The 121896-nt window shown below is 53.9% G+C and overlaps 2 protein-coding genes across 5 annotated transcripts; one reads left to right on the top strand and one right to left on the bottom strand.

The window, feature by feature from the left end:
* The first annotated feature begins 1505 nt into the window (after positions 1-1505).
* HK3 (hexokinase 3) lies at positions 1506-18370 on the top strand. The gene is made up of 19 exons (XM_059061618.2): positions 1506-1586; positions 4406-4527; positions 8257-8419; positions 8629-8783; positions 8867-8986; positions 9077-9172; positions 10074-10173; positions 10253-10436; positions 10929-11084; positions 11236-11469; positions 11823-12118; positions 12230-12369; positions 12448-12567; positions 14884-14979; positions 15140-15239; positions 17095-17278; positions 17398-17553; positions 17714-17947; positions 18035-18370. The coding sequence occupies exons 2-19, from the start codon at positions 4432-4434 to the stop codon at positions 18177-18179; spliced, it is 2775 nt and encodes a 924-aa protein (XP_058917601.1). The 5' UTR covers positions 1506-1586; positions 4406-4431; the 3' UTR covers positions 18180-18370.
* UNC5A (unc-5 netrin receptor A) lies at positions 18338-81871 on the bottom strand. Of its 4 annotated transcripts, none has more exons than XM_067031934.1 (16): positions 81566-81736; positions 34321-34542; positions 28586-28729; positions 28233-28336; positions 27891-28071; positions 27057-27224; positions 26311-26475; positions 25069-25257; positions 24662-24964; positions 21834-21921; positions 21440-21608; positions 21046-21279; positions 20777-20926; positions 20528-20692; positions 19718-19896; positions 18338-19481 (listed from the first exon to the last, which is right to left on the bottom strand). In XM_067031934.1, exons 1-16 carry the CDS (start codon positions 81633-81635, stop codon positions 19316-19318), a joined length of 2697 nt encoding a protein of 898 aa, XP_066888035.1. In that variant the 5' UTR covers positions 81636-81736; the 3' UTR covers positions 18338-19315. The 4 variants fall into 4 exon arrangements, with proteins under 4 accessions (XP_066888035.1, XP_066888036.1, XP_066888037.1 ...); XM_067031935.1 differs by lacking the exon at positions 81566-81736 and adding an exon at positions 29168-29190; XM_067031936.1 differs by lacking the exons at positions 34321-34542; positions 81566-81736 and adding exons at positions 29168-29190; positions 34258-34308.
* Positions 81872-121896: the final 40025 nt, after the last annotated feature.

The following is a 121896-nucleotide window of genomic DNA, read 5'->3' as shown; positions in this document are numbered from 1 at the left end:
ATCACATGCACATTCAGTTCCATATTCTCTTCCCACTAAGAAGTTGAGAGAGACTGGAGCCCCAGGCTAGGCAGGATGCTATGTTGTGAATGATGGCCAGTCTATCCTCCCCACCCCCATTACCAATCTCAGAGCCTGCATGCCTGATTGCTACGCAGTGAACTGTGCAGAAGGGCTGATACGTGGCATGTTTCCAGGCCCAGTTATACCAAAACTGATTCAACAGCCATCATCCCTGTTCTCCATCCTGGTGTCATGTGGAGGCAGAGTACTGTTTATGGTTAATGGTAGGGTTACTGTTGATGAGGTAGCCTGGAGTTTTGAAGTATCTGCTCACCAATTTCCCTGGAATGAAAGTTGGTGTAGCGTGTCTAGTCTCCTACCATGGCGAGTATCGTAGTCCATTTGGGCTGCAATTAAAAAGTACCACAGACTGAGTGGCTTATAAACAATAGAAATGTATTTCTCACAGTTACAGAGGCTGGACATCTGAGGTCAGGGTGCCAGCCTGGCCAGATGGTCAGATGAAGGCCCTCTTCCACGTTGCAGACTGCCAACTTCTTGTATCCTCACATGGCAGAAGAGGCAAGGGAGCCGTCTGGGGCCTCTGATGAAGGTACTAATCCCATTCATTAGGGCCCCACCCTTATGACCTAATCACCTCCCAAAGACTCCACTTCTTAATACCGTCACCTTGGGCATTAAGTTTTCAACATAAGAATTAGGTGGGAGGGGAACAAAAGTATTTAGACCACAGCAGTGGGCACAGTGTTACCCCAGCTTTCTGTACATTCAAGAAGACTAGTTCAGGGAAACCAGCTTGGTGGCCAACAGCCCCACTGCAGCTGAGATTCCTCTTCCCCTTCTAGTAGAGAAGCCCCATGGTGTGAACCTACTCTTCCTCCTTGGCCTGTAGACTAAAGCCTGAACTCCGAAGCCTGGCTGCCTCCTCTCCCACAATGTGACCTCACCTACATGTATCCTCTTGAGGTCCTTGGAGCTGCATCCCAATTCCATGAAGGTGCCTGTGCTCCACAATTTTGTACATGCAAGGACATACTGCCACTTTCCTTCAGGGCTCAACTTCCTCAACTTCTGCCCACTCTGGGGCAGAGTTAGCCTCTTCCTCTTGTGCTCCCACATCGCCTCTTACTCATTTAATAAGTCATTACACATTTTGGAAAATTGTCCATTGGACTACGTATTTCCCAGGCTATGCTCTTCTAGCTCCTTTCCAGGGGTGAACCACTGCGGACTCAGTGTTTGTAAAATGGATGGAGCTCCCAGCATTGCAGAGGGGATATCCCAGGCTCCTTGACCCGCTTCAGGACTCCCAACTTCCTGTGGCGATCTTGCTTAAGTTTGCACCATGGCCCTGCCTAACTTGGCCTCCTCTTAGGGCAGACTCAGAGGGAAGTGCACCTTCCTGAATTAGCTGGTGTCTAGTGAGAGGGTGGGGCTTGGTGACATTATAAGTCAGATTACTCATGAGTTTCACTGTTGAGTGCAAAACAGTTCAGTGGGACGTCTCATATTGAGAGAGAAGAGCCCAGGTCTGAGGAGAGTGACCAACTTGCTTCTCCCAGGTAAGATTCTCCTCTAATTCCTGCCTGCCTCAGCTCTAGCCCCTTCCTTACCCTCATCTCCGGCTTAGTCCATACTGGATGAAGTGGAGGCTGGAAAGACTAAGCTGGTTGGTCCTCGATAGTGGTTCCTATCCTCGGCAGAGGTCCTGGGATACCTTTCAGAAGGAAGGCTCGTTCCATGTAGCTGATTCAACTGAATTAAGCCGAGAGGCCCACAGTTATTCAAACGTGTAGACCCTGGGCTGGGTTCTGGGGATCTAGTGATAAGGGAGACATGTCCCTCCCCACAGGAACTCTCAGCTGGAAGAGACAGAAATGAATACATTTACTATGAGTGTAAATACTGGGGTTACCTGGGGGAAGCTTCACAGTCTCTGGTATGTAGAAGTGCTGAATAAATGTTGAATAGAAGAAATGAATAAGAGTGAATGAATGATTGAGATAGCTGGGCCTCGAAAGGAGAGTGAAATCTTACCATGTGTGTAACCCTAGGCCCTCCCAAAGGTAATTGCCTCAGTTACCCCATTTTATCCTCAAAACAGACCTCTAACATATATGGAACATACGTTTGACAGATGTGACAGAAACTGAGTGTAGGTACATGTGACTTTGGGGAGATTTTTTTGGAAAGTGACTTCTTGGTTCTCTGAATAAGTACTCCCCACCTCTCAATTTTTCAAAGCTGTACTAGCACCTACCTATGCCATGCCCTGTGCTGGGCATTGAAGAAGCAGAGATGACTCAGACAGCAATTCCAAGGAAGGCTGTTAACGAAGGCTGGACAACAGGAGACAGGATGAAGCTCATAGTCAATGTGGCTGGAATATGAAGGAGAGTAGCAAGAGAGGAAGCTTGGGTTGAGTTGAGGACAGTGTGAGGGGGTTGCAAAGTCACAAAGCATTTGGGACTTTTCTTTCTGTAGTAGAAGCCATCACAGTGTGACGGCTTACTTCACATTGTGGGGAATGACATGATAAAATCTATTTTTGCACAGTCACTCTGGTAACATGTTTGGTGTGGGTAAGGTGGCGAGATGGACACACGGGAGCACGAATATCTATTAGGAGGCTGTTGGAATAATCAGATGGGTGGAAGGTCTAGGACAGTGGCTGTGGGAACTGGGAGGTGGAGACACACGGGAACTCTTTCCGCTCTCAGCTCTTTCAGCCTGAGAACTTATTGCATAGAGGAAATGAGGGTCAGGGATGTATAGCGGCAACGTGAATGCCTCCAGCCAAGGTGAAGGACAAGAGAAGAATTTGGTGGGGAAAAGTGAAGGAGGAAATGAATGTGGCTTTGACCATTGAGTTTGAGGAGCCTTCTCTAGCATCCAGAGATGCTAACAGACCATTGGAATTTGGGATTTGGCTCAGGACAGGGGTAGCTTGGGAACCTTCACACAGGTTTTAATCAAACCTTGTGGATGACTGAGATAAAGAGGGAGTGTGGAGAAGAAGACAATGGCCAGAAACTTGGGAGCCCCATTGTTTAAGAGGAGAGGAGCTAAGGAGTTACCGACGAAGACTATGAGAGATTCAGGAAGGAGGCCCAGGGAAGACTGTCACAGCCAAGGGAGAAGAGGATTTTGCAGTGAAGAGAATTCTCATGGCTTTGCATGCCTGAGAGAGGGTGAAAGCATGGGGACAGAGGAAAAGGCTGGTATTGAGCAGTCAGGAGATCATAGGTGACCATGGTGAGGGCAAATTCATGGATATGAGGGGAGTGGCAGGTGGGAGGGGTTGCAGAGGTGAGAACGTAGCTTTCCTGAAGTTTTGCTGTTAAAGGAGGAGACGTGGAATAATTCAGTAGCCAGATGCCTTCTACCCATCTTGGGCCCTCCACTGCATTTCCCTTTTCTTCCACCCCTGCAGGGCACCTGAATCATTGAAGGCTCCTTTGGAAATTTCCTGGTCCCCATTTTATTTATATGTAGATGAAAATAAAGTAGGCCTTGAGATGGAGAGACCTGGTGTGGCTGCTTTGTGAGGAGCTGCATCCTCAACTATGAGCACAGGGCTCTTTCAGCTCAGTATCACCCCACCTTCCAAAACCCACCCTGACGTTTATGTTGCACATTACAGTTCCCAAAGCATTTTCACTGTGTTACTCTATTTAATTCTGATGACAACCTTGTGAAGGTAGATATTATCTTCTCCTGTTTTTTACAGATGAAGAAACTGAAATGTAAAGAAATAAATGATTTGCCCAAATTCATGGCATTAGTGGAACCCCTTTCTGAAGCACAGATCCACCCCTTTCCACTTCTCTCTTCAGCATGAAATTTATACACCTTAACTTGGCATGAAGGTGCCAAGCCAGCCTGCTTGCTTCTCCAGCAGGTCTTTGGCCCCTCCTTACCTCACACCCTTTGCTCCAAACTTTTAGCACATCCCTGAACTCCCAAGTACAGCAGCAAGTCCATCTCTGTCACTGCCTGTGTCAGTCATACTGTGATTATTGGTAAAGCTGTGAGGTCCCTGAGGGTGTGGCCTAGGTCTGCTTCATCTGTACCCTAGCATGTGGCACATTAGGCATTAGGGACTGATAAATGTGAACGAATGACAGAATGAACGAATGGCATTGGGATTAGAAATCAGCCTTCCCAGTGCTCTTTTGTTGTACATGCTCTGGAAGGGCTCTGGAGGGCTTTCTGGTTGTTTACTAAAGGATTTTGATGGTCAGAGATTCTGAGCTCTGCCCACATCTTCCTTCCTGGTCCCCTTCAGAAGGAAGAAAGTTAAGGGTCTGCATCACAGCCTCCGAGGTTCATCACAACCTGTGGAGTACGTGGTTCACCTGGGAACCCTTTTCTCCCATAGGAGGTCACCCCCCAACGTGGAACCACATGGACTCCATTGGGTCTCTAGGGTTGCAGCCACGGGAAGGAGCCCCCAGCTGCCCCCAGGAAGGCTTGCCCTGCCCATCAAACAGCTCTGAGCTGGTAAGTTCAGCGCTGGGTTCCTGTCTCATGCCTATTCAAGGCTGTCCAGAGCAGGAGCAGCAGAAGATGCCGTGCGGCCACTGGCTCACACCCATGCGGCCCTTTCCTGTTTACTGAACCTTTCATATCTGATCTAGTAGCTTTCTCCTTCAAGGCTCCACACCACTGCAAGGCGGGGGTTATCTCCTCATTTTACAGCCGAGGAAGGGGGTTTAGAGAGGTGACGTACCTTGAGTTTAAGGCATGACAGGAGCTTGAGCTGAGGTGTTTCATCTCCAAAGTCTAGAAAGGACCCTCCAGGGTTTTTCTTGTAGAAAGCTGTGTTCTTAAAGCCCTTCCTTTTCCCACTTCTCAAGTCATTCCTGCACATCTTTCACCCCTCAAAACGGCCACTGAAGTCAGGCACACAGAGAGGATTTCAGTGCTGAACTCAACTTGGAGGTTGTGCAGCAAGGTTATTGTGCCTCAGGTTAGCTCAGAGTGAGTTTCTCTTTTTTTCTGTCATCTTGACCAAGATTTAGAAGCCCTTGCCTAACATACCCTCTAGCAGGAAACACTTGGGTAAGTCAATTCATATCTCTTCGTCTCTGTTTCCTCAACAGTGAAATGGAGGAAAATAAAGTCTAATTCTCCCACCCCCGGAGGATTAAGTGAGCTAATGGAGATACAGGACCTGCACAGAGGAAGCATCCATGAAAGGGTTCTTGAATTGTTCCCTGCAGTTTCTTTAGTTTTCCAGCCCATTCTGAAACCTGCTTGATTTGGCTTGTTGCCCAAACTAGAGGGGCGTCACCCCTCACTGCATTTCATGCTCCTACTTTACCCTTGTCCAACGTCTGCCCCAGACCCTGTAAACATTTCTTCTGTGCACAACCACTAGCTGGGCCACAGCAGGGTGCAATGACTGTGCTGCGGTGCCTGCCCTGCCAAGGCTTGCTCTAAGGCCTGCCACCATCACCTCATCACTCTCTCGAGACTGGCACTGGTCCCACACCCACCCTGCTGGCTCTATTGCACACACCTGCAGTTTAAAGACAATTCTCTTCAGCTTTGGGGGAACTTCACATGGATGCCAAATTTCTTGTGGCCTTGGGCCCCCACTCAGCACTGCAGACTTCAACCTCAGCTCCCCTTCCCATGATGATCTAAGAACCATGTGTGGTCATAGCCCAGTCCCATCTGAGTCCCTTCCTGGTGCCTTCTGCCAGGACTCTCTTTGTCAGCAGAGGGGACATGGAGTCAGGCTCCCCAGGCTGGTTTTACCTTGTGCTCTGAGGAAAGGGAACCCATGTCCTATATGCCAGCCACTGTTTCACCCCTTCACATCTACTGTCTTCTCAGTCCTCACAACATCGCTGAGAAGTGGGTGCTATTTTTGTTCCTGCTTGACAGAGGAGAAAACCTCAGAGAGATGAGGTGAGCCCTGACTGACTGATGCAGCAAGTTGGTCAAAGGATCCAGCATTGAGGCCACATCGAATCCACCCTCTCTCTAATGCTTTGCTCCTCACTCTCCTGGCTGAGGTCTCTCCCCACTCTTCTTGGGGGAGGTTGAGGGGAGACTCCAGTAGCTTCTTCTGGCTGCTGTGCGCCCACCAGCATCAGCCAGGGAAGTTCTCCTGTGTTTCTTCTTCTGCCATCTCATAGTCACTCCTCTTGCACCTCTCACTGCAGCCGGGAGGAAACGGAGGAAAAACATCGATCTACCCAAGCCATTGACTTCTTCATAACTCTGCTGTTGTCATTAAGCAATAATAAAACACCCCTCACATCTGAACAGCACTTTACACTTTCACATACATTATCCCCTTTCTTATGCCACCACAACCACTTAGTCAACAAATCCTGAGAGCCAGCCACTCCTTGTGGCCCTGAGATACAGCTATGAACAAGACATGGCTCCTGGGTGCGTTTGAGTATTGTTATTCTCTTGTAAGTCTTATCATGTCAGAGAGAAGTTTAACTTGCCCAGGGCCACATAGCCAGGAAGTGGCAGGGCCAGGACTCAGATGTAAGTTTTCTCATCCCACATCTTACGGGGTTTCTTTGCTGCAAACTTCATCAGCTTTGGGTTCTTTTCAGGTGTTTTTATTAGTTTTCATAAGGCTTCACATTTATGTGGAGTCATCTCTGCAGTCAGATCTGGGTTCACGTCTCACTCTGCCGCTTAATAGCTGCTTGGATTAGGCAGATGACTATACCTCTCTGAGCCTCAGTTTCCTCATTTGTGACTCAGGAATAGCTCCTCCTAGCATGCATGGCTACTGGAAGCAGTAATGTGAATAAGGAACTGAACATCTGGACTCCAGTTAGGATCATTTGCCTCCTTAGGGATCTGTTTCCCATTCTCTTCCTAAAGCAGGGGTGGGACTGAGTTGCCCCCATCTCCCTCAGTTGGCAACCTCTCCTCCCTGGCTCTCCCTGCCTCCTTATCCAGGTGCCTGAGTGGTACTTTACAGATATGGGCCCAGTGTGGGGTAGCAGGTCATAGGAATGGAATTCCTATGAGACAGGCAGTGGGGACCTGGGAAAGGCTAAGCCTGGGAGAATGGAGTCGGGGTCTGGGACCCTCTGACAAACGCAGGGAGGCTGCTGAGGCCTCTTTGAAGGACAGGCCAGAAGGTAGTCCCAGGGAGGTTTCCACACAGAAGTGAGATACTGGAGCTTTTCTTAAGCTCCCCCAACTCAAGCTTCTGCTGGAAAAGAACCTGGTGTCCCATCCTCTGCTTTCCCTGTCTGCCCGCCACTCCCTTCACTCTGATCTGCCCTTGGCCAGCCTTCCCCAAGATCCATCCCCTTGCTCTGAAGAAAAATCCTTTGTGCTCTTCCCCCATATCTTCAAATGGTTCATTCCCTTCCTTCATTTAGGTCACCTTCCCTGACCAATATCCAAAAATACCTCTTCCTCCCCTGGTCACTCCTGAACTTCTATATCTGCCTTTCTTTTCTACCAGTACTACCAGAACCATATTACATGTTTCTGTGCTTATTTTCTGCCCCCTACACTGGAAATGAGTTCCACAAGAGCAGACTCAGCTGGCTGTGCAGTGTATGGTGCTTAGAATAGTGCTGGGTACATATTAGGGGCTCAGTCAATGTCTGTGTGAAGGATGGCCAACTGTGGAAGGACTGTCCTCCATGGTGTGACCCCCAAACTCTCCTGGCTGGGCTTGCTCGGGCTCCAGAGTGGAGTGTATCGGAAAAGGGAAGCCCCTGAACCTGAAGTTCATCCACACATTTGTTCATTCATTTGCTCATCTAACAACAATTCACTGAGCAGCTCGGCTCTGGGTCCTGGGGAACCAGAGCAAATCACTGGTGGAGTGATGGGAGAGGTCTTGCCAGCCCTGAATTCAAAGAAGTAGAGGGGGTTGGAAGGAGCTGAAAGGATACACAAGGGAATGGAGCAGGAGGAAGTGGGTGGGTCTTCCCACCAGAAAGGAGCTTTCTGAGGGTGCAGGAGCTGGTGTAGGCTGTGAGCAGCAAGAAAGCCACAGTGTGTGAAGAGACGAGGAGTGGGGCTGGGCAGGTGCTGGGGAGCGCAGCAAGGCTCACAGTGGGCTCAAGAAGGGCTCAGGCCAGCCCCTGGGGAAGCTGAGGGAGGGGTGCTGGTCTGGGCTAGGGAAGGGAGATATGAACTGGGCCAGGCTGGCCTCTGTCCTGGTTGGAGTGGGGGAACTTCGCTAGGCCAACAGGGCTCCTGCCCAGATGTTGGCCTGTTTCTCCTCAGGTACAGGAATGCCTGCAGCAGTTCAAGGTGACAGGGGCACAGCTGCGGCAGATCCAAACCAGCCTCCTGGACTCCATGGAGCAGGCCCTTAAGGGGCAGGCCAGCCCTGCCCCTGCTGTCAGGATGCTGCCCACATATGTGGAGTCTACCCCACATGGCACTGGTGGGTGGTATAGACTAACATGGGTGGCCAGGACTGGTAAGAGGGTTCTGATCTGGGGGAGGGGGGAGTTCCTTACCCCTTTCTTCATCTCTAAGGTCCCCATCTCTAAGGTCCCTTGATGAGACTTCACAGGCCTTGGGAATGTTTTTGGGAAGAAGAGGGCTTAGTCTCACCAGCTGCGTGCCTCTCTGCGACCTGCTTTCCCACAGAGCAAGGAGACTTCGTGGTGCTGGAGCTGGGAGCCACAGGGGCCTCACTGCGTGTTCTGTGGGTGACCCTGATGGGCATTGAGGGGCACAAGATGGAACCCAGAAGCCAGGAGTTTGTGATCCCCCAAGAGGTGATGCTGGGTCCTGGTCAGCAGGTGAGCACTCACTGCACAGGCTCTGGGCCGGGGGGCAGCTGGGGCCCCCGTTGTCAGAGCTAAGCCCCCAACCCACCCCACAGCTCTTTGACTTTGCCGCCCGCTGCCTATCTGAGTTCCTGGATGCGCTCCCTGTGGGCAATCAGGGTCTGCAGCTTGGGTTCAGCTTCTCCTTCCCTTGTCACCAGACAGGACTGGACAAGGTGAGGCAGAGTGGCTACAGGGACAGTGGGTGGAGGGGCTGCAGCCCCATGAAGGTCGTTGGAGGACTGACCTGAATTTTCTGCCTCCAGAGCACCCTCATTTCCTGGACCAAAGGTTTTAGGTGCAGTGGTGTGGAAGGCCAGGATGTGGTCCAGTTGCTACGAGACGCCATCCAGAGGCAGGGAGTGAGTAGAGGCAGGGGAGCAGGGAGGGATGCCCATGTGGCCTGGGCCTGGGCCCAGCACATGTAGGCTGTGCGTATGCTTCTGGGAGGGCCTGCTTTCCTTTCCTGTTTATACCCTTTATCCATGTAACCTTCGGGTAAATGCTGCTACCATTCTCATTTTATAGGTAAGGAGACTGAAGCTAAGAAAGGTCAAATAAAGGTTCAGGACTGTAGGGGGAAACAAAGATGAAAAGACTTGACCCTGTCCTCAAGGACCTCACAAGTCTAGTGGGGAAAGCATTCCAATAAAAGATTGTCTGTGTTGAGAATGTGGTTCCGATGACTGTGGGAGCACAGAGAAGGGTGTACTACGACTTGAGCAGAGACTTGAAGGAGAAGTTTGCCAGATGCATAAGCTGGGGCTGGGGAGGAAGGTCTAATTTCAGAGAAGGTCATATTCAAAAGTCTGGATGCCTGAGAAAGGCCACTCTGGATCTGTGCAGACTAACCACCACGGTGCTGTGTGAGTAGCTGGAAGTCAGGGCTGAGAGGAGCAGGCTTGGGGAGCCAGGCCAGGACCAGGGTGAGCAAGCGAGGTGTCTACAGCACCGCCTTCAAGGTGACATGTTTGCTAACCCTTGTCCTGGTCCTGTGGGGAGCACTGGTGTTCTGGAAGTGATGACTGAGGCTGAGAACCCCTGAGACCTCCAGGGCCTGAGCTGGGGGCAGAGGAGCCAAGGGGCAGGGGTGGGATGGGAGGAAAATCCTCTATAGGATGGGAAGGCCTAGAGCATATGTGATGCAAATGTGTGGGGCATGCGGACACGCATTTCAGGGACTTTGTGTGTCTTCATCAAAGCCAGGCCCCCAGCCCTGCCCATCCCCCAGGTTCCCTGACCGCTGTCCTCTCTGTTGTCCAGACCTACAGCATCGATGTAGTTGCCGTGGTGAATGACACAGTGGGCACCATGATGGGCTGCGAGCCAGGGGTTGGGCCATGCGAAGTTGGGCTGGTTGTAGGTGAGCCACGGGCATTTGTGTTGGTGGATGGAGGGCCTGGAGGCCTGGTGGACAGGCCCTGATGGGGTGTTCCTGCCAGACACTGGCACCAATGCATGTTACATGGAAGAGGCACGGCATGTGGCAGTGCTAGACGAGGACCGGGGCCGAGTCTGCATCAGCGTCGAGTGGGGTTCCTTCAGTGATGATGGGGCCCTGGGGCCAGTGCTGACCATCTTCGACCACACCCTGGACCACGAGTCCCTGAATCTGGGTGCCCAGAGGTGGCCTAACCTTCTGCTCTAGCCCCTATCACTGCTTTGTTCCCCTCCTGCTCTGTTGTCCCTGTACTCCAGCCCTTTGGCCCCTCCCTCTTGTTTGCTCCTAGGCTCTCCAGATTGCATCCTGGGGGGCCCTGGCCAGGCTCAAAGAAGGAATGGGTTCTAGAACGAAGAGTTTTTAACTCTTGGCCCTCCCTTATTCCTGACTCTGGCCAGCGCTGGAAGGGGTTGGGGGTTGGGAGTAGCCAAGCAAATAGTCTCCTACCCTCCTTGGGTCCTTCCACCCTCCAGGAGCCCCCATGAACCTAATCTAAGCCAGAGTGGTCAGTGGGGTCTGGGTAAACACCCAACTGTCTCCTTGGAGGCCATTTGCTTCTGGACCGTTCAGCAGGGACTGCAAAGAAAATGACCTCTCTTTGGGAGTTCTTGGAGGTGGTGCCAAGGTGGGCTGAGGGCTTAGGAAAGGCTCTGTCCAGCCACCCTTCCTGCCTATAGGTTTGAGAAGATGATTGGGGGCCTGTACCTGGGTGAGCTGGTGCGGCTGGTGCTGGCTCACTTGGCCCGGTGCGGGGTCCTCTTTGGCGGCTACATCTCCCCTGCCCTGCTAAGGCAAGGCGGCATCCTCCTGGAACATGTGGCTGAGATAGAGGAGTGAGTGCGGGAGGCGAGTGGGCGGCTACAGAGGGGTTTTTGACTTGGGAATGGGGAGGATGCTCTTTCCCTGAGGTAGCCATGGAGCTTTGGTGGGGGCAGGGAGCTTTTGGACTACTTCAGCCCCAAAGTAGCACCCTGTCCCTGCCAGTCCCTCTGCTGGGGCAGCCCGTGTGCACGCTATCCTGCAGGACTTGGGCCTGAACCCGAGGGCCTCAGATGCCAAGTTCGTGCAGCAAGTATGCGCGGCTGTGTGCACACGGGCTGCCCAGCTCTGTGCAGCTGCCCTGGCTGCCGTCCTCTCCCGTCTCCAGCACAGCCGGGAGCAGCAGACACTTCAGATCGCTGTGGCCACTGGAGGCCGAGTGTTTGAGCAACACCCCAGGTATTGGGAATACAGATGATCCTGTGTTAGCAGGTAGCAGGAACAAGGGTGTGTTTGTGATACACACCCAGAGGGCACTCTGGTACCACTGGTACAAGCCGATGGGTATGAATGGCACCCAAGCAAAGTGAGGACAGACAGGGGCTGGGGAGGCCAGAAGAGGTCAGAGGAGAGAAAGAGGCTTCTCTTGGTTGTGCAAGGGAGGGTGTCACTGGGGGCACTGGGTGTATGGTTGGTGCATAGATGGGTTTAGAATTGAATTGATTTGACGTGAGGGAGCCCAGGGCTTCCTCAAGCCCTGGGGGTCAGGGCCAGGTGCCAAGCCAGGGTGGACCTGATATGTGTCTGTGTAGGTTCCTCAGCATCCTGCAGGAGACAGTGATGCTCCTGGCTCCCGAATGTGATGTCTCCTTCATACCCTCTATGGACGGGGGCGGCCAGGGTGTGGCAATGGTGACTGCTGTGGCTGCCCGCCTGGCTGCCCACCGGTGCCTGCTGGAGGAGACCCTGGCACCATTCCGGTTGACCCGTGAGCAGCTGGCAGCAGTGCAGGCACAGATGCGAGAGGCCATGGCCAAGGGACTCCAAGGGGAAGCCTCCTCCCTCCGCATGCTGCCCACTTATGTCCGGGCCACACCTGATGGCAGTGGTAAGGACTTGGCCTGAATGTGGGGCTGGGACATAGGCTCCTGGGGGTCACAGCATGTCTGGGGGTGGAGCTTCCAGCTTTGACCTGGCACTGAGGGTCTCTGCCCCACAGAGCGTGGGGACTTCCTGGCCCTGGACCTGGGGGGCACCAACTTCCGGGTCCTCCTGGTGCGTGTGGCCACTGGAGGTGTGCAAATCACCAGCCAGGTCTACTCCATCCCAGAGTGCGTGGCCCAGGGCTCTGGGCAGCAGGTACCCACAACCTGGAGCTGATGTCAGGGGGTGGGGAAGGGCCAAGTGGTCTGCTCCCTGACTTGCTCCACCCCTCAGCTCTTTGACCACATTGTGGACTGCATCGTGGACTTCCAGCAGAAGCAGGGCCTGAGTGGGCAGAGCCTCCCCCTGGGTTTCACCTTCTCCTTCCCGTGTAGGCAGGTCGGCCTGGACCAGGTGAGAGGGAGAGGGCTGGGGGAAGCCATCCTCAGGGGCTTTCCACCAACATACTCTTCTTGGAGTGGGCAGGAGGCCTGGAGAGGGCTTCCTGGGCTAGGGAGAGGGCTAGGTGGAGGCACTGCAGGGCTGGGCCTGCACCCAGGTGGATGAGATGCTGTGAAATGGCCTGGAATCCAGGGCCATGAAAAGGTGTGGGATGGAGAAGGACATGGTTACCCCTGGGGGCTGCCAGTGGGCAGGAGAGTGGAGCCAGCATTAGGTATGGGCACTTGGGAGCAGTGCAGGCCAAGGTTGGGACTGACCGGGGGACACACTGGCTGTCTCATCCACAGCACTGTTGTAATGTCGAGGGTATCTGCAGGGAGCAGATTGTTTGTTCTGTCTCTCAAAGGGGCTTGTGGTTGCATGGTTTCTTTGCCCTCACTCCTATTCCCGGCCTTGCTGGTATCCTTCTCAGGGCCTGGTTGGGGTTGGCAGAGGGGCAAGCACAGGTCTAGACACAACACCCACTCAGCACACACCTCCACATCCTTCATCAGGAATGCTAGACTTTTCATGCACACACCTAAGGCCTGCCATGGAGACGGCTCCTTTCAGACCTCTGATCCAAGCTTCCAGGAATCTCCTCCTCAACACCGCCAACTTCTGCTGAAAAGCTCCTGTGATGAGGAGCTTGCTGGCCCTGAAGGTGCCCACCAGGTTCTTCCACACCTGTGGTCTCTGGGAAGCTCTGCCTCCTCTACTCCAACCAGCCTTTCTGTGGTTTTTGCCTGCCCTCTGCTCCTGCTCTGACCTCTCAGACACGGGCCTCTGTGCTTTGCTTTCCTTTGGATCATGCAGTCAGCAGTGTCTCTTTGCTCGTCTGCTTCCTCCAGCCTGAGTTATTCTGACACCTTTTGATTATTCCTTGTAAGATGTGAGAAGCAGGTGGGACTCTGCAAAATCAGGCATGCAGGAAACACGGTCCTATTAACAGAATTTAATTTCTATGTTGAACCCACATTCTTTTCAGGAGTGAAAACTTAATGGTAATCAATTCAGGGACCCCCTTATCCAGGTAGGGGCCCCTCCTTTGCTGTATAGAATGTGCAGACAAGCTGGGATGTGGGGGAAACGTCCAGGCCCCAGCCATTTGGACTCTGCATCTTGCTCTCTTGGGTCTTGACAACTCCCTTGATACCTTACCTTCCCCTCCATGGGGAAGGAAGGCAGAGGCTGCCTCTGTTCTCAGATTATCCAAATCCCTTCTGTGTCCTCCCCTTCCCCACAGGGGCATGCCCAGGGTGGAGGGCCTAGGACATTTTTCTCAGGAAGCCATCCGGAACCTGGTTCTAACTCCTGCCCACCTCACCTTCCCCAAACCAGGGGGTCTTTCTCTCATCTGGGAGTGGGGAAACTTTGCTGTTACTCATGATCTAGCTCTCCCTGTCATTCACTCTCACTCTCTCTGGTTTCTGTTTTTGAGACAATTAGCACAGAACACTCTATCTTGTGGTTTTATGGGGAAAGGAATAAAAGGAAATATTACTGGGGGAAATGTCAGTTAATATGTCTAAAATCTCCTGCCCCAAAGATTCCCAGACCTGCTCTCCATGCATCTACTTTGGGCAGAGCAGTCATTTTCTCCTAATGGTGGGTGGAATAGTTCCCCTGCCCTCTCCCTCAGAGGAAGCACAATAAGAAAAGAACAGCTAGGCCCCCATTACTAAGTTCACAATTTAAGGCCAGTTTCTCACAGTAAATTGTCTTGTCCCCTTCTGTCCTGCCCAGGTATCTGGTTTCTGGCTTTTCCATTCATCCTTCACTTGTATCTGAAACATGCATGTGAATCTCCCATTGACACGGCTCCGTCCCAACTCTGAGAATTCCTTCCTTTCAAGTGACTCTTGCTAGCTCTTTCTGGAAGAGCAGATGCTGCTGCCATTTGGACCTCTGAGACTTCTCTGTCCTTCCCTTTCTCACACACAGCACTCATTTTACCAGATCTGTTCATTCCTAACCCAATTACAAAGGGCCATTCCTTCTGGGCAGATGTCTTAAAATGGCCAGACCCTCAAACTATCTGAGCATTCTGGCACTAAAAGTAGAAGATGTAGGTTGGGTAGTTATTAATAGGTTTCTTCACACTGGAATCCTCCTGGGGAATTGGGAGGGGGCAGAAGGCAAGGCCCTTAATCATATGACAGAGTAGGCACAGAATCCTACCTGGGGAGGGAATCATATGCTGCATTCTGATGGGATGCAGGCTTTGGGGAGGCAAAGTGAGATTCCAAGAGAACTCTAGCTTCCTGCTTCCTCTTGGTCCCACCCCAGGGCATCCTCCTGAACTGGACAAAGGGTTTCAATGCATCTGACTGTGAGGGCCAAGATGTTGTGTGTCTGCTGCGGGAAGCCATCAGGCGCAGACAGGTAAGTAGTCTGCCTGTAGGGGTGCTTTGGTGCAACAGGCCTTGAAGGGTCTCCCGCTGCCTGATGAGGGGACCCCTCTGTAGTAGAGACCTCTGCGTTCAGTGCTAGTTTCTGTGACGACCACGTTGCCCAGCAACTAGCAGCGTCCTTTTGTGTGCAGGCAGTGGAACTGAATGTGGTTGCCATTGTCAATGACACGGTGGGGACCATGATGTCCTGTGGCTACGAGGACCCCCATTGCGAGGTCGGCCTCATCGTAGGTGAGGAGTGCCCTGCTCTTTTGTGCCCCTACTGGCTGTTGCTAATTTACTGCCTCCTGTTGATTCGGACATTCCCCTGGCCTTGGGGATGTGGCATCATTCCTACCTGACTCAATGGGGCCCTGGAACACTCTACTGGGCTGAGGGTCTGGCGCTTCAGTGTCTAGCCCAGCTTAGCTACAGTCATTTAAGCTCTCTGAACCTCAGTTTGCCCATCTGTTAAATGAATGTGAGCTTTGGAGTCATACAGATTTGGGTGGAAATACTAGCTCTGCCACTTCCACTGGTATGACCTTGGGCAAATCACCAGAGCCTCAATTTCCTCATCTCTAAGGTAGAGATAATAATAATGCCTATCTTAAGGGGTTATGAGGATGAAATGGGAGGGGACAAAGTGTAGCATTATGCCTGGCTCATGGCCTACAGAGTATTTGGAATTGGGTGGGACCCCAGTGATGGTGTGTGTGTGTGTGCAGAGAATGAGTTGAGATGGTTCTTTGAATAGTCCAAGATTCTAAGTCTTTTTAAAAATATTTTTAATATTTATTTATTTATTTGGCTACGCTGGGTCTTAGCTGTGGCATGTGGGATCTTTAGTTGCAGCACGCGGGATCGTTTTAGTTGCAGCATGAGGGATCTTAGTTGTGGCATGCAGGATCTAGTTCACTGATCAGGGATCGAACCCGGGCCCCCTGCATTGGGAGTGTGTAGTCTTAACCACTGGACCGCCAGGGAAGTCCCCAAGATTCTAAGTTTTTATTAAGCACTTCTCCTGTGGCCAGTTGGGGGCTGGATGAAGGGACAGGAAGACACATAAAGAAGGGGAAAATATCTGCCTTCTCGGAACTGACTGTTTAGTGAGGGTTGAATCCAGAAGAGCACGTGGCCATTAGAGATAGCTGAATCTGACTCTAAATGCCAGGGCAACAAGCCAAGATCAGAAAGGAAGGGGTCCCAACATGAGTGAGACTTGAAAAGAAAGCCTTGAAAAAAGGAATTTGGCTAGATGGGGGAGGAGGGATCCCATAGCTCCTTGGACATCCGTCTCTTAGAGCAGGAGGTATGTGGCAGCCTTGAAGGAGACTGGGAGCTTCTTGAACATAGTGTCTGGCCCTGGGAGGTGCTCGAGAGAGGCAGGCCCAGATTGCTGTGTGAATAAACAACTGGATGGAGTAATTCCAGGGTCCAACACACCTGTTTAGAGCTGATCATGTGTTGGGGAGAAGAAGGAAAAGCCTTTACCCAGGGTATGCCTTCTGTCTAAGCTTCTTGGCTTCAAGGTCAAATCCAAATGTCACTTCCTCTCTGTAGCTTTTCCTGACTTTCTAGGCAGGAAGACTCACTTGTGCTTGGGCATTCCATGATGCTTTTCTTTGCACTTCTATTTGGGCACATACAGGAAGTATCAGAGTTGGCTGCTCATTGCCCAGCCTCTGGCCACTGTGGAGCTCCTTGTGTCTCATTTTTATGTCCCCGGTTCCTGACCCAGCACCTGCTGTTTGACTAAAGACCAGGAAGGCTTGGGCCTCTCACCCATGTGACAGTGGGGGCTGTCACACATCTCTCAGGGGAATGATGTGAATGACGGGCATTTTGGGAGCACCCTGGGGTAGCATGGGAGATGCACTGATGGTGGTGCTGGTAGGGGAAGTAGTGAAGTCCCGGGGGGCTTGGTGGTGGCAGGGTCTGAAAAAGGGATGTGAGGAAAGGAGGACCAGGCCCTGGACAGGCCAGTGAGCATGGGGTGATGGAGAGGTAGGAAATGAGCCCAGATTTTGCTATCTCAGTGGGAAGGGCTCAGAGGGTTCTTGTCTACAAAAGTAAATGGCTCCCACCCCATCTGGCCTCTCTGAAGGAACTGGCACCAATGCCTGCTACATGGAGGAGCTCCGGAATGTGGCAAGTGTTGCTGGGGACTCAGGCCACATGTGCATCAACATGGAGTGGGGTGCCTTTGGGGACGATGGCTCCCTCAGCATGCTCAGTACCCATTTTGATGCAAGTGTGGACCAGGCATCCATCAACCCTGGCAAGCAGAGGTGAGGGTTGGGCTGGGCAGGTGTGACTGGTGGTGGCTGGCACTAGTGATGTGGCTGGTGGCTGGTGGTGGCACGGGGCTGGGGCCTCCTGCCCTGTGTGCACACACACTTTCATGCAGGTTTGAGAAGATGATCAGTGGCATGTACCTGGGGGAGATCGTCCGCCACACCCTCTTGCATTTGACCAGCCTTGGAGTTCTCTTCCGGGGCCAGCAGACCCAGCGCCTTCAGATCAGGGACATCTTCAAGACCAAGTTTCTCTCTGAGATTGAAAGGTGCTGAGGCCTGCATTATCTCCTTCCACCTCGCAAAGGACTCTATCGTTGGGTGGAATGTTGATTGGAGGGAGGTGCACCCAGAGGATGGAAAAGCCATGAGAGGGGGGCACTCATGCAGGATCCTGCCTCTCTGTGCCCTATTCCCTCCTGTCCCCAGTGACAGCCTGGCCCTGAGGCAGGTCCGAGCCATCCTGGAGGATCTGGGGCTGTCCCTGACCTCAGATGATGCCCTGATGGTCCTGGAGGTGTGCCAGGCCGTGTCCCAGAGGGCCGCCCAGCTTTGTGGGGCAGGTGTGGCTGCCGTGGTGGAGAAGATCCGTGAGAACCGGGGCCTGGAAGAGCTGACTGTATCCGTGGGGGTGGATGGAACCCTCTACAAGTTGCACCCTCAGTGAGTCTGGGTGCCAGGCTGGGCAGGGAGGCATGGTCAGGTGGGGTCTGGCTGACCTGGCCTCACCTCGGCCTCTCCCCCTCACAGCTTCTCCAGCTTGGTGGCAGCCACAGTGCGGGAGCTGGCCCCTCGCTGTGTGGTCACCTTCCTGCAATCAGAGGACGGGTCTGGCAAAGGTGCAGCCCTGGTCACCGCTGTTGCCTGCCGCCTTGCCCAGATGACCTGTGTCTGAAGAAGTCTCCAGCAACCAGCTTTGTTGGACCAGGGCTTGGACCCCATCTGTCCCCCAGCCAGGTCCAGACACCCAGGACTTCCAAAACAGCCATGTATGACCCCTCCATGGCCACTGGCCTGGACCCCTAGTTCTCCCCGAGAGAAGTAGCACTTGGGTTAGCAATATATATATATAATTTATTTACATTCACGTCCGCTAAAATCCCTATGCGCCCTGGCGGCCGGGCAAGGCTGTGTACATAAGGCCAAGTGTAAGTGCATGAATGCACTTAAAACAGAGTCAGGGCACAAGCTTCACATGACTGGCCCCGCACGGGGGCACCGGTCAGCCCCAGGAACGGGCACGCCACGGCACGCACACTTGCCATTGTCCAGCCCGGGACTCCCGTTGCATATTCACACGCCCCGTTGGGCAGGGCTCCTCGTGGCTGGGGGCAGGGGGGGATCGGGGAGGAGCCGTTGGGTGTCCCTGGGTGGGTGGGAGAAGGGCAGCATGTGAGAGGCAGATGTGGACTGACACCAGGCTTAAGAGACGTGAGCAGCCTCCAGGTGTACAGCATGAGATGCATGTGTGGGGGGATGCATGTGACAGGAGCACACGGGACATGCATGGGCACATGCCCGTGTGGTAGTTGTGTGCCTGAATCCAGGGGCCGCCCCCTGTTCAGCTGTGGCCCTCAGTCCCACAGGCTTGGAGCCAGGCCCCTCAGATGTGCCCCTACCCAGCAGGCACAGAAATGTTTGCATAAGGTCCAGCTCAGGCAGGAGCTCCAGGGGCCACGTCCCGAGCCCATCGTGTGCATGTATGCCCGTGTGTATGCGGCCCCCTGGCTGGGGCAGGAGGAGAGGTAGCATCACAAGCACATACACACACACAGATGGGCTGGGCCCAGCCCGGGCTCCAGGCACTGTCCACCCTGGACCCCGGGCAGAGCTGGAGCAGGTGGCAGTGCCAGCCCGCCAGGCAGGCCATGGAGGGGAAGGAGTGCGGGCAGGGTCTGAAGGGCCAGTATTAGGGGACAGCGTCTGCCAGGAGGGGGCCTGTCCACGCAGCTCTCCCTGGTGGTGGCTTCTGCCTGTCCCTGGCGGGTGCCAAAGCTGGTGAGAGTGTAGGCTTTGTGGGCCTCGCCGGCCTCAGCATTCGGCCTCTGACACTGTGAAGAGGCCAGCATCTGGCTGGCCAAGTCCGGCCACTGCTGCAGCCAGCTGGCTGAGGTTGCCGTTGGGGAAGTGCCGTGCCTCCCACAGGTTGAGGATCATGGCTGTGGGGCTGGGCTTGGAGGCAAAGAAGCTGAGATGGCTGCAGAAGGGAGGGGAGCCTGTCAGTGGCCTGGCTTCCCTCAGGCTGCTGCCTCTACCCTCCTAGACCACCCAAGGACAGGGCCTCCCCTCACTCAGCCAAGGGGATGCCCCAGCTGCTGGTGGCTGGGGCACAGTCCCCAGAGTGTGTCTTGTCCACCCGCTCCCCCCATCCTCTCCACCCAGGCTGGACTGCAGGTGGCCTTCATAGCCCCTCCCTGCCCATCTCCCACCCACCTGTCCAGGTGGAGTTTCTGGGCCAGAGTCCGCCAGTCGGCACCCCGGCTACAGGGTGGATCTAGGCTCGTAATGATCTTCTGCCGAATGAGGAAGGGGATCTTGAAGGCACTGGGGCCCACTAGGGCTGGGACCCCCCCTTCACTCTCCAGGGCCAGCAGCTCAGCAAATCTCGTGTCCTGGGAGTGGGGAGGAGTTGGAGGTACCTGTTAGAACTTGCCCAGCCCAGCCCACTGCTACCTCACACTGGAGGGATGCTTGGACCACCTCAGGGCATGGGGACAGCGTGGGCACTGTTGCTTCCTTGTGGACCAGGGCCCTGCTCACTGGAGCACTGAGGTGCAGTGACCTGCCCACAGTCACACAGCCAGTGAGCAGAGGAGCCTTCTGAGTTCATTCTCCTTCCCACCCCATCACTCCTCCCTAGGTCACCTCTGCCACCCTCTGCTGACCAGCAGAACTCTGCTGATCACTCAGAACTCACTGCTGTCCTCTCACCGCCTCTGTCCTCCACACTCAGTTTCCTCATTGCTGCCTGAATAACTCTTACTCATCCTTCCAGGCCCAGTAAAAGTCCCTCCTCAGGGAAGTCCTCCGAGGCCCCCAGGCCAGCTCCATTTCCCCCTCCCCTCCCTGCTGCTCCCGTCTTCTCCTCCCCAAGTCCAACAGCATCTGTCTGCATCTGTCTACATGTGCATCTGCACCTCCCTCCCTGGGAGACTTGGAGGGAGCTGCCAAGCGGTTTCTAGGAGGTGGGCTTGGTGGCAGGGTAGGCCCAGTGGGGGAGCAGATTATGGCAGTGCTGCTCACCTTGGTGATGTTGAAGTTGATGTTGAAGCTCTGCCCATCGCCCTCCACCTGCCATACCCACACTTTGCAGGCCAGGTCGCTGGTGCTGGGGCTGATGCGCTCCAAGGTGAAGGTACAGTGCAGGTACTGCTGTGTGCCATTCCAGATGTGATAAAAGGGGATCTCCTGGGGGTGGGGGGTGACAGAGAGGTGGCATCAGGTGTGCCCAGCTCAGGTGTGCCCAGCTCCAAGCACCTTGAGCGCCCGCACCTGGTAGCTGACGAGGAGCTTGCTCTTCCATAGGGAGCTGGGCACGTCATGGATGGACAGGCGCAGGTTGTGGTAACTGTCCTTGAAGTGCAGGATGCGAGGCTCCTGGATCAGCTGTCCTCCCAGCTGCTTCTCCAGCTGCACCACCTCCTGCAGTGCCCCAGGTGTCAGCCAGGCCTGGGGGCTGGGAGCGCTCCTCTCTACTGCCCCCTCCCTAGGGCCAGGGGTGGTCAGCCGTCAGAGCTGGCCTCCCTGTGGCAGGGTGGTACCTTGAGTGCATCATGGGTGTCATGCAGGCAGTAGACTCGGATGTTGTACTCGAGGGAGGTGCAGGCCACGGGGGCAAACAGAAGCAGCTTGAGGCGCTTGGCCGCGGCCACGCTGAGAGCCTCTCCCACCAGGGCGAATCGGCCCAACTGCTCCGTGAAGACATAGCAGGCGCCGGCCTCCAGCTGGCAGTAGTAGAGGTGGGAGGGCGCCTCCTCGCCGAGGTGCAGCACGTCCTGCAGGCAGGGCCTGGTGGGTCAGCTCGCAGCCAACCACAGCTCTGAGGAGTGGCCGGAGACTGGCGTGGGGGGGGGGGGCGTGGCTCAAGGGCCAGGCAGGAAGCCAGACACCACTCTGAGCTCCAGGGGTGGGGTGGGGAGGAGGCTTGGGGCTCACCTCCCAGCTGCCTTCGCAGGACTGCTTTTTGAGGTGCAGGCTCCAGCTCTCGGGGCTGGGCTCCCCACAGTGGTCCATGGCGAGGATGACTGGCCGGGTGAGCAGGACTCCAGGGGGCCCACAGCTAACGATGGGACTCAGCAGGGTCTGACAGCCGGCTAGGGGCAACCTCAAGTGGGGAAATATGGGTGGGAAGGGAAAGGCGTCAGTGGGCCACCCTGGGACCCTGGGGTTAGGGGCTGTGGAGCTGGGTGGAGCTTAGGAGCCCCTCTTCCCTTGCCTTCCCTCGGGCCAGGCCAGACCAGGCCCAACAGTGGGGTGGGCAGGGGCGTCACGATGACAGCAGGCAAGGACAGGACCCACCCAGTCCCAGCAGCGGGGCCCATGCCCACACCTCACATCCTCCGGCTTGTGCAGTGTGAGGTAGATCTCGTAGATCTTTCCTCGGGGTATGGCGTCTGGGGGGATGAGGAGGCTGATGCCTGTGACAGAGCGGGAGGACAGCCGGGGCTTACCAGGGCTGCAAAGACACCAAACACCTCACTCCTCTAGTCCCTCCCTGAGCCTCCCTCTGAGGACTGACTGGCGCTAGCCTGGCCTGGGAACAGAAGTGCCACTGGGACTGCCAGGCTGGCCAACCACCCGCACGGGCATGAAGCTGAGTCGGGGAGACCCCAAGAGTGGCTGAGGGAACTCAGGTGGGAAATGCATGCCTAGTTAGCCTGGGCACAGAAAACTCTGGAACCCCCAGGTACGCTGTACCTACCTGACCCATCATCCACTTAAAACCTTCCCTGCCTCCAGGGTAATGTCCAGCTCCTTGGCCGGATATTTAAGGCCCTGTGCTGTGTACTTGGCTGTTCTGGAGCCACCAGCCTAAGTATGCCTCTGAGTGCTCCACCCTTCTGGCCTGCTCAAGTTCCTCCTCTCTCCCTCGGCTTGGCCACCTCTGGGTGGGCATCCCACCTCTGGTGACTTTGCTCCCTGTTGGGCAGTGGCCCCCTGCAGGTGGGGCTGGGGCCTTTAACAACCTTGCCCACTTTGGTAGCCCTCCCTAGTCTGGGTGCCATTACACACACGTCCTGTCTGGCTGATTCGCCTTTGTCCCAGCGTCTTGCAGGGGCAGGATCAGAAAGCATCTGCTGGGGGAGAGGTGGTTCCAGGGGAGAGGCAGGGGACAGGACACGGTGAGGCCAGGGGCTGGGGAGTCACTCTGGGGATGGTACGGAGCAGTCCTGCCCCACCTTCCTGCCCTTTTAGGACAGGGAGTCCCTACATCAGTAGGGGCCTCAGAGGCTCATGACAGGGAGAGGGGAAGAAATTCTATGGCTATCCCACCAAGTCCAAAAGCATATGCATGCTCTCCAGAGTGGGCAGCTCTGAGGTGGGGGTGGCTGGAATATCACTACTTCCCAGCAACTGAAGCCCAGGAGAGAGAGGGAAGCCAGTGGTGGCATATTTGCAGTTACTGCTCCCTTCACTTTCCTGTGCTGCCTCCTGGTACCGGCTGCCATGGTTGGTGATAGTCTCGGTGATCCACGTGTGAATGCTCTCTGTGGCTGGGGTACCCTCACTCAAATACTCATTCAGTGAATGCTAATGCTGTGTACTCAGGAAGGTGGGGAAAACCATGAGCCCTCCTCTCATGAAGCATTCAGTCTACAGGGAGACAGCTAAGTGGACGGCAGCAAAGGATGCTGGGTGTTGGGGGAGAGCAGGGTGGAGCACAGCCCACCTGGCCACTCGCCCCACCAGGGGACTGAAGGGTGGATGGTCACTGAGTGCCCACTGTGCGCCTGCCTTTTTCTAAGAGTTTGACATGGACCATCTCACCTCATCATCCTAGCAGCCACGTGAGGGGGACATGAGGCACAGAGGGAGAGCTACCAGACCCGAAGGAGAAGTAGCAGTTAAGCTGGTGGATGGGGGCAGAGAGACGGCGTGTACAAAGGGCAGCCCAGTGTATTTGGGTTCATGAGAGCCCACCGTGGCTGCCAAGTGCAGGAGAAATGTGCATGGGAGGGGAGGCCACTGCAGCTGGCCACAGGGGATGAGTCCTTGTGGTTTTGTCATGTGGGCTTTGAAGGGAAAAGTGGAAGCCCCAGAAAGGGACATGATCAATTGTGGCTGTAGTGAGTAAATGCTTGGAGCTGTGAATCAGACGAGAGGTAGGTGTGGTGGCCTAGCCCAGGAGAGGCAGCAGGAAAGACAAGCAGGAAGATGCAGGAGCATTTGAGGAGAAAGAATGATGGGATCAGTGTGTGAATGAAGCTGGTGTGGAGGTGAGGTGGGGAAAGTGAAGAAGGGCAGGAGGCCAAGGTGACCCCTAGTTTCTGTCTTGAGCAACTCGACTGTGCCATCCCTGAGGAAGAGAAAACCGGGAAGGAGGAAGTTCTGGGGGAGGGTGGGAGACGGTGCTGTTTTAGGCATGAGGAATCTGAGGTGCTGTGAGACATCCAGATGGAGCTGTCCAGGAGGCAGCTGGGTGTACGATTCTGTCACCCAGGAGAACTGTGGCTGGGGATGGAGGAATGGGAGTGATCTGCACAGACATAGCGATTAAAGCCATGGAGTGGGTGAGATCACTTGGGAAGAGGGTGCCAGGGTCGGGGGGGGGGCGTGCTCTGAGGAACACCTACATTTAGGGAGCAGGCACCAGGAGCAGCTGGAGAGGAACAAGGAAGTCAGGGCCATGTGGGGTCACCTAAACCGAGGAAATAGAGAATTTCAGGGTGGGAGAGGGGAGCCACACCAGAGGCTGTGGTGCTTTCCCAAAAGATGACCATGGAAAGGGTCTATGGATTCTCTATGAAGGTGTCTCTGAGACCCTGTCCCAGGGGTTTCAGTGAGGTGGTAGGTGGAAGAGCCCCTGTCCAGGCGTTTTTTTCTCTGCTGTCTCTCCACTAGTTCCCAGGATCCCTGGGGCCTAGGGCCCGGCACACAGAGGCTGGTTGGCTGTGTAAATGAATGGACAGTAGTCCTGTGTCCTTGGGCAACAGAAGGGAGATAGCTCTGGCCTCAGCCTCAGTGCCAGCCCCACTGCCAGCCAAGACTGGATCGTCTCCAAAACTCTATCCTCTTTCCTTGCTGGGCTGGCTCAGCCCTCGGGGTGAGGCTGAGAGGCATAGGAGGAACATCAAGGCTGTCCCGTCCTCCTCCAGGAGGGACACATGCTAGTCTTGTCTCTTAGAGCTCCCTGGGGCACTCTAGGGTCCTTCCCACCTGTATTAGGGATCATCAGCCGGCCCCCAAGGAAGTTGAAGGTCCCATAGGCCATGTTGCTGGAGCCGCGGGGCAGGGAGCGGAAGTAATTCTGGGTGGAGATGCGGGAGACGAAGTCCTCAGCCTCGGAGGTGGGTGAGCTGTGGTGCAGCGTGTGGCGGCCGCCACCCAGCGGGCTGAGCAGGTGCCCGTTGGTGAGCTGGAACTTGGGGCTGGGCCCATCTTGCCGGGGACACAGACTGCCCTGGTAGGTGGTGGTGGTGGTGCTGAGGTCTGGCTGGATGGTGAGCAGGTGGGGATTGTCTGCAAGGATCAGACAGACTTAGAGAGCGGCACGGGGGGCAGCCCTGTCTGGGCGGCCCTTGGCATGGGGCCCCGCACAAGTGCTGGGGACAGGGGCACCCCACCTGCTTTGCTGGGCTTGATGCTGACGGGCTGGAAGCCTGAGGTGAGAATGGATGAGTCGGCCACATCCGAGTCCAGTCCCTCCTTCTTGCGGCAGAACACAAGAATGAGGACGAGCAGCAGCAGGAGGAGGCACACGGCCACGGCTATGAGGCCCACGTAGAGGGCCACGTCCTCTGGGCCGGAAGCAGCTGTGGGAGAGAGTGCAGGCTTGGGAGGGGTAGGGTGCAGGAGGTCGAGAAGGAGAGGCCAGCGGTCTATACCCCAGGAGGATGAGGCCTCCACTTCTTGGGCGTCAGCACCAGTGGAGCAGCAGACGCTGGCAGCAGGGAGCATAGAATTGGCACACATGCATTCCAGTCCTGCATCTGCCACCACCTTGCTGTGTCTCTCTGAGCAAATTGCAACCCTCATGAGTTCAATTCATGCTGAAGTTGCTGCTGATGGAGAATGGAGGAGGGGAAGAGCCACTTTCCTGGGTGGCCTGGAACCAGGCTGCTAGGCTGAACCTGCTCTTCTGGGGCCCAGGGCAGCTGAGACTGAGGATGAGCTCCTAGGATCCCCAAAGCAGGGGATCTGCTTTCTGGCGGGGGGTGGGGGGGGCGGGGTCTGCCATTCTTGTTCCAGGCCAGTCCCTGGGCCAGGAGCAGGGGTGCTAGGGCTCTTTTCCTTGTCTGCCTCCCACAGGCCTGGGGCAGGGCTGAGGACAGAGTGATTGACTGCCTGGATGAAGCTATATTGATTTTAGAAGGGCTTTGCATAATGGAAGAAATGTCCATCAGAAAGGAATTGACACAGATAATCAGGTTTTTAATTGAAAGAATGGGGGAGGGTGTGTTCTAGAGACAAAATCCAACAGAGATCTTTAATTGTTAGTTATGGCCTTGTAATTAACAGGCCTCACAAGTCTGGTGTCCCCACAGGACTTGTGTGTGCACTTGGGGGACAGGGCGGAGGTAAAACTGCAAGAGAAGACAAGAAGGGGGTTGGGAGATGATCCCAGAGGCCAGGTGTGCACAGTAAAATCTCCAAATGTATGCATGTCTCAGGGCAGGTATGGGAGGTATTGGGGTGTATGTGGGCACATGTTGGGTGTGTTAGGGATGGTGTTCCCCAAGGTCCTGAGCTTTGAATAGGGGGTGCAGCCTGTGGCAGGGGACTGTTCCCTTAGCCACCACCTCCCCGGGGCAGGGCCGGGCCAATCCTGGCAAACTCAAGAGGATTCCCGGGTGGAGAGGACTCACTGTGCACGCAGAGGTCACTGGTACAATTGCGGGTGTCCAGGTCAGTGCCTCGGCACTCCTCACCTCCGTTGCGGGGTGCTGGGTCAGAGCACTCACGGCTCCGCCAGTGGGTGCAGTCGAGCCCACAGGCCGACCACTTGCTCCACGGGCTCCAGCTGCCATCCACTAGATGCGAGACAGACATGGACAGAGAAGAGATGGCGTGGTCAGCCCAGGGAGCCAGTCCAGGCCGTCTGCCAGTGTGGCCCCACTGGGCGTCTGGACCTGGTGCAATGTCAGGGCCAGGGCCAAGCCTGCCAGGCTGCAGGCCCTCTGGTATCCAGCGGGCCTGGATGATGCATGCTAATGACAAGAGGCACGATGACGCTGGGCCTGCTTGGTTCTACCCACACCGGGGGCCATCCTGGCCCTGGGGCAGTGAGGGCACTTGGTCGCACAATGACCTTCTGATCCCAGGCGCAGGTGGTTCTGCAGCACCAGGCTGGGGCCTGCCCCACAGTGACTGTACCTGTCCTGATTGCACCTTAGACCCTGTGACTCAGCCCTTCTGCTGAGGCTGAGCCTGGACACAGACTGAGCCCTGCCACCTATCACATTGAACCCCATCCTGGCCTCAGACTGTGAGCCTGGCCCTGCGTGCGGGCGGGTGGGATGGAGCCATGGGGAGCAGGCTGGTGGGCACGATGGAGCCAGGGCACGGAGATGGCGTGGTGAAGAGCGATGCGGGAGGCGGCAGCCGCTGGTACCTGGGCACAAGGTGGCGCAGGCTGTTTTCTGGACATTCTGCCCCTCACAGAAGGCGCCCCCGTTGAGAGGCGCCGGGTTGGTGCAGCTCCGGCTCCTTTTCTGCCAGCCGCGCCCACAGCTGGCGCTGCAGACGGACCACTCGGTCCACGTCGACCACCCACCGTTCACTGGCCGGACAGAGAAGGACTGGGGTCAGGGAGCGGGGGCTTCCTCAGACACACTGGCCCAGGGGCCGGGGCAGGAGGACAGAGGGGCTGTGAGCTGGAAACGGGCAGGCTGCAGCTGTGTTGAGAGAGAGGCCCTGGAGGGGAGACCATGCTTCTGCCCATTGCCCCTAGGGCCTGGCAGCACCCGCTCCACAGCCCCTTCTCCCCGTGGGCACCAGCCCTAGCTGCAACTCCCATGTTCCTCCAACCCAAACCCCAGCCTTTCAAGGGGGTTACTCCCCTCCCTCTGTCTGCTCCTGGGGGTGCCCAGGTCACTCTACTTCCTACCCCGGGGAAACAGGAGCACAGGCTGTGGTCTGTCACTTTCCTAGACTCCCATCCTGTCCACTCATCTCCTTCTGCACAATGGCCTCCTGCCCACAAGTAAGCCAAGGGATGGTCCAGCCACAGATGACCACCAACCTGCCCCCCATCTCCACCCAGATATGCCCCTTGGCTCCTTGACAGCCACAGTAAGCCCTCTCCCTGTCCTTCCCAGTTAGGCCACAGTTTGGCTTGCCTGGTCCTGGCTCTGCAGGGAGCCAGCCACATGTGGTTGCCCTGAAGGCAGCCCCAGTGCCTCTCCTATGCCCAGAGCCCTTCTGCCCCACCAGCACCGAGGCCCACCGTAGACGATGACAGCAGCGGAGGTGCTGCGGCGACGAGCTACGATGTTCTTGGCCACGCAGGTGTAGTTGGCCGTGTCAGCCAGGCGGGCCTGTCGCACCACCAGGCTATGCTCCCGTGTGATGTACACGTTGGGGTCCAGGGATGGGTCCACCAGGTCCTCGTTCCGGAGCCACTCCACCTGGGGGAGGGAGCCATGCCACTGCACTACCTGACTATGCTGGCCCTGCCCGGAGCGAGAGTGGCCCCTAGGGTGGGGGATCAGCCTGGAGGGGTGGGCAGGTGGGACCTGAGACCTGGGAGCACTGCCCACCTGTGGAGTGGCACTGGAGCCCCGCTCACCTCAGCTGGGGGGATGCCCTCTGGCGGGCGGCAGGGCAGCACGATGCCCTGCTCCAGGGACACCTCCTTGGCCAGCGGCTCCTGCTCAAAGTTCTTGCGCAAATCTGGGGGAGGAACAAGAGTGTCCTCCAGGCTGAGTGCCTCACGCCGGGTCAGCCTCGCTGACCCTGTCCCCTGGTCCTGCAGGGTCCATGGCACATGCCAGAAGGAAGTGTCAAGTGCCCAGGGGGACAAGGGGGTGACTGGGCAGCGTCCACAGGCACTCCCTCCACCCATCAAGGCAGGATCTGAGGATTTCTGATGAGACCTCCTCCCCCAGTGACACCCTAGGGCCACCTCCACCCTGGACTCACAGGCAATGCGGATGTAGGCCTTCTGACTCTTGGTGGTGCCCGAGGAGCTCCACGCCACGCACTGGCACCAGTACTCCTCCAGCCCAAACACCTTCTCCACCTGCTGCCTCGAGACATTGATGCGGACCTCCATGGCAGGCAGTCCTGAGGGTGGAGGGGTGGGTAGCAAGGGCCCGGGCCATGCCTAGCCCCCAGGCCTCTCTGTCCAGTCCCCTGCCGGGCCCCTGCGCCACCACAGTCCTCCCTCTGCTCAGCAGGAGAGTGGACGGACACTGGGGGCAACGCTCTGCCTGGAGGGAACACTGGGGGGCTCAGGGGGGGGGGTTCCTTTATATCACCTGAAGGTCAAGAGTGGGTGCTTAGCACTTCCATTCATTATACTTTGTTACCCTTTGTTATGCAAGGCCTGTCTCCCTGGAGTCACTTACAAAAATATCACTACAGGGGCTTCCTGTTGTTTCAGAGACAAGGGCACAGAGGAGCTTCAGGCAACAGGGGCTGGCAGAGGAGGTGGGGCAGATAGGCTAGCCCTGGGACCTTTGTGGGTAAAAAAAAAAAAGGGTAAGGAGCGATCTGGCTCACCTCCTGGGGTTAGTAGGCAGATCCTGATGCGTGATAATATAATAACAGCTATTAATAAGATAATTACAGTGATTATGTTGTATAATAATAGACCCCTGGGGCTTAGCAAGGGTTTCCCACGTGCTGGCTTATCTTTTTCAATGTGCTCCCTTGGAGGTACTGCTCCCACTCCATGGATGAGGAAACAGAGGCTCAGAGAGGCAGTGACTTGCCATAGGCGTCCAGGGCTGTCTGCTGTCTGAATCCAGAGTACGTTCAGAGTGCTCAGGATCCAAGGCGTGCTCAGGGTTCACTGGAGGAGGGTGCCGGGGGTGCCCATCCCACAGGGAGAAATGTTGGCGAGGGGGAGGGGGCAGCTCACAGAGGGGAAGCTGGCCTGTGATGGGTGGCCGGGACCCTCTCTACCCTGAATGGACAGGGCTGGAGGAAACACCTCTCAAGGATGGACACAGTCCCCCCATGTCTGCCACACCAGAACCAGGTGTGGGGCATCTGGGGAGGGTCCAGACTTCTGAGGACCCAGGAGGGGGGATACCAGTCCTCCTCTAGGCCCCTGGCCCTCAGACAAAACCAGTGTCCCCAGGAGCAAGAAAAGACTGTTTCCAATTTCTCCTCCTCCTGACCCCAATTTCGCTTGGGTCATTGGCTTATCAGAAAGAGGGAGAGAGGCTGGTGTTTCCATTGTTAACAGAGAAATTCAATTAGGGCTGCATTGCAGGAGGAGCCGGGGCTCAGCTGAGCAGGCAAGCCAGGAGGCTGTTTTCTGTATTAATTTCTCTAACATGTCTTTCCCTGACCCCTGCCCAGACCCCTCCTCATGAGTCTCTCCGGCTCCCACACTGGGCTCCCAGATTTTCCTATCCCTCACCCCTGCCCCCGCCCCCGTGAGTTCTCACAGGATTTGGGGTGTGTGTATCACCTCTGGCTGAGGTCACAATCACTGGGCTAGATCCCTCCGTTCTGGGTACTGCCTACCCCATCCTCTAAGGTGCTGGATGTGTGCGTTCTAGTGGTGTGGGATGAGGGCTGAGAAGCGAGAAGGGGTCCCTTACAGGGTCTGTGCATAGGAGAGGGCCCTTGGGCACCAGCCAGTTGTCAAGCACACAGATTCATGGAGCATCTGAGAAGGAGCTGTGCATATACTTGGGGGTAGAGACAGGGTCCTCCCTCTCAGCCTTTGGGGTTAGTGGTGGGAGACCTCCAGAACATTCTGAACTGGATACTTTTCCTCTCGGGTGGACAGGTCTATGGATGGACTGCTCCATCCCCCATGGTGGTGGGGGGAGCTCACGCACCACCCAGGCAGCTCAGCTCAGGGAGAACAGCACTAAATTTAAGTGCTCCTGGGACCTCCTTGGTGGTCCAGTGGTTAAGAATCTGCCTTCCAATGCAGGGGACGCGGGTTCCATCCCTGGTTGGGGAACTAAGATCCCACATGTCTCAGGGCAACTAAGCCTGTGTGCCTCAACTACTGAGCCTGCGTGCTGCAACGAAAGATCCCGAGTGCTGCTACGAAGATCCTGCGTGCTGCAACTATTTGGCTGCAACAGCCAAATAAATAAATAAATATTAGAAAAAAAATCTTTTTTAAAAAATTAAGTGCTTCTGTCCTGCCATCTCATCTCCTTCTTGCTGCCATGAATAAGGGTCAAGTTTGTCCATGAGGTCTAGATCCAGGCAGTGTCCTTGAGCCCCACAGGCTCTGGGAGGTGGGGAGACCCAGAGCCTGCCCTGCTGGTCCTTGAAATGAGGGGCTGTGCCCTCCCTGCTGCAGGTCAATGAGCAGCCTGGCTCCTGGGAGCAGTTTCTGGGCACGGCTGTGTCCGCACCTGCCTGGTAAATGTGAGCAGATGCTAGCCTTGGGGAGGGACGGGAGGATGGAGGGGGTCCCTGCTGGCCCAGGCCCAGGAACGTCAGGTGTGTGCAGGCGTGTGAGTGCTGTGGGCGTGTGGGGAGGCCCTGGTGTGGGCATGCTGAGGGTTTCTGGGAGGTGGAGGGGTGGGGATAGGGGGCTCTGAGGGCAAGCGAGGGCTTAGGGTACCTTCTTACCAAACTGCTTCTAATAACCAGTCAGTTTGTTTAATACATGATAAATTACACTCCCAGACCAGACTCCAATGCTTGGTTTTGCAAATTTCCAGCTTTTACACTATCAGTGGGTTTGGGTTCAAGAGATTTCAGGCTTCGGTCCCCTCCTCCTGGGCTTCTGAATGGGGAATGGGGGCGAGCAAGGGGGAGATCATGTGCTCTCTCCTGGGGTGTCCACCCTGCCATCCCCACCCCCATGCAGAAATGAGTGGGGCTGCAGATTTGGACTGACCTCTGACCCCATCATACCTGCCTGACCACAGAGCATTCCTGGCTCAGGGTCTTGGGTCTGTGTGTAGCATGGCGGTGCCGCCCATGGCCTGGGCATCTGTCTGTGGGTAAGTGAGAAGCCTATCTCTTTGCCTCAAAGCACTCAATGGCTTTGGGTTGAGAAGTCAGTAAGATCAATGAAAATTCAGATGTGCAGGCCATGGGAGGCCTGAGGTTGGATGCTCAGAGCAGGAGGGGGCCCTGGTGGCTATGGGTAGGACATGTCCCGGTGAGCTCTGCTCTCTGCCTGGCTTTGAAGGGAGCAAGGCCAGGAGAGCCTGTTGGGGAATGTGGGCTGAGGGCTGGCCTGGCCTGTGACTGCTATGTAGGCAAAAGCCTGGGTCTCAGCCAAGCCATGGATTCCAGACCTCGTGATGGCAGGAGACAAGGAGGGGTGTATGTGGGAAGCGAGGAAGGGGAGGTGTGAGCAGTTTGGGGCTGGCCTGGTGCCTTCCAAGAGGTTCCAGGACAGGCTCTCAAGGCTGTGGGGAGACAGGTCTTTGGCTGCGGCTTGCTCTTCCTCACCTGTCCTTTCCTTGGGGGACCTACCTCAGCAGCAGGAGGACTCATAATGCTGCAAAGTGGTGCTGGGCCCTAGGCGTGGGGTAGGGAGAGAGGAAAGACCTGGGGCTGGGCTCCACCTGGGTGTGAGAGATCTCACAGCTTCCCCCACCAACCTGCAAGGGGGCCATCCTCATCCCCATTTTACAGATGAGGAAACTGAGGCCCAGGGAGGGAAGGGGGGCTTGCTGCAGAGGGCACCAACCCCATGCATTCCTCTCCTGAGAGTAGGAGGCAGAGCTGGATCACCTGCACCAAGAGCCTTGTGGGCTAAATTCTTAGCACCTCACCCAGGCCTGGCACAGAGCAGGTGCTTAGTTAAGACCTGAGGACTGCAAGGAGGACGCTGCCAGCAGCAGGTGTGTGTAAGGCCAGGACAATGCAGGGCTCAAGGACCTGGGCAGGAATCACTCACTAGGGGGCTGACACTTGGGGGGAAGAAGACCAGCCCCTGGTGACCCTGGCAGGGGAGGATGGGTCGTGACTTCTGTGGACCAGAACGCCTGGTTGGAGCCCTGGACGAGTCAGAGCCATCTGTAATAGGACAGGCTGGCTCTGAGGACTAAATCACATGCTGATGAAACTCAGGGCTCGTCTGCTCACATCTGGGTTCTTGTGAGAGCTTCCGAGTTCACCAGGGCAGGGCTCCTCCTCCAGTCTCCCTCTACCTGGCACCAGCTTCCCACAGTGCAAGTGTGGCTGCAGCGTCCTCGTCTCACCGACCACCCCCTTGACCCCCACTTCTGCCACTCCAAACCTGGGCCTCTGGCCAGCCTGCCATTCCCTGCATTTGTCCTTTGGCCTGATAAACAGTCATTCCAGCTGGTTTTAAGACTGAGGTTGGATGTTATCACCCCACCCCACCCCCACTCCGGGAATCCTTCCTGGGCTGCTCAGTCCCTCCCACCAGGAGCATGGGCCACCCCTCTGGGCCTGTGGTCCCCTGCCTGCCCTTGGCATCAGTGTGAGCTGTTCTGGGTGCCACCTGCTTGCCCCTGTGACTCAGGCCTCACTCAAGTGGCCGTACCGGGTGCAGGGTCTGTGGGCTGTGTGCCTCAGGCTGGCTGAGCCTCGGTGGGAAAGGGCTCAGGACTTAACCTGAGGGCTCATCATGTGTGTGGGCTCCACAAAGCATCAAGGCAAAGGGGTAGGAAATGAGCTAAACTGGGGTCCAGTTAGCGAGGAGGAGAGGCTGTTAGCTCTGCGAGGCCTGCTCTTGGGGAGCATGGGAACCCAAACAATGGCTCTCTGCCCCCATCCCCATTGCCTACTGCCTAAGGCCAGGGCTGGAGGTGGGGAATGAGGTGTCCCACCGAAGGGGCACTTCTTGGGTCTGCCTCTCCTGTCAGCCCCCCACACTGGCCCCGAGTGTCACCCATAGCTCTGGTCATGTCACTCGGTACTTTGAAATCCCACAGGACTGTGACCTCACTCCAGAGCCAGACGGGTGAGGCTCCTGGATGGCACCACTGCCCGCTGCACTCACTCCACACCCTCCCTGCTAAGCCCCGACCCGCACGCCGGCCCATCTGCCTCCAGGGCTTTGCTTGTGCTGTGTCCCTTTCTGGGGGTGCCTGGGACAACCTTCTCCTCTTCTCGCCCTGACCAGGTTTACATATCACCTTCCCCGAGGAGCCTCCCTGGGCAGCCACAGATCCCAGAACTCAGTGAGAGGTCACTGTGCTGCCCCCATCTCCGTGGGGCTGTGTCTCCAGCTCAAGGGTGGGTGCTCAGGGAATGTGCCAACGAATGGACCAACGAATGAACCAACAGATGCACAAAGAAAACAATCACAGAATGTGAGGTCCGTGAGCTCTTCCATCATCTGGGACCCACTCTTTTCAAACCTTTCTCTGCTGGCACCACTTGCCAGGCTGCCTCTGGGTCTGCCTGGGCTCAGATGCAGGGTCCTGCCCCCCGCAACCCACAGAGCTCCCTGGGGCATTTTGTGGGGCTTCCCTTTTACTCACTCCCCCACCAAGTGATGAAGTCTAGTGAGGGTGGGCCTCCCAGGGAAGGCCTTGGTGTGTACAGAGTGGGTCCCAGGTGTGGGAGTCCTGTCTCTCCTGGGGACCTGGGGTGGTGCACACAGAGTGGTTAGTTTCACCCCGGCCTCGGCTCACAGGCATGCAGCAGGGGCAATGGCAGGCCCCTCTCTGGGCCTCCATTACCTCTGAGGCTGAGACTCGCTCCCCCTTTGAGTGACCCCGCCCGGTGCCCCAGCCTGGTCTCACCGCTGCTCCCATCTGTGCTGTGCTCGATCACGTGGTCCACCTGGCGCACCCACTCCCCGTTGCACTTGAAGAAGATTTGCGTGGCGGGCATGGCCTTGCACACCAGCAGCACCGGCTTGTTCTTGACGATGTACACGTCCTCGGGCTCCACCAGGAAGTGGGGAAGCAGGTCTGGGTTAGAGCCGGGCACCGGGTTGGCCACTGTGGCACTCTGCTGGGCCCCTGAAGCAGAAGCAAAGGGGGCAGGTGAGTTGGGGCCTCTGCTGGACTTGCGGGGCCCTCCTGGGGCTACCTGCCTGTTCAGGGGCTGGGACCGAGCCAAGAGGATGCAGCCAGTGGGGCCAAGGCTCTGCCACTTCCAGCCCAGCAGGCTGGGCTGCTGAATGCCTCCCTTAAACCTCAGTGTCCCCTTCCGTAAAACAGGGGAAGAAGCAGCCCCCTGTGGAGACAAATACGGAAGTGCCAGCACACAGCAGTGGTCAGGGCTCATTACCACCCTGGTAGAAGTTCAGGGATCTGGTGAGGCAGCCCACTGCCCTGGAAGGCCCCAGGGTGGGGGTGATGGGGGGGAGAGGGCCCTGGGCAGCCTGGGGCTAGGGAGGGCAGGAGTCCCTTCCTCTGGTGCCCTGGCTGCCTCGGGGGCTGCTTCCGGATTGCTCCCCATTCCTGGCCCCTGCATGTAGTAGGTGCTGAAAAAATACCAAGTGAATGAAGGAGGGGAGGAGGCTGTGGCGAGTGCAGATGTGAGGGGTGTTGGTGGCAGTGCTACAGGAGAGGCCCCCAGGAAGGGCGACTTGGGGTGAGCCTGGGCTGCTGGGAGCCAGGAGGGTGTGTCTGGGAGCCTCAGGGGCTGGGGCCATGTCCCACCCTTCACGGAGACCAGAATATGTGTTTCCTTCTAATTTTAACTGCAAACCACAGCCATCCCACAGGTCATTTGTTGCTAATTACACAGGTAATTGGCTCTGAGGCTTTGGTGGAGGTAATCCCCCACAGCAGTCTGACCTTCTGCTCGACCAGCAGGACCCTTGAGAGGGTGGGGAGGGGCGGGGTGGGAGGGAGTGGGAGGATGGAGAGTGGGGGCAACCTCAGCCTCCACAACCACCAAACAGGCCCCTGACAGCCTGGCCTCTCAGGGTTGCAGTGATTTCCCCCAACACACACTCACAACCAACAGGGGGCTCTGGACATCAAGAGGGAAAGGCTTGGGCTTCAGAGACCCATCTGCTCCCTGCTAGTGGTGACCTTAGGCGGGTTACCCATTTTGTTGTCTATGACATCTATGGAGCTCCTGTCTGCCCTGTGGGGGAGTCTGGAGCTGCCTCACGCAGTCGGCCTCCTGGCTCCACTACCTCCTTACGGGTAGCCCAAAACCCACGGAGGGCTTCTAACAGGGAGGACTGGCTCCTCGGGCCCAGGGGGCATCCACGCTGCCCCTTCTCTCTTGCTTGCACAGGGACCCTCTCTTTCCAATGTGGGAGTCTGCCCTCTCCACCCCAAGACTGTGATTTTGGGGAGGGGTTCTGTGCCTGGTCCCGTAGGCACCGGGTGGGTGAGCTGGGAATGTCTGCAGAGGCTGAGAAATCTGGTGTGACTTCAGGTAACCCCTGCTTGTTTCCTTGCCTGCAAAATGGAGGATGGTACCCAATTCTTAGGGCTATCATCAGGATGAAGTGAAAAAAGGCACAGTGCTTGGTAAATGTTGGCTGCTATCCGTACCCAGTGCTTTTGCACTGACAATGGCAAAGGGCTCCATCTCTTTCAGTAACTCTCCTAGCAATCTCTTCCAGGGTGGGGACTGATGAGGAAGCTGAGGCACAGAGCCAGCAGATGTCTTGCCCCCAGTGTCTGCAGCAGTGGGCTCATCCACCCCTCCTCCTCCACATCCACCCACCCTCCTCCCGCCCTGGCCTCTCCCCAGCCTGTCTCCCCCCTACCCCCTGCACTTTCTGCTGCTCCGTAATGAAGGCTAAGCTGCCAGGGAACCACGCTTGCAGTTGGGAAGACAAGCTTTCCTTGTCCTGCCCCGCCCCATCCTGAACCACCTCCATGGGGCTCTGCCAGTCCTCGGGTCTCTGTTTTAGGCTGAGGAAGGTGGGGATATGCAGGCAGAGGGGAGGAGCCATCTAGTCATCTTACAGATGTGGAATCTGAGGCCTGAGGGAGATGTCACTTACCTAGCCCCACAGCTCCAGCCCTGGACTCTGGGGGGCCCACATCCTGACCCTTTTTTATGACATTCACTTGTCACTCAGCAGCCCTGACCCACTCAGCAGCCCTGACCCAGGCAGCGGGCTCAGCCGGGGCAAGGCTGAGTTGGGCTCAGGCCTCTCCAGGTCTGGAGAAGGGTGGGCTCCCAAGTGTGGGCCCGGTAGGTCCAGGAGCCTCTCTAGACACTTCCTGGGGAAGCCACGGCATCTTTGCAGACCCCAGGGCTGCACAGAGGAGGGCTAAGCTTGACCCCTGAGCAGGGCCCACAGGGGGCTGGGGGCAGGCATCACAGGCTCCAGAAGGGCATGCGAGACCTCAGTGTCAGCTTCCAGGCCTGCCCACGCCTCGCCTCACAGAGGCTCAGTGTGATGGCCTGTGTCTGCCGACTGGCTGGGAGCTGGGTAGGCAGGGGTACCACTTGGGGGTATGGGCAGGGAGAGGGTATATGGCCCCCCGCAACTTCCCTATCGATCACCGCACCACGCACTGCTCATGTCAGCTGCCCGCTGAACCCAGCACAATCCCTCATGTCTGCATTTAACTGCTAATGAAAAATAAATGTACTGTGACCAATAAGGAACATAGCTCACTTCTCCTGGGTCTCCGCCATGCCATGCTGGCATGGTCTCCCCTCCCCATACCCCTGGGGGGGCATTTATTGGGTCGACCCAGGGGCCCCCTCCAGGCTGCAGTTATGCCCCCTGGCAAGGACACTCTAAGGCCATGGGTGGGGGTAAATTCAGCCCCTCTTGGGGCTGCTAGAAGCTTCCTGGGTGGCCAGAGCTGGCTTCCCCTCTCTCTGGCCCCTTCGTCCACTACATGACCTCCACCCTTGTGGTCGGCACCTGCAATCTGCCCACCCACCTCACCGTCCCAGTTAGGTCTCTCACTTGGACTAAAGCACAGTGAGAGCCTTGGGTCTCTCCCTCCCCATGTTGCAGGCCACTAGCATGAGCTATCTTTCCCTTTGACATGAAACCCTGTACTTGTCTATCAAAGATAACACCAAGCAGGGCTTCCCTGGTGGCGCAGTGGTTGAGAGTCCGCCTGCCGATGCAGGGGACACGGGTTCGTGCGCCGGTCCGGGAAGATCCCACATGCTGTGGAGCGGCTAGGCCTGTGAGCCATGGCCGCTGAGCCTGCGCGTCCGGAGCCTGTGCTCCGCAACGGGAGAGGCCACAACAGTGAGAGGCCTGCGTACCGCAAAAAAAAAAAAAAAAAGCTAACACCAAGCAGTGCATGCTCAGTGTCAAATGATATATGATGTTTTCAAAAGGGCACGGACTCTAGTTCACTGCAGTCACCACCACTCCCTAATGCCCCCTTTCTCCCTGCCGGCACTTTCTTACCTTCTCCTCAGGGCCCAGTTCTATCATCACTTGTTCTGAAAGAGGACTCCCCCACCTCACTCTCTCAGGAAACCACACATGCCATTTTGCCCCTTCTGCATCTAGGACCTGTCCTCACTGGTTCTGTAGCTCTTATCACAGGTGAAGTAAGCGTGTGGCTGAGGCCTGCCCAGCTCGAGGCTGCTTAGCGCTGGTGTTGGTGAATGGGGACTTGGATTTGGGTGCCTACTTCTGCTCCCTTCTGGCTGTGAGGTGATGAGCATGGGAGGAAGGCTTTGCAAAGCAGATGCACTGGGGCTGCAGGAGGGGCAGGCAGGGGCAGGGCCTGCTAGTCACACAGGCCCTGCTGTATCCCGAACTCCACCCCCCAGCTCGCCAGAAGCTCCGTCCGCCACTCCCTCGCCAAGTCTCTCCTACTTGCCCAGCTGCTCTTGGAATTCAGTTAGAAGACTTCTTTCATTTACTAGCAGATCCCTGAGAACTTGGTCACTGAGAACTGCCGATGGGGCTGTATGGACGCTCAGGGCTTGAAGTGGGAACCCCATTCCCAGTGAGCCTTGGGGCTGGCCAGCTGGCCCCCGCCTGTCTCAGGAGGGCACTGGCTGCCCGATCAGCCCCAGCCGGCACCCCTGCTCTGGCTGCCCCATGAAGGGTGGGAGCCCCAATCCTAGCAGTCCCCACCTACAGTGTCTTCTTAGGGATAGCAAGGGAGACCACGTCGTGTGTGAGAGGGTGTGTGTGTGTGTGTGTGTGTGTGTGTGTGTGTGTGTGTGTGTGTGTAGGAAGGCTGGGGGCCAAAGGGGGATAAGAGACCCCTGGGTAATGGGCCTTGGACAAATGCTACCTTCTCCCTCCCCTCCCATGGTACTCTTATGACCTGAAATGTATTCATTCATTCATTCTTGCATTCATTCAGTGAATACTTATTGAGTGCCAGGAACTGTTCTGGGATTCTGCAGTGAGCAAGACAGACACATCCTCTGCTCTCAGACACTTTCATTCAAAATGGAGAAACAAAAGAAAATAGAAGATTCAGAAGTTGCCTAGAGTTCTGAAGCAGGTAAAAAGGGGTGCTATTTCATAAAGGGTGTGGGTGCAAGGGCTCTAGAGGGGAAGAGGGCTTGGGGCAGGTTCCTCTGTGGAGGTGATGTCTAAGTGGACCCCTGAGGGCCAAGGCCAGGAAGAAAAGCGTTTTAGGAGAAGGGAACAGCAGAGGCTGTCAGACAGGAAGCAGCCAGGTTTGTTGTGAGGATAGTAAGGAGGGTGGCCAGGGCAGGGGGAGACGAGTAGGAGGTGAGTCAGAGAGGGAGCAGTGGCCTGATCTTGGAGTTTTATTGGGAAGGGGTGAGGAGCCTCTGGGGGGCTGTGTGCAGGGGAATGCTGAGATCTCCCTGTGTGAGGAATGGGTGGCAAGGGTGGCAGTGGAGAGTCGGATGAGGAGGCATTCTGTGGAGTGGACCATGGTAGGCCTGTCCCATGAGGTCTATCTGGGAACTCCCACCCAGACATCCAGTCTCAGCCAACAAGCCACCTCCTCCAGGAGGCCTTCTTGGATCCATACTCTGTCACTTTGCCCCTGTGCCCACGTTGTCCCCTAAGCCTTCCTCCAGGGTACATGCCATATTCAGGACTAGGCATGCTGCCTCCTCCACTAGACCGTGAACTCGCTCAGAGCAGGAGCCCAGGTCTGACCTGGATACTTATGGAGTGTTTGTTGAGTGACTGAATGACCGCCCCCTTTTTTCCCTTGAACTTCAGAAGATTTGCCTAAGGGTGGCCCCCTTCACTCTTGTCCTGCAGGGAGACCCAGAGAGAGCTCAGAGAGGCCCACAGGCAGAGTTGTGGGCAGGGAGAGGCTCTGTGCTCCAGCCTGCCCTCCACCATCCCCCAACATGCTGCTGCTCTGAGGTTGAGGCCCCCTTTTCTCACCTGCAGCCTAGGATGATAAGGCCTACTCATGTAACTCTGAGGCCCAGGGTGGGTATGAAAGTGCTTTCAAATGTTTTATTTTTCAAAGCACCATGAAAATATGAGGTGTGATTAATCAAGCTGTTAATGAACTCGTGTTTTCTGAGTGAGGACTCAGTCTCACGGAGCAGGGTAGGAGGGCTGGGGGCAGGGTATCATCTGGCCTCACTCAGCTGAGAGTAGTGAGCACTGCTTCTCAAGAACAGCCGTACGGAGCCCCTGTCCATAACTTGACAGGGGCTCCTTTTTATCCCTCCAACAGCCCCGGTCTGTGTCAATGGCAAAGGGGAGGGGCAGCAAGTCCCTGCTTCCGTTACTTCCCTGAGAAATGTTCTGGATTTGAAATGGGGTGGAGGAGGGAGAGGTGGCTGGGGGCCTGGCAGCCCCCATCTTTCTCTTCCTGGCTGTCCACCCAGCATTGCACCCCCCCACCCCTGGGCACCTAAGCTCCCAGTCTCCCTGGCTCCCTGGCCTGGAGATGTGCATTTGGTTGGTTCGCTTGGGGCCTGGGTGTCCTGCTCCACAGGTCCAGGTGGGGAGAGGAGAGTCCACAGGATAGCACACCATGCCTGTCACCTGGCATTCGAGGCTCCACTGGCCCAGGGCCTGAGCTGTTACCTGGCCTTGCCTCTAGGGCCTCCCTTCAAGTATGTAGGATGGCATCTAGACTACATGCAATTCTGCAAAGGCTTGTGCATACACTGTTTGGGACCCTGCCTCCCTCCCCCGTCTGGCTAACAGTACCTGCTTTTCTGCAGGGAATGCCTGGCCCTCACCCTACTCAGTCCATACAGTCATTTGGTCCCGGTGGGCTGACCTCATCTCTGGCCCCAGAGGTGGGTATACTACACTGACTAGTTCCCAGACAGGAAGGTCACCCCATCCCCATAGATGGGACTTTGGGATTTGGGTTGAGCTGCTGGGAAGAGAGAACCTCTCTTTCTGCTGGGCCAGTCCTGCAGGCTTTGCAGGCCATAGGAGGCCAAGTGAAAGGGGAGGCCATCCACGGGTCTGCAGCAGGGGCTTGGAGAATGGAGACAACCAGGGAAGAAAGAGATTGACTCCTCGTTGTGTTGAAAGCCTGGGATCCCAAGAAGCCAGAAGGCAGAGCTACCCCTGGATTCCTTTCTTTGCCTAAAGCTAGCTGGAATGAGGATCCTTCCAGCACGTTGATCTACCCCACATCTGCTCTCTGCCTGAGTGACTTCTACTCATCCTTCAAGGCCTGCTCAAACACCCCCTCCCCCAGGAAGCCTTCCCTGACCCCCAGACAGAGCTGGCTACACCTCCCCTGAGCTTCCACAGTCCTTGGCCAAACTCGCCTCAGTACCTCCCACATCATATGGTCACCATTTATGAATCTGTCTCCCCATGCAAAGTGTCAGTGCCTTGAGGGCAGGGACTGAATGGTGACATCTCTCCCAACCCTTGAGCATCCCCAGAGCCTAGCCGGGGACTGACACATAGCGAGTGCCCGGCGAGTGTTTGTTGAATGAATGTGTTGAATATCATTACCTTGACTGGGACCAGAGCCCAGAAAGGAGGCCTGAAAGAGGAGGACACGTACTCAAATTTGGCTGGGAGCCAGCTCTGTTTACCTTCCAATCAGTCAATCAATCAATCAATCAATTCTAGAAACACCCATGCTGGACCGTGGGGAGGTGGACCAAGGGGACTGTGGAGAGGCTCATGTGCAGGGTCGAGGGGAGACAGAGGGGGCTGGGAGCCATGGCCACAGTGGTGGGGGACAGAGGGGGTGCAGACACACAGGAATGGGGATTTGCGCACTCCTGCCCATCTATACCACTGTGGCCTGAGATGGCTTCGTTATTCTTTTTAAAATGTGGGCCTTCCCTGGTGGCGCAGTGGTTAAGAATTCACCTGCCAATGCAGGGGACGCGGGTTCGAGCCCTGGTTGGGGAAGATCCCACATGCCGCGGAGCAACTAAGCCCGTGAACCACAACTACTGGGCCTGCGCTCTAGAGCCCGTGAGCCACAACTCCTGAAGCCTGTGTGACTAGAGCCCGTGCTCTGCAACAAGAGAAGCCACTGCAATGGGAAGCCCGCGCACCGCAACGAAGAGTAGCTCCCACTCACTGCAACTAGAGAAAGCCCGCCCGCTGCAACAAAGACCCAACGCAGCCAAAAAAAAAAAGATGAGGGAGCTTCACTAGGAGGCTCTGATAAACAGGGTTGAAATCTGCATTTGCTGTTGGAGACACACAGACAGAGGTGGGGTGCAGGAATGGTGGGCAGGAGGCCCCAAGAAGACAGATCTGGGGGCCACACGAAGAACCCTGAGGTTCCAGGTGGCAACTCAGAGGCGTGGACCTGCCTGGAGGTGACGACAGGGTGCCACGAGGCCAGAGCAAGCTGGGGGGTGCGCCCCAGAATTCTTCCAAATCCATCATGTAAAAAACTCTGCTCTGCCCACCAGCTGCTTCCGAGGCTCACCGACTGCTGCAGACCCCTATGCCGCCCCCTGTTTCTTGAGCCTCAGTTTCCTCATTTGGGGCAAATAGCACTGACCCAGCCCCAGAACGAGGTGGGTCAGGAACGACATCCTGCCCAGGGCCTCCAGGCGTCCACCAGTGCTCCTCTTCTTTTGCTTCCCGGCCCCATGGTCTATCCCTCAGTCATCTGTCTCCCTGGCTGTCGCTCCAAACGTCTCAGGACTTCCGGGAGGGAAGGGACGGGTCTGAGCCCAGGCTCTTTCACCCCAGCGCACAGTCAGTGAACAAGGGAAAGGATGACTGCAGGCCCTCCTGCCGGGGAGCACGCAGGAGGTGGAGGTGGCAAGGTGGGGTGACAGCCGCTCACGATGTCCCTTGGAAGGGAGGGCTGCTCCCCTGACCCGTGCTCACACACAGGCGTGCGCGGCACTCTGGTTTCTATGGTAACGTGTGCGCAAAAGTGTCACAGAAGTGGCAGCCACCTCCCCAAGATCGGAGGAAAGTCACCCTCTTCCCCAGTGGGCTCCAGGGGCCTGGTCACAAGGACAGACACAGGCGTCACGAGGAGGACATGCAGACAGGCTGAACTGCAAAGAACAAGGCAGCTGGGGCTGGGCACGCTGCCACCTCACCCGTGTGGCTTGTCCTCTGGCATCTGCACTCAGGTGACTTCTACCCGTCCCTCATTTCACAGACAAGGAACATGAAGCTCACGACTTGCCTAAGGTCACACAGACACAGAGGGCAGGTGTGCTCTCCACGCCTCCTGGCCCAGGCCAGCCTAGGGCAGGAGTTATGGGCCTTTCCTGGACCAAGGTCTGGCCCCACCCACCATACCACCCCTTGCTCACTTGGCTTACCCGCTGACCCTTCTCTGCTTCTTAAACCCTCCAAGCTCATCCCATCCCAGGGCCTTCGCACTTGCTCTTTCCTCTGCCTGCAATACGCTGCCCCCTGCTCTTCCACAGCTGGCCCCCTCTAAACCCTCAGGTCTCAGCTTCAACTTTCTTTCCTCCAACAGGCCCTCCTTGACTGCCGTGTCTGAAGTAGGCCCTTCTTTTGTGTTGTTGTTGTTTTTTTTGACCGTGCCAAGCGGCTTGTGGGATCTTATTTCCCTGACCAGGGATCAAACCCACACCCCTATAGTGGCAGTGTGGAGTCTTAACCACTGGACCGCCAGGGAAGTCCCTGAAGTAGGCCCTTCTAACCCAGCAACGCCCCCGCTTTCCCAGTCTATTTTCCTCATAGCACTCACCGCTATCTGAAGTCATCTTGTTTGTGTACTTGTTTGCTGGTTATTGTCTAGGTCCCCTTCCTCTGAAACGTGTCATGACAGCAGCTTATCTTGTTCACAGCTATAGTCCCAGGCCTGGCGCATAGTAGGTGTTTGATAAACATGTGCTGAATTCATGAATGAACAAACTCGGTCTTCCAGCTCTACACCCAGAGCCCACACTGGGTGCCACACTCCTGCCACTGCTAAGAGCCCCTAAACCTACCAGTGAAGGGGACTTAGAAACTATCAGGATGCCCAGGGAGAGAGTGCTTGATGGGGGGGACAGGCCTCCAGGGAACCCCTCCCAGGTCCCCTTCTGGTTGCAGGGCCTTGCTTTGGACCACAGAAATAGTTAATAAAGCTGAGGCTTAAATAAGCATTTGATTAACAAACGATAAAATAGCTATTGTGTCCCCAAATTAAGCTGTAATTGTGGCTGATAATTGGCTGGTTAGAATTTAATAAGCTGCAATTAAATAGAATGGAATCCAGGGTAATTATGTGGTCACATAGCCCAGAGAGAACCAGGGAAGGAAGGCTTTTTCCTGCTTTGGAATCTTCTGCTGGTGCAGTGTGTGTGCTGTGGGTGTTTCTGGTGGTGGTGTGTGTGTGCACAGCAGGCCTCCTCCACTTTTCACCTGGAAGAGGCGGGCAGGTGGGTGCTGGCCCAGCCCCCTCACCACTGCTCAGCAGGAGATCGTCACGCAGGCTCTGAGCCCTGCCAGGGCCTGTGGCAGCTCCAGCTGAAAGAGACATAAAAGGATCCCTGGCACAGTTCCCTGTAGGGTGGGAGGCCGTGGGAGGGTGGCCAGAAGGGCACTGAGAACATGGGGGAAGCAGGTAGGCAGGGAGAGGGTCTGCCTGCCTTCCTAATGAGAAAACTGGGGCTCAGAGAGGGAAAGAACTTGCTCAAGGTCACACAGCGATCAGCGGCCGGGCTGGGCCAGATTTTCAGGTTGCCTTGTATCCAGGGTAATTCCGAGTGGCCAGGAGGCTGGAGGACACTCCCCTCTCCCCACCGCCCCTTGCCAGCTCCTGAGGCACCCCTCCTCATTTCCATCCGTGTCCTTCACCAGGTAAACACACAGGCTAAGTAAGGATGGTGCAACTGTTTCACACATGCACCCTTAAGACAAGCTGCCCCCCACGCTCCCATTTCCCTCTCCCGTGACCGGCCTGCCCGCCGGAGGCCCTGGTGGCTGCAGAGCTCCCTGGTGCCTCAGCCTGGTACAGCTATCTCTGCTCCCAGCCCAGGTGTGGCCCCTGCAAGTCCAAGGGGATGATGAACAGCACTGCTCAGGCACTGTTTATGACCCCATCAGCATTTTTACAATGTCTCTAGCAATTAATTTAATTAAGGACCCTGTCCTGGATATGATGGCATTTCATATTTCACTGGTTTAATGTGAGCCCGGCCTGAGCAGGGGCCAGGGGTGGTCCAGGAGCAGCAGCTCTGCTCCCCCGCTGGGCTCAGCTCAGGGTGCACAGGGCAAGGCAGTCGCACCCCTCCCCGGGACGGTGCCCAGAGACAAAAGGGGGGCCACCCAGAGGGAAGCCACCCAGTGATCTGCCCTCGGCCAGTGGGAGACACTGCCCACAACCCCAGCCAGCACGAGCACAGGCACACAGGCTCACACACACACATGCACATGTGCACAGATGCTCATGCATGCATACACCCATACACAGTCATACCATGATAATAGCGGCGAACTTTACATGGATTGTCTCCTTGACCCTCGTGACAATTCTAGGAGCCAAACTATTTTAAACCTCCAACTTCCAGGTGAAGAAACTGAGGTGGGGACAGGTGAAGTAAGTGGTGAGTGATGGATTCCTACCCAGGCTGGCTACTGTGTCCCATGCCCTTAACTAGGTCACACTGGTTCAGCAAACGTGCTGGACACAAGCCACACAGCAGTGCCCAAGCCAGACTCATGTCCCTGCCCTATGGAGCGTCCAGTGGCCACAGCCCCACCTGGGAAGTCCTGGGCACAGTGTCCCAGAATTACGCTCGCCACGCCAGTGCTCGGGCATTTGTGGGCACACACACCAAGCCCGCTGGGAACACACATGTGCACACCAGCACTGCCCACTGTCCTCCGGGCTAAATCTGGCCAGGGCGGCTGATGTCCTCACTAGGATGGTGACCCTGTAGCCACAGGTCACCCACAGGACCTACAGGAAAACCCCGGACCAGATCCAGCTCCTACCAGCAGTGGCAGCGGCCGGGAGCAACCACAGCTCATCCTCCGTCCCTTGTCCAGGCAGCAGCTTGGCTGCGCTCTGCCCTCTCCTGGGGCCCCTGTTTCCATAGCTCCTCACCCTCCCACAAGTTCCTGCTCTCCAGCTACGGTCCTTCATCCCCCCTGGCAGCTGAGCTGCATTCTGACATTTTCCCTGCCTCTGGGTGCCCCACAACCTCACCCCGGGCACTTCCCAGGCTGGGCTCGGGGGCTCCCCCAAACTTCCTGCTCCCAGAGCTGGCACTCAGCCAGCAGGGCCACGCCCCCAAGAAGCCTCAGTGGGAGCCTCAGAGCTGCGGGGCCTTCTCACCTCCTCACCGTCCACTATTCTAGTCCCCCCAGCCTCTCTCCCACCCACTCCCTCCTCTCTTGCACTTTGGGGGCTACCCCCCACCTCCAGTGCCCGAAACTTGCCCTCCTGGGACCACCTCCCGGCTTTGGTACCATCAACAATGCCACCACAGTGCTATTTCTAGAAAGAAAATCTGATCCCACCCTTCAAGCCCTGCAACGGTTCCCACTGACCGCAGGGTAAAGGTCGGTTCCCCATACACCCCATATCCCCCTGCACACCCGATGTAGCAGCCTCATCTCTTGGCACCAACCCATACCCAGCAGTCAGCTCAGCGCATCCACTAATCCCCTCTCCCAGCACGCCCAGACCCTGCCCCTCACCCCAACTTTCCCCTGCACCTGCAGGGCACCACAGACACCCCAACGTCCCCCAGCCCTGTTAATTGATAACTCAAGGTGTCACCTTCTCCAGAGACCCTCCCCAGCTCCTCTCTGCATAGGGGCTGCACTGCCCCTCCTCCGGCTCCCCGGCTGAGAGAGCATTACCCACTGATGTAGGCCATTGGTCGGTGCCTGCCTCCATCACACTGTGCACCCTCTAGGGCATGCAGCAGGCCCAAGCCACCCCTTCTCAGCAGTGTCCAGCTCAGGCACTGACAAGTTGGGGGTCTGGTACAGTTGAAGTCTCCCCCGTCACTTGACAGCTCCTGGACTGGGCACGGGGCTGTGCCTGCCAGTGACAGGTCCCGGGCACGGACTCACTGAGGGCAGAAGCAGAGCCTTTGGATGGGCATCAGGGGACTGGGTCCCCAGTCCCCACTCTACCTCTACCTGGCTGTGTGGCCTCGGGTAAGTCATTGCCCTCTCTGGGCCCCAGAAGGGACGGGACTGCATCAGGGCTGGCGAACTCAGGTGTCTTCAGGGGCTGATGAAGGCCAGGAGAAGTGGAGAGTGAAGATGCCCGTCCAAGGGGCCAGCTCAGCTCTGCCATCCACTGCCAGGTGGCAGGCCAGCCAGGAGGTGCTGGAGTTTATTTTCTTCCAAAAGAAGCTAGAAATCATTTTTATTTGAAATTTCCTATTTTAAAATGTTGACAACTAATTTAAACATTTAAACACCGTGTGGGCCAAACAAGTTGGCAGGCCAATGCCAGACTGGACAATGTCCAAGGTCTCCTCCGACTGTACAGATCTAAGAACTGGGGTCACGGCAGGGCGAGGGGAAGCTCCCCTCTCTGTCACTGCTCTGCTCTCCTGGTTTCCTCCCCTCCCCCACTCTTCCCACCCTGGCCAGCACCTACTGCATCATCCTGTCTTCTCCTTGGGGCCCCTCTTCATCATGGCCTCCTGAAGGAGTTCCCCTGGGGCCTGGCAGAGCCTGGAGGGGTCATCGGTCCATCATCCCAGGTGACTTGGATTTAACTGTCATCACAAGAGTCCACCCTCAGCTGAGGCCTGAGGGCATTGCCCCTTTCCCAGAGGCTGAGGGTCTGAGAACCGGCAGTGAGCTGCTCCCGGCTCTGGATAGCGGTGGGGGCAGACAGCAGGCTGAGGGCTGCTCTCTGCCTTTCCTGCCTTTGCTTTGGGCCTCAGATCTTGAGCCGGGGAGCTGGGAGAACGCTGCTGTAGACGCAGGCAGGTCAGGGGTGGGCAGTCCATAGAGGAAATCCTCTACTACAATCCCGCCAAATCTGGGCCAGCAGAAGCTCAGGCCTGGCTGCGACGTTACAGCTGGGAAGAGGGTGTCTGACCACGCCCACCCATCATACCCCAACAAGACAGTAATGAGCCCTCACCCCATTTTAATTACCCGCTGTCCAAATAATTACCAGCTTGTTTATTTCACTTAATGGCAGCAGTACTTTTTCCTCCTGATATTGATTTCATGTTTTCCTGGTTTGTTCATTATCTTTCCTGCCCCTTTAATGGGCTCAGAGGTCTTGCGAGTGGAGGAGAGGGGGTTGGAGGAAGCAGGGGTATGAGGGAACATGGAGCAAGGAGAGATGACCCGTGCCTTGCTGTGCAGCCTGAGGTGAGTCACTGCCCTCTCTGGGCCTTAAGTCCCAGAATCCCAGACCCCTGCCCACCCTCTTTTCCTTGCCGTAATTAGGGTGGAACATTTTAAAATGAAAGAAAGGAGGGAGAGGGCAGCAGGGGAGAGAGAAGCCGGTGTCCTTCCTCCCAAGGGTCCCTAACGGAATGGGAAGAGACTCAGACAAGCGTGAAGGTAGGAGGGGTACTGAAAAGGGTGGGGTGGAGTGACACTAAGGCCAGAACGAGGTGGGCAGGGGGTGCTCCTGGAGACCAGCCTGAAGGAGGCTGCAGTGTGGAGGCCATTAGCCAGTGGGGGTGCAGAGGGGCCAGTGGGTGACCTCCTCATCCCTGTGTCCCCCAGGTCTGATGGAGGAAGGAACAGGAGCCTCCACCTTCAAGAAACCCAGCCCCTCCCTAGGCCTGACCTCTATTCTTGGCCTCTGCCTCACCTGCCTGCCATATGCCATGGAAACATCGGTGATGCTGTGATGTCATCCGGGCTGCAAAAGAGCAGCTCATTTCTCTGATTTGGGTTGGGATGGTGGGGGGGCAGTAAGGAGAGATGGGGGTGAAGGGGGAGGGGAAGGCCAGGCCTTCTTTGGGTGAAGATTTAGAGAGCCTCTTGAAGGGGTCATTAGCTCTTAATAAATCACTTATAATTGCATGAATATTTAAATCTTAATAAAAAAAATACAGTAGGCCCAGTGAGTTTCCCTGTGTGGGTATTTATTGCTATCAGTCTGGAATATGTAAAAGTTGGTATTGGTCTGATTGAACTGCTGTTATCGCCACAGCTAAATGGGTAATTGGGAGTGAGAGACGCTATCAGCAGATATAAATTACATACAGTAAACTGAGGGCATTAACTGGGGGTTTATTATCAATTATCTCTGCGCTTGTTCCCCTTAAAACGAACTTTAAGAATATTAATGAGAAAATTTACAGGTCTTAATGAATTGAGGGAAGCGAGAGGGTGCAGAGGGCCCCCCATTTCGGCCCCCGCATGGTGCTCTCTCTGGGACCCTCTGGCTCTCTCTGGAACAGTGGCCTGTTCCTAGGGGGTGGTCCTCCCCCCAAGGGAGGCCCTGGAAGGAAGGCTCTTGGGTCAGCCCACCAGGTCACAGACACCTGCTTTCCTGCCGGGACCAGCCGGGAGAGCCAGTCAGTCTCCGAGGCTGGCCCTGTCTCTCTCCAAACCCCCATCCCAGAGAGGGGCCCTGGGTGGGAATGGGGTGGCTTCATCCAGGCAGGCTTTCTTCCAACAAAGACCCCGCCACGGCCTGATCCTGGCTGTTGGATGTGGAGAATCAGCTGGGGCCTGACTTCAGCTGGATATGGATGAGGCAGACCTTCATCTGCCCCCAAACCAGGACGTGGGCGTCGCCATCAGAGCAACCCAAAGGGAGTGTGAGGGGCATGGGAGGCCAAGAGGCAATGTGAGCCCCGTGGAAGCTCTGCGGGCAGAGTATCTGTGTAGCATCTGTATCCACCCTGATCCGGAGCACGTCTGCCCCCTGCTGAAATGCTGGCTTACTTCAAGGTCGGCATGACCTCCTTCTGGGCCAATTCACCACCCAGAAGCCTCAGTTCTCTCCAGGCCTCCCCGCCAGGGCCGTGCCGCTTTCCCTGGCATCCTCGGCCTCTCCCGCCAGGCCCTGGGTAACGACCTGGATTTTCCATGAAGGACAAAATCAGGCCCCTCTCTCAGGAGCTTAGTCATGGGAGACAGACACTGGCTAGGTGTCAGGGCCATAAGTCCAAGGTTACAACCTGTAAGTCAGAGTTCTGTCAGAGAAGCACTGGTGGCGTGAGGGCACATAACTGGGGGGTGGGGCGGGGCGGGGCAGCCAGTGCTGATCTGAGCTGTCCAACAGGGCTTCCTGGAGCTGGTGTCACTGAGCTATGTAAAATGCCTGGATGACCAAAGGGTGTCCAAGGATGCTCAACTCCTCTCCATCAAAGACAAGAAAACCATTTGTTTAAGTCTTTTGCCCCTTTCCAGCACAGGTCCCTTCTCTCTTTTCCCCTCTGGGCTCCCGTTCTGCTCTCCCTCACCCTGTTCCTGACTCAGCCCCTACAGTCAGGCTTTCACCTCCACTTCTCCCATCTGCCAAGGAACCCCTCTGTCTGACTTAAGAGCTCCTCCTGGCCTCTTCCTTGAGGGCTCTGCCCAGGCTCCTCCCTCCCTCCTGTTCCTCTCATCTGCTTTCTCCTCGCTCCTGGAGAACAGCAGGCTTCAACGAGGACGTCAGAGCAGAGACTCCAAAATCCCCACTGTAGGACCTTCAGGCCCAACTCTGCAGGATGTTTCCTCTCAGCCATCCTGTGTGGCCCCCCGTAAACAGTCAGCTCCCCATGCAAACAGCACTGTCACTGCCCTGGCTGGAAACCTGCTGGCTCTGCCTCTTCTCTCTGTTTCTTGTCCCTTCAGATGTCACAGGCCACTGTCCTCTCAACTCACCAACACCCGGCCTTTCATCTGTTCTTCTACCCCTTCAAGCTCAGTCCAGCCTCAGAGCCACTGTGCCTGCTGTTTCCTCTCCCCTACAGCTGAGGGTGCTGCAGCTCACTTACTCTTCATTGTCCTGGTCTCGGCTCACGGCACCTGCTCAGAGAGGCTTTCTCTGAGCGCCCCATCCATCCAACAGAGCGTGCCTGTCATTCTCTAGCGCCCACCGCCTCTGATGGGTTCCTATCTGACTTGTTTCTTTGTTGTCTGTTTGCCAGGAACCAGAGGCCCTGTCACTACATATTTCTGAGCGAAGGAATGATTATGTTTCTGGAGAACCTGCTCTGTGCCAGACCCTGGGCTCCGGGCTGCAGAGGGTCTTTGGGGCGCATACCATCTGGCCGGGATAGGCACAGAATGCAGTGTGCATGCCCTGCCACAGAGTGGGTGGGCAAGGGAGGGGAAAAGGCAGCGGCCTGGAGGGAGCAGTAGGGAAAGGCATCCTAGGCTGGGGGACAATGGGAGCAAGGAATTTGAGGCAGGACATATCCAGTGGCAGCATGGACTGGATTAGAAAGGGTTTGAATCTGTGCCAGGACACTGAGCAAGGAGAAGCAGGGAAGGTTCTGGAGCAGGGCCGATGGGATCAGAGAGCTGTAGAGACATGGCTCTGTTGGGGAGGGAAGGGAGAGTGCAGGCTGTCACCACAGTACAAGGAGCTGTCTGACCCTGAACTGGCCTCTGGAGAGGAGGAGGATGTTAAAAGCCTCTCAGTGGGGTTGGGGGCAGGGTAAGGAGAGTCAGCATCCTGGCTGAGAGAAGGCAGGCGGGGAGCAGAAGATGACTGGGTCATTTCCTGCCTGGCTGAGTGGGTAGATGGCAATGCAGCCAGGCGTAAATACCTGCAAAAGCCTTGGCGCACTGCTCACACACGCGGGAGGGCAAGATCGCTGCCCTCTGGACAAGCTGAGAGCCACAAACCCGCCCTGTCGCAGACACAAGTGAGCGATGGCTGCTGTCTTTTGGGGGCACGGGGTGGGGGTCCGTGGCTGGACTGAGCCCCGCTCACTGCGAGCAGGTCCAGTCGAGGGCTGAGTTGCTGAGCCTCAGTGCCGTTTGGGCCTCTGTCTTCTAGGTGGAAAAATGGGAGGCCAGGCTGGCTTTCAGAGGCTGCAAACCGCTGGCCACAGGCCCCTAGGTGTGTCTTGCAGGTTTAAATCAACTTTTAGAGACTAGGAAGTTTCACATCAACGTTGGTATCTACTCCCATTGAAGAATCGGAAACTAGGGCCACACCAGGCCTTTGCGTCCGTGAGCCACCACTGGCAACACGCTTTAGGCGTGGCACAGTTCACCGTGTCCCCTCTGGGCCTTCCCTGCCTGGCCTGCTAGAACCAGTGGGCGCCCACAATTGGCTCAGGTCATCCCCAGCATCCCTTCTAGCTCAGTCTGGACACCGCTGTCACCTCACACACACCTCACCCAGAGAAGACTGGTGGCCTGCGGGATCCCAGTCCATCTCCAGGACAAAATAAGGCCTGGGGCCTCTGATCTGTCTACTGAGACACTTCCATCAGCTTGGACCTGCGTTTAGTTACAGCTTTCATTAAAAAAGTGCTTCTACTCCCCCCAAACACCACCCCATTTGCTTCACCCTCTCCAGCCCTCCACTTGTTTCCACGCCTCTGGGCCCCTCTCCCTCCCTGCTGCCTCCTGCCTCTGTAAATAATCCTCTCCTCTGTGCCTATAATTAGCCCCAAGTAGAATAATTCATAACAAACTTTATTTCTTGTGGCATCTTTCTTGCTAACATGTCATTGAGCACCTCATAGGATCAGCAGGAGGGAAACCAGACTTCGGAAACAGCTGAGCGCCCTCCCTGAGCTCCCCACCCGGCTGTCTGTACCCATGGGAGCTGGGTCAGCAGGGAAGACCCAGGAGGTCCTCCTCTGCCAACCTAGGCAGGAAGGTGGGGCAGGGCTAGGGTGGATCCAGGGTGTGGACGACCAATCCAGACACTCTTCCCAGGGTGATCGTAATTGTAACAGTAATAATAATAATAATAATAATAATGACAATGATGGCAGATAACAGTTATATAGCATTTACTATGCCCCTGGCTCTGCTTTTTAAAGAGCAGTGTTGTCTTTTTTTTTTTTTTTGCGGTACGCGGGCCTCTCACTGTTGTGGCCTCTCCCCCCGCGGGGCACAGGCTCCGGACGCGCAGGCGCAGCGGCCATGGCTCACGGGCCCAGCCGCTCCGCGGCATGTGGGATCTTCCCGGACCGGGGCACGAACCCGTGTCCCCTGCATCGGCAGGCGGACTCGCAACCACTGCGCCACCAGGGGAGCCCAGTGTTGTCTTTTTATTTTGACATATAAAGTAAAATTCACCCCGTCTAAATCTATAGTCTGGTGAGTTCTGACAAACGTATCCAACACCACAATCAAGATGGAGAAGAGTTTCATCCCCCCAAAAACGTTCCCTGCGTCCCTTTGCTATCAAATTCTCTGCCAACCTCAGCAACCACTGATCTGCTTTTTGTCGCAATAGTTTTGCCTTTTCTAGAATCTCATAGAAATAGAATTATACAGTATGCAGTCTTTTGTGTCTGGCTTCTTTCACTTAGCACAATGCCTTTGATGTTCACCAACATTGTCGCCTGAATCGGTAGTTGGTTCCTTTGGATTGCTGAGCAGTATTCCATTGTATGAATGGACTGCAGCTTGTTTATCCATTCACCGGTGCTATTTCTAGATTTTGGTGACGACAAAGCTGCCTTTGGTGGACATGTCTTCATTTCTCATGGGAGTGGGATTGCGAAGGCAAATGGTAAGCATGTGTTTAACTTGATAAGAAATTCTCTCTTTGTTTCATATACCATACATATTTATATATAGCATCTCACTTAATTCTCTCAACAACTTTATGAGTTAGGTACTATCATTATCCCCATTTTACAGGTGACAAACGGAGGCTCAGAGAGGTGAAGTAACTTGCCCAAGGGCACACTGCTAGACATGGCAGAGCCAGAAGTCTGGTTGCAGAGTCTGTGCCCTAAGGTCCCTGCTGTACTGCAGCTCCCAGCTCTTCTGGGCTCAGCCCTGGGCAAGGCCCGGGGTGGTGGGCAGAGCTCTAAAGCCAGAATTTGAGTCCCAGCTCCACCTCTGACTAGTAGTGCCCATGGAAGTCCCTCTGACTCTGGTGCATCCCTATCTGCAAATGGCACCCACAACTGCCTATGTCACCGAGTACTCTGCGGTTGAAGGAAATAAATTGGAGCAGACATCTGGTGCCCCTACAACTTCAGCTCTGTGATAATTACCAGCCTGTCCTGACCCCAGGACCTTACAAGTTTAGCAGAAGGGACAAGAACGGTTCCTGACACACCCGCTGCCTCCTATGGCTTTCGACACATGACCAAGTCACACTGTATCCATTCAGTGCCTAGTTGTTCATCCTCCTCTGCTACAGACTGAAAGTTTGTGTCCCCTCAAAATTTATATATTGAAATCCTAACCCCCAGCGTGGTGGTATTAGTAGGTGGGCCTTTGGGAGGAGTTTAGGTCATTAGTGTGGAGCCCTCATGAAACGGATTAGTGCCCTTGTAAAAGAGACCCCACAGAGCTCCCTCACCCCTTCCGCCATGTGAGGACACCGAAAGAAGATGGTGTCTACGAGACAGGAAGCAGGCTCTCACCAGACACCAAATCTGCCAGTGCCTTGATCTTGGACTTCCCAGCCTCCAGAGCCATGAGAAATAAACTTCTGTTTACAAGCCATCAAGTGTGTGGTATTTTGTTATAGCAGCCCAAATGGACTGAGATGCCCTCTGTCTGGTGGATGGAGTTTTCCAGTGAGGAAACCAAAGTGCATATGCCCAGAGTGAGGGAGTCAGCAGGCAGCAGCCCTCCCGTCCTCAGCCCCTAAAGGCAGTGGGGGCACCCAAGAAGAGGGCAAAAGTGGAGAGGCAGGAAGCTCTCCCCAACCCCATCCCCACCTGCCTTCTCAAGGCTGTCAATGTGGGGTCACCTAGGCAAGTCTCTCTAACATCTGGTCCCATTTGTCCCACTGAAGAATGAGATTTCTCTGAAGTTGGCTTGGATGTGATACATCCCCTTGGTTAGTGATTTAGAAGATGACTAACAGGGAGGCCTGGGACAAGAAACCTCTCTCTTGTCCTGCCCCCTAGCTGTCTCTAGGAAGTGCTCACGGGGCTCACAGGGGACAGAGAATCCCCACTAGTCCCTCACATGAGCCCTCGGCTACCCTGAGCTCTGCTCCAGACCAGCAGCCCCTGGACAGGGCGAGGATCCCCATCAAATGGGGAAAGAGATCAGGAGATGCGGACAGCCCCTTGCTGAGCCCAACTTGTTATTAAAACAAGAGCACGGAAAGGAAAAGTGCTGATGTGAGTGTCACATCATTGAGGGAAGCTGCAAGGCTCAGTGGTGGGAATGAATAGTGGCTCTGGCCCCTCCCCAGACTCACAGCCCAGCCCCTGTCACTGCACCCCCTCAGATTTACCCACCCCACCCCGTGCCTCTGAGTTTCTTCCCTCCTCCCTCTGACACTCAGCTCCAGTCTCCTCTTCTAAACCAGCAGGCGCCTTACAAGTCCTTCCTCTCCCCCAACAAGTCCCTCACCCCTGGCCAATGCCAGAGACGCCTGAAGAAGGTTAACACTTTGAAGAGGAGGCATTGTAGCCACAGTGGGAAAAGGAATCCAGGAATCCAGGGTGCTGCCAGCATCCTAGTGTCTGCTCTCTCGGGACCCCACTGACCATCCCCCAAGTGCCACTACTCTCAGGCGAGGCCACCTCTCCCATGCACATCCACTGCCTTTGTCACATTTGGACTGGCCATGCCAGGGCAGTTTCAGGGGCTAAAACTCTACCCACAGATTGGGCAAGTCCAAGCTTTCACTGGGGGTGACACCAAGGGACAGCCCAGGCTGCCCAGCCAGCCAGCTCTCCTGGCCTGTGGCTCAGCGGTGCTGTTAGCTCACCCCACTGAGCCAATGTGACAGAGGCCACCCATCACCCAGCTCCGGCACACATGCCCTGGGATGCATGTCCACTCCCCTCCCTGCCTGCGGATCAGGGAATGGTGAGCGGATAGAAGGGAGGAGTAAGCACAGGGCTGGGAGGGATCAGAAGAGTCAGAGACAGGAGTGGTGTCGGGAAGGCAGGAGCACTTGAGAAGAACTTTGAATGTGGCAGAGGGTATCAGTAGGTGGATTAAACAGGTGCAAAATCACAGAATCAGAAAAAAAAACTAGCACTCTCAATAACTGGACACCTGTGAACTGCCCTTCCAGCCTCCGTCTTTCCCATTTCCCTAATATCAGCTCCATTTCTTTGGGGATCCCCTGCTGTTCCATATTCAGTCATGTGGTTTGGGTGGAAATGACCCCCACCCCACTTCCCAGCTCCAGAAGTGGGCCCTGATTGGCTTAAACCAATTGTCTTTCCTGCCCTGACTGTGAGGAATGGTTTGGGAGAGGCACGGGAGGCAGTCAGTGAGGTCCTTGGAGACATTTGCTCCCCTAAATGGTGTGGGGCAAGGAGGTAGGGACTAGGCTGCTGCAGTCATTCTGTTACCAAGACAGGGAGATTATGGAGTTGCTGGGGGCAGCCCTGAGGAGGCCAAGGATGTAGCTGACACCAGAGAAGGCAGAGCAGAGAAACGGAGAGAGTAGCTCCAGAGTGACATTGCTTGAGCCAGTGGATCAAACCTTGCCCGAGGTCAGCCATACCTTTGGGCTTTCCAGTTACCAGAGTCAATAACATCCACTTCCTGTTTAGGTCTGTTTGAGTTGAGTTTTCTGTCATATTGCAACCAAAAGATTCTTTGAGAATCCAGTTTGGCTAGAGTGTAGGAAGCAGAAGAAGAGAGTAGGAAGATAGAACTGGCAGTATGGATCAGGAACATTTTACCAAGGGCTTGAATGACAGGTTGGGGAACTGCTATTTATTTCCATAGGCACCGGGGACTCATGGGGCATGAGTGGATCACACTGGGTTCCTAGAATCCTAAAATACCCTCTGAACTGGCCTCACCAATCCCTACTTCCTACCTCTCCAGCTCCCTTCCACCAGAGTTAAGCCACAGAATCAGGTTTGCAGGAAGGCATAATCTGTTCAGCCTCCATGGCCACCTTACCTGGAACAAGCTCTGGGAGTGTCAGTGGAAGCCTATGGGGTGGGAGTCCATCCACACCTGGGAGAATGGAAGCTCCACAGGGCAAGTGTTCGCTTCATTCTATAAAGTGCTGCCAGCATCTAAAACAGTGACTGGCACCCCATAGGTAGGTGCCCAATAATCTTGGCGAATGGATAAATGATTTCTCTGGAGATGGTGGCGGAGGTAGGTAGCAGAGGTTGGAGAGTCTCAGCTCCAGGAGCCAGCCAAGGCACCACGTTGGCTGTCCATGGTGCTGAAATCCCTGTTGCGCCCAAGACCGCTATCCGTGGTGCTAAAACAGAGCTCACAGCTAGCTACACGGCCCATCCGTGGTGACTTGGAAAGGTCTCAAAGCATCTTAGGAACCACGGGGGGCAAGCAGACTCCATAACCTTGCCTCCCCTGCTAATCCCAGTCCCCCAAGACCTTCTGCACAAGACAGATAGCCTTGCACAGACCCAAGCAAGCCTGTTTCCTGATGGTGACCCTTTCCCCAGTGTGGATATCAGTTCATCCTAACGTGCCCAAGCTCTCCAGGGTTGTGGGTCCCTGAAGGGCCTGAACATCAGCCTCTGCTGGGGACCCTGGGAGAGGCAGCCAGGCAGAGATGGACTCTGGACAAGCAGCCAGAGAGAGAAGCTGCATGCCAACAGCATTAACCGGAGGGTCTGGCAGGAGATTCCAGTCCTCAGCAGCTCATGCGCACTGCCAGGCAAGGCGCCTGTGGGGGGGGGGGGCGGGCGTGGCTGCTCTGTGATGAGAGGTGAGATGGCAGGGACAAGCTGGAGACAAAGATTAGCACTGAGAGTGAAATTCTGGGAGGTGGGCTAGGGAACTCCTGGAATGGAGTTTAAGGGGGATGTGGGAGCAGCAATGAGAATGATGGACTGGGGAGGAAGTAAAGGGAGTTTCAGAACAGAGGTGGACTGGTGAGAGGGGAGCTATCCCCATCAGATAGGAACAAGCTAGTCCTAAACACAGACTCACACACACACGCGCAGGGACAGCGCTGTTAGGTCTGGCCCAGGCGTTTGGCTGTGCTGGGGACTTCCTCTCTGACATCATCCCCACAGTGCAGAGGCCTCCTAACATGCTACTTCTGCCCAAGAACCACTCTGATTCTGATATCCATGAACTTATCTAAACCTTTCTGGAAGCAATTCCAGCCTGTATGACCTCTAGGGGAAATGATTTTCAAAGTTTATTCCCTGCTGAGTGCAGCAGGATTTCTGGTTACTGTTTTTAAACTTCCCTCTCCTGAGTTTCGGTGGGTGCCAGGAGTGGGGAGGGGTTCATTTTGTCAGGCTGGGATTTAGTGAAGAAGCCGTGTTCCCTTCTCTATGCCCTTTCTGATTTTATAGATTTCTATCATATTCCCTCTTAGCCTCTCTCTGTACAGTGAAGTTGTCCCAGGTGGGCTAGAATGACTTTATATGACAGTTTCCTTCTCATCGCAACTCCCTAGATAACATCCACTCACAGTTGCACTGAACTTTACAGTTACCTACACATTGTCCTCTGAGTGAGATCTCAGTCTCTTCCTCTCTGTGAAGCAGGTCCACCAGGGATCATTACCTCCATTTCACAGATGTACAAACTGAGGGTCAAGGAAGGGAAATGAATTACCCAGACCATGTGAGTCTGTAATAAAACCCAGGTTTCCTCAATCCTGGGCTGGTGCTCCCCTAAGGAGACATGACCACAAGCACGCCAGAGTGTTGGATACAGGTATACCTCACTCGTGTGTTGGGGAGGAGAATATTTTTGGCTCACTTCAAATTCCCTTCCCAACCATGCCCAGCTTTCGATTGTCCTTCTGGGTCCCTCTTTAGGAAAGAAGCTCCAAACACCCTCCCCGAGACACCATCCACATCACTTCCCCCAAACTGAAACTTGCTGGCCATTCTCTGCCCAGCCCATTGCCTGTCAAGATAAGAGTTTCCTAAAGCTTATCCCTCACCAGCCTGGCATTTCACTAACACCCAGGAGAGTTTAGATTTAACTGCAAACTTGGTGATTTCACTATACACATTCTCTTCCAGATCTTTTATTTAAATGTTAAAAAAATAAAATAAAAAAGATAAGCTCCAATTCTTGGCCGAGCTCACATCTTACACTTCTCTACCCAGAAGACTGTTTATTCATTCAGACCTTTTGTTTCCTTTCTTTGTCGGCTCCTTATCAATGATAAAACAGTTGCTACAATTTCCAGATGAATCTATTTCTAAGACATACTCATACATGGAACCCACACCCCAGAACACTTAGGACACACCCAGAGGACACACACACACCCACACATATACACAGACATACTCCCTTTATCAAGGCACCTATTAATATTGGTGCTGGTGCCTCTACGCCCATGCTCAGGCACACAAGTGTCTGTCTATCCTCCACCCCTGCCACACTTCCCTCCACACTCACTCAACACACCTGCACATTGAGGAGGAACTTGATGCTGCTCTTTGAGGAATCCAGTGATTTCATATGTTTGACAGGAGGGAAGGGGATGGAGCCAGGCAGGGAAATGCCAGCACATGAGAGAAATGGATCAGAGGCTCTGGAGCATCTGGAACTGTTGGGAGGGGATCAGGGAATTTCCTGAAATTTGGACCAGGGTGGTTAGAGAATCCTGGATGAGGACCTCTCTCAGCCATGGGCAGGGCGCCCAGCTGCCTCCACCTGGGAGCATTCATGTGAGTCTCATACACTGAGCACACAGCAGACCAGGCAGACAGCCTCTGTTCACATTTAGAAGAGCAGGTGGCCCTAAGCCCCCAGGGGCTGGCCTTGTGGGGCAGTCATCCCTGCTTTCCAAGCATGCAGTGAGGTCACCTTCACCCACAAGCACATACTTCCTGGGTCACATCAATACTGATGTCTACCTCCAGGTGTACAAGCCAGTCCCTGGCCAGAGGCCCCATTCCCAGGCTCATGTGATGCATGAGAACATCCGTCACACCACCAAGCCACCCTGAGACCACCTCTCTCCATGGCCATGCTGCCTGCTGAGTGCAGGGGTTGCCCACAGTGCTAGGCGGGGACCTGGAACTACACAATGTTTTCATGAGAAGCAGCTGCCGCCCGAAATCCCAAACGGGTGATGACTTCCAGCCTAGACAGTCATATGAGCACCAACCAGGGTCCAGAGCACTGCCATCGACCTCTCACACTCCATTCTGTCTTGGGGCTGCCACCTGGCACACGGTGGGCCCAGCCTGCCAGCCACTCTGGCTCAGCTACAGGAATGGAGCACAGAGAGGCTGGCCCGCACCGGAGCCCTCACAGTTCCTCAGAGAACTGGCAGAGACGAGGGAGAGACACCGGCAAATTGAATTGTCATTAGGGAACCATCTCCCAGCACCTGGGGACAGCTTCTCCCCGGGAAGGCAGGGTGGCAAAGCTCAGATTCCTGCAGGGGCACAGGCAGAGGGTGAGAGGGAGGGTGGGAGGCACTTATACCGCGGGATAGATAGTTCTCTGAGCAAGCAGGGCCCTGCTCCCTTCTGCATCTGTTCTGCTGCTTGGGAGTTCTGAAATCAGATCTCCCTGGCTCTCTTTTTCATCCTCTCCTGGCATTTTTCTTCCCCTCAGGGTCCTCAGAGGAGAAGACTCCATAGAAAGATCTTTAAATGAATGGCCCCTCCCAGGCCCTGGGGAATATATTAGAGTTCTGAAGTGATGGCCAAAATGGGGGAAGCAATCCAGGGAAGACAGGGAGACGTATCGGGCAGGCCAGACTGCTAATGCCAACAATGTATCTTGGCAGGGCTGGGGAGCCATGGGCCACTTCTCATAGGCAGATAGGACAGGGCCCGAGAAGAGGAGGGAGGAAGGGAGATCCGTCTCATCTCCTTCTTTGTTCTCCCCTGCACTCCCGACAACATGCAATTATTTCATTTCTTCATTTGTTCACTGGCTCGTTGCCCGTCTCCTCCACTAGAACATCAGCTCTGGGAGCGTGTGCGTACCGCTCTGTCCTACTTCCTGGCATACTCAGGGGCCAGCTCAGACCCGTCTCCACCCCCCAGTAGAGATGGTGCTCAACAATTATTTGTTGAAGACATGAGTTGAGAAATGAACAAATGAGTGGGTGAGTGAATGAATGAATGAGCAAATCCACCCAGGGCAGACTCACACCCTGCACCTGAGCCCATCCAGAGACAAAGCCAGGCCCCTGAGGTCGCTCAGAGAAGCCCCACCCAAGTCCCCGGCAATGGCCAGAAGATTCTCTCAAGTTGGGCTCCTCCCTACTCAGACTTGGCCCCAGCCCCAGATGTCTCCACTGCTCCCTGGGCTTTAGCCAATTACCCATGTCCTGGAGGCGGGAGCAGTCACCGCTTGTGCTGGCCCCGTGCTTGGCACCAGGCAGGGAAGATCTAAAAAAGCATGAGTCCCCACAGAGGCCGGCCCCGTGCAGACCCTTGACGCTCCTCTCACTCCTCCTCTGCCCAAGTCATGACAAGCCCTGCCTGTTCACCTTCACCACGGCTGGAACTGTCTCTGCACAGTTGGGGTGCAGGCCTCGTCAGCCCTCATCTGGATCATTTTGGTACTGAGCTTTGCTCCCTCACCCATCGATCTGCCACTGGGTCACCATGATCCTTCTAAAACCCAGATCTGATCACATGGCTTTCTGGATTTAAAATCTTCAGCAGCTTCCCCACTATCTCTGGAATGGCTTGAAACTCCTTGATGTGGCATTAAGGGCCTTGCATAATGTGGACTCAACTTCTCTTCACAGCCTTAACTTCCACCACTATTACCACGGAAACAGCAAGGACTGCAGCTAACGGGTCCAAGCTCTCACCACGCACCCTGCTCTGAGCCGTGCACGTGGCTTATTTGATCCTCTCATGCTATAGGATAGGCGATGGCTGTCCCCATTGTACAGATGAGGAAAGTGAGGTGTAACTAAAGCAGCAAAGTGATTTGCTCCAGGTTGAACAGCAATAACAAGAATTATTATTAGAGCTAAAACATTTGGGGCATGAACTCTATTCCTGGCGCTCTTCCACACATTTCACAACCGTTACTCCCTGTAGCCTTCAGACCAGCCCTCTGAAGTCAGACTGCCAGCCAAACGCTTGACTTTTCCATGCCTTGGTTTCCATGTCTGTAAAATGGGGAGCATGATGACAGCACCTCCTCAAAGCTCTGTTGTGAAGCTTCAATGAGATAATGTGTGAAAGAGCTTAGCACATAACAGGCTGGTTCCTGAGCAGGGCTGTGCCATGATGGGCTTTGGGAAGGTGCAGGCACAGCAGTGGGGCTGGGTTGGTTGAGGGCAGGACAGGTGAGGATCTCTGCCAGGAGGTGGCATTCAGGCTCTGAGAGGTTTTGGGAGGCAGAGGAAGAGGAGACAGGTGTGAGGTTACAGGGCTTGTGGGGAGGGCTGGCTCTGGGCAGTGCAGAAGTCCAAGATGGTAGCCAGGGCACTGATCCTGTGTGGCTGGAGGATGGGGGAGCCACAGCAGAGCAGTGTCGTGGGGAGAGAGCCTATGGCCCCAGCCCAACACCGGCATGGCTTCTATGGAGTGGAAAGAGGGGCCGATCCAAGGTTCACCCTGCAGGGGATGCAGCCTCTAGGACACTCCTTGGTATGTGCTGTCTTGAGCACTCCTGGGCTCGGAGTCAAGGACCCCTGCTGTGTCGCAGTAGAAGGTGATGGACAATGCCCCTGGCATGGGAGACCTGGCCCCAGGGACGGGGAGAGGGGCCCGGGGGGCTCCGTACCAGCTGACTGGAGTTGACAGCTGCAGTCCCATAAATCGCACCCTGGCCCAAGCTGGCAGTCCATTAACATGAAAGATTTTATCCCACTTTACAACCTCCCTGTCTTGTACGGCGACAGCAGGTAATTAAAACAATAATTGTTTTCTGATGTTGCTTCTGCTGAACGATAAAAGCTTCATTTTCCTTTCGCTGGGGTAGGTGGGGGAGGAGTCTGATCTGGGGTGTGGGGGTGGGGTGCAGGGCCACTAAAGTTTGGGAGGCACAGAAGGGTGACACAGGGCCTCCTGTGTGACCCCCACGGAGCGAGGGCTGAAGAAGCCTGATTTCCAATTGGCCAAGCTCTGAGCACGTCCTGTCACACACACATGCCAGTGCACACCATACGTGTCCCCTGCAGGCCCGTCCTTCATGCCCAGACCTCAGCTGCCCTGGAGAGGGCCACCCGGCTTGGGAGCCCCCGGGAGGGAAGCAGAGGGTCCCTAGCTAAGAAGGCTGGCAGCAGCTGGGTCCTGGAGGAGCCGGTCTGTCCAGCACCCTAGGGAACCCTCAATGGCTCCCATCCACTCGGAGAGGCAGGCACGGATAGGCTCTAAAGAGTGGCAGTGATGAGGAAGAGTGCAGGGGTCGAAGGCTTGTGAGTACCAGCCCTCGTGCTAATGAACTTGTACTTCCCACATGCCTGGAAGCCTGGTACAGCAGAGGTGGCTTGCCTGAGAGGGCTGGTGTCCCTCAAGTCCCAGAGAGAGCTTGACTCAAGGAAAACAGGATTCACGGTACAGCGAGGGGTCTTCCCTGCCCCCTGAACAATCATCTACCCTCCCCACTCCCATCCATCCACACATCCATCTACCCGTCCACCACCCATTTACCCACTCATCCATCCAGCTACCCATCTATCCACTCTCCCGCCTGTCTGTCCATCTGCCCAACAAATCCTGAGCTTCTACTAACTGCCAGGTATTGTTCTAGGCTCAGGGGACACAGTGAGCAGTGAGCAGGCCACAGCCTCTCAAGAAACTTATGTCCTAATGTGGAGGGAAGTAGAAAATAAGTACACAAGTCAATAAAGAAGGTCATCTCGGGGCTTCCCTGGTGGCGCAGTGGTTGAGAATCTGCCTGCTAATGCAGGGGACACGGGTTTGAGCCCTGGTCTGGGAGGGTCCCACATGCCACGGAGCAACTACTGAGCCTGCGCTCTGGAGCCTGTGCTCTGCAACAAGAGAGGCCGCGATAGTGAGAGGCCCGCGCACCGCGATGAAGAGAGGCCCCCGCTTGCCACAACTAGAGAAAGCCCTCGCACAGAAACCAAGACCCAACACAGCAAAAATAAATAAATTAATTAATAAACTCCTACCCCCAACATCTTCTTTAAAAAAAAAAAAAAAAAAAAAAAGAAGGTCATCTCTGATGCTGATAAGTGCCACAAAGAAGCTAAGACAGAGTGACAGGCGACAGGCTGCTACTTGAGATTAGGGGGAGTCTCCACCTCTTGGTCCTGAGACTTGCCCACTCTTTGCCACCTCCAGCCTCACACCCAGGAAGCCCAAGGTGGGCATGGGTACATGAGGGATGGTGACTGGTGTGATCTCTGCTCATGCTGGTACCTACAAATGACATCACACCTGGGGGCTCCTCCACCCCCTCCACAGCCCCCTAGGCCTGCAGTAAATCACCCTGATGCTTTAAAACAAATACTTCTTAATCACTAAAAATTGAAATGATTTCATGTGAAAATGTTAATGTATTCGGAATCACAGCCGTGCACTGCGTCTGACAAATTAGCACCCAGCCCGCCGCATTGTTTGTAGCTACATTTATCCTGGTGACGAGACACACACACAAAACGGAGCAGAGGGACGGCGAGGGCAGTTCCTGGCTGGGGGCATGTGTGGAGAAGAAGGGAGGGGTTGAGGGAAACAGAGTCCCAGAGGGTAGAAAGAGGCCTGACCTTTCCCTGACAGCCAGCCTGACCCACTGCAGGGCCATGTGTCCCCAGCTGCCCCTGTCACCCCAACCTGCCCTTTGATGCCAATCCTGGGCCATGTAACCCACACCAGGCAGGGCTGGCTGGCCTGGCGGTGGCCTCCACATGAACTCAGGCACTAGCAAAGCTGGAGCACCAAGAGAGGAAAAAAACAATTTTTGCAAGAATTTAACGATTTCAAAAATAAGCATGAGGATGTGGAAAACTGGAACCCTTACACACTGCTGGTGGAGGAAAACAGTCTGGTGATTTCTCAAGAAATTAGACCTAGAATTACCATATCACCCAGCAATTCCACTCCTGGGTAACAAACACTTGCACACAAATGTTCAGAGCAGCATTATTTACAATAGCCCCAACACTGGAAACAACCACATGTCCATCAACCGATGATAACGGATAAACCAAACATGGTCTACCCATACAACAGAACATTACTTGGCCATAAAAAGGAACGAAGCACTGATATGTGCTACAACATGGATGGACCTCGAAAACATGCTAAGTCAAAGAAGCCAGACACTAAAGGCCACACACTGTATGATTCCATTCACATGAAATACCCAGAATAGACAAATCCGTAGCGACAGAAAGCAGGTTGGTGTTTGCCAGGGGCTGGGGAGTGGGGGGAATTGGGGAGTGACAGCTAATGGGGTCTCCTTTGAGGCTGATGAAAGTGCTGTGGAACTAGATAGAGGTGATGGTTGCACAACATTGTGGACATACTAAATGCCACTAAATTGTGCACTTTAAAATGGTTAATTTTAGGGTATATGAATTTCACCTCAATTATATATATAATAACATACTTGAGAAGGGAGTGAATCTCAACTGCATTGGACTCTCCTAGCTCATTTTACAGGGTCATACCTGATACTGGAAGGAGGTGGGGACACCAGGCACTGAGACTGCAGGCTGGTGCTGAAGGGGCCTGTCTTGGCTTCTCCCCACACCCTCCCTTCTCCCAGCCCTTAGCCTGCCCCTTTCCATTCTAAGGCCTCAGGACCAGCGCCATGACAGCCCAGGCCCTGGTCATCCTCTCCATTTCTCAAATGAGGCAGAGGAGTGTGTCTGGTCTGGGGCCCACCCTCTGAACTCAGCGCAGGCTTGGGACCCAGGGCTCCCGACCCCCAGTCCAGGTGACATGCAACCACCCCAGGCCTGGGCTCTCTTGCACAGTACCCACACCTCTGAGCAACCTTCCTCACTCCTGTGGATCCTATTGGATCTGCCTTCAGAGGGACTTCTAATCACTCAGCTCCTCTGACGGTGCCTTTCAGGAAGCTGAGGGGCACACAGCATACATGAACACAGGGACAAATCATGCTTTCTCTCCACCCAACTATACACTTCCCTGCGCCCAGACCACAGGGGACCTCCACAAACCATGCTCCTTCCCACCCCCAGGCCGCTGCCCCCACAGCTGGCTCCTTCCTGTCATTCGGGTCTCAGCGCACTTGGCACCTCCTCAGAGAGGCCTGACCATCCAGGCTAATGTGCCAGCCAACACGCCTGCATCTGCTCACCCGGGGCCCCAGGTCACGCGTCCCTCTCTGCCTGCCTTCCAAGTCCTGAAGAGCATTCCTCATTATCTGAATCTGTCTGCTTGTTTGTTCATGGTCACCTCCCCCCACCAGAATGTGAGTTCCTCAAGGGTGGGGACAGTGCTGGCCTTGCTCACGGTGTATCTGCAGTGCCTAATGCAGGGCTGGGCACACAGTAGGTCCTCATCAACGCTTATTTAATGACTGACATGTCCCCATCTTCACTTGGCCTTCTCCCCCAGTCCATCCTTTGGGCTTCCCTCAAAAGCTCACTGGTGCACTGGGCCTTCTGCCCCACCCCCTTGCACAGACCTGTGCTCAGAGGGGCTGGGCCTGGGACCTGGCCTGCAGTGGCCGCCGTTTGACTCGGGAAGTCACTTCCCCTCTGAGGCTGCCTGCAGAGAGCTGTGTGCAAGGGCTTTGCAAGCGCCGAGCAATCACACCTGTCCTGCCCCTGCTCCCTTTGCGCGGGCTCCTGCTCTGAAGCCCTCAAGGATCCCTTTCTGGCTCTGACATCCTCCCCTCACAGCACTTCAAATTCTGAGTGGCCCTTATGCCCTGCCCACTCACTTCATCCCCGATCTCTAAGACTGGTTTCATGCTGCCGAGCACAGGCTCTCAGGTGGCAATTCCTGGCCCCGTCCCAGCACGTGTACCCTCCAGGCCTCATCGGCAGGGCCTTTCCCTGCAGCCCTCCTGTGGCTGCCTCCCTGTCCTTCTCAAAACTTTAAACTCCTCGCCAGGCTCCCATGCTCTCTCTTTGGCCTCCTTCTGGCTTCCTCGGAATCACTCCCCAAATCCTCCTTTTCCATCTCGGCTGCAGCCATTCCCCAGTCACCCCTTAAAATGGGACTTGAGATCACAGTGCCCATGACCAGCTCCTTCTGAACGGGCCTCTCATCTCTACTTCCCGCCCTCCCTGCCCCTCAAAGTGCCAGTCCCAGGTTTCCAATAATCTTTCAGACTTTCCACCTGACTAGCTGTTGCCACCTCAACTGAACAGGTGAAATCTAAGGCCCCAAATGCAGTCTCTAGAGCTAGAAGGGAGGGAAGGAAAGGCTTCCATACAATTCCTCAGTGTTGTGCTGGGGTTAGAACGCAGCCTCAGTGTGCCTGGGAAGTGCGGGTGTATGGCAGACAGGTGTATGCCTGCCAAGGTGGCAGCCAGGTCCCAGCCCCTACCTGCCCAGGAAAACAGGCTCTCAGTGCCCAGATCGAACTTTTCAAGGGAAGCCCCAAATCTGGACTTTTATGTGAACTCTCTATTGTCTAGAATGTTCTGTCTGCCACCTGCGGGTTGCATGCCCTGCACACTGCCATCCAGATACCTCTGGGTGGGTGCTTTACCCATATCGTCATATCTTCCTCCTGAGATCTTGTGCCAGGCCCTGTTCAGGTGCAGGGCACTGAAATCCAACCAAATTGGCATAAGCCTAAAGTGGGATGTTCTTGGCTCAAGTGCCGGGAAGGCTGGGGGACAGCCCACAGGACTGAGAGAAAAGCTGCGGGGGCTCCTGAGTCTCTAGGGCCTCGGGGCCACCAGACATCTCTCCCTTCTGCTTATCCCTGTGTGTTGGCCTCACTCCCCTCTGCAGCCAGGCTCTCTCCATACAAGGGGGAATTGGCTGCCAACATTGGCCCAACATCTCTGCCTGCATCTTCATAGCTGCCAACCTCAGGGGCAGAGAGGGCAACTCCTCCACCGCCAGGTGGTAAAAGCCATGGGAAGGATCCTGATTGGCTCAGCCCAGGTCACGTGGCCACCCTGGACCAATCACTGTGTCTAGGATCTCCACTAGGATTTGCCAGCCTGGTCAGGTGTTTTCTAGGGGCAGGATGGGGCCCCATGATTGACCACATGGTATTGGAGAGGAGGTCACCTAAGGAAGACTGCTGTGCTGGTGAGAATGTGTGTTGCACAATCAAAGCAACAAACACCAAAGAAACTATAAAATCCCACGAGATGGAGCCCTCCGGAGAGCCCAGTTCCCAATGGGTAAGAAACTTCTCAAGGCCAACGAGTAAGAGTGGAGCTGAGAGTGGAGCTGAAGTCATTTCCAAAGCTCCATCCTTTCCCCTTTACCATGGAGCCTCACCAAGGCCACCTGCCACCAGTCCACAGTCTCCCTGACAGGTTGTTTCAATAGCCCCACAGATGGGGAGCTCCCTGCCTGCCAAGGCCACCAGTGTCACTGCTTGTTAGGAAGGTCTTGCTCAGCCTCCGGTATCTCTGACCTGCTGGTCTTGATCTTACCCTCTAAGGCTACACAGAATAAAGCAAATCCACTTTCCCCTCCTGCCTTCGGTGACTTGAATTACATAGGACAGCCCCATTGTCACCCTGACCTTTTGAGAACTTCTCTCCTAGGACATGACTTTGCCTCTCCCTTGGTTACCCACTGAACCTGACCACCCCTGTTACATTCCCTTTGCTTCCCTTGACCAGAGCCAGTTTCTGCTACTTGCAGCCAAAGTGCCTGACTGATGTCCACCCTCTAGGTAGGGCCTGGCAGTGTGAAGCTCCCTGGGTGAAGCACACAGCTCTTGGAGCCTTGTTGCTCTTTAAGCTTCTTCCCTGCTGAGGCTCCCCGTCCATTTTCTGTTTCTGACATCACTTCCCCAGGCTTGAAAGCTCTGAATCATGTTTGCCTCTTTCCCGTCCCTCGCCCCCCACATGCAACATCGAGAGGCTCCTCCCTTCAAATGTCTCCCACATCCATCTCTCTGACTCCATCCCCACTGCCTGCTCCCTGAGAAGGGAGGCCTCGTCATTTCTTGCCTGGATGACCGCTGCAGCCTCCTGGCTGGTCTCCTTGCCTCCAGCCTCTCCCTGCTCTCATCCATCCTCCACGCGCTGCCAGATTAATCTTCCTTAAACACCGCTCACTGCCTGTCACTCCCCAGCTCAACGATGCAGCCAGCGCTGTTGCTCACTGGTCCCCCACAGGCACTGTCTGCTTCAACCGGGCTGCACCTCCCAGCTCCCCTGTACACACACTGTCACCAGGGAATGCTCTTCCCCTTCCCTTCACTGTCTGGCCAATGCCACCACATGCTAAGGTCCTAGGCAGAGTCCCTCTCCTCCTCTGGCCTTGGGACACCCAGAGTTGGGAGTAGAAGCAGAGGGGTGGCCAGGGACCAGCCCTGAAGCCACAATCCAGTCTGCAGGTCAGCAGATGCACTGTCCTTGCCTGGCCTGTCTGGGCTCTTGAATGTTGCTGTGACCCCTGTCACCTCTACTCTGCATGTCCTGGGAACCCACCCCAGCTTCCAGGCTGTCAGGAGTCATACCTGGTCAAGTCCTCTGGATGAGTCATCTTTCATTACATCAACCTTCCTTCTCAAGTCCTCTCATGAATGCTCATCACCCCAGAATGAGCACCTTCCCAAGATTCTAGATCTCCAGGGTCCTGCCTTGATGCTCTCTGCCAGTGCTGTCAACCAAGAACCCTACTCCCCCCACCACTTCAGGGGGTGTCACAGAGGGAGGCCAAGGGTGAGTATCCCCATTGCTGTCCACACAGCATCCGCAGCAGTCCCATTTATGGAGCGTTCACCCTGTGTTTGGCATTGGGCTAAGTGTTCCACACAGAGTAACTCATTTAATCCTCACAATCTTACGAGGCTGGAGCCTTTCATTATCCAGATTTTCTGGATGAGGAAATCGCGGCACAGAGAGCAGAAATCACCTGTCTTAGGTCACCCAGTTTGGGATTCTAACTGTTCCAGGGCCCTGACTCTTAACCACAATCTCCTAGTGCCTGACTCCCCACCCCATAGCTCATCAAAGAGCTGGGGAGGTCAGTGGGTCCTGCAGGGAGAGGCCTAAGGAGACTTCATCACTCCCTTCGTGTGACCACTTCTTCAGAGAGCTGGGGTGACCAGGGAACAGCGATGTGCTGGAGCCAGCTCATCCTGGCTTAGGAGAGCCTGTTGTTAAAATTTCTGGAATTTTGCAAGCTGGTCAACATCACACTGGTAGCTTGAAATAGGCCATCGTGGGAGTATTTACACCATGGAAATCGGCAAATCTGTCCTGCAGCTCTCCCAGAGAGCCAACTGTTAAACATTTACCAGCACATCACTGCTGGGGAGGGGATGCTGACCACCCTCAGAAGGGCGTCCTAGCCTATGGGTGCCAGGCTTTAGGCAACTCACACTAAAGACAAGCTCCCCAATGGAGCCAGGAGTCTTAAAAGAAAAGGGTCTTGAGAGGATCGGGTGGGTCTCAAAGATGGACCTCTGGCTGTGCGATCCCAAAATATCTGGAAGAAAAAGGACTCTCAAAATTTGTCAGGGCAGGGCTTCCCTGGTGGCGCAGTGGTTGAGAATCCGCCTGCCGATGCAGGGGACACGGGTTCGTGCCCCGGTCCGGGAGGATCCCACATGCCGTGGAGCGGCTGGGCCCGTGAGCCATGGCCGCTGAGCTTGCGCGTCTGGAGCCTGTGCTCCGCAACGGGAGAGGCCACAACAGTGAGGCCCGCATACCACAAAAAAAAAAAAAAAAAAAAAAAAAAAAAAAAAAAAAAATTTGTCAGGGCAGCTGCAAGACATCTAGGTAGGCTCATATTCTAACCAGACATGCCCAACATGGAAGGATGGCCCCAAACCAAGGACAAAGCCACCAACGAGAGGCATGGACTGGAGAACCATGCAGGGAAGGGTAAGCTTAGGTCCAGCTGAAGCTTGTGGGAAATGCCAAAGCAATATGGGACAGGAGGGGCTTGGAGGAGGAGGACCGGGAAAGGGTGGGCCTTCTGACTGGTTGTGGGGGTGGGTACTGGAAAGCTGGCCTCCCCACCCCACCATTTTACACCTGAGAACACTGAAGTGGAGAGGCAGGACAAACACTAGGAAGAAAGCACTGAAGGCCAGGCGAGATCAGGACAGGCCGAGTGTTTGTTGCGAATGAGTTCAGGTCTCTTGGTCCTAATAAATTACACCTCAGGTCCTGGCACAGGGACCTGCTGAACCCTGCTGCTGACCTCTGAGAAAGGAGGGGGAGCAGTCTTAGGGCAGGAGATGTGTGAGCTGTGGCCTAATTTTCAGAAAAGGAAGAAAGTTGTATTTGGTGAATGCATCAGTTAGGTTCTTTGAGTGCAAGCAACAGAAAATGATTCTCACAAATTTAAGCAAAAAGGGGGAAGTACTGGCGAGAAATTGGGTTGCTGAGAGAAGGGAAAAGAGGCTTAAAAAGCAAGCTCTGAAGCAGGAAAGGAACCAGGATAGGGAAATTACTAACCTGTGTCACTTGGGCCCTGCTGCCAAGATGAAGGGGCCTGTCGAACACTGACTAAGGCTATACTAGGGGAGAGGTCAAGGAGTTCTGATGGGACTGGGAATGGAAGCTGGACAGATACAAAACCCAACAAATGTCCACTGGAAAAACCACAACCTGGTGAACCCGATGCAGACCCCAGGAACGATTCTGGTAGTGCCTCTCAGTCAGCTGCAGATGACAAAGGGGAGCAGGGACACCGAGAGACGTGCTGGGACCCACAAGTACCTGTCACACCAGACCAGCTTCCCTTATCATAAGGTTACTGTTCTATTAGGTCAGGGCTGGACTGGAAATGGACTGGAAACAGTGTGTCTGGATTTAATATCTCAAGATCAGCAAATGGAGATATACGAACCAGGTGACAGCACATTTAGGGGAAGGCAAAACCTTCTGAATGGCCAGCATTGTTTTCTTTTTTAAAATTTTTGGCTGCATTGGGTCTTCACTGCTGCACGTGGGCTTTCTCTAGTTGCGGCGAGCAGGGGCTGCTCTTCGTTGTGGTGCACAGGCTTCTCATTGTGGTGGCTTCTCTTGTTGCGGAGCTCGGCTCTAGGCACGCGGGCTTCAGTAGTTGCGGCACTCAGGTTCAGTATTGTGGCTCGTGGGCTCTAGAGCACAGGCTCAGTAGTTGTAGCGTATGGGCTTAGTTGTTCCACAGCATGTGGGATCTTCCTGGACCAGGGCTCGAACCTGTGTCCCCTGTATTGGCAGGCGGATTCTTAACCACTGCACCACCAAAGAAGTCTGGCCAGCATTGTTTTCTAACACAGCCGATTAATTGGCTAATGTTGATCCAGACTTGGGTCTTTACCTGTCAGCCTCAGGCTGTGTCCTTGGTGCTAGTCAGCATTTTTATTAAATACTTGGGTAAAATGTACTGATGATATACTGGTTAAATTTGAGGATCATGTGCCCATCCCTTCTCCATGAACAAGAAGCTGTGAGTGGTGGCAAACAGCCTGGGTAACAGGACAGTGACATAGGTGGCTTGGGCCCAGCTAACCTGTACAACCATAACCCCTGGCTGTGGGGACTGTCTCACTCATACAGCACTTGAATTGGACCAATGAGGAAAGACCAGGACATTTGTTGGATGGCTAAGGGAAGAGAGATTCTCCCTTTCCCCCTGGATTGGGCCTGCAAGCATGTAGCTCTGGTTACTCTGGCAGCTACCTTGGTACTGTGAGGGGAAAGGCTGTTGGAGAGTGGCACCCACACCCCCTATCCCCTGCTAGAGCAGAGATGAGGGATGTATCCTGGTCACACTGTTCTCCCTGGATCCAACCATGCCTGAAGCCAGAGCTATCCCTGGCAATAACATGGCAATAAATCTCCTTTTTTTTTTTTTTTTTTTGCTTAAGCCAGTTTGGGTTGGGGTTTCCAATATTTGCAACAGACACACTTAGTATCCTATGCTAGTCCACACCAGCGCGTTGTTTCACAGTGGGATGCCCTCCTGGGACTGACATCCAGAGGCAGCTAACAAAGATGTTGGGGATAGAGAAGGGGGCTTGGAACCTGCTACGTGAGAAACACCTGAGTGGATGGGAGGTGCCTGGCTTGGCAAAGGGCAGATAGGGTCCTGTCTTAAATAAGTGAAAAGAGAAAAGCTACCCTTGTGTGGCCCCAGAAGGAAAAGCCAAGAACTATCTGGGAGAGCTTACTGGGAAGGATTCCACCTCCCATAAGAAAGTTGCTCTGAACAGCCCGAGCCACCTGAAGATGTGTGGCCCTGGAAAAGTTGGAAAGCCGACCCCCAGGGGGTGTTATAATCAAAATTCTGTGGCCTGGACATCCCAGCCCAGGATTAGAAAGTACCTGCACCTTGGTGGCGGGCTGGTGTGAAGAGGCAGGATACAGGGGGGAAATGGGCTCTGGGAGATGAGGGGATGAGCCCAAGATCACGCCGAGGAGCAAGGTCCCCTCACTCTCTCCAGTGGGCTTTCAGGTCCATGGGACACCAGACAAGGTCCTGACAGTAAATGGACACATGGGGCTTGGTTCTGCTCCCCGCTGGTGTGGGTGGGGGAGGTGAGGCTGAGCAGTGACAAGGTCCCAGCTCTGCCACTTCTCTGAGCCTCAGTGTCCTCATCTAATACATGGGACTAACCTCACCTACCTCCTGGGTTGTCCTGAGGTTCTTATCAGATGATGCAGGTAGCGCCCAGCACCGGCCACCGTTTCTACCATCACCAAGGTAATTAAGAATATAAGGTACGACAGTTTCTGCCACCGAAGCCTCCTCCTTTCCCCGTCGCAGGCTTCAATCGTCTTAGCAGAGGAGAATGAGTTTGGATGTCAAAGACCTGGGTTGGAATCCCAGGCTTGCTTACGATGCCCATGCAGGACCTCGGGAAGCCATACCCTCCCATATCTGTAAAATGGGACGGACCACAGCGGCGCACTGGAAGCCTACAGAAGGTGTCCCAGAAATCTCCTCCTTTCCGCCGCGAGCTCAGCCTGGGAGTTGGAACCGCTACACACACCAGACCGCCAGAGGGGCCCACCGCCCAGCCACGTCTCCGGGGTCTGAGGGAAGGCGGCGCCACGGGGGGTTGCAGTCGGGCGGACGCGGGAACCGAAGAGCCGAGCCGCCGTGCCCGGAGGCTGGACGTCTGCTCCCCCGGCGGCAGCCGAGCGCTCAGCCAGCAACTTGTTAACAGGCCCCGAACAAAGAGCCGCTAATCCGGCGGGCGGCCGCGGGCGGAGGGATCCTGCCCTTCTTCCGCGCGGCCGCCGAGTTTACTGCGCGCTCATTACCCGGCGCCGGGCGGGGGCGGGGCCGCGGGCCAGGATGCGCAGCGCCCCTTCTCCTTGGACGGCCCCGGCGCGCCCCTCCCCAGAGCCCCAGCGGGCGGGCGCAGCGGCTAATTGCTAATCCCCTGGGCTCGGGCACCTGCAGCTCCATGGCTGCTCACGTGCTCCGCAGCTCGCCCGCAGGAGGCTTGCCTCTAGCCCGCGACCCCCACCCGCCAAGCTACCCGGACAACGTGGTGGGGAGAGGGGAAGGCTCCGGTCACGCCTGTCACGCCGGGACCATAAGGAATCACTCCTACCTGACAGTGCCTGGCATCCTTTTTTTTTTTCTTTTTTTGTTGGGGGTGGGGGGCGAGAAGGGCTGAAAAGATGCAGATATGGAAAAAGGCAGAAGCCCCTCAACTCCATCTGGTCTCTGCTCCAATAAGGAGGGGGTAGGGTCTAAATTGGGGTGTACCTCCCTGCAGGCTCTGAGCTGGACTTGCTGGGGTGGGGCACAGGGAGTCCCACCTGCCACCCTGGCTGGGGAGGTATACTGCAGAGATGGGATACAGGGACCAGAGCTCCCTCTCCAAGGATCAATATAGACTGACTCCCCCTCCCCAAACCTCAGCCATGTATTTGCCTGGAGCTCAAGGTGACCCTGAGCCTTCTAGAGGGACACAGCTCTGACATCCAGGTGTGGAGAGGGGCGTGAATCTGGGGGACTCACCCATCAGGGCACTGGCCCTTGGTGCTCTCACCATGGCCCACTCATAGGTGGGAAGTTCAGGGTCCCCTCCCCCATCTAAGCGGGACCTAAAATTTGTCCTTTGTGGCCTACTCTGGGGAGCAGCTGCCACTTAGGCATCTCCTGATGGCTATGAATCTCCCTGTCTCCATCTCAAACAGGGCTGGGATGGCGCAGCCAACAACCACACCTGGAGAGCAGGAGGGGCAGGGGACTTCTATATGCCCTGCCCTGGGTGTCAAAGCCGGCAGAGAAAAGACACAAGGCCTGTCCCCCATCCCCAAATGGAGATCTCCCCTCAGGCCTCTGCCCTTTTGCCTGGACCCCTAGCTGCATCCTCTCCCACAAAGAGGGCACCAAGGACTCCCCCACTCCCCACAGGAGAGGATGGAACAGTGCCCTCTGCTATATCCCTCACCAGCAATTGCTAACATTTATTGAGTGCCTACTGTGTGCCAAGATTGACATGCCATCAGTCTGCCTAATCCACACATCAACACTGTGAGTTAGGTCCTCTTATGACTATTTTAGAGACAAGGAAATAAAGAAGTACAGGGAGGAGCTGGATCCACAGCCAGGACGAGGGTGAGGCAGGGGGTGCCAAGGGTACAAAAGGTAAGGAGGCACTCATTCTCAGGGGCTGACCCTGTACTAGCATGACTTAAATTTTGCACCCTAGGCCCCTCCCTTGCCTCACCCTAGTCGGAGCCATGGTCCAAACCCTGACCCCGACCCCAGAGCCTGCCAACTCAACCATCCTACCACCTTCTCCACGTGCCTGGGGTTCTGACTCCCAGCGGACTGAAGACTGCCTGCGGCATCTGACATCAGTCCCTGGGAAGAGGGTGGGCCTTAGGCACTGGCGCTCTGACCTTCTGGGGGTCCTGATAAGGCCTGTTTTTGCCACTGGGGGAGTTCACCAGCTAAAGCATGACCCTGCTTCCTTGCCTGGGCACTGGGACTCACAACTCCCACCTCTGTCTCACAGTCACCTTTGGCCCTGCTGCAACAGCCACGTAGCTCCAAGGCAACACAGGCAGCTGCTGCCAATGTGGTTGATGGCTTTGGCAGGTGCTGGGCAGGTATGAACAGTTCCTGGGGGAACCTGCTGCTGAGTGCACAGTCCACCCCAGGCTCACAAGGCAGCCTCTCTGGGCACAGCCCCCAGTAGTCATCAAGCCCAACCCTTTAGTATACAAAGAGGAAAACAGCCCAGAGAGGTTAAGTTATTTGTCCAAGATCACACAGCAATCAAACAGCAGAGCCCGAACCAGAATTGATTCCATCCAGGGTCCCCACCCCTGCTTTGCTGCCATGTTCTGTGTGTGAGAGCTGATCATCAGCACACAGTTCCAGGACAAGCTGAGCCCAAATCATCATGTTCACAGAACCCCCAAACAAAGCTCTTTGCACACTGCAGCAAACGGTGTCTTAATCAGGCCCTGCAGGGGGTGATGTGTGTACAGATGGGGGGTGAGTAGGGTGCTTCTTGCAACTAGAAGCAATGATTCCTCCTGAGGGCTCTTGCCTGGGGCTGGAGCAACAAGAGGTGAAACAGCTTATACAGAGACCATCTTCTGTCCTATATATGAGCCTGGGGCCTGATGCATCCGAAGACCCCACTCTGTCCTAACTCATGTCCCTTCAGGTGCCAGGGAAAATGGAGGAAGGAGGCAAACGCATGCCTGCTCCATGTCGGGGTCCACCCTGGGTGCTCTATGTTGCCCATCAACTCGTAACTATAACCTCAGGAAGCAGACGTGACCCCATTCTACAAAGGTGGAAACAGGCTGGGGAGTAAAAGTTACTCATCCTAGGTCAGGTGGCTTAGACTGAAACCGGGCCTGTCTGCCTCTTAAGCCCTGCCCTTTCTACTAGACCTGACAGGAGGAGGGGGCCAAGGCTCCCCAGAAGGCAGGAGGACCCTTCAATGCCACTCTCATGGTAGCAGACAAGAGGAACGGAGGGCTGAGCCAGCAGAACTGACTGCAGGAAGCTGGGCGTCCATCTGGGTGGTGAGGATGGTCGGGGCCCAGGGGCTGGGCTCCACTGGGGCTGAGCCTCAGGAGCTAGGAGCCCTGCATAGGTGACCACAGAGCCACCGGTCTTGGTGTCAACTCCAGCCCTGAGGATGGGGGTGGGGCCCAAGGAAGGGCCACCCAGACAGACTGTCAGGGTCAGGATGGGTAATGCCACAGCTGGGTGCCCCTCAGCCCTACCTTCCAGGGGTTTCACTCTGCAAGTGTGGGGGCCAGAATGACATTACTTGCACAAGAAGACACCCACCTGGGAACATCTATGCCTGGGAGGGCTGGGGGTGGGCAGGGAGGTTCCTATTCCACATACATGGGCAAAACTGTGTGAGGGACTCACAGACACACAGGCTCCCGTGAGCTGGTTTGCCATCCATGTGTGGGGTGTCAGCTAGCTAGTCCCTGCCCTGGACAGGAGCCATCTCCAGCCTCCCTGGAGCAGGGCAGTGTGTGTACAGGCACAGGGATGAGGAGGGATTTGGAGGGCTGCGGAGGGGACAGAGCAAACTTCTCTCCCCCTCCCCAGCCGCAGCAGCCCTCCCTGCCTAGCCAGAGAACCCGAACTCAAGCAGAGGAAATAAAGAGAAAAAATAAGCACTTGACTAGATGTGACTTGGAGCACGCTGGGGGCTGAGAACCGGGTCGCAGTGCCATAGACAGTGGCAATATTTGTGGGAAGCACTGGCGTGAGTCAGGAGGTGGCTCAGGCCAAATGCCTCTGGCAGCTGCCCCAGGCCCCACGTACCTCTCCAGGGCTGAAGAATCAGTACCTCTGTCCTGTAGCCCACTCAGAGCTCATCAGTGTGCCGTGGCCCTTGCATGGGTCTTAGGGGGAGCTGGGGAGCCCTCTTGGAGGGGGCTGGATTGAAGCTGGGGGCTGAGATAAGTAGAACAGTGGGGGCTGGAGGCAGCAGGGGGGCTTAGCTTGGATCTGGACAGGGCTGAGGATGTTGGGGTATAGGACGGGGAGTGTGGCTGGCTGGCTGGGGGGCACCAGGTTCTGCAAGGCAAGGGAAGTACAGTGTGTGGAAGCAAGAGCTTGTCTGGGGGTGTGGATGCCCAGCGCACCGGCAGTGAGAGCCAGGGAAGACGCCCAACCTGCCAACACATCAGCCCAGGGATGTGTGGTGATGCAGGTGTTTCCCTAAGGGCTCCTGGGCTCAGGGTTCAGACTTTACCTGCTGGCACCGGGGCACCACAGAAGGCTTCCTAGTGGGTTCTAGGCTGGGTACCAGGGGCATTAGTCTAAGTGGAGGAGGCACAGGAGGGGGATGAGTGGCCACTGCACTGGTCCAGGTGAGAAAGGTGAGGAAGAAAGGGCTGGGGAAGGAGGGGACAAAGGAGGAGAGGGACATGAGCAAAGTCATAAGTAGGACTGAGCTGGAGGACTTGGTGACAGATTAGACATGAAGCGTGAAGGAGAAGATTAGAGCCAAGAGAGACTAAGGTTTCCAGCCCCAGGCTGGGGGAAAGGGGGGAGCGGGGACGGCAGGGCCCCTGGGAGGAGGGGACTGCAGGAGAGGGTTGGCCTGGAATGAGCAGGTCTGGGTACATTCATGAGACAGTGCGCGCGCACGCGCGTGTGTGTGTGTGTGTGTGTGTGTGTGTGCATGTGTGTGTGCGTGTGTGCATCTGTGTATACATGTGTCTCTGGTGGCAGCCAAGCTCAGCATTGGGGCCTTTGCCTGGAAAAGTCCTCCAGCCCTGGCTGAGGGCAGCTTCTGCCTCTGAGACTTCATGGCTTGAGTCTGCAGCTCTGGAGCCCAGAGCAGCACGAGGCAGGAGGAAGGGATATAAGACAGGGGGTCCTGGCCCCTGGCTGAGGCCAAAGTTGGCTGCTCAGGAACCAGGAACCAGGCCAGCCAGTGCCTCTTGGCTGGGGGGTCTGGTACCTGGATCAATGCCAATCCCAGGCTCCTAAGGGAAGCCCCTCCCAGCACAGGCAAGGAGAGGCAGGTGGGCCAGTCAGAGGGCCAGCCCTCTTCTGGGGTGCCTGGGGGGACCCCAAAGAGCAGACCCCCATCCCAAGGCAGGGTGAGTGAGAGCAGTGTATCTCTTAGCCTTGAAGAATTAAGACACCTTCCCAGCAACCAACTGCTCCAGCCTGGGGGTGGGGGGTGGAAAGAGGGGTCCAGGATCAGCCCTGAAGGTATGGGAGGCGCCTGAGGAAGCGGCCACTGGGACAGACTGTTGGGGTCAGGATGGGCAATGCCACGACTAAGTGATGCCCCTCAGCCCCACCTTCCAGGAGATCCAGCTCCCCGTGGGCCCCGCCCCCTCAGGAGTGCAGAGATCTGAGCCAGGGAAACACAGGTGTGTGCAGCTCACAGGGGTGGGGAGGCAGGTACCAGCTGCGTGACTGGGTATGAATGGGAAAAGCCTGTGAGGCACGTGGGTCCCTGTGTGCCCGGGCACAGAGAGGGCCCACCCGGGTAAGTGTGCTGAAGGGAGAGGCTTTTGTGTGTTATCAGGAGACAGAGGGTGGGCACTTGGCCTGGAGAGCAGGAGGCTTCAGAAGTGCTGGCCCCCGGCGCCCCCTGCCGCCTGGCAAGCGGTCCCTCCCTCAACCACTCACAGACACATTTCACTGGTTGCTGTTGCCAAGGAGCTAAATGGGCGGTGTGGGAGGAGCTGGGGTCAGCGCAGGGCCAGCCTGCTGGGCACATGTACCTGGAGCCTGTGGGGGCCAGCAGTAAGGGGCCCCAGATGACAAGAAGGGCCCCATGCCCTTCCGCAGCCCCTCACATGGGCCTGAGAGTTGATGCCCAGAGGCAGGCTCTGCTCCAGGGCAGCCCGGTGGCACAAGTGCCCACTGGCCAGCTCCCTGGGCAACCTTACACGAGGCCCCAAAAGGTGCCTCGAGACCCAGGGATGCGGTTCCCCCACTCTACAGCCTCCAAGGAATCCACGCAGCACCCCCGGGGCAGCGGCACCCTGACTCACCGGTACCCATCACCGTCTCATCTACACACCCTCACCTGTGCCACTGCTCACAGCTGTCACACACGCTCATCTGGCCACACGCATAGCAAGGCTGCACACACTGCCAAACCCCGTCATCGCCAGGGCACACATGGCAACCCATGGCCCTCACACGTGCTCACGTGGGCAACACGCAGATATGACCACACAGCCCTCTTGCACGCATCTGACTCAGTAAACATGTCCCGGCCCCTACTGGGTATCTAGCAACGCCTCCCTTGTGTGTGGAGCTCGAACACCCCCAGCTCACCACGGTCAGTGGTGCAACCCGTACCCCTGAGCGATGCACACACTCCTAACACACACGTGTGTGCAATATGAAGACGCACCCAGTGGCAGTGCAGCCTCCCAGCTCAGTCTGGATGAGGAGGGGAGGTCATGGGGCAGAGGGGTTTGGTAAAGTGAGGATTTGGTCGGGGGATGATGGGGTGATGGAAAGGGAGAGAGAGTTGGATGGGATGAGGTGGAGGGAGAACTGTGGGGGGGGGGCAGGACGCAGAGGGTGGCCAGGCAGTGGTGGATGCAGGATGCACTATGCAGAGACCCTTTAAGGAAACAGCCATCAGCCTCAATCATCAGGCTGGTTTCTGAGCTTTCACTCATTCATCTCCAGTCAGTCTGGCTTCCCATCTCAGGAAACCCAACGCTCCCTTCTGACACACCTGGGATTAACAATGGCCTGGCCAGGCTCAGCTGCACCCCCGCAGGGTCTCAGGGCAGCAAGAATCAAGAATTGCTAGGGCAAACTCCATGCCCCCTTGATCACACGAATGACACCCTCCCCCCGCCCCCCCCACCATACACATAGACACTCAGCTCTGCTAAGTGCATGGGGGTCGGGCACAGACCAGGAGGCCCCCCAAAACTCAGCCTAGGTGGAAGCTCAGGGACAGCAAACAAAGGATGCAGGGGAACTCCCCCCACCCCCAGGAGGTGGGCTGAAGGCTGAGTTATGGGGCAGGAGAGGGTGGCCAAAGGGACACGAAGGGAGGGAGAGGGTTGTTCAGAGAAAGGGAGGGGAGGACGCGGTAGTAGATCCACAGCATACACCTCTGGCCCCCACACACCAGGAAGGCCAAGAGCCACCGCGCGGGCCAGGGGCCCTGGCGCTCTGATTGTGCCGGCTACAGGGGTTGGGGGGCTAGTGTATGCGCCTCCACGCCTGAGTGTGTGCGTGTGCGAGCGTGTGTGGCGAGGACAGAGGAGGACACTGTGTTCCGGACGTGGGCAGAGGCCAGGTGCCAAGCTGGGAATTGTGAGCAGCTGTTTGGGGCAGATGCTGCCGGGAAGAGGTATCTTAACCCCTTTCCTCAATTTCCTGGGCACTTGGGATGTGGTCAAAACCCTCTAATCTGCTAACCGGCAAAGTCAGAGCTAAACCCCCAACCCTGCTCTGGGGCCGGGCAACCAGGGCGTTGATCTAAACCCCCGACCCTGCTCTGGGGCCGGGCAACCAGCGAACTTCCCCCGCCTGCAGGCGTGGGGTGTCTACACTCGCCAGCCCCACGCGCTGACAGCTGCTCCTGTACTTGGCAGAACCCAGGCTTCCGGGCAGGCGCGCGGGGAAGCTGCGCAGCAGCAAGAGGCGGCCCCCGCGTCCCGCCTCGCAAAGTTTGGCCCCCGGGGGCTCCCGGCCGGGTCCGGCAGCGCGGGTCAAGGACCCTCAGAGCAGCGAGCGTTCGCGCGCACGGTCCCCCGCAAGCCTCCCCAGAGCGCGCGCGTGACTCACCCGAGCCGCGGAGCCAGGCGGAGAGGACTATGCCCAGGAACGCTGGCCACAGGCCGGACCGGACAGCCATGGCCGCGGGCGGGCAGGCGGGTGGGCGGGCCAGGCGCGGGGCCCCGCGGACGAGAGGGCGCCTTTCAGCGCCTCAGCCCAGAGCCCCAGCCCCGGGCACCCCCGGGGCCCATGCCAGCGGTCTGCGCTGCCTCCGGGCGGCCGGCTGCGGGGCGCACGCGGCGCGTGGGCTCCCCTGGGCACCGGGAGCGCAGCAATGCAGCCGGGGCGGAGCGCAGCGCCAGCCGCGCCGCGCACCGAGCCAGCCGCCGCGCGGAGCCCGCAGCCGGGAAGCCGGCCGGCGGGCGCCGCAAAATCCGGACTGGAGTACCGGAGCGGGACGGCAGCAGGGCGGGGTGGGGGAAGGAAGGAGGCGCCCCGCCGCCCTGAGCCGCGCGAGCGGGCCACCCTCCAGCTCCGGGGATCCCTCCCGGCGATGCCCGAGGCTCCCCCGGGGAGGGGCTGGGTTGGTGGGCGGGGAGGCCTCCCACCGCCCCACGCGATCTCCAGGGACCAGCCAGGAGTCTGAAACCCGGAGCGGATCGGTTCTCCGGATCCGGGCTCTCCCGGGGCCGCCAGCCTGCGCACAGGTGGCCCGGGAGGGGCCCAGGGCTGCGGCGACCCCGGCCCGGCTCCAGGCTGCAGACAGAGGCCCGGGGCAGGGGTGCCCGGGGTAGGTTCCGCTGCAGTTCTCTACCCCCAGCCCACCCCAGTCCCCGCCTCCCGGCCGCGCTCCGAGGCTGTCAGTGTACCGCGGTACGCCACCCAGCCCGTAGCTTGGATAGGAGACTGCAGGAGAACTCTCCGGGCCCTAGCCCGCTAGCAGAGGTACGCCGGTAGGCTAGACTAGGCGCCACCCGCAGTCCCAGCCACGTAGCCCGGTGGACCTCAGAGTGACCCCAGGTTTCTCTAACCCCACGGCACCGTTCACCTAAGGAAAACAATCCTAGGAAGCGGCGCAACCGACAGGGCGCGCGCTGTTTTGCACCCGGAGTGCGCACCGCGTCGGAGACGTGGGCGTGAAGGAACCAACCGGGCTTTGGGAGCTAGAGAGATCTAGGGTAGGGTCTAGGAGCCTCCGCCTTCTAGCTCTGTGACCTTGGGCAAGTCATGTTGTCTCCCGGAGCCTCCTGCAATGCCCGCTGCAGGAGCCTCCTGTTCCCCACCCCCCATTCCCTAATCTGGTTAAAATAAACAGAGGGTTGCCTTGAAGGAGAAAAGAAATGACAAACACACACCATGTGCACGGGGAGAGTGGTTAGAAAAAAAGAGGTTCCTACTGTGGGTCGGGAGGAGAATGGGAAGGGTGAGGGCACGGTCGCAAACTAAAATGTCTACAGGGGCCAGTCGATAAGATAAATTGATGCTGCATGCTGGGCGATATAAGAAGGGTCTTTCGCTTCCACAAAGAGATATGAGCTCTCCTGTATTTCTTGAAACACGAGGCCCTCTCTCGGTCTGTCTTTTGTTTCTCACTTTTGATAGAGAAGGGTTGCTTTCCTCTTAACTCTACTGTGAGAAACACCAGCCAATGTCCAGGTACATATCTATAGATGCTGGGCTTCAGTGCCAAGGAGGCAATGGCAGCGCTGGGGACTGGGCACAGGGTCCCATCTCTGGCACAGCTGGCTCTTCTCCAGGTGCCAGTTTGGGGGTGGGAGCGGGGTGGGGCTCAGTAGGGCCACATCTTCCAAATTTTCAATAGAAGCCATTGTATCAGTATATGAAATTTTCTGATTTAAAACTTTTAACTAAAAAAAAATTTTGTTTTAAATTAACTTCATGTGAGCCCAGATGAAGGTGTCCCCAAATATCCACCAGCTCTGGGTTTTGAACTCTGCTTTGGGGATTGCTTGTGCATAGACAGTGTCAAGGGGCCCTGATCTACCCAACAAAAGAGTGTGTGTGTGCGTGCACGCGTGCGAATATGTGTGTGTTGGGGGGAGCAGTGTACCTAGGCTGTTCCCTCTGACATTATGCTCCACCCCACTCCCAGGAAAGAGGCGGGTGAAAGAGGTGGAACAATAGCAGTACCTGCATTTGGGGCCTCCAATATGGGGGAGATGATTAGGAACTGGGATTGGGGCACTGGAGGGAAGTAGTTGAGGATGAAAGACTGGGAATGGGGCTGGGGTATAAGATGATATCATAATGGTGTGTCCTGGACTCTGCTGTCTGCCTACATTTATAATTTGGCTTGATACTCACAGGAAATCCTGTTAAATAAACATTATTATCTCCATTTTATCAATGAGGTAACTGAGACTTGGGGAAGGAAAGTACCTTATGCCCAGGGCCAACCTTATTCAATGATTGCAAGGTTAGTTGAGATGACTCTGTGCAAGGTTTGATTTTAATGTCCATGCTCCTTACATTTTCCCCTGCAGTTTTTGCTCTGGGATTAGAATTTGGGAATGAGGTTTGGGGTACAGGAAAGAAAAGGTTCTGTTCAGTTTGGGTTCTCTGGTCCTTTCTCTGGCCCTCTCTCTTCAGCCAGAATAAGATGGTTTGTGTAGCAGTCAAGATAGACTAGATTATGTTGTGGTAACAGTCCCCAAGTCTCTGTGGCTTAAATAAACAAAAATGAATTCCTCATTTATCCATCATGGGTCTACTGCTCCAGATCTTCATCACTTGAGTACAAAGCAGCCACTCTTAGGTGAGGGAGAGGAAAACAGGAGTTCTGGAAGTACACCCAGCAGCGATCAATGGCTCATTCCAGAAAAGACACTTCCACTCACAATTCAATGGCCACAACTGGCCCTATGGGCCCACCCAAGAGGACAAGAAAGTGTATTCCTACCACATGCCTGGAAGGCAGCCGCTGAAATATGTGGAAAGCAGCAGCGGTGATGACCACAGCCTCTAGGCCCAGCATGACCTGCCCCCTACCTACTCTGCAACTCTGCTTGTGCCCTAGCCATGGTGGTTTCCCTTCTGTTTCTTCAGCATCCAGATTCATCCTCACCTCCAGGCCTTACTGTTTGCTTTCCTGTCCCCAGATCTTCACATGGATGATTCCTTTTAGTCACTCAGGTCTCAGGTCAGCTGTCCCCTTCCAAGTAGTACTCAGGGCCATGTCAGGAAACAGAGCAGGGATACCTTGTGGAGACAGGGGAGTAGACGTCTCACCTGAATTCTGCTTAAGAATCCAGGTTGGAAGGCTGCCAGGAAGGGCTTATCTCAGACCCAAGGGTTGATGGCCAGATAGGAGGGCTCCTGACATCTCCAACCTCCTTTGCTCTTGAGCCCCAGACTCAAGGGGAAGGAGGAGCCATATCCTACCTAGGGGGGAACCCTCCTGCAAGTGTCTGAAGCCCCCTTGCAATATCCCAGTGACAGAGCACAAGTTTCACCACCAACTGCTCTGCTGGCTGGAAATGTCTTCTCTCAAGGGAGCAGGAATCTGCCCCTCACTGAGTTCATCTTCTGGGGCCACATCAAGCATGTCTGCCCCCTCTTTTCTTCTGTTATTTTGGAAGACTTTCATTTCTTTTACTTCAGAACACAAAGTCTGGGTCTACCCTGGATTTTCTCCCTCCAGTGCTACCGTTGCTGGCACCCTTGACACGCTGGTCCCCACTGTGGGAGCTCTCCAACGGGACCACTCCTCTGAAGGCATCTCCTGAAGGAAGCTGGCACATTTCTTGCCCACATGGCCTTGTGCACGGCATGAGCAGAGTCCCAGTCAGCTGTTGATCAGTGACGTCGTACTGTTAATGCCCACCAGACTGAGGGACCTCAGAGCTGGTGGTGAGGCCTTTGTTGACTTGGAGATGTGCCAGAAGCTCCTGTGATGATGACTAAAATGCAAATCTCCAGGCCCTGCCCTATCTTGGTTGTGATTCAGTATGTCTGGGGAGACGTCTAGGAATCTGTGCTTTTACCAAACCCATACCATCCCCTACGAGCTATTTTTACTGGTGCCAGTGGTCTGAAAACCTCGCTTTGAGGAACACTGCCTTAGGTCTTTGCCATGGGTACTGCCAACAACAGGGTGTTACCCATCTACCCTGGGTCACTGGCTTTCTGAATTTAAATTCAGAGACTTCAATTCATCCCAGTTCCATTTCATTGTATTACATCTAATCCCTCTTTCCCATATGGAGCCACCTCAGGATGTGAAGGCTGTCAGGCAGGGGACTTGATATTTTCTTCAGCTTCCTGTCATTCCCAGATGAGAGCGGGAAGTCGTATATACTTTCAATCAAGTCCTTACGAAACAGGTGGCTCAGAGCAGAGCCAAGGACAGATGTCAGTGGCTCCACACTCTACACTACCCGCAAGTTGCACTGGGACAATATGTCAGCTTCTCTTTCATCCACTTGGGAAGCCTCTGATCACACCATCCTTCAGCTCACATATAACTACCGCATCCACAAAAATAAATGGAAATACCCTGCAGAACCCCAGACTCATGAGCCTCCTGCTTTGCTTTGATCTACCAGGCCAATGACCCAATCAAAGGAAATCAGTTTGGCAGGAACGACTTGTTCTTGGTGATCCCAGACTGGCTCTTGATGAACCCTGCCATGATTTCAGCATTCATATCTGCCCACTGCTCAGCATCTAGTTTCTGTCTTCTGAAAGCAGCATCTTCCCATCCTGCCTTTGAGGGATCACCCCTCCCCACCATCAGTGCATGAGATTCATGTGGGGCTACCCACCCCCAGTTCCAGAGGATGGCACAATGCTTCAGGACCCAAAGCATACACTCTTCCCTGAACAATGTGATTCATTCGAGGATGCACATATGACCCAAGCCAAGCCACTGTCTAGGACTTTTGTTGGAACTAAGGTGAGAAAGAATTTCTTCCTTACTGGACTTAAAGAAGGAAAGAGGTGATCCTGGGACTGCCATCATGTGAGGAGCACATGCCTGAGACTAAATCTTGGGCAGAGAAGAGCAGAGCCTGGAGAAGGGAAGAGGGCTGAATCCTGGTTCTTTGTTCAAGCCCCCTGGATCCAGCTGCTCCTGAAGCTACCAGATACACCCCTGGTTTTTCAGTTGCATGAGCACTTTTTTTTTTTTTTTTTTTTTTTTTTTTTGTGGTACGCGGGCCTCTCACTGCTGTGGCCTCTCCCGTTGCAGAGCACAGGCTCCGGACGCGCAGGCTCAGCAGCCATGGCTCATGGGCCCCGCTGCTCCGCGGCATGTGGGATCTTCCCGGACCGGGGCACGAACCCGTGTCCCCTGCATCGGCAGGTGGACTCTCAACCACTGCGCCACCAGGGAAGCCCTAGAATGAGCTCTTTTTTGTTGTTGCTGTTTAAGGCCATTTGGGTTTCTGTCATTTTCATTTGAAAGAATGGTACAGAATCATCCTTTATAAAAATCTTTTCTAGAGCTTTGCATAGGATAGGGCAAGCATTTATTAGTGCCTAGTGTTTGCAAGTCTCAATGTTGCCCATTGGGGGAAAGTGCGGCCTATGGGAGAAGACATAAATATCCTGCTAGTTGTACATTACAGTGTATGAGAGACCGGTTATAAGACAGGTGAAGAACGTGTAGGGGTTGAGAGGGGAAAGAGAACTAGAAACACACCCCTTCACAGGACCCTCAGCAATATCTGGACCAGTCCCTTCCACACACAGAATACCAACATCCACCCATACCTTGAATCCAACACACACACACACACACACACACACACACACACACACACACACACAGCATGCAAACATCCACTCACTCTCTGCCTCTAACACAAATACACTTCCCACACCCAACTCAAATCACACAGAGGCACACAATCAATAATACAATCAATCAATACTGAATCAATATTGGGCACTGTCAATAAAAACACATACTTTCTCTGTATATATTTACATACACATAAAAACACTTCCAGATATCCCCACTTCTTTCCTGCACAGACTGTTTTCGTGTCCATTCTCCATGCAGCCCCATGCTACTGAGAATTTTGTGCCTGGGACTCTCCTGTGCCTCAGTGCATGAAGTGAGATCTTTTCACCGTGGAGCCTTCAGGACCAGGGCCAGCGCCTGGCATTTCTTGAGACTCACCGCGTGCCCAGCACAGGACTAAGCTCCTTACCTGGTTTATCTCTATCAATCTCACAACCCCTTAGGAAGTAGATGCTGTTATCATCCCCATTGTGTACATACAAAAACTGAGGCACAGAGAAGGGACATAAGTTGCCTAAAGCCACTCAGCTTGTAAGGGATGGGACAAGGATTTAAACTCAGATGCTGATCCAAAAATGTTTGCTGAGTGATTGAAAGAACCTCAGTCTAACAAATGGTTTTATTAGAGACACATGCTCCTATGGTATATGTGCTATCACACACACACACACACACACACACACACACACACACACACACAATCAGATACACACATCCAGAGATAACCTTTCCAGCTCCACGAGCTCCATGGTATCTCAGACTTGTAGGTTTCCCTGGCTACATGGCCCCCATTTCTAGGTCCCCACTGAGCACTCTCAGGCAGGTTTGAAGGTGAGGTGTTCCCTGATGAGGGGGCTGTGTGTAAAGGAGGGGGTGGGGAACCATCAGGAAGGGGCAGGAGGAGCTGAGGAGGAGGAGGAGGAGGAGAACGGGATTGGACCAAGTGGAAACCTGGCACCATGCCCTCTGCAGATGACCTGATGAGCATTTTGCAGAGTTAATTTCATTAGCGTCTCTGGGAGATGAACAATTAGCAAGATGCTCTGATGCCTTTAAAAGATTAAGAGAGGGAGAAGGATGCCTTTCTGGCTTCCCCACCCGACCGCAGTGTCCCCCCCTCCCCGTTCTTTCTCTGTGCTTCCTCCATCTCCATCTCCATCTCCCGTCCATTCTCATTCCATCTACCCCTCCCCTGCCATCAGGCCCTCACAGAGTCACTTATACCCCCCGCCCTACCCCACCCTACCCTGCTCCTCGGCCACCACGATGGCCCTTCCCTCCCTCTTCCAGGCTCCCATCTGCCCCTTGGCACCCCCATGTTGGACCACTGCCCACAGAGCATCAATTGGTCCCCCACGTTCTGATCACTCAGACACCCAGGGCTGGGGCTTGGCACTGGTCCAGTCCTGCAAAGAGGCAGAGCTTTCCTTTGGCACTCACAAAGGGCAAGGCCAGGTAGGGAGTCTCTGTTTTTTACTGATATTGCCACCAGGTCCTTGGCAACTCCCAGAGGGGGTTACAGTCCCTGACAACTTGGGGCTCCCATTGCAATCCCAGGGCAGGTCTGGTGGGCAGGGCCGAGGTAACCTTCTCCCTCCTCCCTGGGACTGGGAGGAGGTTGGAGCTCCCTGAAGGGAGGCCCAGGCCAGTGTGGCCTGAACAGATGGAAAATGGGGCTCCAGACACTTGGGTCACTGTTTCAGTCTCCAGCTGCACGGTTCTTGTGTTATGGCCACACTCCTCATTGTGTCTTCTCTAAGTCCCAGTCAGTTGGAGGGGTTCTGGTCCAGCAACCAGACTCTTCCCAGCCTCTTTGGAGTGCCCTGGGGCAGCTCTGATATAGGGAGGCCCTGCTGGCCAGGGCCCAGTCTTTGTGGGTTGAGATTCCATGTTCTCGGCTCCAGGCAGACCTTCTCCTTTCAGATCAGATGATCCCCGATGGTTCTAAGCTCCCTTCCACCTCAGAGGCCTCCCTCAGTCAGGGCATCAGAATACCTGGGAACTTGCTAAAACCCAGATTTCTGGACTCCTTCCCAGGCTTATACTTGTCCTCCAGGTGGCACCCAGGGATCTGCATTTTAAGAGGTTTCCATCTGGGCCCTCTAGACTGGGAACCACGGCACACGATGTCATGGGTCATAGGCCGCTGGAGACAGAAACTCTAGCTCTACATCATGAATTCTCAACGGGGGCAGTACCACCCCTGAGCGGGTGGGAGTTGGTTCTTTGCAGGTGGAGGTGGGTGAAAAAAATCTGACCCTTTCTCTATATGAAGAACAGATCTATATACAGTACATAAACAGATAGCATATCTGCGGTATTAAAATTTTCATAGGGGGCGATTAGGGAAAAAAATGTCTACTAGGCTCCTTATGTGGGTGATAGTGAAAAATAGGTTGAAAAACACTGCTCACTACTGAAAGGTCCTAAGAAGCATGAGAACATAACACAAACACTCCACACTGGGACACATGCACACACATTCCCGGGTTCACACACACACTCACACTCACACACGTCAGCGCACTCTACACACAACGCATCGAGAGGCTTCTCCTCACACGTATGCAAATACACACACTCCCATCTTCACTCTCCCACACAGACACCAGGAGGCTCCAATAACACTGCATTAGTGAAGAGAAGGCTAGGTTAGGATTTTAATAAGCCTTTAAATAAACAAATATTATAAACCCACCTTTACCAGGGCCTCTGTGCTTCTTATTAATGTGACATCCCTGGCCTCACGCTTCTTGAGAGTGGAGTTGTCTCCATGCATGCAGGCATGTTTCTGAGATTGTGTGTGTTTTGTGCATGGCTGCGAAGGAGCATGTGTGTGCCCATGTGTCGTGTACATGTGTCTGTGAGGTGTGTGCCGGGGCAGGGTGTTGTGGGCAACAGGTCAGGAAGGAGTGTGTGTGTGTGTGTGTGTGTGTGTGTGTGTGTGTGTGCTCCTGTGCATATACACTTGGTGGTGACTCTGGGGTTCTTAGTCAGACACTGGCCAATTTCCAGGGAACTTGGTCTCCAGATTCTCCCTGTTCATCATTGTTTTGCTTATTTTTGTCAACTTATAGTGCATGCTCCATAAATATGTGCTGAATGAGCGAGTGAATAAGTAAATATAATTTACAAGGCATCTTGACCTCTGTTCTCTGAATTAAACTTCATCAGTTGCCCCATGTCCTAGGTCTCACCGTGCTCATTTTGCAGGTGAGAAAACTGAGGCTCGGGGAATTGAAGGCAGCACTCACACCATCACCATTCAGTAAGTGGTAGTTGAAAACAAATCTTCTGGTTCGCAGGCTTTACTCAGGGCCCATTGCTACCCTGAAGGCACTACGGAGACCCAAATACGGTGGTCCAGGATCACTTCCAGAAGGGCTGCTGAAGAGGTGGTCAAGTTGGAATCTAGCATCCACAGCAAGATCCTCCTGAGAGGTTCAGGACAACCCCCATCCACCTTTTCCTCTGCTCCTCCCTGGTACCACCAGACCCCTGGTCCCTGGAGGGCCAGCTAAAGCTAGGCAGAGCAGATGGGCGACATTCACCCAGTGAGGCAATTTTGACTCAGTCCCTCGGGGGGTGGTACATACTGTGTGCCAAGGTTAATTAATCTGGCAATTAGAAGGAGAGATGCTTAATCTATCTGGTTAATAAAATAAGCCCCTTGCATGAGCATGCAGACGCTGTCACTCGGCCGGCGGAAGCCGAGAGGCTGCAGCCCTGGCATTATGGGATCAGTAGAGCAGAACGCTCCCCGCTCCCTTGGGCATTGGCTTCCTGCCCTCTCTGCTCCCCAAGTCCTGGAACCAATTCCTGGGTCTGCCTCTGTCATCTGAGGGTGGGATCTTGGAGGGAGCTGTGAGGAGGGTCAGGTGTGGGGAGGCAGCCAGGGGTGCCCTGTCCCGGGGATGCTCCAAGGTGAAAGGCAGCACTCACGGGGTTTGCCAGCCGTTGGCCCAGCTTGCCATGGGTTTTGGGGCTCCCATGCCAGCTGGGACCCTCTCGTGCCCTTCCGTGACCCTTCATGCCACTTCCTTCAAGGGCTAGGTCTGACCCTCACACTCTAAATAACAGCCACGGTGAATATCTTTACAAATTAATTTTTAATTTCCCATATAAAACATGAATACCTTATTTTTCTAAAAAATATGAAGACTACAAATACCACCTCTCCACCATCCCCAATCTCAGGTTTTATCAGGGAAGCGACCACTGGTGAAAGTCCGGTGTGTCACCCTCGGGGCCTTTCTGTGCTTATATACAGGTATAATATGTTGAGATAACTAGATGTAGTTTTGCTTGATGTTAGATTTTTATGATATGGTATCTTACTGTATGCTTCATTCTGCTGTGTGTGTGTGTGTGTGTGTGTGTGTGTCCCACTCAACAGTGATGTGGAGAATTCATGTTTTCTTCAATCAGATTTCACTGAGATGGAATTTTCCAGTTACGGAGAGGAGCCTTCCTCGCCCTCAGGACCTCAAGCTAACAATGGCCTGGGACTTGTATCAAGGCATCCCCTGGATGTGGACTCACAGCCCTGTGGGTCCACTCTGCACTCCGCAGGCTCACTGCCCGCTGACCCATCTGCCTGAATGCTCCTCTGGCCCTGCTACTCCTTAGCCATTGGAGCAAGCCAAAGTCGCAACAGTGCCCCTTCCCTCCTCCAGCCTCTGTCGCGAGACACCAGGGCTGCTCACAGAAGGCTATCTGTGTGTGAGGCTGCCACAACCCCACTGCAGAGGCCACCCCCTGTCAACCTCACAGGCCCCCTAGCTCGGGGGGGGGGTTCCTCAGAGAGACCAGCTGCTACCCACTTCCCACCTCCGAGAACAGACATGGAGGGGCAGGGAGCTGCTGTGAGGACAAAGGCGCTCAGCTCACCTGTATGGCTTGCCAGGCAAGAGGGGCAGCTGAGCTCTCTCCCAGCTCCTGGCAACAGTGACAGGCAGGCCCAGCTGACGGGCAGCAGGCAGCAGGCAGCAGGCAAGGGAGGAAGTGTGCCCGTGCAGGGGAAAGGGTTTTCTTAACCTCCTAATGACTGGTTTAATGGGCTTTGAACTCAGGTGAATTCAGCAACTGGAGCAGGTGGCACTGAGGCTGCAGTACCTGAGCTGATGTGAAGTGGGGAGCCTGGAGGGGCTTCAGGAGCCTCAAGTTAGCTCCTAATCTAAAGGGGGTAACAGGACACACTTTTTTAAAGGGCAAGAAGCAGATTAGAGAGTGAAGGCAGAGCTAGACAGGGCATGGGCTCAGCCTACCCATCCATCCATCCATCCACTCACCCATCTAACCATCCATCCATCTACCCACCTACCCATCTATCTACCTATCCACTCACTCATCTACTCACTCATCCATCCATCTATCCAGCCACCCACTTACCCATTTCCTCACTGACCCATCCACCCATCTACGCACCAACCCATCCATCCACCCATCCACTCACTCATCCACCCATCCACCAACCCACCCATCTATCTACTCACCCACTCACCTATCCTCCCACCCACCCATCCACCATCCACCAACCATCTCTCCAGCCATATACTCATTCATTTAACAAGTATTTATTGACCCCCCATGCATTATGCCAGGCCCTGTGCTATGTGTAGATCCTGTTTCCTTGGATCTGATTATTCCAGCAGGAGTGTCGGGCAGGAGAGAGACTGGCATAAATAAATAAACAAACAAGATAATTCCAGATGGTGAAAAATATGAAATGGTAAAGTGAGTGAGGGTGGAGGATAGAAGGCATGGAGGGCAGGGAAACTCTCTGAGAAAGTGCTGTTTCAGCTGAGACCCGACTGAGGAGAATGTGGCAGCTGCTTGAAGATCTGGGGGAAAAGTGTTTCCAGCAGGGGGAACAGCAAGTGTGAAGCATCTGAGAAGGAAATGAGCTTGGGGTGTTTGTGCTACCACAGGAAAGGCAGTGTGGCTGGGTCATAAGGGGATGGCAGGAGAGGATATGGGGGATGGTGTCTGAGAGGTGGGCAGGCACCAGATCCCAAGGACCCTTGAGGTGGAAGGAGGGGAAACCGGACTATTCCAAGAGCAAAGGGAAGCCAGTGGAGAGTTTAGACAGAGGAGTGATATGATGTGATCTGCCTCTGCAACTCATTCTTGTTGATGCCTTAAAGGGATGACCATAAAGAAAGGAGGGAGGAGGGTGGTGGCCAGTGATTTCTAAGTCCCTTTTGGTTCCAAAATCCTGTAGTTCCTCACCTCTCTCCAAATCTAAAACAACATGAAGGATAATCTCTAACATTTGAAGGGTGTTTTCACCGTTTACAATTCACATTCACAGAATGATTCTGTTTAATGCTCACAGTAGCTCCATTCAATATCAAGGAAGTGGCCTCCTCTGAGCCCCTGCAGGGCAGCCCCAGAGTGGAGCCTCCCAGACTGGACCCCTAAAGAGTGCTGCTCTACAGTGCCAGCTGGAAGGGTGAGAATGCCTCTGTTGGTCTTGCTGTGAACGTCTGTTATTTGCAGCTGGGCCCCCAGACCCTTGCAGCACTCCCTTGTTCCTTTGAAGAACCTCCTCCACCACCACTCACAGTCTTTGTGGTTCAGATGGAGCCAGTCCCACTTCCTGGCTCCAGGGGTGGCCAATCAGAATTCCCGCTATCCTGGCTTCCCGCTATTCTGGTGGTTGGTTCAGGTTAGGCCCCCAGTTTGTGCCAGTGAGAATCAGTCCTGGGACTTAAACTGGGACTTGAGCTTATACAGGAGATGCTCCCTTTCAGGTGGGGTTGGTCATCTGTCAGCATGGTAGCCTGATATGAATGGCTGATGGCCATCCATTGGCAAGATCCTGCCTAAGAAGGGAACCACCACAGAGGAGAGCTAACAAAGAAACAAGGAGAGAGACTTGTTTTGTTAGAGCACCCTGACCCAGCCATGCCTGAAGCTAAACCTCTCCCACCTTTCTAACTTTTCAATTACAAGAATACATGAATTCCCTTTTGAGCTTGAGCCAATTTGAGATGGGTTTCTGACCCTTGAAGCCAAATGGGTCCTCACCAGTGCGCACTTGTACAACCCTTGAAGGTTTATAAAAACACTCTTACCCACAAGGCTGGGTTCATTCTTAGAGCAAATCTGGGAGTTAGGCATTATCACCTCTGTTCCACAGAGGGGGACAGCTAGGCCAAAAGTCAAGGTGTGTTGCCAGGTACAGGGCTGGAACTTGGATCCAAGCCTTTAGTCATTCTCATCCTGGAGGATGAGCGCATCCTCCTTGAACAATTCTCCTCCAGGAACCTCTTTTCAGTCATGAGCCAGACCTCTGTTTACCCTTCCTTTGCCCCCCAAGGAGCAGGCCCCACTTTCCTGGCTTCTCTTTCCTAGCCACTGCTCCAGCCAGCGTGGGGTCCTTGTAAGCCTGCTGCCTGTGGCTCCCTTCCGCTGATATTTCAAGCAGGCAAAGCCCTTTTAGGAACGTGACTGTGAGTGACTCTAGGAAGACAGACAAGGCCCCTAAGACCTTTCTCCAATCTGCTGGGAAGCCACAAGCCACAGAGGAGAAGTGGAATGTAGAGTCCCAGCCCAACTCTTTTTTATAAGTAGTGTGACTTTGGACATGTGATTTAAACTCTCAACTGCCTCATCTGAAAGTGGAACTAGTAGTACACCAGCTTCAGGTGATAAACATTAAATGAGGCAAACTGAGTAAAACCCATGATAAAATAAGCATTGGCATCATAAGCTCCATTGGCTTCATGGGGTCTCTCTGGTCCCGGCCCCTCAAAGTCATGCGCATCCTCCAGCTGCATTCCCCTCTGTTCCATGCAGTTTCTTGGACGTGTGCTCTCCACTCTGGGGACACTTGGCCTCTTCTGGGATTCACTCCTTCACTGAGGGAATATTTATTAAATGCCTATTGTGTTCCAGGCTCTGCTCCAGACAGTGGGAAACAACAGTGAACAAGACAGGAGTTTGCATTCTACAGAGAAAGGACAGACTACAACCATGCACGTTTCACATACGTGCTGTGCAGAAAACAAATGAGCAAAACCCAGGGAGACGTGACAGTGTTCAGAGGAAGGAGGGGGGCGCTAATTCGTGGGGGAGGCTTAGCCACTGAGACCTAAATGATGAGAAGAAGGCAACCAAGGCAAGAACTGATGGTTTGAGCGACCCAGGCAGAGAGCACAGCAAGTACAAAGGCCCTGAGGTGGGACTAGGTTAGAGGAACAATAGGCTGGTGTGGATAGAGAGCTGAAGGAGGAAGAGGTAGGATATGAGGTTGGAGAGGAAGACAGGGCAGACCCTGGGGTGCTTGTAAGCCATGGGTAGGATCTGAGCTTTATTACATGTGCAATGGGAAGCCATGGGAAGGGGAGGTAGGCCGGGGAGGGACGGATCCTACACTCATTCTAGAAAGAGCAGTCTGGCAGCTGTGGGAGGAGGCATGGCAGGGACAAAAAGCAAGCAGCGCTGCTAGCCTGAACCCCTGCCTTGTCCATGCCCTTCCGGAGCTAGAGTGCCCCCAGCCCAGCCCACCCCCACCAAGCAGATGGTGTCGGGAGCCCCTAGAGCTTTCTGCTTATCTGCAGGTCCCTGTGACCAGCTCTGCGCACCCAGGAAAAGATGCACCACGTTGATAAACTTGAGCAGGCACTGTGGTTTCTCCACCAACCTCAGCTTCTCTTTGATGACTCATCCCCAGGGATTAGCACCGCCCCCCCCGCCCCCCCTCACCCCCCCCCCCCCACCGCCTCCCTCTCATTGGAAATGGTCTGAGGTTTCCTATTACTATCACTGACAAAGGCACGGCTCCTCCCAGGTAATTTGCACCAAAGGAAGATCGCTTCCCCCTAAAGGCAGAGACTACTTCCCTTCTCAGTAGCATCTCAGGATTTGGAGGGTCCATGGTCTCCCTCCAGTGCTGCTCTGTGCCTGTGTGGACGCTGTACCCGGGTGCCCTCGAGGCCAAGTGTGTGAGAGCTGATACCGAGGGCCGGAGGCAGGCAAGGATCCTGCTGGAGCGACGAGAGGCCCCGGCCTATGGTAACCCAGCCACCACTGCTTGTCTGTTCCCATCAGCAGAGCCATCGGCCTCGCCAGCTATTTCGTCTGTGTTTATTTATCTGTCTGCCTGTGTCTTGCTCTATCTTCTGATGTGGCTGTCTCTCAGTCTTCAGATGCCCCCTCATCTGGAGCCAGTATTTCTGAAGACAGACACAGCCTGCATCTTTCTCCCGGGGGCCGGGCGTGCACGCGTTCTGGCCACGGGGTCTGGCCGTCTCTCTGGGAGCCCGTCCACGCCCTGTGAGAAAGAGCAAAAACAGCTCCTCAGGCTGCACAGTACTTTACAGTTTGCATTTCTCTGTCCCACGCATGTGTTTAATTATATCCTTGCCTTGTTCCCAAAGGAGTTCAAGGCACTAGTCTTCTGTTCTTCCCAGTGGCACTACAGGGTGGGCAGGCACCAACCTAGTCCCTCGGTAGGCAAGGAAACCGAGGTTCAGAGGGGCTTTGAAGATCATGGAGCAAGGTCAAGGTCATGGAGCAAGGGTTCAGGCCAGGACTGGGACTTGAGTCTCTGGCATGGGTTGGATTGTTCTTGCAGGAAGTTTGCAGAGCCCTCCTTCTCCTGGAGGTTTGGAGCTTGCTCTGCCTGGGGGTCCCTGGCCACCTGCTCTGTCACAGGTTAGGTGGGTAAAGCTGGATGCCTCCTGGCTTGTTCAGCCCCCCGGTATTAGCCTCAGCCCTTCTGGCTGGAGCTCTGGGGAAAGCTCTGGGGAGCAGTAAATTGGGGAATCCCACAGGAAGTGGGGCAGGGAAAGGGGATTGAGGCTCTGGGCTGGGGGCTGGAGGCAGCATGGTGGTGAGGGCAGCTGTGAATGACCCTGCCTGTGCCCCGCTCAGCAGCCTGGTCATGAGGGGCTGAGGCCTGGGGAGGGCTGGAGGGGTCTGGCGGGGGCATGGTGGGGGAAAGAAGGGGCTGCCCAGATGACAGCAGGTGACAGGATGACTTGGAGCCCAAGCTGCTGCCGCTGCAACAAAGGAGGGGAGCGAGGAGGACGACAAGGCTTGGCAACGGCTCCCCCAGCTGCTCTGGGTTTGAAGCTGAGCCACTTTGCTGGCTCCAGCACAGCGCGAACAGGTGGCAGCAAGATTGGCACAGCCAGGAAAATCCATCTTGCGGAGGCCAGCGTGCAGCAGAGCGGGAGAGGAGCAGCCAGACGGAGGGGGAGGATGGAGAGGGGGAGGGGCCGTGGGGAGGAGACCCTCCACTCCCTCCACAGGCCCAGCCACCCCTGGGGAGAGATCCTCTCCACCCCTCCCCCAGGTGTCTACATAACGCCCATGCAGCCACCTCTGCACACCCAGGCCAAGGCACTCAAGAGCCCTCAAGGACACTCAGGGCTCATGGGCTGGCCAGGTCTCCTCCCCAAAGGCTCTCGTAGGACACCTGCCTTCTCCTTTCGCCCCGCTGCCCACAGTTCCCAGACAGCTCACCTCTCTCTGGCTTCTGCCAGCTGGGCTGTCTGGCACTGGGGACACCTGAGCACCTGGTGGAGACAGAAACACCTGGGCCTCCCAGATGGGCTCCCAGCTCCAGGAGTGGCAAGTCAAGGTCTCTTGCCTGGTTTCTGCTCTGTCAGAATGGGAAGCCCCCAGCACAAGCAGAGGTGTCTGGTGATTTCCCTGGAAGCAGGCCCACCCCACAGTGTCCTAACTCCTGACTGCAGGGCTCTACCAGCACCTCGTGAATTCTGCCTTAGTGAGGCGATGTTTGCCTCTCAGCAGTTGCAAGGCTGTGCATGGTGCTACCTATATACTTAGTTGATGACCAAATAAACCAGGTGGCCCTGCTTTCAGTCAGTCCTCATTCAGGAGATGGCTGTGAAGGGTCTCCTCTGGGCCAACTACTGTTCCAGGTGTGGAGGACACAGAAGGAAAGAGGACAGACAAGGTCCAGGGCTCATGGTTCTTACATGATAGAGGGATGAGGCAAACCAACAAACGAGGTAATTTTAGATGGTGACAGGTGTATGTCGAAATAGAGCGGTGTCAAAAGGAAATGGAGAGGTGACCTTCCAGATGGGGTGGTCAGGGAGGGCTTCTCTGAGGAGGTGGTGTTTGAGCTGAGACCTGGTTGAGGAGCCAATCACAGAAAGCACTGAGGAAGTGTTCCTGGCAGAGGGAATTGTGTGTGCAAAGGCCCTGAGGCAGAATGACCATGACCAGTTGAGGAACAGAAGAAAGACCAGTGATTTTGGGAACTGTTAGGACCTGGATCATGCAGGTCCTGAAGGCCATAGGGAGGAGCTCAGCTTTTATCCTGAGATGAAAAGCCTCTGGGGGAGAGATCCATCTGATGGTTGTGGGGAGGTCAGACTGGACCAGGTGGAGGTGAGGAGAAAGGCATCTGGAGACAAGGCAGAGGCAGCTGCTGGTCAGGTGAGAGGGGGAACTGGACTGGAGTGGAGGTGGGGAAGAGGAGAGAACAGCTGGATTGGGGTGTGTTTTTGAGGCTGACACTACAGGACTGCTCTATAGTTGGATACAGAAGAATTAAAATAGGTTTGGAGTTGAGCTGGGGGGAGGGAGCATTCCCTGGGCTGGAGAGGACTGGGGACTCCCACATGATTAGGGAGGGGACATAGAGGAATTCTTTCTCCTCTTCTAGAAGTAGAACCCAATGGGGATTCCCACACCCTGCAAGGCCCAGAGCAGTACATGCTCCTGCCCCTGGTCCCCACCTGAGAGGCGAGTTTCCATCATTACCCCATGGACACATCCTTCCAAGACCCCAGCTCTCCTGTACATTCTGAGCAAGTCATGTCCCTTCTTGAAGATGGACGGCACTTTACAAACTCCATATGCTCAGTTTTCTTTTATTATTTTAATTTCTAAATACTTGGGAAGGTTTCCAGCATTGGCTTCTGCTATGATTCTGGTGCCAACAAACACACTTTGCTCTCTCCCCCTCCACCTCACCCCTTCCTTCATCCAAACCACACAGATTTCTTCCAACCTGGAAGGGATTCAGGAAGGGAAATTCAGCCAGCATGTGGGTGCCCCGTGGGTCTGGTCAAAGATGAAACTGACTCCAGAGGCTGTGGGGGACTGCAGACAGGGCCTGGCCTAGTGGGTGGGAGTCCAGGGTCTCGCTCAAGTTGGGGGTTTCTAGAGATGCTGTCAAAGGGACCATGGCATGGGATGAGAACTGCAGGCTTCCTTTCGCCACCCAGTCCACCCAGGCATCCTCCCAGCCTTCTCTCCTTCCTGAGTCCCCAGGGGCTGACATCCCCCCTCCTCTCTTACTAAATTCCCCAGCACCCACTTCCTCCAGCAACTGGGCTTTTCTATGGCTCAGACTACTCCCAGGGATTTTGCTCTTCCCTCTGCCTGGAGTGCTTTCCCCCCAAACCTTTACAGAGCTCACCCCTTCTCACCCCGGTGTCATGTCTTCCACAAAGCCTTCCCTGGACCCCCAATCTGAGCTGGCTCCCCTGAACGGTCCTTGTGACTTGTGCTGAAATCTCATGTATTTCTTTGATGACATGTTCCCATGGAAGCAAGACCTTATCCATCTTTGTTTGGTTTGCTGCTGTACCTCCAGTGACTGGAACAGTGCCCGGAATGGAGCAATAAATACTTGTTGAATGAATGAATGAATGGGTTTTATGCCATCTCCTCGTCCCGCCAGTTCGCATTTGTGGAAGGGAGACGGAGTGTTCTGGGCAACTCAGACTCAGGTATATGGAGGACCAGGACAACGTTTATGGACTGACCACAGGTGCCAAGAGCAGTACAAATGACCTCATTCAATGTGTTACCCCCATTCTATATGCAAGAAAATGAAAGCTCAAAAGAATAAAAGAACCTGCCCAGAAGCAGACAGATCATAAGTAGAGGAGCCACGGCTGGGATTCTCAGCTTTCCTACTCACCACACTGCAGATGGACCGCAGATAGATGACCAATTTGCAATGAAGCGGAGTAATAAAGTGCACTTACGTCCCTACAATTATGGACCATAAGTCAATGGCACTTTGATGACTCAGAAGGGGATGATTTCGGAGCCCTGCAGGCCCCTGTCCTGCTGGGTCTTGATCTCACACGTGGCGCCACACCTATGCACAGCATGCTGTGAGGAGCCCTGCAGGGACCCTGGGGGCTGCTTTCCAGGCTACACCTCTTATCTCTGCAGATCATCCTTTGCTTTTTTATACCAAAGAAAGAAGAACCATGCGTTGATGTGGGCTTCCTGTGGCGTGTCCTCTTGACCAGTGACCCGCGGGAGTCTCCAAATCCAGCCTCGACAAGGAGGGGACGGCAACACGATGGGTCTTTCTGTTTCTCCTACCTGCTGTGCCCATTCCCAGGGCATCTGTGAAGCCGTGGCTCACCTCCTCCAAGACTGCACTCACTGCCAGGTTTTCAGTGAAGCTTGACCTGGCGGGTTTGCAGGCACTGCCACCCCGTTCCCTGCTTTGAATTCATGCAGATCACTCACCACCATCTAACACACCGGCATTGTATCTACTTCACCCGTTAGACTGTAAGCTCCATGAGGGCAGGGTTTTTGCCAGCTGTGTTCCCTGCTGTGCTCCCAGCACCTGGCACACAGTAGGTAGGTAGTCTGTGTCTGTGCAATGAATATTTCCCCAACTTTGGTCATTCACATCCCACTTACACACTTTTGGTCATACCTGTGTCCCCCTTGTCCTAGCTCATTTTTTTCTTTCCAGCAGCCCCCCTGTAAAAAACTCACAGAACCGAAATGTAAGGAAACTTGTTTTTATCGCTGCCATAAATGGAAAGCCAATATCACTTGCCATAAATAGAAGACAACTGTTAAAATAAATGCCACGAAAACAAAATAGCGTGAGGAAATTTGAGCAAGAGCCTGTTGCCTGCAGAAGGCAATAGGCGGAGGCTTGCTCTCTCTTTCTCTCTGCTAGAAGGAGGGGTCAGAGAGTGCTGGAGAGGTGTTAGAGATGAGCTAGCGGCAAAATGAGACTTGGTCCTCGATGGGAGGTTTTAGAGAGAACCGCATCTAGGGAGCAGCTTTCTCACCATCTGGGCGAGGCAGTGTGACTAGACTCCACTCTCGGCACCTCCTAAAATCCAACCCCTGTCATGGTCCTCATCGCACACTTTGGGGAACACAGAATCTGGACAACTCAGTAAAGCTAGGTGTGGAGGGACTGCTTCTCAAATGCACCTGGCATTTGGGACCATGCTAGCCCCTGACGTGTCTCTGCGGGGGTTCGGAAAAGGCGCTCCCTCAGGGCAGAGTTGGCACCATGCCTTTGTGGGCAGAGAAAGTCACCATATCGCCTGGCTTCTGCCTTCCTGCAGCCTCCTCCTGCTGGGCTCCCAGGGTCAATCAGTCTGTATCTCTAGCTTAGCACTTAACCCAGTCCTGCTTCTATCAGGCGAGCTTGGACTGAGCCTGTCTTCCTTACCTGACTGGGAGCTCCCTGCTGGGGGGACTGTCCCGTTCGTGTGTGCATCTTCCATCACTTGGCAGAGTGTCCCGCACATGACTGGCTTTCAGGAAATATTTGTGGACTGGAACGGAATTGGTGATTAATCAAACTCCCAGTAGGCAATATTTCCTCCTGTCCAGTCAGATAATATCAAATATTCATCTACTCTCTCAGCTCTGGCTTTTTTTCTGAAGTTTTCCCAGGACCAGGTGGGTAGGTGAAGATTCTGATCTCTCATATTCTTGGGAAGAATTTCATTTTCCTGATTCTTGAGCTCTCCTTCCTGATCTTTTCTCTGTCTGGCCCAGCTGGCAGGGAGTTTCAATTAGGATGCTTTGTGTTGCAAGTGACAGGAAAACTCAGGTCTAATGGTCACATCGTGGAGGAGTTTATTGAGCTATAGAGTTTTAAAGTCTGGAGGTAGTGTTAGCATCAGGTGAGGCTTGGTCCAGCAGCTCCAAAGATGTCACCATAGACCTTGCTTCTCTCCTTCTCACTTGTCTAACTCCCCTGTTTCACCCTCAGTCTCTGCATGGAGCTTCTCCCTACACCCCACCTTGAGCAACTCCTGGTAGCAAAATAGCTGCAGCCATCCTAATCTTACACCACATCCTTCAGGGGAACAATGAAGACCTCTCCCAGTCTTCTTTGTAAGGCAAAGAAGACCTTGCTTTCCCAGAATCTCTAGGAATATTCTCATGTCTCATTGACTCTGACTTGGTGACCTGACCATCTCTGAACCAACAGACACAGCCAGGAGGAGGGAATATGCTGAGTGGCCAATCAGGGTCTGCTCCTGAAGGTGGGCATGGAATCAGTCCACCAATCATAGGCTGAGATATGACAGGGGTATTCTCAAGGGGAGTTCGGAGGACTGTTTCCTAAAGGAAGAAGGGATGGTTACTTGGCAAAGCACAGATGTCCTGAACTGTGGGGGAGGTGAGCCAAGCGAGCCAGCTATTGAGGGGCTTGTTGGACTTTTTAATAACAGCATCTCTTCCTCCCCAGGATGCAGGACTGTTGTCTGGGACCAACCCCTGAATCGAGGTGCTGCTGGGTCTGAAAAGGACACAAGTAAACCATGCGTCTCCAGTCCCCCCGCAAACACATAGATGGTTAGGAGTGGAGCAACCATCAGCTCAGAAGTCTTAAACTAGGATCCGCAGACAGATTTCAGGAGGTACAGAAACCTCTGAAGTCACTTGGCAAATCGGTGGGGTCCTTTGTGTATGCATATTTCTGGGCAGAGGATCCACAACTTAATGAAGTCTCACAGGGGTCCACAGCCTAAAAGAGGTTCACTGAGAGGGGCAGCTACATCCAAGGTTGAATAAGAGCTGGAAGCAGAATCCAGAAGAGAGGTTGGGTCTCCCAGTTCCCTGCCCCCGTGCATCTGGGTGGGATATCACCGCGATGTTCTCATTGTGTGCGCGGCAGTCCACACGCCTCTTCTCGCTTAATTTAATCCTCTGCATGTGCCCTTAGAAGTAGCTGCTGACCCCATTTTGTGGTTGAGAGAACCCATGATGTGTTCGAGGTTACAAGTGGCATAGTGGGTTCAAGCCCAGGTCTGACTCCACAGAGCCCTTCTTCACAGCACACCAAGTCCCCATGGGTCCTCCTTGTGACAATGCCATGTGTGTGGCCAGGCCTGGGGCAGGCAAGAGGCTGCTCTTGGTCTTGGCGGGCCCACAATATCTTTATATATATATATATATAAATTTATTCATTTATTTATTTATGGCTGCGTTGGGTCTTCGTTGCTGGGTGCAGGCTCCCTCTAGTTGTGATGAGCACGGGCTACTCTTCATTGCAGTGCGCGGGCCTCTCATTGCAGTGGTTTCTCTTGTTGTGGAGCGCAGGGTCTAGGTGTGCGGGCTTCAGTAGTTGTGGCTCTCAGGCTCTAGAGCGCAGGCTCAGTAGTTGTGGCGCACAGGCTAAGTTGCTCCGCGGCATGTGGGATCCTCCTGGACCAGGGCTCGAACCCGTGTCCTCTGCATTGGCAGGCGGATTCTTAACCACTGCACCACCAGGGAAGTCCCCCACAATGTCTTTTAGAGGTTGTCTGGTTGCTCCCGGGACCCCTGCTTCTCCCCGGGTGGGGATGATTTCCCCACAGCCCACAGAGGAGGCGAGAACCATTCAGAGCAACAACTCAGCTCAGGACAGCAAGCTAACATTTGGAGACCAGAGTCTCCGTTCCAGGTGCTTTTCATATATGATCAGTCTCTGTCCCCTCAGCGCCACTTGGCAGGTGCCATCGACATCCCTATTCTGCAGGCAAGGAAATGGTAGCCCAGGGGGTGAAGTCACTTGGCCTAGGTGACACAGCAGTGGTATGGCCGGGACTTGAACCCAGGTGTGTCTGAGGCTAGAGCTGGTGCATTCCCCCCCACTTTGCTCCCTGTGAGCAAGAGGGCAAAGTCTTCCACTGTTTATCTGAGGCGACCTGGACAGATGCAAGGCTGGCCTGAGTGTCATTTAATTTAGATTCGTTCCCTGCAAATTGTCAGGGAGGTGCCAGGGGCCATGGCCTGGATGGGGACAGCCTGGCCCAGCCTCATTGCTCCTTCCACCCTCCCAGCCTGCCAGTCTCATCCAGCACAGAGGTCACCGACCCCACTGCCCGCCACAGGGCCCGGCCACCCGTGGGCTCTGGCACGGGGGTGGGGTGCGTGGGCGCTTTCTGCTCCGGTGTGCAAAGCCACCGCCACCACACAGTGCTCTGAACGGCTCTGAAGCCATAAAGCAGCCGAGAAAAAATGACAGCGGGTGAGGAAACGGGCCACAGAGGAAATTAACTCGCACCCAAGGAACCGTGCGGCTTTCTGCTGACAGAGAGGGCCGGCTACCTCATAAAACTAAACACTTAAACTCTCCTCTTTACAATCACTACAGCGCCTTGAGTGCCTCTTTCCCCTGCCCTGGTTGGCCCAGGCCGGCTCTGCACAGGGTACCAAGGGGAGAAGTGTTGAAGCGAATGTGGCTGCCAGGGTAAGGGTCCCCACAGCAGGAGGACCGGCCAGAGGAGGTTAGAGCTGACCGGGGACTTGGGGACTGACTATTTCAACCCCCTCATTTGACAGATAAGGAATTTGGAAGCCTAGAGAGGGTTTGTGACTAAGCGAAGGTCACCCAGCCAGTTATAGGTGGAACGGACTAAAAACAGATCCTCTCCCCGATGGCCAGTGAGAGCCATTTCCACCGAATCACTGCCCTAATTCTACAGACATTTCTGAAGCCCATCCATAAACCAGACTCTGTGCCGGAGCCCAGGGAAAAGACCAAGGGGGCTGTCTTGGCTCCAATTAGAATGTCAGCTCCTGAACACCAGGGCCACATCTATCCCCTTCACACTGCATCCCAGCCCCCAGAGCAAGGCAAGACTCACAGGAATCCACCTGGGGGGACTTTCAGAGCAGCAGCCCTGAACCCCCTGCAGGAAGACAAGTGTCCTTCTCATTCCCTGGACATCTGAGGCAACTCCAGGAAGACAAGTAGCCAACTAGAAGCTTCTCAGCAGCAAAGAGCCCCAGGAGCCAGAGTGTGCCTGCCAACAGGGGCAGGTGTCAGACTGCAAGCCAAGACCACAAGGCTTCCCCTTCCCAGCTGCACCAAACTGCTCTCTGGGCCTTTGACCCAGCTTCTGTCTCCTCTTCTCTGCCTTCAGGGCTGCCCATCGGCTGGGCTGCGAAGGACTCCTGCCATCTGTGGCCCTACACCTGCTCCTCAGCCTCCTCCACCTCACTCCTCAATCAGACTCCTCCCCGCAGGAGCAGCCTTTCTCTCCTGCCTGGCACATGGCTGCCTTCTGTACTTCAAACACTCCCTCACCAGCCCCCTCCCTGAGTGAGGGACAGCTGTTGTTTCTTCCCAAAGGCATCCTTCCCCTCTGTGGGACCACCCTTCCCTCTCCTTCAGTCCTGGAGGTTTGGAAGACTATGATCACTCTGGAGGGGTGGGAGTGGGCACATGCCCCTGGCCTGGCCAATCAGTGTATCTCATCACCCTGATAACAGAGGGCAGTCTGGAGATGGACAGAGAACCTGAAATCTAATCCAGGTGAATCCTGCGATGGGGGGAAGGGGTTATCTCTTTCTGCTGGGACTGCTGAGCTGAAAGTGTAAGTCTGATGCTGTAGAGGACTTGAGAATAAAACCAATGCAGAGGAGAGCAACCTGAGATGGGGACTTACAGCTTCCTGATGACTTGTTGAGCACCTGGATCCAGCCATGCCTGAAGTTATGGGAGCTAGGAAATAATACTATTTATAATAACATTAATAATTATTCTATTATATACAATTATATATTTATGTGATTGATTATATAATTATATATTAATTAATAATACTTATTATTGTGAATAATAATTTTATTATTACTATTTTCTTTAGCCAGTCTGAATTTAGTTTCTGTCACTTGCAACCAAAAAATTCTAAGTAATGTGGCAAGACCCCTGTTTAAGAACCCAGTTAACAGTGTAATGGCCCCTCCCCTGTTCCTTTCCGTGGAGTAGCCTCAGGACCTGCCTGAGTGCGAGGTCTTGGCTCCGTTATTTTACTACCTCTACAAGGAAAGACTCTGCTGTCCATCACTCTGGGGACATCCGCCTTAAGCAGAAGCATCCAGCTGTTCCCACCCAGGCCTCTGAAGGTCCATATCATGACTTCTTCCCAGAACCTGGCTCCAAGAATCCAGCCAATATAGCCAGATCTAGAGTTTTATATTTTCTGTGATGAATCTTCATACATGTAGATTTGTTAGCACATGCATTTTTGTATTAGAACGTACACTGGGTTATTGAAAATGAAGGAGAAAATGAGGAATGAACATATGGTGGCCCCTGCTCTACTGGCCAGCCCAGCATCCGCCCTCCACCTCATTCTTTGTGCCCAGATACTTTCCCTCTTGAACCACCCCTCTCAGGGAGTGGGCACTTAGGACAGTCGCCCAGAAGCCTACCATCCCTGACATGATGTCAGGGTGAAAACATGACCCTGGACAAGCCAAGAAGGTTCCATTGCATGAAGAATAAAGTCCCCTCTTTCCTCTGGGGTACTTGGCCTGTAGAATATAAATCTGAAGCTGCTGGGGACCACCGTGGAGAAAGAAGCTGCCAAAGAATGAAGCCAATGCAGAGGAACCAGACCTGGGTGGGGGAGAGGGAGCAGAGTCCTGATGACAGTGTTTTTACACCTGGATCCAGCCATGCCTGATGCTGCAGCTCATACCCTTGGACTTCTCAGTTCTTTTATTTTCTTGAGCCAATTTGAGTTGGGTTTCTGACTCTTGAAAGCAAAAAAGTACTGACTAATATAGAAAAGTATTCCAAATAAGTCATTTTAAGGAAATAACAATGACATTTTACAAGATGCCAAAGTCATAAATGACTGTTCTGGTAGAGATGATAAATAACAGGAATAATGCATGATGAGAGCAGACTGGCTCCTTTGTGTGGGCCAGGCTCTGAGTAGCCAGATGAATAGAATGGTGCTTTTTTAAAAAAAATAAATTTATTTATTTTGTTTATTTTATTTTTGGCTGCATTGGGTCTTTGTTGCTGCGTGCAGGCTTTTCTCAGGTTGTGGCGAGCAGGGGCTACGCTTTGTTGCGGTGTCCGGGCTTCTTGTTGCGGTGTCTTCTCTTGTTGCGGAGCATGGGCTCTAGGCGTGCAGGCTTCAGTAGTTGTGGCTCGCGGGCTCTGGAGCGCAGGCTCAGTATTTTTGGTGCAGGGGCTTAGTTGCTCCGCGGCATGTGGGATCTTCCCGGACCAGGGATCGAACCTGTGTCCCCTGCATTGGCAGGCGGATTCTTAACCACTGCTCCACCAGGGAAACCCTAGAATGGTGCTTTTTATCTTGCCCCTTTGGTGTATGTCGTGACTCTTGAGGGACGGGATGGCTTCCACCAGCCTCATTTACCAGATGGCTCTTGTGTTACTTTGTTGACTGACTCAGTTTTTCCTCCCTTTCCTGTCAGAGGGAAACACAGGGTTCCCCATTAGATAGCAGGAGCCTGAAGGCTGGCCTCCCACCCCACTTCCGGCCCAGAGGGGAAGAGGGTGGTGGCTCCAGGCAGAGCAGGGGCCATGAGTCAATCCCCCCCATGAGTCCTGCTCCTGGTACAAGCTGTAGCCTGCACAGTGCGGGGGGTACCAGCCCGAAGACCATGATGGGCTAGCCTCCCCACCCTCCACCGCACAAGAGCACTCCACAGGGTCCTGCCTGTTTCCCATCGGCTCCTGAACGCTAGCTTGGCAAAGACTTCTAGCTGGAAGACATATTACCCACGAAAAAAAATTGCTCTCAGGGCCCTGTTGTCAATAATTTGCTTCTGGAGTTCTTTTTACCTCTATTTCCCCTTTTTGCACAAAGGAAACAAGACACAGATGTCTTTGCAAAATTCTCCAAAGGAAGTTGTCAAAGACCTTTAACCTCCTAAGTTCTCTCCTTCTCTTTTTCTTTCTGTCTCTCTCTCTTGATCCTGAATCACTCGGACCACATGTCACTCCCCTACTCAAAAACCCTCATGGCAGCCCACTGCCAACTGAATTGAATCCAGATTTTTGTGCTGATTCTAAATGCCTTTTGGGCCCTGCTCCCCACATACCTTTCCAGAAACAGCTCTTACTATTGCAGGCACTCTGGCTGCGTGCTGCGCCCCACTTCCCTGAGCACAGTCGGGATTGCCTGCTGGGCTCTTGCTGCTCTGCCCCTGGAATGCCCCCGTGGGCTTGATCTCACTCCTACACGTGCAGCCACTTCACGTCCTGGTCAGCCTGAGAGGTGTACACATCGCCACCCATTCTAAGAGGCAAACAAGCAGGCAAACAAGCTCTCGGAGAGGTCAGAAGGGCTACCTAAGCCCACATATTTATGGGAAGAGGGTTGAGAATCCAGGCCTCCTGTGTCTGGCTCCAAGCCCAGACCCCTCTCCCGGTTCCAGGATCCACATTCCCATTCCTACCTTTGGAGACACAGTTAAGGCCACATCAAATGCCCTCCTTTCTGTGCTCCCCCAAGCGCCCTGAAGAAATTGGTTGGATCTTCTAGATGGTCACACCCCATGACATCAGGCAGGTTTCCAGCAGGAGGCAGAAGGCCACTCAGCTGGGACTCTGAGGAGAATTTAATGAGGGTTCGTGCAGACAGGGTGATAAGGGAAGCTGCAGTGGGAGTGGAGGTATCAGGTACAAGCTCTATGGGAGGGAGCAATGTGACCAGAGTTGGGGAGGGCTGTCCATAGGAACCCAGGACACAGCCACTGACAGGCAAGTGGGGAGGAGGGAAGAAATACCCTGGCCTCTCTCTCTGCCCACCCTCCAGTTTCCCACAGGGGCCGCTCATTGGCTGCACCCAACTGTCAGCTGGAGGGCCAGGGAGTGTGGGTGTGTGGTCATTAGCTGGTCAGCCTCCCAAGCTCAAAGCTGAGAGAGCTGGGTGTGGGGAGGGTGTCCTACTGGTTTCTGATTGCTACTGTAACAAATCACCACCAACTTCGTGTCTTAGAACAGCACATCTTTCTCCTCTTACAGTTCTGAAGGTCAGATGTCCAAGATGAGTCTTACTGGCTACAATCAAGGTGTCAGCAGGGCTGCATCCCTTTCTGGGGGCTATAAGGGAGAATCTCTTTCCCTGACTTTTCCAGCTTCGAGAGGCTGCCTGCACTCCTTAGCTTGTGGTCTCTTCCTTCATCTTCAAAGCCAGAAACAGCCAGTCCACTCTCATGTGGCCGCCTCTCTGGTTCTGACATTTCTGACTCTCTCTGCCCTACAGGAACCCTGTGTGCCTCTCAGTTACCATTTCCCTCCAACTGTGCTAATATTTTAGTCCCCCCCGCCCCCGGGCCCCACCACTGTATTAGTTTCCTAGGGCTGCTCAGTAGCAAAGTATTCCAAACCGGGTGGCTTAAACAACAGGAATTTATTGTCTCACAGTCCAGAGGCCTCATGTCCAAGATCAAGGTGTCAGCAGGGTAGGTTCCTTCTGAGGGCTATGAAAGACAGTCTGTTCCATGCCTCTCTCCTCACTTCTCAGGGCCTCAGGCATTCTTGCAGATGGTGTTCTATCTGTGTCCTCACATCGTCTGCCCCCTGCGTGTGTATGTCTGTGTCCAAATTTCTCCTTTTCATAAAGACACAGTCATATTGGATTAAAGCCCACCCTAAATGACCTCATTGCAACGTGATTGCCTCTGTAATGACCCTATCTCCAAATAAGCTCACATCACAAGGTACTGGGGGTTAGGACTCCAGCATATTGGGGTGAAGGAGACACAATCCTACCTGTAACACCCACCCCATCCCTTCACGGCCTCATGTATGTATGAGCAAATGAGCTCATTTGCTCTATGTGCTGGAGATACATTGACTTGGTTGTTTTTCTTAGCCCTCCAAGAGCTCTGTGTGGTGGTGGTGGGAAGACAGACCTCTGCCTGGCTGCCCCTGCTGTTAGCAGTGAGGACCCAAGTGTTCTTGGCACAGTCAGGTCTGCCTGTTACAAAGATCTCACAGGTGACAGCATGCGGGATGGCTTTGGAGGGGGCATGGACTCAACTTAGGGAACAGGAGGCAGCCTGGGCCAGAGCAGAGTGGGTGGGCCTGGGAGGAGGGGGCTGGGTCAGGAGGGAGCTAGGAGGTGAAATGCACAGGCTCGGTGAGACCCTGGAGGGGCCTAGAGGGAGGCTCATGTCCGTTTCAGGTTCGAGAGAACAAAGGGCCTGTTGTGCTTTTGCTGAAGGAGGGAGATTTTGGCTGAGGTTTTGTACAGTGTGAAAAGTGCAGGCTGAGATGGGGGAAAGAAAGAATTGTTCGCACAGAATTTCCACCGGAAGAGACCTGGGCCCAGGTTGGCAGAAAGAAGTAGGGGGAGTTCACCAAGCAAGAGGACACAAGGGGACACAGAGCAGAGGAAGAGCAGAGGAAGAGCAGAGTGGGTCATCTGGGAGGACTGCAGCCTGCCAGCCCCGCAGGGTCTTCACAGACCACATAGCCCCAGGCGGACTGGTTTGTGGATCCTGATTCTTTCACCCTCTCTGTATCCCTTTCTCATGTGAGTTTGAAGGCTCCCCCCACTCCGGCCCTGGAGTTAGTGTGTTCTTCTGCTCTTCAACTTAGGGTTCAGCCATATGACAAGTTTTGGCCAATGGGAAGTGGGCAGCCGTGCCCATTCTGAGCCTCTTCATGCTTGCACGAGTCCTCTTGTGCCTCTGCCATCGCCATTGGAGGACGTGCCCCAGCTACCCCACAGTCCCAAGGAAGACGAGAAATTTATTGAGCAGAGCCAGACCCAGCCAGCCACCTCGTGGAGCTCAGGCTGACACAACTGCGCATGCATGAGCTGCATGGTGCTTATTGCCGTAAGTCACTCAGAGACTATGATTGTTTGTTACGTAGCAACAGCTGACTGACGTATAGTCAAATCGCGCCCTTCTACAGAGGAGGAAATTGAGGTCTCAAGAAGGTAAGAGACTTGCCCCATGGTACGTAAATAATAAATAGCAAAGATCTCCTGATACCTAGCTCAAGATTCTTTCTATTCCATTGCAGTGACTGTCACCTAGCTTCTGGTTTGTTCATTCGTTCATTCAACCAACATAGAGCTCATTTGCTCTGTGTGCTGGAGATACATCGACTTGGTTGTTTTTCTTAGCGCTCCAAGAGCTCTGTGTGGTGGTGGTGGTGAGACAGACCCCAGACAGATCATGATAACTGTGGTGAGTGAGGCCATAGTGATGTGCTCAGGAACCAGGAAGGGGTACCCAGCACAGCTAGGGAAAAGTCAGGGCGGGCTTACTGGAGAAGGGGATGTCTGAGCTGAGTCGTAAAATAGTGAGATGGAATTGACCAGGCAAAGCCGAGGAGGGAAGGGGTTGGAATGAGCACGGGCTGGAGGTGAGACATAGTCTGGGGCTGGCGGATCGGGGTGGGGGCCAGGGAGGGCCGCAGCAGATGAACTTCAAATTCCTTTGAGCCATTCAGGCCATTTCAGGTGAGGAAGGGAGAGGTAGGAGATGGGGTTGGAAATGAAGGTAGGGCCCACATCCAGGCCTTTAATCCCACGGATGGCACTCAAACCTTTCACGAGCAGGTGATTGGGGGCCTCTGCAGGTGTGGCCTTGCACCAATCAACTCATACCCAGCGCCTTGGTTTGTCCATCCCTAAAATGAGGGACTGGACAAGACAGTCTTGGGGGTCTCTTTAAATCCAAAACCATTGTGGAGGACTGACGGCGGGGTGGGCACGCCACAGAGGAGACCATTTGTCCTGGCAGCCGACAGGCCAAGAGCGGAGGAGAGAGGGCCCCCTCTGCTTGCAGAATGGGGTTTGGGTGGCACCTCAGGGAATCAGGCCCTCCTTCTCTCCTCATTGGTGAGGAGCAGAGAACTTTCCTCTGAGCCAAAGGCTGGTCCAGGAACACAAGGACAAATTGGACATTCAGAATTGCATACAGGACTATCCAGATGGGGAGAGTGACTGTCTTGTTTCCTTTCCTCCTCTTCTCATGAAGGAAACATGAGGTTGGGAGATGGGGGAGGTTGGGTTAGTCACGGATGGCAGGGGAGGGGGCCTTTCTGACAGTCGTCCAGGCTCGAAGAGCCGTGTCCTCTCACCCTGCCTCAGAGCCCCCGACAGAGGCCACCTGGAGGAAAAACAGACACCTAACACAAGAAGCCCTATTTAGCAGAAGAGGGCCAATTCAGCCAGGCTGGTAAGAAAATTTCGGGTAATTGATGTTATTTTCCCATTGACTATGTTCTGCTAGAAAAGATTTTGGTTACAGGGTGTAATCAAATCACACTTAAGAATTCTACTAAAAGATTACTTTTGTAATGAGAAAAAAAATGTACTTTTAAAAAGGAATCTGTGGTATAACCTCCTTGGAGGGCTATTTGGCAATACCGATGAAAATGGCAAATGCACATACTCTTGGATACAGCAATTCTACTTGTGGGAATTGGTCTTCCAGGTGTTTCACTCACATACCCACCTGTGTGGGAAAAGATGCCTTTGCAGTGTTGTTTATGGGGGTAAAAGATTGGAAACAACCTCAGTTTATCAGTAAGGGATGGAATCAATCAACAGTATATCCATCCATACAATGGAATACCATGCAAGCATAAATGAGACCATGACAGCTGTCTGTGAGAGAGCTTTTCAAGCAACACTTAAATGAAAACGGCAGAAGGAAGTACACTGAGCATGATATCTCCTTCATTTGGAAAATGAGGAGGAGGAGGACGGGGGGTGGGGGAGGGGGAGGAGGAGAGAGGCAGGAACTCTATATTAGTTTCCTGTGGCTGCCGTAACAAATTACCACAAACACCGTGGCTTAAAACAACAGGGATTAATTCCGTCACCATTTACCATGCCTGAAATCCATGTGTCAGCAGGGCAATGCTCCCTCCCAAGGCTTTGGGAGAGAATCCATTCCATGCCCCTTGCAGCTTCTGGTGACTGCCTACGTCCCTTGGCTTGTGGCCACATCACTCTAGTTTCTGCCTCTGAGGCCACATTGGCTCCTCCTCTGCGCTGTGTCTATTTTTAAGGATACTTTCATTGGATTTAGGGCCCACCTGGATAATCCAGGATAATTTCCTTATCTCCAGATCCTTATTTAATTACATCTGCAAAGACCTGTTTTCCAAATAAGGTCACATTCACAGGTACCAGGGATTAAGACATGGGCATATCTTTTTGGGGACCACCATTCAACCCACTTCAGATTCCAGCTCCATGGGAAAGCAGAGGCCTCTGGGAAGGGAAACCCATAGACTGGGAGGTCTGGGTGAGCAGAGACTTGCCTTTCATGATAACTTTTTTGGAGGGTTTGACTTCTTTCCCATGAGCATACGCTACTTATTTTTACAAACTTCAAATACTAAGAAGTAATCCAGCTAGTCAACATTTTGAGCACTTTAAAAAGGTCTTTTTCACACATCAGCTCACTAGAATCCTGACTGCCTTTATGCATCCCCCTGACCAGAGTGGCCAGCTCCTCAAGGCAGGGGTTGCCCCTAAAATGTCTTTGGTGGGTTCCACAGCTGGACCCACAGAAGCCAGTTAGGAAGGATAGGCTTATGGGTTTTGAAATCGGTATTTAAATGAAAAATGGTAACTTTCAGTTTCACCAAGAATATAACTCAAGATATTCATAATATTGCAGCATGCTCAAAGCAAGTCACACACTCAAATTCCCAATAGTGAAAACTTCACTTCCGGTGTTGCCTGGGCAGTAGCAATAGCCCCCGGTGTAGAAATGACAATCCACCAAGCAGGGTCAAAGCCTACTTCAATGCTGCGGGGGCCAGGCTGACATGCAGTGGCATGAGGTGGGGATTGTTTCCCATTACATTTTATTGGATTCTTTGGAAGCACACACTTTATTTGCACATTAAACATGTAGGAATTGTCTCCACGTCCTCAAGAAATAGTCTCTCCCCTACATTTTCTCTGTGTTTTGTTTGCCTACTTTTGATGGAGGAATTTTGAGAAATATATTCCTTCTTTCTTAAATCCCCAAAGAGAAAATCAACTGGGCAAACCTGATGATAAATGGCAACTGACACTTGGTCTCAGGGTGGGGAGACCTTGGGGCCTGGTGGCGGCTGTGACAAAGAGCACAGAGCCTGCCCCCTCTCTAAAGGACAGCAATTACTCAGCCCCAGCCCAGTGCTGCCACACTGGAATGCAGGGCCCAGGGATGCCAGAGTTTCTGGCTTTTCAGGAGAAGCTGAACATCCAAAGTTTTCATAAATTCTCCCCATAATTTAATGTAGGAAACATTTACATTTTTTGTAACCACTTTGTAGGCCAAATAAAACATACTCGTGTCAGATTTAGCCTGCAGCCCTCGTTTTAGAACCTCTGCCCTAATGTATTAGCACTTCAAGTTCTGACCGGCCTCAAGCTATGTCTTCATTTCCACTTTTATATTCAAGTAAATCCTTATATATATATATTTTTTTTTTTTTTTCATTTTTCTCAGTTCTTAGACTAATAGCTTCATGTGGTAGTAAAAAAACAAGTCTGTGATAGTGTGCTGGGATGGGGAATCACAGCCCAAGGAGATACAGGCAGACAAATGGGCCCCTGCTTTTTGGGGAAGGGGGCAGTCTGCCCGGCACAGGCTGGAAGGGGGCAGTGTCTGCTCCCTGGCTAATCGCCTGGTTGTTTTGGACATTAGCTTGTGTAGACTGTTCTGTTCTCAACCTAATGATGCCATTTTTAGTGACTCATTAGGATCCTCATTAAGAGTTGTTAGCACATCAAAACAGTGTTGGTGAGGGCTGGCAGAGGGCGCCTTCCTGGACATTAGCCGTTGTCTGAATTTCCCTGGCAGCAGGGAAGGGACAAAATGGCAGCAAACGGATTCCCAGATGCTACCGGTTCAGAGGGTGCTGTTTCTGCTGCCAGCCCTTATTGAGCACCTACTGTGTGTATGCACGAGTACAGTGCTTTCCCTGGCACCAGAATGAAATGCAAAGTCATCAACTCCCACCCTCTCTCTGGCTCAGCCACTCCAGCTACACCCACCTTTCTCCTCTGCAGACAAGTTGTCTGGTCCCTGCCTCAGGGCCTTTTCACCTGTCTTGCCCCCTGCTTGGTGTTCTCTTCCCAAACCTCAGCCCCAAATAACCCCTTTCTGGAGAGATCCTCCCTGACTCCCTGTCTAGTCTTGCAAACCCTCACCCGTCACTCTCCAAGCCATTGCACTATTTTATGTACCACATAGTACTTATCACCACTTGAACTTATAATTATTTGCTTACTGTTTTATTGTCTGTGTCCCTTACCTCCCTACTAGAATGTCAGCTCTGTGAGGGCAGGGACTGGCTCTGCTGTGTCCCTGGCTCCCACAAGTTGCCTGGCACACCGTAGGTGTTCAGTTAGGATTTGCTTAACAAATGGGAAATGACGAGGAAGACACAGCCCCTATCCCCTCAGCCCAGGGTCACAAATGATCTGGCATGTCCTGTGGACACCCTCAACTTCACGCGCGCACACACACACACACACACACACACACACACACACACACACGGCACATCACTGAGGAATAAATCTCTTTTTCTTAAAGAAATCTGAGATCGGGCTGAAGGAAAGATAAGGCATTACTTTCTACAGTTCCTAATTCTCTTCAGCAAGGGTACCTGTGCAGGAGCACCAGCCCGGTCCCTCCTCTCCCCATTCTGGTCAGTGCCTGTAGTGAGCCTCAGGTGCTGGCGGCAGCAGGCAAAGATCAGGCAGGGGCGCCCTAGGGCCAGGCTGTGCCAATAGATTATTTCTCCGAGTAATTAAGATGGAATTAAAAATTAATTCTTTCCTTCAGCTTGATTGTATTTCAAGGGATAAACTGAGTGTTATGGCTTTTGTGCTTGTTCTCCCTAAATTAAATTGGATCTTGTTTTCAGAGGTGGGGGAAGTGTGATGCTGTGATTAATCCAGCAGCTAAAAAATCCTTAGGGAAGGAACCAGGTAATTCTGCCTTGGGAGTGGATGAACTTGAAGGTGCAGCCGCTCTGGGCTGTACAGTGAACTTGGCTCCCTGGGGAGAAACTTGAGTCTGACTGGAGGCCCAGGGATTCTGATCTGCTCTCGTCACTGCAGCCCAGGAAGTCAGGCTCCCTTGTCTACTCCCTACCAGGGAATGAGCTGGATCAGACAGGGTCAGACCCGGGCTCCCAGCCGGCTCTGCCACTTAGTGATGGTAGTTCATCTTGGGCAAACTCCTTCTGTCTCTGAGCCCCAGCTTTCTCATCTGTGAAATGGGTGTAAACCACTTACCCCCCAGGGCCTTGGGAGCATTATATGAGAAATAGGGTAGCCCAGTGCCATAAGTATTCAGTAAATGTGTGGGTCTCCCCATCAATCATCTCCCCATCCTCCAAACTGCAGGAGGAGTTTCCTTCCTTTCTTTTAAATTTCATTCATTCATTCATTCACTAGGGTAATACATTCCCACGATTAGAAAATCAAAAGGTAGAAAAGAGTATACAGTGAGAATCTCCCTCACACCGCTGTTCCCAGGGCACCACCTCCCCTCTGCAAGGGCAACCAGTGTCATCTGTGTCTTATTTATCCTTCTAGAGATATTTTATGCACCCATGAGAAAATATCACCCCTCCCCTTTTTGTTACACAGTGGCAGTGTACAACATGCATCCTTTGGCCCCTTCTTTTGTTTTATTTCTTTCCTCACTTAGCAATATATTTTGGAGAATATTCCGTATTGATGCATAACATGGTTCCTTGGTCCACTTCTAAGTGTGGATAGTCCTCCATTGCATGATGTTCCACGGTGGATTTAACCAGTCCCCTGTTGTTGTACATTAACATTGTTTCGCCTCTTCCTATCCAAACAAGTATGTAGTAAATAATTTTGGACAAGTCATATGCATATATATCTCTGAAACAAATTCCTAGAAGTGATATTGCTGGTCAGAGGAAACAAACTACATTTGTTAAAGATAAAAAAAAAAATACGTGTATGAGAGATGGAATGGATGAAACAAGAGCTGCAGAATGTAAAAGCTGAAGCTGATGAGTACATGAGAGTTCATCATACGGTCCTTTACTACTCTTACAGGTGCTTGAAAATGTCCATAATAAAACATTGCAAAGATATGGGACTTTGGTCCCATATCTTCCAGTAAGGAGCTTGGAAGTCATCTCTCCCATCCACACAAGAAAAAAGCTGAACAAATTAAAAATCAATAACGCTTCTTAAACCCAGCAGAAAACTGAGGTCACAGGACAAATTTCTGTCCCCCAAATTGGAGAGACAGAGAGGCAGATGTAGAGGATCACAACTTATTGGAGCAGAAACCCACACGCAGAAACCTCCAGGACAACCAGTCTGGGGTAGGGAAACCCAGACTGTAATTGATTAATTGCTCATTGCAGACAAATTTCAGACTTAAGAACTCCACGGAGTGCCGAGTCTTGGTGATCTCTCCACAGTATTGAGTGCAGTTGACTCTTGAACAACACAGGTTTGAATTGTGCATGTCCACTTATACGTGGATTTTTTTCAATACTATGTGTACTATGTTTACAATCCAAGGTTGGTTGAGTCCAGGGATGCAGAACCTGTGGATACAGAAGACCCACTTTGGAATTTGAGCATCCATGGATTTTGGTGTCTGCAGCGGGTCCTGGAGCCAGTCCCCTGGGGATACTGAGGGATGACTATATTACCTCCACGAGCTCTACCAAGGTCTCAGTGTGAACATTAGAAAAAATTCCCCTCTTGCTTCCAGCAGGAAGAGTGAGGAAGTAGCTGTTTTGAAATAGACCAGAGCATGCTGTTCCTCCTAACAAGGCCTGTCTGCCCTCAAGAGAAACTGTTTAACCAGGGCTTGATTGACCTGGTGGAAGAGAAATATCCAACTGCAGTTGCATTTAGCTTTCAGTGTTGGGGGAGGGAAATATTCAACTGCAACCCCTTCTAGACTTCCTGTCCCATCTGGGGTGGGAGGAGCAGGGCAGAGAACCGGGAAAAACTCGTGAAGGTCACAGGCCAGGGGCACAGGCTCCTAAAAGACAGAACTAATCATAGAACTGTAGAATGCTTCCCCTCACCTCACACTTCACCACCACATCACTAAAAGCCTAGGGATACAGTTCCTTTTATCCAGTACATCATGTCCGGCTTTCAAAAAAACATTGCAAGGCATACTAAAAGGCAAAGAACACAGTCTGCAGAGACAGAACAAGCATCAGACTAGGCTCAGATAGGGCAGAGATGTTGGAATTATCACATTGGGAATAGAAAATACCTATGATTAATATGCTAAGGGCTTTAGTGGGAAAAGTAGACAACATTCAAGAACAAATTGGTAATGTAAGCAGAGAGATGGAAATTCTAAGAAAGAATCAAAAAGAAATGCTAGAAATGTAAAATTCTGTGACGGATGTAAACAGGACGTTTACATCACAGGATGTAAACATCCTGTGAAGGATGCCTTTTATTATGGACTCATCAGCAGACTGGACACAGCGGAGGAAAGAATCAGTGAACTCCATATTAGTGAATACATGTCTGCAGAAACTTCCAAAACTGAAATGCAAAGAGAAAAAAAGACAGAAAAGAAGATCCCAGAACAGAATAACTAAGAATTTTGGGATGTAATATACTTGTAATGTGAACACCAGAAGGAGAAGAAAGGAACAGAAGAAATATTTGAAGCAATAATGACCGAGAATTTCCTCAAATTAATGTCAGACACCAAGCCACAGATCCAGAGAACCCCAAGCTCAGAGAACACCACGCAGAATAAATGCCAAAAACAAACAAACAAAATACACCCCAAAACAATGCTTAGGTATATTATACTCAAACTTCAGAAAATCAAAGATAGAGAAAAAATCTTGAAAGAAGCCAGTGGTAGAAAGCGTCTTACCTGTAGAGGAGCAAAGATAAGAATTACATCTAACTTCTCAGAAATCTTCCAGGCAAGAAGAAAGTAGAGTGAAATAATTAATGTGACGAGAGAAAAAAACCCCCACCAACTTAGAGTTATGTACCTTGTGAAATTACCCTTCAGAAGTGAAGGAGAAATAAAGATTTCTCAGGCAAACAAAAATTGAGGGAATTTGTCATCATTAAACCTACCTTGTAAGAAATGTTAAAAAGAAGTTCTTCAGAGAGAAGGAAAATGATATAGGTCAGAAACTCAGATGTACATTTAAAAAAAGGAACGGTGTTAGAGAAGGAATAAGTGAAGGTAAAATAAAAACATTAAAAAAAATTGTAATTGATCTAACAGGTAACAATTTTTTCAAAATAATAATAGTGACAATGTATTTGATGCTTATTGCTTATGGATAAATGAAATGAAGGACAGAGATGTGAGGAGGGATTGAAAAGAGGAATTAGGTATTTCCTAAGTTGTATAATGTTATTTGAAAGTGGATTTGGATTAGTTGTAAATTTATATTGCAAACTCTAGGGCAACTACTGAAAAAAGTAAAATTAAAATAAAAATAAAACCCAAAAAGTATAATTGGTATGCTGAGAGGAGAGACAAAAGAATCATATAAAATGCTCAAATAAAACCATAGAAGACAGAAAAATAGTGGAAGATGAAAATAGGAACAGAAGACAAGGGTGGTGAATAGAAAACAATAATAAATATGGTAGCTATTAATCCAACTCTATCAGTAATCACTTTAAATGTCTGTGGTATAGCAGCTTTATTCATAGTTGCCAAAACTTGGAAGCAGCTAAGATGTCCTTCAACAGGTGATTGAATAAATAAACTGTGGGACATCCAGACAGTGGAATATTATTCAGCACTAAAAGATGAGCTAGCAAGCCATGAAAAAATATGAAGGAACTGTAAATGTATATTGCCAAGTGAAAGAAACCCATCTGATAAGGCTACGTACTGTATGATTCCAACCATATGACATTCTGGAAAAGGCAAAACTATGGAGACAGTAAAAAAAAAAAAAAAAACATTGACTAGAGAACAAAAGTGGAGCTCTCAAACTTCCTGATTTCAAAAATTACTACAAAGCTACAATAATCAAAATAGTGTGGTCTTGGCATAAAGACAGGCATATAGACCAATGGAATGGAATAGAGAGCCCAGAAATAAACCATCACATATATAGTTAAATGATTTTTGATAAGGCACCCAGTCAGTGTCCTGAGATCTGGCAAATTGGTCGGTGTGGGGAAAAAGACTCCCATACATTTGGTGTCAAAAACATTGTGAGTAGAGAAACTGTTTTCCTTTGGACTTGAATAGACATTTCTCCAAAGAAGATATAAAAATATCCATAAATACATGAAAAGATGCTCAACATCATTTATCATTAGGGAAATGCAAATCAAAATCACAATGAGATATCATCTTACACCTATCAAGAAGACTACTATTTAAAAAAACAACAGAAAAAAACAATTATTGGTGAGGATATGGAGAAACTGGAATCCTCGTGCACTGTTGATGGGAACATAAAATGGTGCAGCAACTATGGAAAACAGTATGGTAGTTCCTCAAACAATTAAAAATAGAATTATCATGTGATAGAGCAATTCTACTTGTAGGTATATTATCAGTAAAATTGAAATCAGGGACTCAAAGAGATATTTGTACACATGTTCATAGCAGCATTATTCACAATAGCCCAAAGGTAGAAGCAACCAAAATGGTCATTGAAAGACACAAAATGTAGTATTTACAAGCAATGGGATATTATTCAGTCTTAAAAAGGAAGGAAATTTTGACACATGATACAATATGGATGAACCTTGAGGACATTATGTTAAGTGAAATAAGCCAGTTACAAGAGGACAAATGTTGTATGATTCCACTTAAATGAGGTCCCTAGAACAGTTGAATTCATAGAGACAGAAAGTAGAACTGTGGTTGCCAGAGGCTGGAGAGTGGGGGAAGTGGAGTTATTGTTTAATGGATAGAGTTTCAGTTTTGCAAGATGAAATGAGTTCTGGAGATAGTTGATGGTGATGGTTGCACAACATTAAGAATGTACATAATACCAGCGAACTGTACATTTACAAATGGTTAAGATGGTAAATTTTATGTTGTGTGTATTTTGCCGCAACTTAGAAAAAAAGATCAGTGGTTGCCAGAGTTTCCAGGGGAGGGAGGGATGAATAGATGAAGCACAAGCAGTTTTTACAGCAGGGAATCTATTCTGTATGATACTATAATGGTGGATATGTATCATTACACATTTATCAAAATCCATAGAATGAACAACACAAGAGTGAACTTTCATGTAAACTATGGCCTTTGGTGGATAGTGATGTGTCAATGCTGATTCATCGACAAATGTACCACACTAATGAGGAATGCTGATAGTGGGGGAGTGTAGGGGGTGGGGTGTGTAGGAGCTCTCTGTTCTTTCTGCTCAATTTTTCTGTGAACCTAAAACTGCTCTAAAAAATAAAGCCAATTTTTAAAAAGATATGTGCATATGTACCTAGATATATTGTCAGATCATCCTCCATAGGAGTTGTACACACCTGCAGTGTAGAAGAGTGCCTGTTTACACTAACCAGCATTGTGTACCATCCAACTCTTGGGTCTCTGCCAGTTTTTGGTGTATAGGTATAATTTTTTATGAATGAATTTTTAATTTAAGTCTGACATACCTACAGAAAAGAGCACACATCATAAATGTACAGTCTGGTAA

The sequence above is a fragment of the Kogia breviceps genome, chromosome 4 (assembly GCF_026419965.1).
Source record: "Kogia breviceps isolate mKogBre1 chromosome 4, mKogBre1 haplotype 1, whole genome shotgun sequence".
In the NCBI taxonomy this organism is placed as follows: Eukaryota; Metazoa; Chordata; class Mammalia; order Artiodactyla; family Physeteridae; genus Kogia; species Kogia breviceps.
Note: the sequence above shows the minus strand (reverse complement) of the source record. Positions and strands in the feature narration are given on the sequence as shown.

What these genes read in the sequence shown, in the direction of transcription:
- UNC5A (XM_067031934.1), bottom strand. Translation starts at nt 81,635, where the DNA reads ATGGCTGTCCGGTCCGGCCTGTGGCCAGCGTTCCTGGGCATAGTCCTC. An exon ending in CGCCTGGCTCCGCGGCTCGG is followed by an intron (nt 34,543 to 81,565) that starts GTGAGTCACGCG and finishes CTTCTGCTTCAG; the next exon opens with GGGCCCAGCAGAGTGCCACA. An exon ending in AGCTCCTCGTCAGCTACCAG is followed by an intron (nt 20,693 to 20,776) that starts GTGCGGGCGCTC and finishes CCCCACCCCCAG; the next exon opens with GAGATCCCCTTTTATCACAT.
- HK3 (XM_059061618.2), top strand. Translation starts at nt 4,432, where the DNA reads ATGGACTCCATTGGGTCTCTAGGGTTGCAGCCACGGGAAGGAGCCCCC. An exon ending in TGCTGGGTCCTGGTCAGCAG is followed by an intron (nt 8,784 to 8,866) that starts GTGAGCACTCAC and finishes CCCACCCCACAG; the next exon opens with CTCTTTGACTTTGCCGCCCG. An exon ending in ACGCCATCCAGAGGCAGGGA is followed by an intron (nt 9,173 to 10,073) that starts GTGAGTAGAGGC and finishes TCTGTTGTCCAG; the next exon opens with ACCTACAGCATCGATGTAGT.